At 46.8% G+C, this 144,179-nt stretch overlaps 6 protein-coding genes, 7 long non-coding RNA genes and 1 pseudogene across 13 annotated transcripts in view; all 14 read left to right on the top strand.

Moving 5' to 3' along the window:
• Positions 1 to 8,598, top strand: part of LOC148377943 (janus kinase and microtubule-interacting protein 3-like) — a 21,447-nt pseudogene extending 12,849 nt beyond the window's left edge.
• Positions 8,599 to 25,778: 17,180 nt separating this feature from the next.
• Positions 25,779 to 26,682, top strand: LOC148377942 (uncharacterized). The gene is made up of 3 exons (XR_015856306.1): positions 25,779 to 25,988; positions 26,247 to 26,440; positions 26,565 to 26,682. It is a non-coding gene; the product is annotated as an uncharacterized LOC148377942 (long non-coding RNA).
• A 2,564-nt stretch (positions 26,683 to 29,246) lies between these two features.
• On the top strand, positions 29,247 to 31,146 carry LOC148377941 (janus kinase and microtubule-interacting protein 3-like). Its single transcript, XM_088368089.1, has 8 exons — positions 29,247 to 29,336; positions 29,430 to 29,663; positions 29,784 to 29,849; positions 29,911 to 29,979; positions 30,056 to 30,133; positions 30,190 to 30,423; positions 30,503 to 30,628; positions 30,998 to 31,146. The coding sequence occupies exons 1-7, from the start codon at positions 29,247 to 29,249 to the stop codon at positions 30,617 to 30,619; spliced, it is 888 nt and encodes a 295-aa protein (XP_088224215.1). The 3' UTR covers positions 30,620 to 30,628; positions 30,998 to 31,146.
• A 14,292-nt stretch (positions 31,147 to 45,438) lies between these two features.
• Positions 45,439 to 46,490, top strand: LOC148377940 (uncharacterized). Its single transcript, XR_015856311.1, has 3 exons — positions 45,439 to 45,796; positions 46,055 to 46,248; positions 46,373 to 46,490. It is a non-coding gene; the product is annotated as an uncharacterized LOC148377940 (long non-coding RNA).
• Positions 46,491 to 49,054: 2,564 nt separating this feature from the next.
• On the top strand, positions 49,055 to 50,950 carry LOC148377939 (janus kinase and microtubule-interacting protein 3-like). Its single transcript, XM_088368086.1, has 8 exons — positions 49,055 to 49,144; positions 49,234 to 49,467; positions 49,588 to 49,653; positions 49,715 to 49,783; positions 49,860 to 49,937; positions 49,994 to 50,227; positions 50,307 to 50,432; positions 50,802 to 50,950. The coding sequence occupies exons 1-7, from the start codon at positions 49,055 to 49,057 to the stop codon at positions 50,421 to 50,423; spliced, it is 888 nt and encodes a 295-aa protein (XP_088224212.1). The 3' UTR covers positions 50,424 to 50,432; positions 50,802 to 50,950.
• Positions 50,951 to 51,702: 752 nt separating this feature from the next.
• LOC148377938 (uncharacterized) lies at positions 51,703 to 54,668 on the top strand. The gene is made up of 5 exons (XR_015856310.1): positions 51,703 to 52,302; positions 52,480 to 52,526; positions 52,650 to 52,727; positions 54,292 to 54,462; positions 54,586 to 54,668. It is a non-coding gene; the product is annotated as an uncharacterized LOC148377938 (long non-coding RNA).
• Positions 54,669 to 68,992: 14,324 nt separating this feature from the next.
• Positions 68,993 to 70,221, top strand: LOC148377937 (uncharacterized). Its single transcript, XR_015856305.1, has 3 exons — positions 68,993 to 69,527; positions 69,786 to 69,979; positions 70,104 to 70,221. It is a non-coding gene; the product is annotated as an uncharacterized LOC148377937 (long non-coding RNA).
• Positions 70,222 to 72,570: 2,349 nt separating this feature from the next.
• Positions 72,571 to 74,691, top strand: LOC148377936 (janus kinase and microtubule-interacting protein 3-like). Its single transcript, XM_088368092.1, has 9 exons — positions 72,571 to 72,704; positions 72,791 to 72,889; positions 72,975 to 73,208; positions 73,329 to 73,394; positions 73,456 to 73,524; positions 73,601 to 73,678; positions 73,735 to 73,968; positions 74,048 to 74,173; positions 74,543 to 74,691. Exons 2-8 carry the CDS (start codon positions 72,800 to 72,802, stop codon positions 74,162 to 74,164), a joined length of 888 nt encoding a protein of 295 aa, XP_088224218.1. The 5' UTR covers positions 72,571 to 72,704; positions 72,791 to 72,799; the 3' UTR covers positions 74,165 to 74,173; positions 74,543 to 74,691.
• Positions 74,692 to 96,433: 21,742 nt separating this feature from the next.
• Positions 96,434 to 111,329, top strand: LOC148377935 (janus kinase and microtubule-interacting protein 3-like). Its single transcript, XM_088368085.1, has 9 exons — positions 96,434 to 96,493; positions 96,704 to 96,766; positions 96,853 to 96,951; positions 97,041 to 97,274; positions 97,395 to 97,460; positions 97,522 to 97,590; positions 97,667 to 97,744; positions 97,801 to 98,034; positions 111,318 to 111,329. The coding sequence occupies exons 1-9, from the start codon at positions 96,434 to 96,436 to the stop codon at positions 111,327 to 111,329; spliced, it is 915 nt and encodes a 304-aa protein (XP_088224211.1).
• Positions 111,330 to 116,000: 4,671 nt separating this feature from the next.
• On the top strand, positions 116,001 to 116,870 carry LOC148377934 (uncharacterized). Its single transcript, XR_015856307.1, has 3 exons — positions 116,001 to 116,176; positions 116,435 to 116,628; positions 116,753 to 116,870. It is a non-coding gene; the product is annotated as an uncharacterized LOC148377934 (long non-coding RNA).
• Positions 116,871 to 119,006: 2,136 nt separating this feature from the next.
• LOC148377933 (janus kinase and microtubule-interacting protein 3-like) lies at positions 119,007 to 120,548 on the top strand. The gene is made up of 9 exons (XM_088368084.1): positions 119,007 to 119,066; positions 119,277 to 119,339; positions 119,426 to 119,524; positions 119,614 to 119,847; positions 119,968 to 120,033; positions 120,095 to 120,163; positions 120,240 to 120,317; positions 120,374 to 120,498; positions 120,545 to 120,548. The coding sequence occupies exons 1-9, from the start codon at positions 119,007 to 119,009 to the stop codon at positions 120,546 to 120,548; spliced, it is 798 nt and encodes a 265-aa protein (XP_088224210.1).
• A 1,780-nt stretch (positions 120,549 to 122,328) lies between these two features.
• Positions 122,329 to 125,047, top strand: LOC148377932 (uncharacterized). The gene is made up of 5 exons (XR_015856309.1): positions 122,329 to 122,681; positions 122,863 to 122,905; positions 123,029 to 123,106; positions 124,671 to 124,841; positions 124,965 to 125,047. It is a non-coding gene; the product is annotated as an uncharacterized LOC148377932 (long non-coding RNA).
• Positions 125,048 to 141,061: 16,014 nt separating this feature from the next.
• Positions 141,062 to 141,926, top strand: LOC148377931 (uncharacterized). Its single transcript, XR_015856308.1, has 3 exons — positions 141,062 to 141,232; positions 141,491 to 141,684; positions 141,809 to 141,926. It is a non-coding gene; the product is annotated as an uncharacterized LOC148377931 (long non-coding RNA).
• Positions 141,927 to 144,062: 2,136 nt separating this feature from the next.
• Positions 144,063 to 144,179, top strand: part of LOC148377930 (janus kinase and microtubule-interacting protein 3-like) — a 1,542-nt gene continuing 1,425 nt past the window's right edge. The window contains exon 1 of the mRNA XM_088368093.1: positions 144,063 to 144,122. Within this exon, the coding sequence (XP_088224219.1) occupies positions 144,063 to 144,122 (60 nt within the window). The remainder of the gene's footprint in view (positions 144,123 to 144,179) is intronic.

Below are 144,179 nucleotides of genomic sequence, written 5' to 3'. Positions count from 1 at the left end.
TATGTTTATTTGTTTATCACAACACCTTTGGACCTTCAGCAATCGATTATTTACCTTCATCTACATAGAGACAGAACGATGGTGTCTTAAACATCTCATTCATTTCACCAAATAACTTCACGCAGGTGGATAACGGCCGTCTCGGTCACGCTATGTTGCGTGATGCAGTTTTGAAGAACCAAATGCATTTATTCAATGAATAAGTCAAGCTAGTTCTATGTTTATGATGTTGTAAGTTACGGTACCGATTGAAGTTGAGTTCGAAGCCAGTGGAAAACAGCGCTGCGTTTGTGCTCTCCAGGTACAAATGTTGTGATCTCTGACTGACGACCGGGCGAGACTCGAGTAAGAGATGTCCAAACGAGCTCCGGCAGGGCGGGCCAAGGCGGAGCGAACGGACGCCCTTCAGGCCGCCAATGACGAGCTGAGAACCAAACTGATGGACGTCCAGTTAGAACTTCAGCAGGAGAAGAACAAGGTGAAAACCTCAACAGACAGACACTGCCTGCCTCCCTGCCTGCCTCCCTGCCTGCCTCCCTGCCTGCCTCCCTCCCTCCCAGTTTTCCCGATGTAGATTAGACATGCGTGTGCCATGACTGTGTCAGCCTACATCAACAAATGCACCGAGGACGTCAGCACCACTAAGAATATCATCACCCGGGGCAACCAACGACCCTGGATGACTGAGGAGGTACGTCAAACGCTACGAGCGCGGAACTCTGCCTTCAAGTCTGGCGACAAGGAGACACTGAGGACAGCGAGAGCCAACTTGAACCGTGCCATCAGGATAGCGAAGCGAGACCGCAGTCGAAAATTTCAGGATCGTTTCCACGACGTCAAAAACATCAGGAGTATGTGGCAAGGCATACGGGCGATTACAGACTACAACTCACCCTCCCCCCCCCCGGTGGGTGTAGTTGATGCTGACTTTCTAAATGGTCTAAATAACTTCTTTGGGAGGTTCGAGGCACTAAACGGCACTCCAGCAGTTAAAACTGTCCCCATCAGGAAGAGGAGGTACTCTGCCTTGACTCCGCCGATGTGTTGAAGACCCTGAGGAGAGTCAACCCCTGTAAGGCCCCTGGCCCCGACAACATTCCTGGGCGTGTGTTCAGGGAATGTGCAAGTCATCTGGCTGGGGTCATCACAGACATTTTTAACACCTCGCTGGGCCAAGCCACAGTGCCGGCGTGCTTTAAGACTGCCTCCATCATTCCGGTGCCGAAGAAACCTCAAATCACCTCATTTAATGATTACCGGCCTGTTGCACTGACTCCGGTTATGATGAAGTGCTTCGAAAGGCTGCTTAAAGGTCACATCGTTTCCAGACTCCCCCTATTATTTGACCCGTTCCAGTTTGCCGACCGGCAAAACCGCTCCACTCAGGACGCCATCTCCTCCGTTCTTCACCTGAGCCTGGCTCACCTGGAGGAGAAGAACACCCATGTGCGGAGGCTGTTCCTGGACTTCAGCTCAGCGTTTAACACCATCATCCCACAGCATCTGGTAGGAAAATTGGAACACCTGGGCTTCAACACCCCCCTTCGCAACTGGCTGCTAGACTTCCTCACCAACAGACCTCAGTCAGTCCGGGTCGGACAGAACACCTCTGATGTCATCACCCTCAGCACAGGCTCCCTTCAGGGCTGCGTCCTGAGCCCCCTGCTGTGCACCCTGATGACACACGACTGCGTCCTCAGGTTCACCACCAATCACATCGTGAAGTCAGCAGACGACACAACGGTGGTGGGGCTCATCAGAGACAACAACGACCTGGACTACAGAGAGGAGGTGGAGCAGCTGGTGGGCTGGTGCAGAGAAAACAGCCTGATCCTGAATGAGGAGAAGATGAAGGAGATCATCGTCGACTTCAGGAAAAAACAGCCTCACCACGCTCCACTGATCATCAACAGCTCAGCTGTGGAGGTGGTCAGCACCACCAAATTCCTGGGGGTCCACATCACAGAAGACCTCACCTGGACTATGAACACTACGGCACTGGTCAAGAGGGCACAGAAGCGCTTGTACTTCCTGCGGAGGATGAGGAGAGCCCACCTGCCCCCACCCATCATGAGGACGTTCTACAGGAGCACCATAGAGAGCATTCTGACAAGCTGTCTCTCTGTGTGGTGTGGAGGCTGCACCGCCTCCGATTGGAAGAACGTGAGGAGAGTGGTGAGGACAGCAGAGAGGATCATAGGGGCTCCTCTTCCCTCCATTCAGGACATTTCATCTCAGCGCTGCATGTCCCGTGCCCGTAACATCATCAATGACCCATCACACCCCCACCATGGACTGTTCTCCCTGCTGCCCTCTGGGAAGAGGTTTGCAGCATCCGCTGCAGGTCCACCAGGTTCTGCAACAGCTTTTTCCCTGCTGTCATCAGACTGTTGAACACTAGAACTGTTGAGCTCTAAACTGAACTCTGCATCACACATTCACAGAACTGTACTTTATGACACTACGGACCTCTATCTTGCACTATCTCGCACTACCAACTTTACTGAACTTGTATAAACCCTTTAAATAGAAGTTTAATACATGGTTTAGCATTCCTCTGCACACTCTTGAATACTGTTTTGCCTACTTGCACTATTGCATAATTATCACTGCTGCACTTTATACTTATTTTTAATATATATATATATATATATATATATATATATATATATATATATAGTATATATGTATATATATATATTTTCATAGGATATGTTACTTCTATTCAACTGCAATATCACTACTTTGTTGTAAGACGTATGCAACGGAATTTCGTTTTGTATGCACCATGTGCAGACAAGATGACAATAAAGTTTGTCTAAGTCTAAGTCATGTCAGGTCAGCTGTCTGGAGAGAGAGAGAAGTCAGGACCTGCGGGCGGAGCACCACCGTGCCACCGCCGCCATGACGGAACTCAAAAGCAAACTCCATGAGGAGAAGCAGAAAGAGTTAGCCATTACCAGGGAGACATTACTGCGGCAGCATGAAATGGAGCTGATGAGAGTGATCAAAATCAAAGATGGAGAGATCCAGCGACTGAATGCCTTGGTCCTCAGCCTGAGGGACGGCTCCATGGACAAGGTGATCCGCTCTATCCGTGTCTGACTATCCGCACGCCACGTCGGGCTTCGATGCGGCCGCTACCGTATTGTGTAGCTTGTCCCCAGTAAGCGTCGCGGCGCTCCGTTGCGGTCTCAACGGCCCGGTGTGGCGCAATGTCTGCTCAGGTGAGGAGGGGGGGCGCTTTGCTGGCGGAGGTGGAGGAGACGCGGCGGTGTCGGGAGACCGAGCGGTGTCGCCTCCACCAGGAGCGCGGAAGAAGCCCTGGCAGCGGCCCAGCAGGCCTGGCAGTCCCGAGCGGCCGAGCTCCGATCGGCTCATCACCAGCATCGGGAGGAGCTGAGCCGAACCAAGAGAGACTGCGAGAGGGAGATCCGCCGACTGGTAGGACTGATCAGATGCGCGGTGCGTGGCTATGTTCCCAATTTCGTTGTATACCTGCAGTGCAATGACACCTAAGGCATTCTATTCTATTCTATTTCACAAGAAGAAAATGTCCGGTTGCTCGCTTCGCTTTTGTCACAGCAAAGGTGTTCTAGTCGATTCAAGAAAAAAATTGGCCGGTTGCTCTCTTTGTTTTTGTCACAATTCTGGCAAATGAGTTTGCCCGCCTGCCTGAGCGCTCCCCGTTTGTACATCCAGACGGATGAGATCAAGCTGAAAGACAGAGCGGTTAGTGTTTTGGATGAAGCCCTGGGGCCGGCCACGTCCACCGCCTTCAGCTGCAGACTCAGGCTGCCGAGCAGCAGATCGCTGCCCTGAGGGATTCCCAAAGGGCGGGCCTAAACTACCCTGGAAGTGGGGTCAACGCCGCTACTAGCAATCCTCTTCATTGCGTAAGCCACCTCATCACACACTTGCAGTACGCATGACTTAGTTCGTTGCTGGAGGAAGGTAGCACAAAAACAGTTTTGAACTTTGAACGAGTGCTTGTGTGTGTGTGTTGCGGGGCGTTTTCAGTCTCAGGAGGATCGGGACACGCGACGGTTTCATCTGAAAATCGCTGAGCTCAGCGCAGTCATCAGGAAACTGGAGGATCGAAACGCCCTGCTTTCTGAAGAGCGCAATGAACTGGTAATTTATTGACGGCACGCTTGAAGGTTTGCGCTACGTTTGATGCGCGCCATCCAGCGAGGCACCCATTGCGCTTGCTTATTAGTTGAGCGGCGCAGCGAGTCGGTTGCCTGGTAGATGTCTTTTATTGGGAGCCAAAGCCACGATTCCGTTCAAACCGATGCAAAAGGAATGGATACGTTCTGGCCCGCGTGTTGTGCGTCTTTCACATCCCGCACTTCATGCTTGCAGCTAAAGCGACTGAGAGAAACAGAAAGCCAGTTTCTGCCACTCCTGTACAAAAACAAACGCCTGAGCAGGAAGAATGAAGAACTCTCGCTGGTGCTGTGTCGCCTTGAAAACAAAGTGCGCTTTGTCACCCAGGAGAACGAGGAGATGGCAAGCTTGGTAAGTCGACGCGGACAACGGCGGCGTGCCAACAGAGTCCACTGCATTTGTGTTCCACAGAGAAGGCCTAGTTCGCTCAATGACCTGGACCGCGGTTGCGGCCAGCAGGACGGTGAAATGGAGTTCCTTCAAGTTGTGGAGCAGCGGCACATCATCGACGACTTGTCCAAGGTCTTCAGGCAGGCGACTCGGTGCACGTACGGCAGCGCCGCGCTCGCTCGCTGTCGCCAGGAAACCTTTTCCGTCCAAAGCTTGGCCGGCGGCCGCCATCCAAAAAATTGGCCCCTTAAATTCCGACCTTTCAAGCAGGAGCATTGTGCGCACGCGTTTGAACACGCTTTAGACTTGTTTTGCCGTTTTCAGCAGCTCAAAGCTCCCGTTTTGTCAGCGCCTTTGCCACTCGCTGTGCGCTGAAAACGACGGACTTGCCCGGCTGCTCAGCCCGTCAACCATGAGCCGCGAGCGCGACGTCATTGTCCGTAGGCAGCTAGTGGCAAAATGCACCCTGTTAGAGTTGCGCTCGCTCCAACTTATTTTGCAAGAACCACACGGGAGACAAGTAAGTTCTTTTGGACACCTGCAGGTGGAGAGTCCATCCGTTGTACGAATGAAGTCTGACTCTCGGCTCCTGCACGAGCATTTTAATTAAGAGAAACAGGGTGGGTGTAAGAGTGGATTGAATAGAGGAAGCCCTTGACCTCTAGTCAAAACATAGCAAGGGGTGTTTTACGACTTTGTGTAGGAAGGGATAAGCGATAGGGATAAATAAGGGATAAATAATATTATTTATTACAGGTCGCAGTCAAAGTCAAAGCAACACAATGATACGATAAAGATAATCTGGAAAACCCTGACACACCCTGTAGTTGTCACTTTTGGAAAAGACGAGCGTCCCTCCAATCATCGCCGGTGACGTGTTTTTCAGGCTCTGGAGACAGGAGCTCATGTCAGAAATGTCATTGTGAGTCGCGTTTGTTTCTGCGCCGGAGCCGTTCGTTCCCTTTGCATCCAAAGAATCTCAAAGGCGGATTATTTGTGTCGACAGGAGAGAGATTTGCTGCTACGATACCGACGTCGAGAATCTCTGAGGAGGAACAAAGCGTGAGGTCCTGCAAGGTGAGTCTGTTTGTTTGCGGCTGCTTGGTGTTGCGCAAGATGAAATGGCCTTTTTCTCGCTATCGTTCCTCTCGTCGATTCATCGTGAGGTGTCGCTTCAGTTTGTTCAGAGAGATGTTTGCTTCCGCGCCCGCAGGTCATCGAAACATTTTACGGCTACGACGAAGACGTGTTGGTGGACTCGGACGGATCGTCCTTGTCTTTTCACACCGACAGAACCCCCGACACGGAACCCGAAGAGGTAGCCCGCCATTTCTGCCAGCGTATTGACACCAAACATTCCTCTTCAGCCTGGAATCGGACTCGTCTTTGCGTCGCGGGTGCTTTGTCGCCGGTCTGACTGATTCTGGTACTAGTGCTGTGTTGCATTGGTGTGTGCATGAAGAGGCGGAGCTTCGCTACCGCCAGCTGACGCAAGAATATCAAGCGCTGCAACGAGCCTACGCTCTGCTAGCCCAGACCAGCGAAAGGGGACTACGACGCCGAGAAGGAGATCAAGGTGGCGCCCCTTCCCGCAACCCCCGGCCGGGTCGCAGCCTCCCCGTTCTCACCCAGCCTCGGGTGTTCTCTGGTCTGAAAGGAGGAGGAGGAGCCTCCCTCCTCCTCCTTTCAGACCAGAGAAAAGCTGATGGTAGAAATGGGTCACTATCAAAGCAGAGTAGCAGATCTGGAGTCAGCGCTGAAGCAACAAGGACAGGTAAGCTCATCAATGAGCACACCTTTTTCTCAGACAAAATAGCTACATTCTTCAGTCACTCATCCGTCTGGCATTACTGGACCAACCCCCCCCCCGAACGTGGCTGGGAAAATGCGGAGAAAAGCAAATGTCATTTTCCAGTCAACCAAAGAATTTGTGGATGAAAATGACACAACATTCCAAAGCTGTCCACGCGTTTGTCTCTTCTAGAATGTCAAGTGGGTGGAGGAGAAGCAGCTGCTGCGTCAGAGCAATCAGCAGTTGGCCGAAAAGGTGACGGAAAGAAAGGCGCTGGGCGGAGTCGCTTGGCGTCACACCTGTCGGGAAGCCCCGCAGATGAGGTCTGACTGTCTTTTCAGGTCAGGCGGATGGAGGCGGAAGAAGCGCGTCTGAAAGAGCACATCCAGGATATCCGAGACCAAAACGAACTGCTTGAGTTCCGCATCCTGGAGCTGGAGGTGGGAAGACTCGCACAAGCGTGTTGAGGCCAGAGATGTGACGGACGGACGGACGGACGGACGGACGGATGCATGCCTCTGCCTTTCAGGAGAGGGAGTGGCGCTCCCCCGTCTTGAAGTTTCTGCAAGTCCGTTTCCCAGACGGCCTCAGCCCTTTGCAGATCTACTGCGAGGCCGAGGGCGTGAGCGTACGTAAGGCGTCCCTCGCAACCCTAACCTTAACCCGAGGTCCCAGAACACCTTACATTGCTCCTTGCGCCTTTCCCCCGGACATCGTCATCAGTGATCTGATGAAGAAGCTGGACATCCTGGGCTATAACGCCGTAAGTGTATGTCGAACTCCTTATGTTCGCACTCCACGAGACTCGGCGGCTCAAATGTGACTTTTGGAAGGCTTTGCGCTGAAAGAAGCTTGTTGACGCTGTGCCTTTGGGCTCTTGCAGAATCTCACCAACGAGGAGCAGGTGGTCGTGATTCACGCCAGGACCCTTCTCACCCTAGCCGAGAAGGTAACGCGCACGTCCACGCACGCTCTCGCATTCTGCTTATGTGACAGCAGCCTTTCCTCAGTGGTTAGAATACATCAAAGTGACCAAGTCAGCACTTCAACAGAAGATGTTGGACATTGAAAGTGAGAAGGTAGACAGACACGCGACATCAGCCAAGGGGAACTCCGGCAATGTGCCCCAACAATTCTGACCTTGAGCTGTGCTAGGATATGTTCTGCAAGCAGAAGGGCTACCTGGATGAAGAGTTGGACTTCAGGAAGTGTTCCATGGACCAGGCTCATAAGGTAAGCCGCCCTCAAATCTCCCGCCGGACCACTGATGGACGAGGATTGCGGCCCAGAGGATCCTGGAGCTGGAGGCCATGTTGTACGAGGCGCTACCGCAGCGGGACTGCCCCGCCACGGACGGCGAAGAAGCCAGCCACGCTGGCGTGAATGACGTGCTGACGGCGGATCAGAGAGAAGAGCTTAGGAGCGCCGTGGACCAATGGAAGCGAGCCCTGATGTGCGAGTTGAGGGAGCGCGACGCTTGCATCCTCCAAGAGAGAATGGATCTGCTGCACAGCGCGCAACAGGTAAGGGCCCAAAGCCAGCCCGGCACTTACTTGCACGCTTACTGGCTTTTGAATGCCACTTTCCATTTGTCCGTCCTAGAGGAACAAAGAGCTGAAAGAATTCATCGAAGCTCAGAAGAGACAAATCAAACAATTGGAGGAGAAGTTTCTGTTTCTCTTTCTATTCTTCTCCTTGGCCTTCATTCTGTGGCCCTAACACCAGCTGGTGAGTGAGCTCCAGCGGCACCGCACTCGACACCTCCGATACACTGCCAGCCGGTCTCAGACGTTGGCAGACGCTCCGATGCCAACGTATACCCCCCGCCACGGTGACAGAGGCACCGCGTCACACCGGCGCTCATCCAATCAGAAGGCAGGAAAAGCAAATTCACATGCAGGGCACTTTTGAACCAGAAGAGAGCGCCACAAAAAACGGTTGTTGCCCCAAACGCGCACTAAAAAGGGTCAGAATAACAAGAGTCCCACTGGCCAGCCGGGGCCACCCGTCCAGCTGTTTCTTCAGGGGGGAAAAAAATTGGAGTCACCGGTGAGTACATTTTGCATTTAGCTCTGCTTTTCTGCTTCTGTCTTCAAGTGTGTGGCATCCTGCGATCAAAGAGTCAGCCAACCCCAAAGCGGTTGACCTCAACGTCCCACCACCATGCCTACCAGAGCAGGTGACGTGATGCTTTGGACATCCTTCCGTCTCAGATGCCCAAAAGTACTCTTTGCCACATCTGCGGCAATACGGTGTCTTTTCAAAGGTGCAAATAAATCCAGCGTGGGCGGAACACGCACGTCTTCGGTTTTTCCCGCTTTGTTTGTGTGACAGCTGTTGTGAAAATTTTATACAAATAAAGTTGTATAGTACAGGTTTGGCCAAGCCGCAACTCCCGAACCGCATGCGGCTCTTTTATGTTCATATCAACATTTGTGTGTGTGTGTGTGTGTGTGTGTGTGTGTGTGGGGGGGGGGTTGTGCGTGTTGGCTTCACTTGAGTTCAATTTGGTATTTTGGTCAAAAGCGCATGTGGTGAAATTCCACAAAGTAGGATGGGCAAACACATTTCTTTAAACTATGAGTGTCAATTGGGCTCTCGAAATGGCAGGGAAAAGATGCACAGCAAAACAAAAATACGTAGATGAACACAGGACGTTTTAATCAGAGTGGGAAAGTTTCTATTTTTTGTTGAACGTGATGGCAAACCATTCTGCCTGATATGTCAGACCTCAGCGCATTTCAAAGATTCAAATCTTCAGCGCCATGCACTTCAGCTCACTCCATGCTAACATTGATCAGGCGTCGAACCCGCATCATCATGCTTAAGAGGTGGCCATGCTAACCAGTGCGCCATTATGTCAACGCATAATAACTAAGTCTACTGGTCAAAACAGCGGTTACTATATGACGTCGCTACGTCGTGGTCACGTGACGCAGACAAGACGTCAATGGACGTGGGCAGAGTTAACTTGTTTAAAAGGGAGTAGGCAGAAGAAATATTTAATTTATTTAAATCTATTTTGAGTGCACACCATTATGCCAATGCATAACAACTGTAAATCTACTAAACAAAACAGCGGTTGCTATATGACATCTGCCACGTCGTGGTCACGTGACATACGTGACGTCGATGGGCGTAACTTTCGCCGGAATTCAAATCCGCGGGGAGAGTTAACTTGTTTAAAAGAGAGTGGGCAGAAGAATTATTTAATTTATTTAAATCTATTTGGTGTGTGCGCCATTATGTCAATGCATAACAACTGTAAGTCTACTAAACAAAACAGCGGTTGCTATTTGACGTCTGCCACGTCGTGGTCACGTGACGCGGACGTGACGTCGACGCCTACTTTACATCCCACCGATCACAGGACTCCTCGGCTGCATAACCCTTCCCAACCAATCGGATTTGCTATACGCGAAAACGACGCCAATGGAAAGAGCTTCCGCCCAAATTTAAATCCGTGGGCGTGGCTCGCGGCAGGAAGTAGGAAAATGGCGGCGATGTTGACAAAGACACAGCGGATGGTAACATACGACTAACAAGAGAAATATTTTTATTTTCTGCTTGCAACTGGACCGTCCAGAGCGTACACGGTAAGTACAACTCATCGTTTTTAAAAAGAAGTACTTTTGTTGCCCTGAAAAGCGAGTGAGCGTGGCGTTTGTGGGGGACGTCGAATTTCGACGATTCTTTCTGGTCAACGGTTGTAAATGATTGTGTTGATTAAAAAAGAAAACTTGATGTAACTCTACTTTTAACTGCCGTTTCAGATAGATTTGGAATTGCATCACATCCAATTTTGCCTAGAGCGTACACGGTAAGTAACACTCGTTGTGTTTAAGGAGATTTACGTTTGTAATAGCAGAAGTGTAGCCGCGTTGCGTTGTACGTGTGAATGTTGGTCCGGGCGAAATGTTAATGTTTAATTTCATTCCTTTAGGTTCCACGGTGTTTGTTGGCTGCAAGTTTTCCACTGCAAGAAGAGGCTCATATCATTGACCAGGAGCGAGCTACAATGGTGAGTAGCCATAACATTTATGTTAAACACTTCCTATTTCATGTCTAACAGTACTTGATTTAACAAATAACCATAAATAAATACAGTGTGGGCACTGAAGTTAACATATGTGATTATACTGCCTAATCTGTCACCGAGTAGATTGTTGCAAAGTAATATAAGATCCAAAGTTGTAATTCAGAATAGTTTTCAAAAGAAGGCCATTAGAATTATATACAAGTCTGATTACCCCGAACAAGCTATTAATTAAATCACAAATTCTTCAATTCAAAGATTTGGTAGATTATCAGACAAATAATGTCTAACAGTAATTGATTTAACACATCACGATAAGTAGATTGAGTGTGGGCACTCTCAAGTTAACCTATGTGATTATACTGCCTAATCTGTTACAGAGTATGTTGTTGCCAAGTAATGTAGAATAGATCCAAAGTAGTAATCCAGAATAGTTTTGAAGAGGCCATTAGAATGATAAACAAATCTGATTACCTTGAACATAATAACAAGCTAAGTGTTTAATATGTCCTATGAAGTCAAAATTGGGCACCATCATGTGGTGAAATTTGGAATTGCATCACATCCAATTTTGCCTGGGAACAAACAGATTACATAAATCTTAGTTTTGAATAAGCCACTCCTTCTCAAACAAGTAAACTCTGCCCATTTTGCGCAGTAGATGTTCTGTTAATATCTAGTATTTATACAAAGTCATAATTTAAATTGCTTTCAACCTTCATTCATCGGTTCAACCAACATTACTCGCTCTTCTTACCAACTTGTATTGATTTAACTAAGCGTTTAATACTTCCTATCAGGTCTCAAATCGAGATTTGGCAAAATACAATTTCAGCAAATCCAATTTTGCCAGGGAACAAAAATAGATTAAATAAACTAAATAAGTCCTCTTCCCATTAAATAAATCAGAAAAGTCTGTCTTGTAACCAGTCCTCTTCAAACAAGTAAAGTCTGCCCATTTTGTGCCGTAGATTTTGTGTCTATGCCTAGTATTTAAACAAAATCATAATTTAAACGACTTCTTTCCTTCATTCACTTTGGAAATTCGGAATTGCAGCAAATCGAATTTTGGCAGGGAACAAAAATAGATCAATTAAACTAAATAAGTCTTCTTCCCATTAAATAAATTAAAAAAGTCTGTCTTGTAACCAGTCCTTTTCAAACAAGTAAAGTCTGCCCATTTTGTGCCGTCGATTTTGTGTTAATGCCTAGTATTTATACAAAATCATAATTTAAAGGACTTCATTCCTTCATTCACTTTGGAAATTTGGAATTGCAGCACATCAAATTTTGCCTGGGAAGAAAAGTAGATTAAATAAATTTAATAAGTCTTACTACTTCCCATTAAATAAATTAAATACGTCTTACTTGTTCCCACTCCTTTTCAAAACAGTAGTTTAAAACGAGGGCCCTTCACTCAATCTTTAACCTCAACCCCGCACGTTGTGTTGTATCTGTGAATGTTGGTTGTGGCCAAATGATAGTTTTCTTTCATTCGTTTAGGTTCCAAGAAAACTTGATGTAACTCTACTTTTAACTGCCGTTTCAGATAAGCGGGTATTACGTCGCAGTCAAATGCCGCGGATATGACGTAATTGCCCGAACCTCCGCCAAAATTCAAATCTGTTGGCGCGATGGCCGTGAGCCACTGAGCAGCGACGATTATCAACAGAAATATCTTTATTTTCTGCTTGCAACTGGACCGTCTAGAGCGTACACGGTAAGTAACACTCATTGTGTTTAAGGAGATTTACGTTTGTAATAGCAGAAGTGTAGCCGCGTTGCGTTGTACGTGTGAAAATTGGTCGAGGCGAAATGTTAATGTTTAATTTCATTCCTTTAGGTTCCACGGTGTTTGTTGGCTGCAAGTTTTCCACTGCAAGAAGAGGCTCGTATCATTGACCAGGAGCGAGCTACAATGGTGAGTAGCCATAACATTTATGTTAAACACTTCCTATTTCATGTCTAACAGTACTTGATTTAACAAATAACCATAAATAAATACAGTGTGGGCACTGAAGTTAACATATGTGATTATACTGCCTAATCTGTCACGGAGTAGATTGTTGCAAAGTAATATAAGATCCAAAGTTGTAATTCAGAATAGTTTTCAAAAGAAGGCCATTAGAATTATATACAAGTCTGATTACCCTGAACAAGCTATTAATTAAATCACAAATTCTTCAATTCAAAGATTTGGTAGATTATCAGACAAATAATGTCTAACAGTAATTGATTTAACACATCACGATAAGTAGATTGAGTGTGGGCACTCTCAAGTTAACATATGTGATTATACTGCCTAATCTGTTACAGAGTATGTTGTTGCCAAGTAATGTAGAATAGATCCAAAGTAGTAATCCAGAATAGTTTTGAAGAGGCCATTAGAATGATAAACAAATCTGATTACCTTGAACATAATAACAAGCTAAGTGTTTAATATGTCCTATGAAGTCAAAATTGGGCACCATCATGTGGTGAAATTTGGAATTGCATCACATCCAATTTTGCCTGGGAACAAACAGATTACATAAATCTTAGTTTTGAATAAGCCACTCCTTCTCAAACAAGTAAACTCTGCCCATTTTGCGCAGTAGATGTTCTGTTAATATCTAGTATTTATACAAAGTCATAATTTAAATTGCTTTCAACCTTCATTCATCGGTTCAACCAACATTACTCGCTCTTATTACCAACTTGTATTGATTTAACTAAGCGTTTAATACTTCCTATCAGGTCTCAAATCGAGATTTGGCAAAATACAATTTCAGCAAATCCAATTTTGCCAGGGAACAAAAATAGATTAAATAAACTAAATAAGTCCTCTTCCCATTAAATAAATCAGAAAAGTCTGTCTTGTAACCAGTCCTCTTCAAACAAGTAAAGTCTGCCCATTTTGTGCCGTAGATTTTGTGTCTATGCCTAGTATTTAAACAAAATCATAATTTAAACGACTTCTTTCCTTCATTCACTTTGGAAATTTGGAATTGCAGCAAATCGAATTTTGGCAGGGAACAAAAATAGATCAATTAAACTAAATAAGTCTTCTTCCCATTAAATAAATTAAAAAAGTCTGTCTTGTAACCAGTCCTTTTCAAACAAGTAAAGTCTGCCCATTTTGTGCCGTCGATTTTGTGTTAATGCCTAGTATTTATACAAAATCATAATTTAAAGGACTTCATTCCTTCATTCACTTTGGAAATTTGGAATTGCAGCACATCAAATTTTGCCTGGGAAGAAAAGTAGATTAAATAAATTTAATAAGTCTTACTACTTCCCATTAAATAAATTAAATACGTCTTACTTGTTCCCACTCCTTTTCAAAACAGTAGTTTAAAACGAGGGCCCTTCACTCAATCTTTAACCCCAACCCCGCACGTTGTGTTGTATCTGTGAATGTTGGTTGTGGCCAAATGATAGTTTTCTTTCATTCGTTTAGGTTCCAAGAAAACTTGATGTAACTCTACTTTTAACTGCCGTTTCAGATAAGCGGGTATTACGTCGCAGTCATGTGCCGTGGATATGACGTAATTGCCCGAACCTCCGCCAAAATTCAAATCTGTTGGCGCGATGGCCGTGAGCCACTGAGCAGCGACGATTATCAACAGAAATATCTTTATTTTCTGCTTGCAACTGGACCGTCTAGAGCGTACACGGTAAGTAACACTCATTGTGTTTAAGGAGATTTACGTTTGTAATAGCAGAAGTGTAGCCGCGTTGCGTTGTACGTGTGAAAATTGGTCGAGGCGAAATGTTAATGTTTAATTTCATTCCTTTAGGTTCCACGGTGTTTGTTGGCTGCAAGTTTTCCACTGCAAGAAGAGGCTCGTATCATTGACCAGGAGCGAGCTACAATGGTGAGTAGCCATAACATTTATGTTAAACACTTCCTATTTCATGTCTAACAGTACTTGATTTAACAAATAACCATAAATAAATACAGTGTGGGCACTGAAGTTAACATATGTGATTATACTGCCTAATCTGTCACGGAGTAGATTGTTGCAAAGTAATATAAGATCCAAAGTTGTAATTCAGAATAGTTTTCAAAAGAAGGCCATTAGAATTATATACAAGTCTGATTACCCTTAACATAACAACAAGCTATTAATTAAATCACAAATTCTTCAATTCAAAGATTTGGTAGATTATCAGACAAATAATGTCTAACAGTAATTGATTTAACACATCACGATAAGTAGATTGAGTGTGGGCACTCTCAAGTTAACAGATATGATTATACTGCCTAATCTGTTACAGAGTATGTTGTTGCCAAGTAATGTAGAATAGATCCAAAGTAGTAATCCAGAATAGTTTTGAAGAGGCCATTAGAATAATAAACAAATCTGATTACCTTGAACATAATAACAAGCTAAGTGTTTAATATGTCCTATGAAGTCAAAATTGGGCACCATCATGTGGTGAAATTTGGAATTGCATCACATCCAATTTTGCCTGGGAACAAACAGATTAAATAAATCTTAGTTTTGAATAAGCCACTCCTTCTCAAACAAGTAAACTCTGCCCATTTCGCGCAGTAGATGTTCTGTTAATATCTAGTATTTATACAAAGTCATAATTTAAATTGCTTTCAACCTTCATTCATCGGTTCAACCAACATTACTCGCTCTTATTACCAACTTGTATTGATTTAACTAAGCGTTTAATACTTCCTATCAGGTCTCAAGGCAAGATTTGGCAAAATACAATTTCAGCAAATCCAATTTTGCCAGGGAACAAAAATAGATTAAATAAACTAAATAAGTCTTCTTCCCATTAAATAAATCAGAAAAGTCTGTCTTGTAACCAGTCCTCTTCAAACAAGTAAAGTCTGCCCATTTTGTGCCGTATATTTTGTGTCTATGCCTAGTATTTAAACAAAATCATAATTTAAACGACTTCTTTCCTTCATTCACTTTGGAAATTTGGAATTGCAGCAAATCGAATTTTGCCAGGGAACAAAAATAGATCAATTAAACTAAATAAGTCTTCTTCCCATTAAATAAATTAAAAAAGTCTGTCTTGTAACCAGTCCTTTTCAAACAAGTAAAGTCTGCCCATTTTGTGCCGTCGATTTTGTGTTAATGCCTAGTATTTATACAAAATCATAATTTAAAGGACTTCATTCCTTCATTCACTTTGGAAATTTGGAATTGCAGCACATCAAATTTTGCCTGGGAAGAAAAGTAGATTAAATAAATTTAATAAGTCTTACTACTTCCCATTAAATAAATTAAATACGTCTTACTTGTTCCCACTCCTTTACAAAAAAGTAGTTTAAAACGAGGTCCCTTCACTCAACCTTTAACCCTATTTATTCACCTTCTAGGCTAAGTGTTAAAGGCTAAGTGTTAAAGGCTAAGTGTTAAAGGCTAAGTGTTAGAGGCTAAGTGCCAGAGGCTAGGCGCCAGAGGCGAGTTTTTGTGGGCTGAAGTTTTAGTGGGGTTAGTGTGAATACAATCCAAAAGAATACAACAGAATACAATACAATAGAATATAATACATAGATTAAATTCAATAGCTCTTACTACTTCCCATTAAATAAATTAAATACGTCTTACTTGTTCCCAATCCTTTTCAAAAAAGTAGTTTAAAACGAGGGCCCTTCACTCAACCTTTAACCTCAACCCCGCACGTCACATTGTGTTGTATCTGTGAATGTTGGTTGTGGCCAAATGATAGTTTTCTTTCATTCGTTTAGGTTCCACGGTGTTTGTTGGCTATGTTTTCCACTGTCAGAAGGATGAAAATACAAAGTACAACGCTTGGACGTGGGCGAAGACGTCACCGGTGAGTCCTTCCTTCCTATTTATTTACCTTCTAGATGCTAGAGGCTAAGTGTTAGAGGCTAAGTGTTAGAGGCTAAGTGTTAAACACAATACGAACAACACAACGATACTGCACTGAACAACACGATACCGCACTGAGAAACACGATACCGCACTGAACAACACGATACCGCACTGAACAACACCATGCCGCACTGAACACCATGCCACACTGAACAACACCATCCCGCACTGAACAACACCATGCCGCACTAAACAACACCATGCCGCACTGAACAACACCATGCCTCACTGAACGACACCATGCCGCACTGAAAGACACCATGCCGCACTGAACGACACCATGCCGCACTGAAAGACACCATCCCGCACTGAACACCATGCCGCACTGAACAACACCATCCTGCACTGAACAACACCATCCCGCACTGAACAACACCATGCCGCACTGAACAACATTATGCCGCACTGAACATTATGCCGCACTGAACAACACCATGCCGCACTGAACAACACCATGCCGCACTGAACAACATTATGCCGCACTGAACAACACCATGCCGCACTGAACAACACCATGCCGCACTGAACAACACCATGCCGCACTGAACAACATTATGCCGCACTGAACAACACCATGCCGCACTGAACAACACCATCCTGCACTGAACAACACCATTCCGCATTGAACACCATGCCGCACTGAACAACACCATCCCGCACTGAACAACACCATCCCGCACTGAACAACACCATGCCGCACTGAACAACATTATGCCGCACTGAACAACATTATGCCGCACTGAACAACACCATGCCGCACTGAACAACACCATGCCGCACTGAACAACACCATGCCGCACTGAACAACATTATAACGCACTGAACAACACCATCCCGCACTGAACAACACCATGCCGCACTAAACAACATTATGCCGCACTGAACAACATTATGCCGAAATGAACAACACCATGCCGCACTGAACAACACCATGCCGCACTGAACAACACCATCCTGCACTGAACAACACCATCCCGCACTGAACAACACCATGCCGCACTGAACAACACCATGCCGCACTGAACAACACCATGCCGCAATGAACAACACCATCCCGCACTGAACAACATTATGCCGCACTGAACAACATTATGCCGCACTGAACAACACCATGCCGCACTGAACAACACCATGCCGCACTGAACAACACCATCCTGCACTGAACAACACCATCCCGCACTGAACAACACCATGCCGCACTGAACAAAATTATGGCGCACTGAACAACATTATGCCGCACTGAACAACACCATGCCGCACTGAACAACACCATGCCGCACTGAACAACACCATGCCGCAATGAACAACACCATCCCGCACTGAACAACACCATGCCGCACTGAGCAACACCATGCCGCACTGAACAACACCATCCTGCACTGAACAACACCATGCCGCACTGAACAACACCATTCCGCACTGAACAACACCATGCCGCACTGAACAACATTACGCTGCACTGAACAACACCATGCCGCACTGAACAACACCATGCCGCACTGAACAACACCATGCCGCATTGAACAACACCATGCCGCATTGAACAACACCATGCCGCACTGAACAACACCATCCTGCACTGAACAACACCATGCCGCATTGAACAACACCATGCCGCACTGAACAACACCATCCTGCACTGAACAACACCATCCCGCACTGAACAACACCATCCCGCATTGAACAACACCATCCTGCACTGAACAACACCATCCTGCACTGAACAACACCATGCCGCACTGAACAACACCATGCCGCACTGAACAACACCATGCCGCACTGAACAACATTATGCCGCACTGAACAACATTATGTCGCACTGAACAACACCATGCCGCACTGAACAACACCATGCCGCACTGAACAACATTATGCCGCACTGAACAACACCATGCCGCACTGAACAACACCATCCCGCACTGAACAACACCATGCCGCATTGAACAACACCATGCCGCACTGAACAACACCATGCTGCACTGAACAACATTATGCTGCACTGAACAACACGATCCTGCATTGAACAACACCATGCCGCACTGAACAACACCATCCTGCACTGAACAACACCATCCTGCACTGAACAACACCACCCCGCACTAAACAACACGATCCCGCATTGAACACCATCCCGCACTGAACAACACCATGCCGCACTGAAAAACACCATGCCGCACTGAACAACACCATGCCGCACTGAACAACACCATGCCGCACTGAACAACACCATGCCGCACTGAACAACACCATGCCGCACTGAACAACATTATGCCGCACTGAACAACACCATGCCGCACTGAACAACACCATCCCGCACTGAACAACACCATGCCGCATTGAACAACACCATGCCGCACTGAACAACACCATCCTGCACTGAACAACACCATCCCGCACTAAACAACACCATGCCGCACTGAACAACATTATGGCGCACTGGACAACATTATGCCGCACTGAACAACACGATGCCGCACTGAACAACACCATGCCGCACTGAACACCATGCCGCACTGAACAACACCATGCCGCACTGAACAACATTATGCCGCACTGAACAACACCATGCCGCACTGAACAACACCATGCCGCACTGAACAACACGATCCCGCATTGAACAACACCATCCTGCACTGAACAACACCATGCCGCACTGAACAACACCATGCCGCACTGAACAACACCATTCCGCACTGAACAACACCATGCCGCACTGAACGACACCATCCTGCACTGAACAACACCATCCCGCACTGAACAACACCATGCCGCATTAAACAACACCATGCCGCACTGAACAACACCATCCTGCACTGAACAACACCATGCCGCACTGAACAACACCATGCCGCACTGAACAACACCATGCCGCACTGAACAACATTATGCCGCACTGAACAACATTATGCCGCACTAAACAACATTATGTCGCACTGAACAACACCATGCCGCACTGAACAACACCATGCTGCACTGAACAACATTATGCTGCACTGAACAACATGATCCCGCATTGAACAACACCATCCCGCAGTGAACAACACCATGCCGCATTGAACAACACCATGCCGCACTGAACAACACCATGCTGCACTGAACAACATTATGCTGCACTGAACAACACGATCCTGCATTGAACAACACCATGCCGCACTGAACAACACCATCCTGCACTGAACAACACCATGCCGCACTGAACAACACCATGCCGCACTGAACAACATTATGCCGCACTGAAAAACACCATGCCGCACTGAACAACACCATCCCGCACTGAACAACACCATGCCGCATTGAACAACACCATGCCGCACTGAACAACACCATGCTGCACTGAACAACATTATGCTGCACTGAACAACACGATCCTGCATTGAACAACACCATGCCGCACTGAACAACACCATCCTGCACTGAACAACACCATCCTGCACTGAACAACACCACCCCGCACTGAACAACACGATCCCGCATTGAACAACACCATCCCGCACTGAACAACACCATGCCGCACTGAACAACACCATTCCGCACTGAACAACACCATGCCGCACTGAACAACACCATGCCGCACTGAACAACACCATGCCGCACTGAACAACACCATGCCGCACTGAACAACATTATGCCGCACTGAACAACACCATGCCGCACTGAACAACACCATCCCGCATTGAACAACACCATGCCGCATTGAACAACACCATGCCGCACTGAACAACACCATCCTGCACTGAACAACACCATCCCGCACTAAACAACACCATGCCGCACTGAACAACATTATGGCGCACTGGACAACATTATGCCGCACTGAACAACACCATGCCGCACTGAACAACACCATGCCGCACTGAACAACACCATGCCGCACTGAACAACACCATGCCGCACTGAACAACATTATGCCGCACTGAACAACACCATGCCGCACTGAACAACACCATGCCGCACTGAACAACACGATCCCGCATTGAACAACACCATCCTGCACTGAACAACACCATGCCGCACTGAACAACACCATGCCGCATCGAACAACACCATTCCGCACTGAACAACACCATGCCGCACTGAACAACACCATCCTGCACTGAACAATACCATCCCGCACTGAACAACACCATGCCGCATTGAACAACACCATGCCGCACTGAACAACACCATCCTGCACTGAACAACACCATGCCGCACTGAACAACACCATGCCGCACTGAACAACACCATGCCGCACTGAACAACATTATGCCGCACTGAACAACATTATGCCGCACTAAACAACATTATGTCGCACTGAACAACACCATGCCGCACTGAACAACACCATGCTGCACTGAACAACATTATGCCGCACTGAACAACACGATCCCGCATTGAACAACACCATCCCGCAGTGAACAACACCATGCCGCATTGAACAACACCATGCCGCACTGAACAACACCATGCTGCACTGAACAACATTATGCTGCACTGAACAACACGATCCTGCATTGAACAACACCATGCCGCACTGAACAACACCATCCTGCACTGAATAACACCTTTCCACACTGAACAACACCATGCCGCACTGAACAACATTATGCCGCACTGAACAACACCATGCCGCACTGAACAACACCATGCCGCACTGAACAACACCATGCCGCACTGAACAACACCATGCCGCAATGAACAACACCATCCCGCACTGAACAACACCATGCCGCATTGAACAACACCATGCCGCACTGAACAACACCATCCCGCACTGAACAACACCACCCCGCACTGAACAACACGATCCCGCATTGAACAACACCATCCCGGACTGAACAACACCATGCCGCACTGAACAACACCATTCCGCACTGAACAACACCATGCCGCACTGAACAACACCATGCCGCACTGAACAACACCATGCCGCACTGAACAACACCATGCCGCACTGAACAACATTATGCCGCACTGAACAACACCATGCCGCACTGAACAACACCATCCCGCACTGAACAACACCATGCCGCATTGAACAACACCATGCCGCACTGAACAACACCATCCTGCACTGAACAACACCATCCCGCACTGAACAACACCATGCCGCACTGAACAACATTATGGCGCACTGAACAACATTATGCCGCACTGAACAACACCATGCCGCACTGAACAACACCATGCCGCACTGAACAACACCATGCCGCACTGAACAACATTATGCCGCACTGAACAACATTATGCCGCACTGAACAACACCATGCCGCACTGAACAACACCATGCCGCACTGAACAACACCATGCCGCACTGAACAACACGACGCCGCACAGAACAACACGACGCCGCACAGAATAACACAATACCGCACAGAACAACACAATACCGCACAAACAGTTTTAGATAATATTACGTCGCAGTCATGTGACGCGGACATGACGTCAATAGGCGGAACTCACGGCAAAATTATAATCCGTGGGCGTGGCTTGCAACAGGAAGTAGGAAAGCGGCAGTTCTGGCAAACAAGACACAGCTGTTAGTAACACGATGACTAACAAGGCAAATATTTTTGTTTTCAGCTTGCAACTTGACCGTCTAGAGCGTACAAGGTAATTACAACTGTTTTTTTTTAGCCCTGAAAAGCGAGGGAGTGTGGCGTTTGGGAGGAATGTCGAACTCGGCGTCTGCTTCCAGCCACAGACGCCAAATTTCGACGATTATTTCGACTGGTCAACGGTTGTAAATTATTGCGTTGACTAAAAACTTTATTTAACTCTACTCTTAACTTTGCCGTTTCAGATATGCGGGTATTACACCGCGGAAATGACGTCAATAGGCTGAACTCTCGCCAAAATTCAAATCTGTGGGCGCAATGGCCTTGAGCGAGACACCGGATACAAACACGACGATTATCAACAGAAATATCTTTATTTTCCGCTTGCAAGTCTAGAGCGTACACGGTAAGTACAACTCATTGTGTTTAAAAAGATTTACGTTTGTGTAGTTTGCGTTGCGTTGTATCTGTGAATGTTGGTTGAGGCTAAATGTTAATGTTTAATTTCATTCCTTTAGGTTCCACGGTGTTTGTTGGCTGTATGTTTTCCACTGCAAGAAGAGGCTCGTATCATTGACCAGCAGGAGCTACAATGGTGAGTACCCCTTTCGTCTTCCATTTATGTTAAACACTTCCTATTTCATGTCTAACAGTACTCGATTTAACAAATAACCATAAATAAATACAGTGTGGGCAGTCACGTTAACATATGTGATTATCCTGCCTAATATGTTTATCACAAATATGTCACTAATCACTAATATGTTTATTTGTTTATCACAACACCTTTGGACCTTCAGCAATCGATTATTTACCTTCATCTACATAGAGACAGAACGATGGTGTCTTAAACATCTCATTCATTTCACCAAATAACTTCACGCAGGTGGATAACGGCCGTCTCGGTCACGCTATGTTGCGTGATGCAGTTTTGAAGAACCAAATGCATTTATTCAATGAATAAGTCAAGCTAGTTCTATGTTTATGATGTTGTAAGTTACGGTACCGATTGAAGTTGAGTTCGAAGCCAGTGGAAAACAGCGCTGCGTTTGTGCTCTCCAGGTACAAATGTTGTGATCTCTGACTGACGACCGGGCGAGACTCGAGTAAGAGATGTCCAAACGAGCTCCGGCAGGGCGGGCCAAGGCGGAGCGAACGGACGCCCTTCAGGCCGCCAATGACGAGCTGAGAACCAAACTGATGGACGTCCAGTTAGAACTTCAGCAGGAGAAGAACAAGGTGAAAACCTCAACAGACAGACACTGCCTGCCTCCCTGCCTGCCTCCCTGCCTGCCTCCCTGCCTGCCTCCCTCCCTCCCAGTTTTCCCGATGTAGATTAGACATGCGTGTGCCATGACTGTGTCAGCCTACATCAACAAATGCACCGAGGACGTCAGCACCACTAAGAATATCATCACCCGGGGCAACCAACGACCCTGGATGACTGAGGAGGTACGTCAAACGCTACGAGCGCGGAACTCTGCCTTCAAGTCTGGCGACAAGGAGACACTGAGGACAGCGAGAGCCAACTTGAACCGTGCCATCAGGATAGCGAAGCGAGACCGCAGTCGAAAATTTCAGGATCGTTTCCACGACGTCAAAAACATCAGGAGTATGTGGCAAGGCATACGGGCGATTACAGACTACAACTCACCCTCCCCCCCCCCGGTGGGTGTAGTTGATGCTGACTTTCTAAATGGTCTAAATAACTTCTTTGGGAGGTTCGAGGCACTAAACGGCACTCCAGCAGTTAAAACTGTCCCCATCAGGAAGAGGAGGTACTCTGCCTTGACTCCGCCGATGTGTTGAAGACCCTGAGGAGAGTCAACCCCTGTAAGGCCCCTGGCCCCGACAACATTCCTGGGCGTGTGTTCAGGGAATGTGCAAGTCATCTGGCTGGGGTCATCACAGACATTTTTAACACCTCGCTGGGCCAAGCCACAGTGCCGGCGTGCTTTAAGACTGCCTCCATCATTCCGGTGCCGAAGAAACCTCAAATCACCTCATTTAATGATTACCGGCCTGTTGCACTGACTCCGGTTATGATGAAGTGCTTCGAAAGGCTGCTTAAAGGTCACATCGTTTCCAGACTCCCCCTATTATTTGACCCGTTCCAGTTTGCCGACCGGCAAAACCGCTCCACTCAGGACGCCATCTCCTCCGTTCTTCACCTGAGCCTGGCTCACCTGGAGGAGAAGAACACCCATGTGCGGAGGCTGTTCCTGGACTTCAGCTCAGCGTTTAACACCATCATCCCACAGCATCTGGTAGGAAAATTGGAACACCTGGGCTTCAACACCCCCCTTTGCAACTGGCTGCTAGACTTCCTCACCAACAGACCTCAGTCAGTCCGGGTCGGACAGAACACCTCTGATGTCATCACCCTCAGCACAGGCTCCCTTCAGGGCTGCGTCCTGAGCCCCCTGCTGTGCACCCTGATGACACACGACTGCGTCCTCAGGTTCACCACCAATCACATCGTGAAGTCAGCAGACGACACAACGGTGGTGGGGCTCATCAGAGACAACAACGACCTGGACTACAGAGAGGAGGTGGAGCAGCTGGTGGGCTGGTGCAGAGAAAACAGCCTGATCCTGAATGAGGAGAAGATGAAGGAGATCATCGTCGACTTCAGGAAAAAACAGCCTCACCACGCTCCACTGATCATCAACAGCTCAGCTGTGGAGGTGGTCAGCACCACCAAATTCCTGGGGGTCCACATCACAGAAGACCTCACCTGGACTATGAACACTACGGCACTGGTCAAGAGGGCACAGAAGCGCTTGTACTTCCTGCGGAGGATGAGGAGAGCCCACCTGCCCCCACCCATCATGAGGACGTTCTACAGGAGCACCATAGAGAGCATTCTGACAAGCTGTCTCTCTGTGTGGTGTGGAGGCTGCACCGCCTCCGATTGGAAGAACGTGAGGAGAGTGGTGAGGACAGCAGAGAGGATCATAGGGGCTCCTCTTCCCTCCATTCAGGACATTTCATCTCAGCGCTGCATGTCCCGTGCCCGTAACATCATCAATGACCCATCACACCCCCACCATGGACTGTTCTCCCTGCTGCCCTCTGGGAAGAGGTTTGCAGCATCCGCTGCAGGTCCACCAGGTTCTGCAACAGCTTTTTCCCTGCTGTCATCAGACTGTTGAACACTAGAACTGTTGAGCTCTAAACTGAACTCTGCATCACACATTCACAGAACTGTACTTTATGACACTACGGACCTCTATCTTGCACTATCTCGCACTACCAACTTTACTGAACTTGTATAAACCCTTTAAATAGAAGTTTAATACATGGTTTAGCATTCCTCTGCACACTCTTGAATACTGTTTTGCCTACTTGCACTATTGCATAATTATCACTGCTGCACTTTATACTTATTTTTAATATATATATATATATATATATATATATATATATATATATATATATATATAGTATATATGTATATATATATATTTTCATAGGATATGTTACTTCTATTCAACTGCAATATCACTACTTTGTTGTAAGACGTATGCAACGGAATTTCGTTTTGTATGCACCATGTGCAGACAAGATGACAATAAAGTTTGTCTAAGTCTAAGTCATGTCAGGTCAGCTGTCTGGAGAGAGAGAGAAGTCAGGACCTGCGGGCGGAGCACCACCGTGCCACCGCCGCCATGACGGAACTCAAAAGCAAACTCCATGAGGAGAAGCAGAAAGAGTTAGCCATTACCAGGGAGACATTACTGCGGCAGCATGAAATGGAGCTGATGAGAGTGATCAAAATCAAAGATGGAGAGATCCAGCGACTGAATGCCTTGGTCCTCAGCCTGAGGGACGGCTCCATGGACAAGGTGATCCGCTCTATCCGTGTCTGACTATCCGCACGCCACGTCGGGCTTCGATGCGGCCGCTACCGTATTGTGTAGCTTGTCCCCAGTAAGCGTCGCGGCGCTCCGTTGCGGTCTCAACGGCCCGGTGTGGCGCAATGTCTGCTCAGGTGAGGAGGGGGGGCGCTTTGCTGGCGGAGGTGGAGGAGACGCGGCGGTGTCGGGAGACCGAGCGGTGTCGCCTCCACCAGGAGCGCGGAAGAAGCCCTGGCAGCGGCCCAGCAGGCCTGGCAGTCCCGAGCGGCCGAGCTCCGATCGGCTCATCACCAGCATCGGGAGGAGCTGAGCCGAACCAAGAGAGACTGCGAGAGGGAGATCCGCCGACTGGTAGGACTGATCAGATGCGCGGTGCGTGGCTATGTTCCCAATTTCGTTGTATACCTGCAGTGCAATGACACCTAAGGCATTCTATTCTATTCTATTTCACAAGAAGAAAATGTCCGGTTGCTCGCTTCGCTTTTGTCACAGCAAAGGTGTTCTAGTCGATTCAAGAAAAAAATTGGCCGGTTGCTCTCTTTGTTTTTGTCACAATTCTGGCAAATGAGTTTGCCCGCCTGCCTGAGCGCTCCCCGTTTGTACATCCAGACGGATGAGATCAAGCTGAAAGACAGAGCGGTTAGTGTTTTGGATGAAGCCCTGGGGCCGGCCACGTCCACCGCCTTCAGCTGCAGACTCAGGCTGCCGAGCAGCAGATCGCTGCCCTGAGGGATTCCCAAAGGGCGGGCCTAAACTACCCTGGAAGTGGGGTCAACGCCGCTACTAGCAATCCTCTTCATTGCGTAAGCCACCTCATCACACACTTGCAGTACGCATGACTTAGTTCGTTGCTGGAGGAAGGTAGCACAAAAACAGTTTTGAACTTTGAACGAGTGCTTGTGTGTGTGTGTTGCGGGGCGTTTTCAGTCTCAGGAGGATCGGGACACGCGACGGTTTCATCTGAAAATCGCTGAGCTCAGCGCAGTCATCAGGAAACTGGAGGATCGAAACGCCCTGCTTTCTGAAGAGCGCAATGAACTGGTAATTTATTGACGGCACGCTTGAAGGTTTGCGCTACGTTTGATGCGCGCCATCCAGCGAGGCACCCATTGCGCTTGCTTATTAGTTGAGCGGCGCAGCGAGTCGGTTGCCTGGTAGATGTCTTTTATTGGGAGCCAAAGCCACGATTCCGTTCAAACCGATGCAAAAGGAATGGATACGTTCTGGCCCGCGTGTTGTGCGTCTTTCACATCCCGCACTTCATGCTTGCAGCTAAAGCGACTGAGAGAAACAGAAAGCCAGTTTCTGCCACTCCTGTACAAAAACAAACGCCTGAGCAGGAAGAATGAAGAACTCTCGCTGGTGCTGTGTCGCCTTGAAAACAAAGTGCGCTTTGTCACCCAGGAGAACGAGGAGATGGCAAGCTTGGTAAGTCGACGCGGACAACGGCGGCGTGCCAACAGAGTCCACTGCATTTGTGTTCCACAGAGAAGGCCTAGTTCGCTCAATGACCTGGACCGCGGTTGCGGCCAGCAGGACGGTGAAATGGAGTTCCTTCAAGTTGTGGAGCAGCGGCACATCATCGACGACTTGTCCAAGGTCTTCAGGCAGGCGACTCGGTGCACGTACGGCAGCGCCGCGCTCGCTCGCTGTCGCCAGGAAACCTTTTCCGTCCAAAGCTTGGCCGGCGGCCGCCATCCAAAAAATTGGCCCCTTAAATTCCGACCTTTCAAGCAGGAGCATTGTGCGCACGCGTTTGAACACGCTTTAGACTTGTTTTGCCGTTTTCAGCAGCTCAAAGCTCCCGTTTTGTCAGCGCCTTTGCCACTCGCTGTGCGCTGAAAACGACGGACTTGCCCGGCTGCTCAGCCCGTCAACCATGAGCCGCGAGCGCGACGTCATTGTCCGTAGGCAGCTAGTGGCAAAATGCACCCTGTTAGAGTTGCGCTCGCTCCAACTTATTTTGCAAGAACCACACGGGAGACAAGTAAGTTCTTTTGGACACCTGCAGGTGGAGAGTCCATCCGTTGTACGAATGAAGTCTGACTCTCGGCTCCTGCACGAGCATTTTAATTAAGAGAAACAGGGTGGGTGTAAGAGTGGATTGAATAGAGGAAGCCCTTGACCTCTAGTCAAAACATAGCAAGGGGTGTTTTACGACTTTGTGTAGGAAGGGATAAGCGATAGGGATAAATAAGGGATAAATAATATTATTTATTACAGGTCGCAGTCAAAGTCAAAGCAACACAATGATACGATAAAGATAATCTGGAAAACCCTGACACACCCTGTAGTTGTCACTTTTGGAAAAGACGAGCGTCCCTCCAATCATCGCCGGTGACGTGTTTTTCAGGCTCTGGAGACAGGAGCTCATGTCAGAAATGTCATTGTGAGTCGCGTTTGTTTCTGCGCCGGAGCCGTTCGTTCCCTTTGCATCCAAAGAATCTCAAAGGCGGATTATTTGTGTCGACAGGAGAGAGATTTGCTGCTACGATACCGACGTCGAGAATCTCTGAGGAGGAACAAAGCGTGAGGTCCTGCAAGGTGAGTCTGTTTGTTTGCGGCTGCTTGGTGTTGCGCAAGATGAAATGGCCTTTTTCTCGCTATCGTTCCTCTCGTCGATTCATCGTGAGGTGTCGCTTCAGTTTGTTCAGAGAGATGTTTGCTTCCGCGCCCGCAGGTCATCGAAACATTTTACGGCTACGACGAAGACGTGTTGGTGGACTCGGACGGATCGTCCTTGTCTTTTCACACCGACAGAACCCCCGACACGGAACCCGAAGAGGTAGCCCGCCATTTCTGCCAGCGTATTGACACCAAACATTCCTCTTCAGCCTGGAATCGGACTCGTCTTTGCGTCGCGGGTGCTTTGTCGCCGGTCTGACTGATTCTGGTACTAGTGCTGTGTTGCATTGGTGTGTGCATGAAGAGGCGGAGCTTCGCTACCGCCAGCTGACGCAAGAATATCAAGCGCTGCAACGAGCCTACGCTCTGCTAGCCCAGACCAGCGAAAGGGGACTACGACGCCGAGAAGGAGATCAAGGTGGCGCCCCTTCCCGCAACCCCCGGCCGGGTCGCAGCCTCCCCGTTCTCACCCAGCCTCGGGTGTTCTCTGGTCTGAAAGGAGGAGGAGGAGCCTCCCTCCTCCTCCTTTCAGACCAGAGAAAAGCTGATGGTAGAAATGGGTCACTATCAAAGCAGAGTAGCAGATCTGGAGTCAGCGCTGAAGCAACAAGGACAGGTAAGCTCATCAATGAGCACACCTTTTTCTCAGACAAAATAGCTACATTCTTCAGTCACTCATCCGTCTGGCATTACTGGACCAACCCCCCCCCCGAACGTGGCTGGGAAAATGCGGAGAAAAGCAAATGTCATTTTCCAGTCAACCAAAGAATTTGTGGATGAAAATGACACAACATTCCAAAGCTGTCCACGCGTTTGTCTCTTCTAGAATGTCAAGTGGGTGGAGGAGAAGCAGCTGCTGCGTCAGAGCAATCAGCAGTTGGCCGAAAAGGTGACGGAAAGAAAGGCGCTGGGCGGAGTCGCTTGGCGTCACACCTGTCGGGAAGCCCCGCAGATGAGGTCTGACTGTCTTTTCAGGTCAGGCGGATGGAGGCGGAAGAAGCGCGTCTGAAAGAGCACATCCAGGATATCCGAGACCAAAACGAACTGCTTGAGTTCCGCATCCTGGAGCTGGAGGTGGGAAGACTCGCACAAGCGTGTTGAGGCCAGAGATGTGACGGACGGACGGACGGACGGACGGACGGACGGATGCATGCCTCTGCCTTTCAGGAGAGGGAGTGGCGCTCCCCCGTCTTGAAGTTTCTGCAAGTCCGTTTCCCAGACGGCCTCAGCCCTTTGCAGATCTACTGCGAGGCCGAGGGCGTGAGCGTACGTAAGGCGTCCCTCGCAACCCTAACCTTAACCCGAGGTCCCAGAACACCTTACATTGCTCCTTGCGCCTTTCCCCCGGACATCGTCATCAGTGATCTGATGAAGAAGCTGGACATCCTGGGCTATAACGCCGTAAGTGTATGTCGAACTCCTTATGTTCGCACTCCACGAGACTCGGCGGCTCAAATGTGACTTTTGGAAGGCTTTGCGCTGAAAGAAGCTTGTTGACGCTGTGCCTTTGGGCTCTTGCAGAATCTCACCAACGAGGAGCAGGTGGTCGTGATTCACGCCAGGACCCTTCTCACCCTAGCCGAGAAGGTAACGCGCACGTCCACGCACGCTCTCGCATTCTGCTTATGTGACAGCAGCCTTTCCTCAGTGGTTAGAATACATCAAAGTGACCAAGTCAGCACTTCAACAGAAGATGTTGGACATTGAAAGTGAGAAGGTAGACAGACACGCGACATCAGCCAAGGGGAACTCCGGCAATGTGCCCCAACAATTCTGACCTTGAGCTGTGCTAGGATATGTTCTGCAAGCAGAAGGGCTACCTGGATGAAGAGTTGGACTTCAGGAAGTGTTCCATGGACCAGGCTCATAAGGTAAGCCGCCCTCAAATCTCCCGCCGGACCACTGATGGACGAGGATTGCGGCCCAGAGGATCCTGGAGCTGGAGGCCATGTTGTACGAGGCGCTACCGCAGCGGGACTGCCCCGCCACGGACGGCGAAGAAGCCAGCCACGCTGGCGTGAATGACGTGCTGACGGCGGATCAGAGAGAAGAGCTTAGGAGCGCCGTGGACCAATGGAAGCGAGCCCTGATGTGCGAGTTGAGGGAGCGCGACGCTTGCATCCTCCAAGAGAGAATGGATCTGCTGCACAGCGCGCAACAGGTAAGGGCCCAAAGCCAGCCCGGCACTTACTTGCACGCTTACTGGCTTTTGAATGCCACTTTCCATTTGTCCGTCCTAGAGGAACAAAGAGCTGAAAGAATTCATCGAAGCTCAGAAGAGACAAATCAAACAATTGGAGGAGAAGTTTCTGTTTCTCTTTCTATTCTTCTCCTTGGCCTTCATTCTGTGGCCCTAACACCAGCTGGTGAGTGAGCTCCAGCGGCACCGCACTCGACACCTCCGATACACTGCCAGCCGGTCTCAGACGTTGGCAGACGCTCCGATGCCAACGTATACCCCCCGCCACGGTGACAGAGGCACCGCGTCACACCGGCGCTCATCCAATCAGAAGGCAGGAAAAGCAAATTCACATGCAGGGCACTTTTGAACCAGAAGAGAGCGCCACAAAAAACGGTTGTTGCCCCAAACGCGCACTAAAAAGGGTCAGAATAACAAGAGTCCCACTGGCCAGCCGGGGCCACCCGTCCAGCTGTTTCTTCAGGGGGGAAAAAAATTGGAGTCACCGGTGAGTACATTTTGCATTTAGCTCTGCTTTTCTGCTTCTGTCTTCAAGTGTGTGGCATCCTGCGATCAAAGAGTCAGCCAACCCCAAAGCGGTTGACCTCAACGTCCCACCACCATGCCTACCAGAGCAGGTGACGTGATGCTTTGGACATCCTTCCGTCTCAGATGCCCAAAAGTACTCTTTGCCACATCTGCGGCAATACGGTGTCTTTTCAAAGGTGCAAATAAATCCAGCGTGGGCGGAACACGCACGTCTTCGGTTTTTCCCGCTTTGTTTGTGTGACAGCTGTTGTGAAAATTTTATACAAATAAAGTTGTATAGTACAGGTTTGGCCAAGCCGCAACTCCCGAACCGCATGCGGCTCTTTTATGTTCATATCAACATTTGTGTGTGTGTGTGTGTGTGTGTGTGTGTGTGTGGGGGGGGGGTTGTGCGTGTTGGCTTCACTTGAGTTCAATTTGGTATTTTGGTCAAAAGCGCATGTGGTGAAATTCCACAAAGTAGGATGGGCAAACACATTTCTTTAAACTATGAGTGTCAATTGGGCTCTCGAAATGGCAGGGAAAAGATGCACAGCAAAACAAAAATACGTAGATGAACACAGGACGTTTTAATCAGAGTGGGAAAGTTTCTATTTTTTGTTGAACGTGATGGCAAACCATTCTGCCTGATATGTCAGACCTCAGCGCATTTCAAAGATTCAAATCTTCAGCGCCATGCACTTCAGCTCACTCCATGCTAACATTGATCAGGCGTCGAACCCGCATCATCATGCTTAAGAGGTGGCCATGCTAACCAGTGCGCCATTATGTCAACGCATAATAACTAAGTCTACTGGTCAAAACAGCGGTTACTATATGACGTCGCTACGTCGTGGTCACGTGACGCAGACAAGACGTCAATGGACGTGGGCAGAGTTAACTTGTTTAAAAGGGAGTAGGCAGAAGAAATATTTAATTTATTTAAATCTATTTTGAGTGCACACCATTATGCCAATGCATAACAACTGTAAATCTACTAAACAAAACAGCGGTTGCTATATGACATCTGCCACGTCGTGGTCACGTGACATACGTGACGTCGATGGGCGTAACTTTCGCCGGAATTCAAATCCGCGGGGAGAGTTAACTTGTTTAAAAGAGAGTGGGCAGAAGAATTATTTAATTTATTTAAATCTATTTGGTGTGTGCGCCATTATGTCAATGCATAACAACTGTAAGTCTACTAAACAAAACAGCGGTTGCTATTTGACGTCTGCCACGTCATGGTCACGTGACGCGGACGTGACGTCGACGCCTACTTTACATCCCACCGATCACAGGACTCCTCGGCTGCATAACCGTGCCCCCTTCCCAACCAATCGGATTTGCTATACGCGAAAACGACGCCAATGGAAAGAGCTTCCGCCCAAATTTAAATCCGTGGGCGTGGCTCGCAGCAGGAAGTAGGAAAATGGCGGCGATGTTGACAAAGACACAGCGGATGGTAACATACGACTAACAAGAGAAATATTTTTATTTTCTGCTTGCAACTGGACCGTCCAGAGCGTACACGGTAAGTACAACTCATCGTTTTTAAAAAGAAGTACTTTTGTTGCCCTGAAAAGCGAGTGAGCGTGGCGTTTGTGGGGGACGTCGAATTTCGACGATTCTTTCTGGTCAACGGTTGTAAATGATTGTGTTGATTAAAAAAGAAAACTAGATGTAACTCTACTTTTAACTGCCGTTTCAGATAGATTTGGAATTGCATCACATCCAATTTTGCCTAGAGCGTACACGGTAAGTAACACTCGTTGTGTTTAAGGAGATTTACGTTTGTAATAGCAGAAGTGTAGCCGCGTTGCGTTGTACGTGTGAATGTTGGTCCGGGCGAAATGTTAATGTTTAATTTCATTCCTTTAGGTTCCACGGTGTTTGTTGGCTGCAAGTTTTCCACTGCAAGAAGAGGCTCATATCATTGACCAGGAGCGAGCTACAATGGTGAGTAGCCATAACATTTATGTTAAACACTTCCTATTTCATGTCTAACAGTACTTGATTTAACAAATAACCATAAATAAATACAGTGTGGGCACTGAAGTTAACATATGTGATTATACTGCCTAATCTGTCACCGAGTAGATTGTTGCAAAGTAATATAAGATCCAAAGTTGTAATTCAGAATAGTTTTCAAAAGAAGGCCATTAGAATTATATACAAGTCTGATTACCCCGAACAAGCTATTAATTAAATCACAAATTCTTCAATTCAAAGATTTGGTAGATTATCAGACAAATAATGTCTAACAGTAATTTATTTAACACATCACGATAAGTAGATTGAGTGTGGGCACTCTCAAGTTAACATATGTGATTATACTGCCTAATCTGTTACAGAGAATGTTGTTGCCAAGTAATGTAGAATAGATCCAAAGTAGTAATCCAGAATAGTTTTGAAGAGGCCATTAGAATGATAAACAAATCTGATTACCTTGAACATAATAACAAGCTAAGTGTTTAATATGTCCTATGAAGTCAAAATTGGGCACCATCATGTGGTGAAATTTGGAATTGCATCACATCCAATTTTGCCTGGGAACAAACAGATTACATAAATCTTAGTTTTGAATAAGCCACTCCTTCTCAAACAAGTAAACTCTGCCCATTTTGCGCAGTAGATGTTCTGTTAATATCTAGTATTTATACAAAGTCATAATTTAAATTGCTTTCAACCTTCATTCATCGGTTCAACCAACATTACTCGCTCTTCTTACCAACTTGTATTGATTTAACTAAGCGTTTAATACTTCCTATCAGGTCTCAAATCGAGATTTGGCAAAATACAATTTCAGCAAATCCAATTTTGCCAGGGAACAAAAATAGATTAAATAAACTAAATAAGTCCTCTTCCCATTAAATAAATCAGAAAAGTCTGTCTTGTAACCAGTCCTCTTCAAACAAGTAAAGTCTGCCCATTTTGTGCCGTAGATTTTGTGTCTATGCCTAGTATTTAAACAAAATCATAATTTAAACGACTTCTTTCCTTCATTCACTTTGGAAATTTGGAATTGCAGCAAATCGAATTTTGGCAGGGAACAAAAATAGATCAATTAAACTAAATAAGTCTTCTTCCCATTAAATAAATTAAAAAAGTCTGTCTTGTAACCAGTCCTTTTCAAACAAGTAAAGTCTGCCCATTTTGTGCCGTCGATTTTGTGTTAATGCCTAGTATTTATACAAAATCATAATTTAAAGGACTTCATTCCTTCATTCACTTTGGAAATTTGGAATTGCAGCACATCAAATTTTGCCTGGGAAGAAAAGTAGATTAAATAAATTTAATAAGTCTTACTACTTCCCATTAAATAAATTAAATACGTCTTACTTGTTCCCACTCCTTTTCAAAACAGTAGTTTAAAACGAGGGCCCTTCACTCAATCTTTAACCTCAACCCCGCACGTTGTGTTGTATCTGTGAATGTTGGTTGTGGCCAAATGATAGTTTTCTTTCATTCGTTTAGGTTCCAAGAAAACTTGATGTAACTCTACTTTTAACTGCCGTTTCAGATAAGCGGGTATTACGTCGCAGTCAAATGCCGCGGATATGACGTAATTGCCCGAACCTCCGCCAAAATTCAAATCTGTTGGCGCGATGGCCGTGAGCCACTGAGCAGCGACGATTATCAACAGAAATATCTTTATTTTCTGCTTGCAACTGGACCGTCTAGAGCGTACACGGTAAGTAACACTCATTGTGTTTAAGGAGATTTACGTTTGTAATAGCAGAAGTGTAGCCGCGTTGCGTTGTACGTGTGAAAATTGGTCGAGGCGAAATGTTAATGTTTAATTTCATTCCTTTAGGTTCCACGGTGTTTGTTGGCTGCAAGTTTTCCACTGCAAGAAGAGGCTCGTATCATTGACCAGGAGCGAGCTACAATGGTGAGTAGCCATAACATTTATGTTAAACACTTCCTATTTCATGTCTAACAGTACTTGATTTAACAAATAACCATAAATAAATACAGTGTGGGCACTGAAGTTAACATATGTGATTATACTGCCTAATCTGTCACGGAGTAGATTGTTGCAAAGTAATATAAGATCCAAAGTTGTAATTCAGAATAGTTTTCAAAAGAAGGCCATTAGAATTATATACAAGTCTGATTACCCTGAACAAGCTATTAATTAAATCACAAATTCTTCAGTTCAAAGATTTGGTAGATTATCAGACGAATAATGTCTAACAGTAATTGATTTAACACATCACGATAAGTAGATTGAGTGTGGGCACTCTCAAGTTAACATATGTGATTATACTGCCTAATCTGTTACAGAGTATGTTGTTGCCAAGTAATGTAGAATAGATCCAAAGTAGTAATCCAGAATAGTTTTGAAGAGGCCATTAGAATGATAAACAAATCTGATTACCTTGAACATAATAACAAGCTAAGTGTTTAATATGTCCTATGAAGTCAAAATTGGGCACCATCATGTGGTGAAATTTGGAATTGCATCACATCCAATTTTGCCTGGGAACAAACAGATTACATAAATCTTAGTTTTGAATAAGCCACTCCTTCTCAAACAAGTAAACTCTGCCCATTTTGCGCAGTAGATGTTCTGTTAATATCTAGTATTTATACAAAGTCATAATTTAAATTGCTTTCAACCTTCATTCATCGGTTCAACCAACATTACTCGCTCTTATTACCAACTTGTATTGATTTAACTAAGCGTTTAATACTTCCTATCAGGTCTCAAATCGAGATTTGGCAAAATACAATTTCAGCAAATCCAATTTTGCCAGGGAACAAAAATAGATTAAATAAACTAAATAAGTCCTCTTCCCATTAAATAAATCAGAAAAGTCTGTCTTGTAACCAGTCCTCTTCAAACAAGTAAAGTCTGCCCATTTTGTGCCGTAGATTTTGTGTCTATGCCTAGTATTTAAACAAAATCATAATTTAAACGACTTCTTTCCTTCATTCACTTTGGAAATTTGGAATTGCAGCAAATCGAATTTTGGCAGGGAACAAAAATAGATCAATTAAACTAAATAAGTCTTCTTCCCATTAAATAAATTAAAAAAGTCTGTCTTGTAACCAGTCCTTTTCAAACAAGTAAAGTCTGCCCATTTTGTGCCGTCGATTTTGTGTTAATGCCTAGTATTTATACAAAATCATAATTTAAAGGACTTCATTCCTTCATTCACTTTGGAAATTTGGAATTGCAGCACATCAAATTTTGCCTGGGAAGAAAAGTAGATTAAATAAATTTAATAAGTCTTACTACTTCCCATTAAATAAATTAAATACGTCTTACTTGTTCCCACTCCTTTACAAAAAAGTAGTTTAAAACGAGGTCCCTTCACTCAACCTTTAACCCTATTTATTCACCTTCTAGGCTAAGTGTTAAAGGCTAAGTGTTAAAGGCTAAGTGTTAGAGGCTAAGTGCCAGAGGCTAGGCGCCAGAGGCGAGTTTTTGTGGGCTGAAGTTTTAGTGGGGTTAGTGTGAATACAATCCAAAAGAATACAACAGAATACAATACAATAGAATATAATACATAGATTAAATTCAATAGCTCTTACTACTTCCCATTAAATAAATTAAATACGTCTTACTTGTTCCCAATCCTTTTCAAAAAAGTAGTTTAAAACGAGGGCCCTTCACTCAACCTTTAACCTCAACCCCGCACGTGACATTGTGTTGTATCTGTGAATGTTGGTTGTGGCCAAATGATAGTTTTCTTTCATTCGTTTAGGTTCCACGGTGTTTGTTGGCTATGTTTTCCACTGTCAGAAGGATGAAAATACAAAGTACAACGCTTGGACGTGGGCGAAGACGTCACCGGTGAGTCCTTCCTTCCTATTTATTTACCTTCTAGATGCTAGAGGCTAAGTGTTAGAGGCTAAGTGTTAGAGGCTAAGTGTTAAACACAATACGAACAACACAACGATACTGCACTGAACAACACGATACCGCACTGAGAAACACGATACCGCACTGAACAACACGATACCGCACTGAACAACACCATGCCGCACTGAACACCATGCCACACTGAACAACACCATCCCGCACTGAACAACACCATGCCGCACTAAACAACACCATGCCGCACTGAACAACACCATGCCTCACTGAACGACACCATGCCGCACTGAAAGACACCATGCCGCACTGAACGACACCATCCTGCACTGAACAACACCATCCCGCACTGAACAACACCATGCCGCACTGAACAACATTATGCCGCACTGAACAGTATGCCGCACTGAACAACACCATGCCGCACTGAACAACACCATGCCGCACTGAACAACATTATGCCGCACTGAACAACACCATGCCGCACTGAACAACACCATGCCGCACTGAACAACACCATGCCGCACTGAACAACATTATGCCGCACTGAACAACACCATGCCGCACTGAACAACACCATCCTGCACTGAACAACACCATTCCGCATTGAACACCATGCCGCACTGAACAACACCATCCCGCACTGAACAACACCATCCCGCACTGAACAACACCATGCCGCACTGAACAACATTATGCCGCACTGAACAACATTATGCCGCACTGAACAACACCATGCCGCACTGAACAACACCATGCCGCACTGAACAACACCATGCCGCACTGAACAACATTATAACGCACTGAACAACACCATCCCGCACTGAACAACACCATGCCGCACTAAACAACATTATGCCGCACTGAACAACATTATGCCGAAATGAACAACACCATGCCGCACTGAACAACACCATGCCGCACTGAACAACACCATCCTGCACTGAACAACACCATCCCGCACTGAACAACACCATGCCGCACTGAACAACAGCATGCCGCACTGAACAACACCATGCCGCAATGAACAACACCATCCCGCACTGAACAACATTATGCCGCACTGAACAACATTATGCCGCACTGAACAACATTATGCCGCACTGAACAACACCATGCCGCACTGAACAACACCATCCTGCACTGAACAACACCATTCCGCACTGAACAACACCATGCCGCACTGAACAACATTATGGCGCACTGAACAACATTATGCCGCACTGAACAACACCATGCCGCACTGAACAACACCATGCCGCACTGAACAACACCATGCCGCAATGAACAACACCATCCCGCACTGAACAACACCATGCCGCACTGAGCAACACCATGCCGCACTGAACAACACCATCCTGCACTGAACAACACCATGCCGCACTGAACAACACCATTCCGCACTGAACAACACCATGCCGCACTGAACAACATTACGCCGCACTGAACAACACCATGCCGCACTGAACAACACCATGCCGCACTGAACAACACCATGCTGCACTGAACAACATTATGCTGCACTGAACAACACGATCCTGCATTGAACAACACCATGCCGCACTGAACAACACCATCCTGCACTGAACAACACCATCCTGCACTGAACAACACCATCCTGCACTGAACAACACCACCCCGCACTGAACAACACGATCCCGCATTGAACACCATCCCGCACTGAACAACACCATGCCGCACTGAACAACACCATTCCGCACTGAACAACACCATGCCGCACTGAACAACACCATGCCGCACTGAACAACACCATGCCGCACTGAACAACACCATGCCGCACTGAACAACATTATGCCGCACTGAACAACACCATGCCGCACTGAACAACACCATCCCGCACTGAACAACACCATGCCGCATTGAACAACACCATGCCGCACTGAACAACACCATCCTGCACTGAACAACACCATCCCGCACTAAACAACACCATGCCGCACTGAACAACATTATGGCGCACTGGACAACATTATGCCGCACTGAACAACACCATGCCGCACTGAACAACACCATGCCGCACTGAACAACACCATGCCGCACTGAACAACACCATGCCGCACTGAACAACATTATGCCGCACTGAACAACACCATGCCGCACTGAACAACACCATGCCGCACTGAACAACACGATCCCGCATTGAACAACACCATCCTGCACTGAACAACACCATGCCGCACTGAAAAACACCATGCCGCACTGAACAACACCATTCCGCACTGAACAACACCATGCCGCACTGAACGACACCATCCTGCACTGAACAACACCATCCCGCACTGAACAACACCATGCCGCATTAAACAACACCATGCCGCACTGAACAACACCATCCTGCACTGAACAACACCATGCCGCACTGAACAACACCATGCCGCACTGAACAACACCATGCCGCACTGAACAACATTATGCCGCACTGAACAACATTATGCCGCACTAAACAACATTATGTCGCACTGAACAACACCATGCCGCACTGAACAACACCATGCTGCACTGAACAACATTATGCCGCACTGAACAACACGATCCCGCATTGAACAACACCATCCCGCAGTGAACAACACCATGCCGCATTGAACAACACCATGCCGCACTGAACAACACCATGCTGCACTGAACAACATTATGCTGCACTGAACAACACGATCCTGCATTGAACAACACCATGCCGCACTGAACAACACCATCCTGCACTGAACAACACCATGCCGCACTGAACAACACCGTGCCGCACTGAACAACATTATGCCGCACTGAAAAACACCATGCCGCACTGAACAACACCATCCCGCACTGAACAACACCATGCCGCATTGAACAACACCATGCCGCACTGAACAACACCATGCTGCACTGAACAACATTATGCTGCACTGAACAACACGATCCTGCATTGAACAACACCATGCCGCACTGAACAACACCATCCTGCACTGAACAACACCATCCTGCACTGAACAACACCACCCCGCACTGAACAACACGATCCCGCATTGAACAACACCATCCCGCACTGAACAACACCATGCCGCACTGAACAACACCATTCCGCACTGAAGAACACCATGCCGCACTGAACAACACCATGCCGCACTGAACAACATTATGCCGCACTGAACAACACCATGCCGCACTGAACAACACCATGCCGCACTGAACAACACGATCCCGCATTGAACAACACCATCCTGCACTGAACAACACCATGCCGCACTGAACAACACCATGCCGCACTGAACAACACCATTCCGCACTGAACAACACCATGCCGCACTGAACAACACCATCCTGCACTGAACAACACCATCCCGCACTGAACAACACCATGCCGCATTGAACAACACCATGCCGCACTGAACAACACCATCCTGCACTGAACAACACCATGCCGCACTGAACAACACCATGCCGCACTGAACAACACCATGCCGCACTGAACAACATTATGCCGCACTGAACAACATTATGCCGCACTAAACAACATTATGTCGCACTGAACAACACCATGCCGCACTGAACAACACCATGCTGCACTGAACAACATTATGCCGCACTGAACAACACGATCCCGCATTGAACAACACCATCCCGCAGTGAACAACACCATGCCGCATTGAACAACACCATGCCGCACTGAACAACACCATGCTGCACTGAACAACATTATGCTGCACTGAACAACACGATCCTGCATTGAACAACACCATGCCGCACTGAACAACACCATCCTGCACTGAACAACACCTTTCCACACTGAACAACACCATGCCGCACTGAACAACATTATGCCGCACTGAACAACACCATGCCGCACTGAACAACACCATGCCGCACTGAACAACACCATGCCGCACTGAACAACACCATGCCGCAATGAACAACACCATCCCGCACTGAACAACACCATGCCGCATTGAACAACACCATGCCGCACTGAACAACACCATCCCGCACTGAACAACACCACCCCGCACTGAACAACACGATCCCGCATTGAACAACACCATCCCGGACTGAACAACACCATGCCGCACTGAACAACACCATTCCGCACTGAACAACACCATGCCGCACTGAACAACACCATGCCGCACTGAACAACACCATGCCGCACTGAACAACACCATGCCGCACTGAACAACATTATGCCGCACTGAACAACACCATGCCGCACTGAACAACACCATCCCGCACTGAACAACACCATGCCGCATTGAACAACACCATGCCGCACTGAACAACACCATCCTGCACTGAACAACACCATCCCGCACTGAACAACACCATGCCGCACTGAACAACATTATGGCGCACTGAACAACATTATGGCGCACTGAACAACACCATGCCGCACTGAACAACACCATGCCGCACTGAACAACACCATGCCGCACTGAACAACATTATGCCGCACTGAACAACATTATGCCGCACTGAACAACACCATGCCGCACTGAACAACACCATGCCGCACTGAACAACACCATGCCGCACTGAACAACACGACGTCGCACTGAACAACACGACGCCGCACAGAACAACACGACGCCGCACAGAATAACACAATACCGCACAGAACAACACAATACCGCACAAACAGTTTTAGATAATATTACGTCGCAGTCATGTGACGCGGACATGACGTCAATAGGCGGAACTCACGGCAAAATTATAATCCGTGGGCGTGGCTTGCAACAGGAAGTAGGAAAGCGGCAGTTCTGGCAAACAAGACACAGCTGTTAGTAACACGATGACTAACAAGGCAAATATTTTTGTTTTCAGCTTGCAACTTGACCGTCTAGAGCGTACAAGGTAATTACAACTGTTTTTTTTTAGCCCTGAAAAGCGAGGGAGTGTGGCGTTTGGGAGGAATGTCGAACTCGGCGTCTGCTTCCAGCCACAGACGCCAAATTTCGACGATTATTTCGACTGGTCAACGGTTGTAAATTATTGCGTTGACTAAAAACTTTATTTAACTCTACTCTTAACTTTGCCGTTTCAGATATGCGGGTATTACACCGCGGAAATGACGTCAATAGGCTGAACTCTCGCCAAAATTCAAATCTGTGGGCGCAATGGCCTTGAGCGAGACACCGGATACAAACACGACGATTATCAACAGAAATATCTTTATTTTCCGCTTGCAAGTGGACCGTCTAGAGCGTACACGGTAAGTACAACTCATTGTGTTTAAAAAGATTTACGTTTGTGTAGTTTGCGTTGCGTTGTATCTGTGAATGTTGGTTGAGGCTAAATGTTAATGTTTAATTTCATTCCTTTAGGTTCCACGGTGTTTGTTGGCTGTATGTTTTCCACTGCAAGAAGAGGCTCGTATCATTGACCAGCAGGAGCTACAATGGTGAGTACCCCTTTCGTCTTCCATTTATGTTAAACACTTCCTATTTCATGTCTAACAGTACTCGATTTAACAAATAACCATAAATAAATACAGTGTGGGCAGTCACGTTAACATATGTGATTATCCTGCCTAATATGTTTATCACAAATATGTCACTAATCACTAATATGTTTATTTGTTTATCACAACACCTTTGGACCTTCAGCAATCGATTATTTACCTTCATCTACATAGAGACAGAACGATGGTGTCTTAAACATCTCATTCATTTCACCAAATAACTTCACGCAGGTGGATAACGGCCGTCTCGGTCACGCTATGTTGCGTGATGCAGTTTTGAAGAACCAAATGCATTTATTCAATGAATAAGTCAAGCTAGTTCTATGTTTATGATGTTGTAAGTTACGGTACCGATTGAAGTTGAGTTCGAAGCCAGTGGAAAACAGCGCTGCGTTTGTGCTCTCCAGGTACAAATGTTGTGATCTCTGACTGACGACCGGGCGAGACTCGAGTAAGAGATGTCCAAACGAGCTCCGGCAGGGCGGGCCAAGGCGGAGCGAACGGACGCCCTTCAGGCCGCCAATGACGAGCTGAGAACCAAACTGATGGACGTCCAGTTAGAACTTCAGCAGGAGAAGAACAAGGTGAAAACCTCAACAGACAGACACTGCCTGCCTCCCTGCCTGCCTCCCTGCCTGCCTCCCTGCCTGCCTCCCTCCCTCCCAGTTTTCCCGATGTAGATTAGACATGCGTGTGCCATGACTGTGTCAGCCTACATCAACAAATGCACCGAGGACGTCAGCACCACTAAGAATATCATCACCTGGGGCAACCAACGACCCTGGATGACTGAGGAGGTACGTCAAACGCTACGAGCGCGGAACTCTGCCTTCAAGTCTGGCGACAAGGAGACACTGAGGACAGCGAGAGCCAACTTGAACCGTGCCATCAGGATAGCGAAGCGAGACCGCAGTCGAAAATTTCAGGATCGTTTCCACGACGTCAAAAACATCAGGAGTATGTGGCAAGGCATACGGGCGATTACAGACTACAACTCACCCTCCCCCCCCCGGTGGGTGTAGTTGATGCTGACTTTCTAAATGGTCTAAATAACTTCTTTGGGAGGTTCGAGGCACTAAACGGCACTCCAGCAGTTAAAACTGTCCCCCATCAGGAAGAGGAGGTACTCTGCCTTGACTCCGCCGATGTGTTGAAGACCCTGAGGAGAGTCAACCCCTGTAAGGCCCCTGGCCCCGACAACATTCCTGGGCGTGTGTTCAGGGAATGTGCAAGTCATCTGGCTGGGGTCATCACAGACATTTTTAACACCTCGCTGGGCCAAGCCACAGTGCCGGCGTGCTTTAAGACTGCCTCCATCATTCCGGTGCCGAAGAAACCTCAAATCACCTCATTTAATGATTACCGGCCTGTTGCACTGACTCCGGTTATGATGAAGTGCTTCGAAAGGCTGCTTAAAGGTCACATCGTTTCCAGACTCCCCCTATTATTTGACCCGTTCCAGTTTGCCGACCGGCAAAACCGCTCCACTCAGGACGCCATCTCCTCCGTTCTTCACCTGAGCCTGGCTCACCTGGAGGAGAAGAACACCCATGTGCGGAGGCTGTTCCTGGACTTCAGCTCAGCGTTTAACACCATCATCCCACAGCATCTGGTAGGAAAATTGGAACACCTGGGCTTCAACACCCCCCTTCGCAACTGGCTGCTAGACTTCCTCACCAACAGACCTCAGTCAGTCCGGGTCGGACAGAACACCTCTGATGTCATCACCCTCAGCACAGGCTCCCTTCAGGGCTGCGTCCTGAGCCCCCTGCTGTGCACCCTGATGACACAGGACTGCGTCCTCAGGTTCACCACCAATCACATCGTGAAGTCAGCAGACGACACAACGGTGGTGGGGCTCATCAGAGACAACAACGACCTGGACTACAGAGAGGAGGTGGAGCAGCTGGTGGGCTGGTGCAGAGAAAACAGCCTGATCCTGAATGAGGAGAAGATGAAGGAGATCATCGTCGACTTCAGGAAAAAACAGCCTCACCACGCTCCACTGATCATCAACAGCTCAGCTGTGGAGGTGGTCAGCACCACCAAATTCCTGGGGGTCCACATCACAGAAGACCTCACCTGGACTATGAACACTACGGCACTGGTCAAGAGGGCACAGAAGCGCTTGTACTTCCTGCGGAGGATGAGGAGAGCCCACCTGCCCCCACCCATCATGAGGACGTTCTACAGGAGCACCATAGAGAGCATTCTGACAAGCTGTCTCTCTGTGTGGTGTGGAGGCTGCACCGCCTCCGATTGGAAGAACGTGAGGAGAGTGGTGAGGACAGCAGAGAGGATCATAGGGGCTCCTCTTCCCTCCATTCAGGACATTTCATCTCAGCGCTGCATGTCCCGTGCCCGTAACATCATCAATGACCCATCACACCCCCACCATGGACTGTTCTCCCTGCTGCCCTCTGGGAAGAGGTTTGCAGCATCCGCTGCAGGTCCACCAGGTTCTGCAACAGCTTTTTCCCTGCTGTCATCAGACTGTTGAACACTAGAACTGTTGAGCTCTAAACTGAACTCTGCATCACACATTCACAGAACTGTACTTTATGACACTACGGACCTCTATCTTGCACTATCTCGCACTACCAACTTTACTGAACTTGTATAAACCCTTTAAATAGAAGTTTAATACATGGTTTAGCATTCCTCTGCACACTCTTGAATACTGTTTTGCCTACTTGCACTATTGCATAATTATCACTGCTGCACTTTATACTTATTTTTAATATATATATATATATATATATATATATATATATATATATATATATATAGTATATATGTATATATATATATTTTCATAGGATATGTTACTTCTATTCAACTGCAATATCACTACTTTGTTGTAAGACGTATGCAACGGAATTTCGTTTTGTATGCACCATGTGCAGACAAGATGACAATAAAGTTTGTCTAAGTCTAAGTCATGTCAGGTCAGCTGTCTGGAGAGAGAGAGAAGTCAGGACCTGCGGGCGGAGCACCACCGTGCCACCGCCGCCATGACGGAACTCAAAAGCAAACTCCATGAGGAGAAGCAGAAAGAGTTAGCCATTACCAGGGAGACATTACTGCGGCAGCATGAAATGGAGCTGATGAGAGTGATCAAAATCAAAGATGGAGACATCCAGCGACTGAATGCCTTGGTCCTCAGCCTGAGGGACGGCTCCATGGACAAGGTGATCCGCTCTATCCGTGTCTGACTATCCGCACGCCACGTCGGGCTTCGATGCGGCCGCTACCGTATTGTGTAGCTTGTCCCCAGTAAGCGTCGCGGCGCTCCGTTGCGGTCTCAACGGCACGGTGTGGCGCAATGTCTGCTCAGGTGAGGAGGGGGGGCGCTTTGCTGGCGGAGGTGGAGGAGACGCGGCGGTGTCGGGAGACCGAGCGGTGTCGCCTCCACCAGGAGCGCGGAAGAAGCCCTGGCAGCGGCCCAGCAGGCCTGGCAGTCCCGAGCGGCCGAGCTCCGATCGGCTCATCACCAGCATCGGGAGGAGCTGAGCCGAACCAAGAGAGACTGCGAGAGGGAGATCCGCCGACTGGTAGGACTGATCAGATGCGCGGTGCGTGGCTATGTTCCCAATTTCGTTGTATACCTGCAGTGCAATGACACCTAAGGCATTCTATTCTATTCTATTTCACAAGAAGAAAATGTCCGGTTGCTCGCTTCGCTTTTGTCACAGCAAAGGTGTTCTAGTCGATTCAAGAAAAAAATTGGCCGGTTGCTCTCTTTGTTTTTGTCACAATTCTGGCAAATGAGTTTGCCCGCCTGCCTGAGCGCTCCCCGTTTGTACATCCAGACGGATGAGATCAAGCTGAAAGACAGAGCGGTTAGTGTTTTGGATGAAGCCCTGGGGCCGGCCACGTCCACCGCCTTCAGCTGCAGACTCAGGCTGCCGAGCAGCAGATCGCTGCGCTGAGGGATTCCCAAAGGGCGGGCCTAAACTACCCTGGAAGTGGGGTCAACGCCGCTACTAGCAATCCTCTTCATTGCGTAAGCCACCTCATCACACACTTGCAGTACGCATGACTTAGTTCGTTGCTGGAGGAAGGTAGCACAAAAACAGTTTTGAACTTTGAACGAGTGCTTGTGTGTGTGTGTTGCGGGGCGTTTTCAGTCTCAGGAGGATCGGGACACGCGACGGTTTCATCTGAAAATCGCTGAGCTCAGCGCAGTCATCAGGAAACTGGAGGATCGAAACGCCCTGCTTTCTGAAGAGCGCAATGAACTGGTAATTTATTGACGGCACGCTTGAAGGTTTGCGCTACGTTTGATGCGCGCCATCCAGCGAGGCACCCATTGCGCTTGCTTATTAGTTGAGCGGCGCGGCGAGTCGGTTGCCTGGTAGATGTCTTTTATTGGGAGCCAAAGCCACGATTCCGTTCAAACCGATGCAAAAGGAATGGATACGTTCTGGCCCGCGTGTTGTGCGTCTTTCACATCCCGCACTTCATGCTTGCAGCTAAAGCGACTGAGAGAAACAGAAAGCCAGTTTCTGCCACTCCTGTACAAAAACAAACGCCTGAGCAGGAAGAATGAAGAACTCTCGCTGGTGCTGTGTCGCCTTGAAAACAAAGTGCGCTTTGTCACCCAGGAGAACGAGGAGATGGCAAGCTTGGTAAGTCGACGCGGACAACGGCGGCGTGCCAACAGAGTCCACTGCATTTGTGTTCCACAGAGAAGGCCTAGTTCGCTCAATGACCTGGACCGCGGTTGCGGCCAGCAGGACGGTGAAATGGAGTTCCTTCAAGTTGTGGAGCAGCGGCACATCATCGACGACTTGTCCAAGGTCTTCAGGCAGGCGACTCGGTGCACGTACGGCAGCGCCGCGCTCGCTCGCTGTCGCCAGGAAACCTTTTCCGTCCAAAGCTTGGCCGGCGGCCGCCATCCAAAAAATTGGCCCCTTAAATTCCGACCTTTCAAGCAGGAGCATTGTGCGCACGCGTTTGAACACGCTTTAGACTTGTTTTGCCGTTTTCAGCAGCTCAAAGCTCCCGTTTTGTCAGCGCCTTTGCCACTCGCTGTGCGCTGAAAACGACGGACTTGCCCGGCTGCTCAGCCCGTCAACCATGAGCCGCGAGCGCGACGTCATTGTCCGTAGGCAGCTAGTGGCAAAATGCACCCTGTTAGAGTTGCGCTCGCTCCAACTTATTTTGCAAGAACCACACGGGAGACAAGTAAGTTCTTTTGGACACCTGCAGGTGGAGAGTCCATCCGTTGTACGAATGAAGTCTGACTCTCGGCTCCTGCACGAGCATTTTAATTAAGAGAAACAGGGTGGGTGTAAGAGTGGATTGAATAGAGGAAGCCCTTGACCTCTAGTCAAAACATAGCAAGGGGTGTTTTACGACTTTGTGTAGGAAGGGATAAGCGATAGGGATAAATAAGGGATAAATAATATTATTTATTACAGGTCGCAGTCAAAGTCAAAGCAACACAATGATACGATAAAGATAATCTGGAAAACCCTGACACACCCTGTAGTTGTCACTTTTGGAAAAGACGAGCGTCCCTCCAATCATCGCCGGTGACGTGTTTTTCAGGCTCTGGAGACAGGAGCTCATGTCAGAAATGTCATTGTGAGTCGCGTTTGTTTCTGCGCCGGAGCCGTTCGTTCCCTTTGCATCCAAAGAATCTCAAAGGCGGATTATTTGTGTCGACAGGAGAGAGATTTGCTGCTACGATACCGACGTCGAGAATCTCTGAGGAGGAACAAAGCGTGAGGTCCTGCAAGGTGAGTCTGTTTGTTTGCGGCTGCTTGGTGTTGCGCAAGATGAAATGGCCTTTTTCTCGCTATCGTTCCTCTCGTCGATTCATCGTGAGGTGTCGCTTCAGTTTGTTCAGAGAGATGTTTGCTTCCGCGCCCGCAGGTCATCGAAACATTTTACGGCTACGACGAAGACGTGTTGGTGGACTCGGACGGATCGTCCTTGTCTTTTCACACCGACAGAACCCCCGACACGGAACCCGAAGAGGTAGCCCGCCATTTCTGCCAGCGTATTGACACCAAACATTCCTCTTCAGCCTGGAATCGGACTCGTCTTTGCGTCGCGGGTGCTTTGTCGCCGGTCTGACTGATTCTGGTACTAGTGCTGTGTTGCATTGGTGTGTGCATGAAGAGGCGGAGCTTCGCTACCGCCAGCTGACGCAAGAATATCAAGCGCTGCAACGAGCCTACGCTCTGCTAGCCCAGACCAGCGAAAGGGGACTACGACGCCGAGAAGGAGATCAAGGTGGCGCCCCTTCCCGCAACCCCCGGCCGGGTCGCAGCCTCCCCGTTCTCACCCAGCCTCGGGTGTTCTCTGGTCTGAAAGGAGGAGGAGGAGCCTCCCTCCTCCTCCTTTCAGACCAGAGAAAAGCTGATGGTAGAAATGGGTCACTATCAAAGCAGAGTAGCAGATCTGGAGTCAGCGCTGAAGCAACAAGGACAGGTAAGCTCATCAATGAGCACACCTTTTTCTCAGACAAAATAGCTACATTCTTCAGTCACTCATCCGTCTGGCATTACTGGACCAACCCCCCCCCCGAACGTGGCTGGGAAAATGCGGAGAAAAGCAAATGTCATTTTCCAGTCAACCAAAGAATTTGTGGATGAAAATGACACAACATTCCAAAGCTGTCCACGCGTTTGTCTCTTCTAGAATGTCAAGTGGGTGGAGGAGAAGCAGCTGCTGCGTCAGAGCAATCAGCAGTTGGCCGAAAAGGTGACGGAAAGAAAGGCGCTGGGCGGAGTCGCTTGGCGTCACACCTGTCGGGAAGCCCCGCAGATGAGGTCTGACTGTCTTTTCAGGTCAGGCGGATGGAGGCGGAAGAAGCGCGTCTGAAAGAGCACATCCAGGATATCCGAGACCAAAACGAACTGCTTGAGTTCCGCATCCTGGAGCTGGAGGTGGGAAGACTCGCACAAGCGTGTTGAGGCCAGAGATGTGACGGACGGACGGACGGACGGACGGACGGATGCATGCCTCTGCCTTTCAGGAGAGGGAGTGGCGCTCCCCCGTCTTGAAGTTTCTGCAAGTCCGTTTCCCAGACGGCCTCAGCCCTTTGCAGATCTACTGCGAGGCCGAGGGCGTGAGCGTACGTAAGGCGTCCCTCGCAACCCTAACCTTAACCCGAGGTCCCAGAACACCTTACATTGCTCCTTGCGCCTTTCCCCCGGACATCGTCATCAGTGATCTGATGAAGAAGCTGGACATCCTGGGCTATAACGCCGTAAGTGTATGTCGAACTCCTTATGTTCGCACTCCACGAGACTCGGCGGCTCAAATGTGACTTTTGGAAGGCTTTGCGCTGAAAGAAGCTTGTTGACGCTGTGCCTTTGGGCTCTTGCAGAATCTCACCAACGAGGAGCAGGTGGTCGTGATTCACGCCAGGACCCTTCTCACCCTAGCCGAGAAGGTAACGCGCACGTCCACGCACGCTCTCGCATTCTGCTTATGTGACAGCAGCCTTTCCTCAGTGGTTAGAATACATCAAAGTGACCAAGTCAGCACTTCAACAGAAGATGTTGGACATTGAAAGTGAGAAGGTAGACAGACACGCGACATCAGCCAAGGGGAACTCCGGCAATGTGCCCCAACAATTCTGACCTTGAGCTGTGCTAGGATATGTTCTGCAAGCAGAAGGGCTACCTGGATGAAGAGTTGGACTTCAGGAAGTGTTCCATGGACCAGGCTCATAAGGTAAGCCGCCCTCAAATCTCCCGCCGGACCACTGATGGACGAGGATTGCGGCCCAGAGGATCCTGGAGCTGGAGGCCATGTTGTACGAGGCGCTACCGCAGCGGGACTGCCCCGCCACGGACGGCGAAGAAGCCAGCCACGCTGGCGTGAATGACGTGCTGACGGCGGATCAGAGAGAAGAGCTTAGGAGCGCCGTGGACCAATGGAAGCGAGCCCTGATGTGCGAGTTGAGGGAGCGCGACGCTTGCATCCTCCAAGAGAGAATGGATCTGCTGCACAGCGCGCAACAGGTAAGGGCCCAAAGCCAGCCCGGCACTTACTTGCACGCTTACTGGCTTTTGAATGCCACTTTCCATTTGTCCGTCCTAGAGGAACAAAGAGCTGAAAGAATTCATCGAAGCTCAGAAGAGACAAATCAAACAATTGGAGGAGAAGTTTCTGTTTCTCTTTCTATTCTTCTCCTTGGCCTTCATTCTGTGGCCCTAACACCAGCTGGTGAGTGAGCTCCAGCGGCACCGCACTCGACACCTCCGATACACTGCCAGCCGGTCTCAGACGTTGGCAGACGCTCCGATGCCAACGTATACCCCCCGCCACGGTGACAGAGGCACCGCGTCACACCGGCGCTCATCCAATCAGAAGGCAGGAAAAGCAAATTCACATGCAGGGCACTTTTGAACCAGAAGAGAGCGCCACAAAAAACGGTTGTTGCCCCAAACGCGCACTAAAAAGGGTCAGAATAACAAGAGTCCCACTGGCCAGCCGGGGCCACCCGTCCAGCTGTTTCTTCAGGGGGGAAAAAAATTGGAGTCACCGGTGAGTACATTTTGCATTTAGCTCTGCTTTTCTGCTTCTGTCTTCAAGTGTGTGGCATCCTGCGATCAAAGAGTCAGCCAACCCCAAAGCGGTTGACCTCAACGTCCCACCACCATGCCTACCAGAGCAGGTGACGTGATGCTTTGGACATCCTTCCGTCTCAGATGCCCAAAAGTACTCTTTGCCACATCTGCGGCAATACGGTGTCTTTTCAAAGGTGCAAATAAATCCAGCGTGGGCGGAACACGCACGTCTTCGGTTTTTCCCGCTTTGTTTGTGTGACAGCTGTTGTGAAAATTTTATACAAATAAAGTTGTATAGTACAGGTTTGGCCAAGCCGCAACTCCCGAACCGCATGCGGCTCTTTTATGTTCATATCAACATTTGTGTGTGTGTGTGTGTGTGTGTGTGGGGGGGGGGGGGTTGTGCGTGTTGGCTTCACTTGAGTTCAATTTGGTATTTTGGTCAAAAGCGCATGTGGTGAAATTCCACAAAGTAGGATGGGCAAACACATTTCTTTAAACTATGAGTGTCAATTGGGCTCTCGAAATGGCAGGGAAAAGATGCACAGCAAAACAAAAATACGTAGATGAACACAGGACGTTTTAATCAGAGTGGGAAAGTTTCTATTTTTTGTTGAACGTGATGGCAAACCATTCTGCCTGATATGTCAGACCTCAGCGCATTTCAAAGATTCAAATCTTCAGCGCCATGCACTTCAGCTCACTCCATGCTAACATTGATCAGGCGTCGAACCCGCATCATCATGCTTAAGAGGTGGCCATGCTAACCAGTGCGCCATTATGTCAACGCATAATAACTAAGTCTACTGGTCAAAACAGCGGTTACTATATGACGTCGCTACGTCGTGGTCACGTGACGCAGACAAGACGTCAATGGACGTGGGCAGAGTTAACTTGTTTAAAAGGGAGTAGGCAGAAGAAATATTTAATTTATTTAAATCTATTTTGAGTGCACACCATTATGCCAATGCATAACAACTGTAAATCTACTAAACAAAACAGCGGTTGCTATATGACATCTGCCACGTCGTGGTCACGTGACATACGTGACGTCGATGGGCGTAACTTTCGCCGGAATTCAAATCCGCGGGGAGAGTTAACTTGTTTAAAAGAGAGTGGGCAGAAGAATTATTTAATTTATTTAAATCTATTTGGTGTGTGCGCCATTATGTCAATGCATAACAACTGTAAGTCTACTAAACAAAACAGCGGTTGCTATTTGACGTCTGCCACGTCATGGTCACGTGACGCGGACGTGACGTCGACGCCTACTTTACATCCCACCGATCACAGGACTCCTCGGCTGCATAACCGTGCCCCCTTCCCAACCAATCGGATTTGCTATACGCGAAAACGACGCCAATGGAAAGAGCTTCCGCCCAAATTTAAATCCGTGGGCGTGGCTCGCAGCAGGAAGTAGGAAAATGGCGGCAATGTTGACAAAGACACAGCGGATGGTAACATACGACTAACAAGAGAAATATTTTTATTTTCTGCTTGCAACTGGACCGTCCAGAGCGTACACGGTAAGTACAACTCATCGTTTTTAAAAAGAAGTACTTTTGTTGCCCTGAAAAGCGAGTGAGCGTGGCGTTTGTGGGGGACGTCGAATTTCGACGATTCTTTCTGGTCAACGGTTGTAAATGATTGTGTTGATTAAAAAAGAAAACTAGATGTAACTCTACTTTTAACTGCCGTTTCAGATAGATTTGGAATTGCATCACATCCAATTTTGCCTAGAGCGTACACGGTAAGTAACACTCGTTGTGTTTAAGGAGATTTACGTTTGTAATAGCAGAAGTGTAGCCGCGTTGCGTTGTACGTGTGAATGTTGGTCCGGGCGAAATGTTAATGTTTAATTTCATTCCTTTAGGTTCCACGGTGTTTGTTGGCTGCAAGTTTTCCACTGCAAGAAGAGGCTCATATCATTGACCAGGAGCGAGCTACAATGGTGAGTAGCCATAACATTTATGTTAAACACTTCCTATTTCATGTCTAACAGTACTTGATTTAACAAATAACCATAAATAAATACAGTGTGGGCACTGAAGTTAACATATGTGATTATACTGCCTAATCTGTCACCGAGTAGATTGTTGCAAAGTAATATAAGATCCAAAGTTGTAATTCAGAATAGTTTTCAAAAGAAGGCCATTAGAATTATATACAAGTCTGATTACCCCGAACAAGCTATTAATTAAATCACAAATTCTTCAATTCAAAGATTTGGTAGATTATCAGACAAATAATGTCTAACAGTAATTTATTTAACACATCACGATAAGTAGATTGAGTGTGGGCACTCTCAAGTTAACATATGTGATTATACTGCCTAATCTGTTACAGAGTATGTTGTTGCCAAGTAATGTAGAATAGATCCAAAGTAGTAATCCAGAATAGTTTTGAAGAGGCCATTAGAATGATAAACAAATCTGATTACCTTGAACATAATAACAAGCTAAGTGTTTAATATGTCCTATGAAGTCAAAATTGGGCACCATCATGTGGTGAAATTTGGAATTGCATCACATCCAATTTTGCCTGGGAACAAACAGATTACATAAATCTTAGTTTTGAATAAGCCACTCCTTCTCAAACAAGTAAACTCTGCCCATTTTGCGCAGTAGATGTTCTGTTAATATCTAGTATTTATACAAAGTCATAATTTAAATTGCTTTCAACCTTCATTCATCGGTTCAACCAACATTACTCGCTCTTCTTACCAACTTGTATTGATTTAACTAAGCGTTTAATACTTCCTATCAGGTCTCAAATCGAGATTTGGCAAAATACAATTTCAGCAAATCCAATTTTGCCAGGGAACAAAAATAGATTAAATAAACTAAATAAGTCCTCTTCCCATTAAATAAATCAGAAAAGTCTGTCTTGTAACCAGTCCTCTTCAAACAAGTAAAGTCTGCCCATTTTGTGCCGTAGATTTTGTGTCTATGCCTAGTATTTAAACAAAATCATAATTTAAACGACTTCTTTCCTTCATTCACTTTGGAAATTTGGAATTGCAGCAAATCGAATTTTGGCAGGGAACAAAAATAGATCAATTAAACTAAATAAGTCTTCTTCCCATTAAATAAATTAAAAAAGTCTGTCTTGTAACCAGTCCTTTTCAAACAAGTAAAGTCTGCCCATTTTGTGCCGTCGATTTTGTGTTAATGCCTAGTATTTATACAAAATCATAATTTAAAGGACTTCATTCCTTCATTCACTTTGGAAATTTGGAATTGCAGCACATCAAATTTTGCCTGGGAAGAAAAGTAGATTAAATAAATTTAATAAGTCTTACTACTTCCCATTAAATAAATTAAATACGTCTTACTTGTTCCCACTCCTTTTCAAAACAGTAGTTTAAAACGAGGGCCCTTCACTCAATCTTTAACCTCAACCCCGCACGTTGTGTTGTATCTGTGAATGTTGGTTGTGGCCAAATGATAGTTTTCTTTCATTCGTTTAGGTTCCAAGAAAACTTGATGTAACTCTACTTTTAACTGCCGTTTCAGATAAGCGGGTATTACGTCGCAGTCAAATGCCGCGGATATGACGTAATTGCCCGAACCTCCGCCAAAATTCAAATCTGTTGGCGCGATGGCCGTGAGCCACTGAGCAGCGACGATTATCAACAGAAATATCTTTATTTTCTGCTTGCAACTGGACCGTCTAGAGCGTACACGGTAAGTAACACTCATTGTGTTTAAGGAGATTTACGTTTGTAATAGCAGAAGTGTAGCCGCGTTGCGTTGTACGTGTGAAAATTGGTCGAGGCGAAATGTTAATGTTTAATTTCATTCCTTTAGGTTCCACGGTGTTTGTTGGCTGCAAGTTTTCCACTGCAAGAAGAGGCTCGTATCATTGACCAGGAGCGAGCTACAATGGTGAGTAGCCATAACATTTATGTTAAACACTTCCTATTTCATGTCTAACAGTACTTGATTTAACAAATAACCATAAATAAATACAGTGTGGGCACTGAAGTTAACATATGTGATTATACTGCCTAATCTGTCACGGAGTAGATTGTTGCAAAGTAATATAAGATCCAAAGTTGTAATTCAGAATAGTTTTCAAAAGAAGGCCATTAGAATTATATACAAGTCTGATTACCCTGAACAAGCTATTAATTAAATCACAAATTCTTCAGTTCAAAGATTTGGTAGATTATCAGACGAATAATGTCTAACAGTAATTGATTTAACACATCACGATAAGTAGATTGAGTGTGGGCACTCTCAAGTTAACATATGTGATTATACTGCCTAATCTGTTACAGAGTATGTTGTTGCCAAGTAATGTAGAATAGATCCAAAGTAGTAATCCAGAATAGTTTTGAAGAGGCCATTAGAATGATAAACAAATCTGATTACCTTGAACATAATAACAAGCTAAGTGTTTAATATGTCCTATGAAGTCAAAATTGGGCACCATCATGTGGTGAAATTTGGAATTGCATCACATCCAATTTTGCCTGGGAACAAACAGATTACATAAATCTTAGTTTTGAATAAGCCACTCCTTCTCAAACAAGTAAACTCTGCCCATTTTGCGCAGTAGATGTTCTGTTAATATCTAGTATTTATACAAAGTCATAATTTAAATTGCTTTCAACCTTCATTCATCGGTTCAACCAACATTACTCGCTCTTATTACCAACTTGTATTGATTTAACTAAGCGTTTAATACTTCCTATCAGGTCTCAAATCGAGATTTGGCAAAATACAATTTCAGCAAATCCAATTTTGCCAGGGAACAAAAATAGATTAAATAAACTAAATAAGTCCTCTTCCCATTAAATAAATCAGAAAAGTCTGTCTTGTAACCAGTCCTCTTCAAACAAGTAAAGTCTGCCCATTTTGTGCCGTAGATTTTGTGTCTATGCCTAGTATTTAAACAAAATCATAATTTAAACGACTTCTTTCCTTCATTCACTTTGGAAATTTGGAATTGCAGCAAATCGAATTTTGGCAGGGAACAAAAATAGATCAATTAAACTAAATAAGTCTTCTTCCCATTAAATAAATTAAAAAAGTCTGTCTTGTAACCAGTCCTTTTCAAACAAGTAAAGTCTGCCCATTTTGTGCCGTCGATTTTGTGTTAATGCCTAGTATTTATACAAAATCATAATTTAAAGGACTTCATTCCTTCATTCACTTTGGAAATTTGGAATTGCAGCACATCAAATTTTGCCTGGGAAGAAAAGTAGATTAAATAAATTTAATAAGTCTTACTACTTCCCATTAAATAAATTAAATACGTCTTACTTGTTCCCACTCCTTTTCAAAACAGTAGTTTAAAACGAGGGCCCTTCACTCAATCTTTAACCTCAACCCCGCACGTTGTGTTGTATCTGTGAATGTTGGTTGTGGCCAAATGATAGTTTTCTTTCATTCGTTTAGGTTCCAAGAAAACTTGATGTAACTCTACTTTTAACTGCCGTTTCAGATAAGCGGGTATTACGTCGCAGTCAAATGCCGCGGATATGACGTAATTGCCCGAACCTCCGCCAAAATTCAAATCTGTTGGCGCGATGGCCGTGAGCCACTGAGCAGCGACGATTATCAACAGAAATATCTTTATTTTCTGCTTGCAACTGGACCGTCTAGAGCGTACACGGTAAGTAACACTCATTGTGTTTAAGGAGATTTACGTTTGTAATAGCAGAAGTGTAGCCGCGTTGCGTTGTACGTGTGAAAATTGGTCGAGGCGAAATGTTAATGTTTAATTTCATTCCTTTAGGTTCCACGGTGTTTGTTGGCTGCAAGTTTTCCACTGCAAGAAGAGGCTCGTATCATTGACCAGGAGCGAGCTACAATGGTGAGTAGCCATAACATTTATGTTAAACACTTCCTATTTCATGTCTAACAGTACTTGATTTAACAAATAACCATAAATAAATACAGTGTGGGCACTGAAGTTAACATATGTGATTATACTGCCTAATCTGTCACGGAGTAGATTGTTGCAAAGTAATATAAGATCCAAAGTTGTAATTCAGAATAGTTTTCAAAAGAAGGCCATTAGAATTATATACAAGTCTGATTACCCTGAACAAGCTATTAATTAAATCACAAATTCTTCAGTTCAAAGATTTGGTAGATTATCAGACGAATAATGTCTAACAGTAATTGATTTAACACATCACGATAAGTAGATTGAGTGTGGGCACTCTCAAGTTAACATATGTGATTATACTGCCTAATCTGTTACAGAGTATGTTGTTGCCAAGTAATGTAGAATAGATCCAAAGTAGTAATCCAGAATAGTTTTGAAGAGGCCATTAGAATGATAAACAAATCTGATTACCTTGAACATAATAACAAGCTAAGTGTTTAATATGTCCTATGAAGTCAAAATTGGGCACCATCATGTGGTGAAATTTGGAATTGCATCACATCCAATTTTGCCTGGGAACAAACAGATTACATAAATCTTAGTTTTGAATAAGCCACTCCTTCTCAAACAAGTAAACTCTGCCCATTTTGCGCAGTAGATGTTCTGTTAATATCTAGTATTTATACAAAGTCATAATTTAAATTGCTTTCAACCTTCATTCATCGGTTCAACCAACATTACTCGCTCTTATTACCAACTTGTATTGATTTAACTAAGCGTTTAATACTTCCTATCAGGTCTCAAATCGAGATTTGGCAAAATACAATTTCAGCAAATCCAATTTTGCCAGGGAACAAAAATAGATTAAATAAACTAAATAAGTCCTCTTCCCATTAAATAAATCAGAAAAGTCTGTCTTGTAACCAGTCCTCTTCAAACAAGTAAAGTCTGCCCATTTTGTGCCGTAGATTTTGTGTCTATGCCTAGTATTTAAACAAAATCATAATTTAAACGACTTCTTTCCTTCATTCACTTTGGAAATTTGGAATTGCAGCAAATCGAATTTTGGCAGGGAACAAAAATAGATCAATTAAACTAAATAAGTCTTCTTCCCATTAAATAAATTAAAAAAGTCTGTCTTGTAACCAGTCCTTTTCAAACAAGTAAAGTCTGCCCATTTTGTGCCGTCGATTTTGTGTTAATGCCTAGTATTTATACAAAATCATAATTTAAAGGACTTCATTCCTTCATTCACTTTGGAAATTTGGAATTGCAGCACATCAAATTTTGCCTGGGAAGAAAAGTAGATTAAATAAATTTAATAAGTCTTACTACTTCCCATTAAATAAATTAAATACGTCTTACTTGTTCCCACTCCTTTACAAAAAAGTAGTTTAAAACGAGGTCCCTTCACTCAACCTTTAACCCTATTTATTCACCTTCTAGGCTAAGTGTTAAAGGCTAAGTGTTAAAGGCTAAGTGTTAGAGGCTAAGTGCCAGAGGCTAGGCGCCAGAGGCGAGTTTTTGTGGGCTGAAGTTTTAGTGGGGTTAGTGTGAATACAATCCAAAAGAATACAACAGAATACAATACAATAGAATATAATACATAGATTAAATTCAATAGCTCTTACTACTTCCCATTAAATAAATTAAATACGTCTTACTTGTTCCCAATCCTTTTCAAAAAAGTAGTTTAAAACGAGGGCCCTTCACTCAACCTTTAACCTCAACCCCGCACGTGACATTGTGTTGTATCTGTGAATGTTGGTTGTGGCCAAATGATAGTTTTCTTTCATTCGTTTAGGTTCCACGGTGTTTGTTGGCTATGTTTTCCACTGTCAGAAGGATGAAAATACAAAGTACAACGCTTGGACGTGGGCGAAGACGTCACCGGTGAGTCCTTCCTTCCTATTTATTTACCTTCTAGATGCTAGAGGCTAAGTGTTAGAGGCTAAGTGTTAGAGGCTAAGTGTTAAACACAATACGAACAACACAACGATACTGCACTGAACAACACGATACCGCACTGAGAAACACGATACCGCACTGAACAACACGATACCGCACTGAACAACACCATGCCGCACTGAACACCATGCCACACTGAACAACACCATCCCGCACTGAACAACACCATGCCGCACTAAACAACACCATGCCGCACTGAACAACACCATGCCTCACTGAACGACACCATGCCGCACTGAAAGACACCATGCCGCACTGAACGACACCATCCTGCACTGAACAACACCATCCCGCACTGAACAACACCATGCCGCACTGAACAACATTATGCCGCACTGAACAGTATGCCGCACTGAACAACACCATGCCGCACTGAACAACACCATGCCGCACTGAACAACATTATGCCGCACTGAACAACACCATGCCGCACTGAACAACACCATGCCGCACTGAACAACACCATGCCGCACTGAACAACATTATGCCGCACTGAACAACACCATGCCGCACTGAACAACACCATCCTGCACTGAACAACACCATTCCGCATTGAACACCATGCCGCACTGAACAACACCATCCCGCACTGAACAACACCATCCCGCACTGAACAACACCATGCCGCACTGAACAACATTATGCCGCACTGAACAACATTATGCCGCACTGAACAACACCATGCCGCACTGAACAACACCATGCCGCACTGAACAACATTATGCCGCACTGAACAACATTATGCCGCACTGAACAACACCATGCCGCACTGAACAACACCATGCCGCACTGAACAACACCATCCTGCACTGAACAACACCATCCCGCACTGAACAACACCATGCCGCACTGAACAACATTATGGCGCACTGAACAACATTATGCCGCACTGAACAACACCATGCCGCACTGAACAACACCATGCCGCACTGAACAACACCATGCCGCAATGAACAACACCATCCCGCACTGAACAACACCATGCCGCACTGAGCAACACCATGCCGCACTGAACAACACCATCCTGCACTGAACAACACCATGCCGCACTGAACAACACCATTCCGCACTGAACAACACCATGCCGCACTGAACAACATTACGCTGCACTGAACAACACCATGCCGCACTGAACAACACCATGCCGCACTGAACAACACCATGCCGCATTGAACAACACCATGCCGCATTGAACAACACCATGCCGCACTGAACAACACCATCCTGCACTGAACAACACCATGCCGCATTGAACAACACCATGCCGCACTGAACAACACCATCCTGCACTGAACAACACCATCCCGCACTGAACAACACCATCCCGCATTGAACAACACCATCCTGCACTGAACAACACCATGCCGCACTGAACAACACCATGCCGCACTGAACAACACCATTCCGCACTGAACAACACCATGCCGCACTGAACAACACCATCCCGCACTGAACAACACCATCCCGCACTGAACAACACCATGCCGCATTGAACAACACCATCCTGCACTGAACAACACCATCCTGCACTGAACAACACCATGCCGCACTGAACAACACCATGCCGCACTGAACAACACCATGCCGCACTGAACAACACCATGCCGCACTGAACAACATTATGCCGCACTGAACAACATTATGTCGCACTGAACAACACCATGCCGCACTGAACAACACCATGCCGCACTGAACAACATTATGCCGCACTGAAAAACACCATGCCGCACTGAACAACACCATCCCGCCCTGAACAACACCATGCCGCATTGAACAACACCATGCCGCACTGAACAACACCATGCTGCACTGAACAACATTATGCTGCACTGAACAACACGATCCTGCATTGAACAACACCATGCCGCACTGAACAACACCATCCTGCACTGAACAACACCATCCTGCACTGAACAACACCACCCCGCACTGAACAACACGATCCCGCATTGAACACCATCCCGCACTGAACAACACCATGCCGCACTGAACAACACCATTCCGCACTGAACAACACCATGCCGCACTGAACAACACCATGCCGCACTGAACAACACCATGCCGCACTGAACAACACCATGCCGCACTGAACAACATTATGCCGCACTGAACAACACCATGCCGCACTGAACAACACCATCCCGCACTGAACAACACCATGCCGCATTGAACAACACCGTGCCGCACTGAACAACACCATCCTGCACTGAACAACACCATCCCGCACTAAACAACACCATGCCGCACTGAACAACATTATGGCGCACTGGACAACATTATGCCGCACTGAACAACACCATGCCGCACTGAACAACACCATGCCGCACTGAACAACACCATGCCGCACTGAACAACACCATGCCGCACTGAACAACACCATGCCGCACTGAACAACACCATGCCGCACTGAACAACACCATGCCGCACTGAACAACACGATCCCGCATTGAACAACACCATCCTGCACTGAACAACACCATGCCGCACTGAACAACACCATGCCGCACTGAACAACACCATTCCGCACTGAACAACACCATGCCGCACTGAACGACACCATCCTGCACTGAACAACACCATCCCGCACTGAACAACACCATGCCGCATTAAACAACACCATGCCGCACTGAACAACACCATCCTGCACTGAACAACACCATGCCGCACTGAACAACACCATGCCGCACTGAACAACACCATGCCGCACTGAACAACATTATGCCGCACTGAACAACATTATGCCGCACTAAACAACATTATGTCGCACTGAACAACACCATGCCGCACTGAACAACACCATGCTGCACTGAACAACATTATGCCGCACTGAACAACACGATCCCGCATTGAACAACACCATCCCGCAGTGAACAACACCATGCCGCATTGAACAACACCATGCCGCACTGAACAACACCATGCTGCACTGAACAACATTATGCTGCACTGAACAACACGATCCTGCATTGAACAACACCATGCCGCACTGAACAACACCATCCTGCACTGAACAACACCATGCCGCACTGAACAACACCATGCCGCACTGAACAACATTATGCCGCACTGAAAAACACCATGCCGCACTGAACAACACCATCCCGCCCTGAACAACACCATGCCGCATTGAACAACACCATGCCGCACTGAACAACACCATGCTGCACTGAACAACATTATGCTGCACTGAACAACACGATCCTGCATTGAACAACACCATGCCGCACTGAACAACACCATCCTGCACTGAACAACACCATCCTGCACTGAACAACACCACCCCGCACTGAACAACACGATCCCGCATTGAACACCATCCCGCACTGAACAACACCATGCCGCACTGAACAACACCATTCCGCACTGAACAACACCATGCCGCACTGAACAACACCATGCCGCACTGAACAACACCATGCCGCACTGAACAACACCATGCCGCACTGAACAACATTATGCCGCACTGAACAACACCATGCCGCACTGAACAACACCATCCCGCACTGAACAACACCATGCCGCATTGAACAACACCATGCCGCACTGAACAACACCATCCTGCACTGAACAACACCATCCCGCACTAAACAACACCATGCCGCACTGAACAACATTATGGCGCACTGGACAACATTATGCCGCACTGAACAACACCATGCCGCACTGAACAACACCATGCCGCACTGAACAACACCATGCCGCACTGAACAACACCATGCCGCACTGAACAACATTATGCCGCACTGAACAACACCATGCCGCACTGAACAACACCATGCCGCACTGAACAACACGATCCCGCATTGAACAACACCATCCTGCACTGAACAACACCATGCCGCACTGAACAACACCATGCCGCACTGAACAACACCATTCCGCACTGAACAACACCATGCCGCACTGAACGACACCATCCTGCACTGAACAACACCATCCCGCACTGAACAACACCATGCCGCATTAAACAACACCATGCCGCACTGAACAACACCATCCTGCACTGAACAACACCATGCCGCACTGAACAACACCATGCCGCACTGAACAACACCATGCCGCACTGAACAACATTATGCCGCACTGAACAACATTATGCCGCACTAAACAACATTATGTCGCACTGAACAACACCATGCCGCACTGAACAACACCATGCTGCACTGAACAACATTATGCCGCACTGAACAACACGATCCCGCATTGAACAACACCATCCCGCAGTGAACAACACCATGCCGCATTGAACAACACCATGCCGCACTGAACAACACCATGCTGCACTGAACAACATTATGCTGCACTGAACAACACGATCCTGCATTGAACAACACCATGCCGCACTGAACAACACCATCCTGCACTGAACAACACCATGCCGCACTGAACAACACCATGCCGCACTGAACAACATTATGCCGCACTGAAAAACACCATGCCGCACTGAACAACACCATCCCGCACTGAACAACACCATGCCGCATTGAACAACACCATGCCGCACTGAACAACACCATGCTGCACTGAACAACATTATGCTGCACTGAACAACACGATCCTGCATTGAACAACACCATGCCGCACTGAACAACACCATCCTGCACTGAACAACACCATCCTGCACTGAACAACACCACCCCGCACTGAACAACACGATCCCGCATTGAACAACACCATCCCGCACTGAACAACACCATGCCGCACTGAACAACACCATTCCGCACTGAACAACACCATGCCGCACTGAACAACACCATGCCGCACTGAACAACACCATGCCGCACTGAACAACACCATGCCGCACTGAACAACATTATGCCGCACTGAACAACACCATGCCGCACTGAACAACACCATCCCGCACTGAACAACACCATGCCGCATTGAACAACACCATGCCGCACTGAACACCACCATCCTGCACTGAACAACACCATCCCGCACTAAACAACACCATGCCGCACTGAACAACATTATGGCGCACTGGACAACATTATGCCGCACTGAACAACACCATGCCGCACTGAACAACACCATGCCGCACTGAACAACACCATGCCGCACTGAACAACACCATGCCGCACTGAACAACATTATGCCGCACTGAACAACACCATGCCGCACTGAACAACACCATGCCGCACTGAACAACACGATCCCGCATTGAACAACACCATCCTGCACTGAACAACACCATGCCGCACTGAACAACACCATGCCGCACTGAACAACACCATTCCGCACTGAACAACACCATGCCGCACTGAACAACACCATCCTGCACTGATCAACACCATCCCGCACTGAACAACACCATGCCGCATTGAACAACACCATGCCGCACTGAACAACACCATCCCGCACTGAACAACACCATGCCGCACTGAACAACACCATGCCGCACTGAACAACACCATGCCGCACTGAACAACATTATGCCGCACTGAACAACATTATGCCGCACTAAACAACATTATGTCGCACTGAACAACACCATGCCGCACTGAACAACACCATGCTGCACTGAACAACATTATGCCGCACTGAACAACACGATCCCGCATTGAACAACACCATCCCGCAGTGAACAACACCATGCCGCATTGAACAACACCATGCCGCACTGAACAACACCATGCTGCACTGAACAACATTATGCTGCACTGAACAACACGATCCTGCATTGAACAACACCATGCCGCACTGAACAACACCATCCTGCACTGAACAACACCTTTCCACACTGAACAACACCATGCCGCACTGAACAACATTATGCCGCACTGAACAACACCATGCCGCACTGAACAACACCATGCCGCACTGAACAACACCATGCCGCACTGAACAACACCATGCCGCAATGAACAACACCATCCCGCACTGAAATACACCATGCCGCATTGAACAACACCATGCCGCACTGAACAACACCATCCCGCACTGAACAACACCACCCCGCACTGAACAACACGATCCCGCATTGAACAACACCATCCCGGACTGAACAACACCATGCCGCACTGAACAACACCATTCCGCACTGAACAACACCATGCCGCACTGAACAACACCATGCCGCACTGAACAACACCATGCCGCACTGAACAACACCATGCCGCACTGAACAACATTATGCCGCACTGAACAACACCATGCCGCACTGAACAACACCATCCCGCACTGAACAACACCATGCCGCATTGAACAACACCGTGCCGCACTGAACAACACCATCCTGCACTGAACAACACCATCCCGCACTGAACAACACCATGCCGCACTGAACAACATTATGGCGCACTGAACAACATTATGCCGCACTGAACAACACCATGCCGCACTGAACAACACCATGCCGCACTGAACAACACCATGCCGCACTGAACAACATTATGCCGCACTGAACAACATTATGCCGCACTGAACAACACCATGCCGCACTGAACAACACCATGCCGCACTGAACAACACCATGCCGCACTGAACAACACGACGTCGCACTGAACAACACGACGCCGCACAGAACAACACGACGCCGCACAGAATAACACAATACCGCACAGAACAACACAATACCGCACAAACAGTTTTAGATAATATTACGTCGCAGTCATGTGACGCGGACATGACGTCAATAGGCGGAACTCACGGCAAAATTATAATCCGTGGGCGTGGCTTGCAACAGGAAGTAGGAAAGCGGCAGTTCTGGCAAACAAGACACAGCTGTTAGTAACACGATGACTAACAAGGCAAATATTTTTGTTTTCAGCTTGCAACTTGACCGTCTAGAGCGTACAAGGTAATTACAACTGTTTTTTTTTAGCCCTGAAAAGCGAGGGAGTGTGGCGTTTGGGAGGAATGTCGAACTCGGCGTCTGCTTCCAGCCACAGACGCCAAATTTCGACGATTATTTCGACTGGTCAACGGTTGTAAATTATTGCGTTGACTAAAAACTTTATTTAACTCTACTCTTAACTTTGCCGTTTCAGATATGCGGGTATTACACCGCGGAAATGACGTCAATAGGCTGAACTCTCGCCAAAATTCAAATCTGTGGGCGCAATGGCCTTGAGCGAGACACCGGATACAAACACGACGATTATCAACAGAAATATCTTTATTTTCCGCTTGCAAGTGGACCGTCTAGAGCGTACACGGTAAGTACAACTCATTGTGTTTAAAAAGATTTACGTTTGTGTAGTTTGCGTTGCGTTGTATCTGTGAATGTTGGTTGAGGCTAAATGTTAATGTTTAATTTCATTCCTTTAGGTTCCACGGTGTTTGTTGGCTGTATGTTTTCCACTGCAAGAAGAGGCTCGTATCATTGACCAGCAGGAGCTACAATGGTGAGTACCCCTTTCGTCTTCCATTTATGTTAAACACTTCCTATTTCATGTCTAACAGTACTCGATTTAACAAATAACCATAAATAAATACAGTGTGGGCAGTCACGTTAACATATGTGATTATCCTGCCTAATATGTTTATCACAAATATGTCACTAATCACTAATATGTTTATTTGTTTATCACAACACCTTTGGACCTTCAGCAATCGATTATTTACCTTCATCTACATAGAGACAGAACGATGGTGTCTTAAACATCTCATTCATTTCACCAAATAACTTCACGCAGGTGGATAACGGCCGTCTCGGTCACGCTATGTTGCGTGATGCAGTTTTGAAGAACCAAATGCATTTATTCAATGAATAAGTCAAGCTAGTTCTATGTTTATGATGTTGTAAGTTACGGTACCGATTGAAGTTGAGTTCGAAGCCAGTGGAAAACAGCGCTGCGTTTGTGCTCTCCAGGTACAAATGTTGTGATCTCTGACTGACGACCGGGCGAGACTCGAGTAAGAGATGTCCAAACGAGCTCCGGCAGGGCGGGCCAAGGCGGAGCGAACGGACGCCCTTCAGGCCGCCAATGACGAGCTGAGAACCAAACTGATGGACGTCCAGTTAGAACTTCAGCAGGAGAAGAACAAGGTGAAAACCTCAACAGACAGACACTGCCTGCCTCCCTGCCTGCCTCCCTGCCTGCCTCCCTGCCTGCCTCCCTCCCTCCCAGTTTTCCCGATGTAGATTAGACATGCGTGTGCCATGACTGTGTCAGCCTACATCAACAAATGCACCGAGGACGTCAGCACCACTAAGAATATCATCACCCGGGGCAACCAACGACCCTGGATGACTGAGGAGGTACGTCAAACGCTACGAGCGCGGAACTCTGCCTTCAAGTCTGGCGACAAGGAGACACTGAGGACAGCGAGAGCCAACTTGAACCGTGCCATCAGGATAGCGAAGCGAGACCGCAGTCGAAAATTTCAGGATCGTTTCCACGACGTCAAAAACATCAGGAGTATGTGGCAAGGCATACGGGCGATTACAGACTACAACTCACCCTCCCCCCCCCCGGTGGGTGTAGTTGATGCTGACTTTCTAAATGGTCTAAATAACTTCTTTGGGAGGTTCGAGGCACTAAACGGCACTCCAGCAGTTAAAACTGTCCCCCATCAGGAAGAGGAGGTACTCTGCCTTGACTCCGCCGATGTGTTGAAGACCCTGAGGAGAGTCAACCCCTGTAAGGCCCCTGGCCCCGACAACATTCCTGGGCGTGTGTTCAGGGAATGTGCAAGTCATCTGGCTGGGGTCATCACAGACATTTTTAACACCTCGCTGGGCCAAGCCACAGTGCCGGCGTGCTTTAAGACTGCCTCCATCATTCCGGTGCCGAAGAAACCTCAAATCACCTCATTTAATGATTACCGGCCTGTTGCACTGACTCCGGTTATGATGAAGTGCTTCGAAAGGCTGCTTAAAGGTCACATCGTTTCCAGACTCCCCCTATTATTTGACCCGTTCCAGTTTGCCGACCGGCAAAACCGCTCCACTCAGGACGCCATCTCCTCCGTTCTTCACCTGAGCCTGGCTCACCTGGAGGAGAAGAACACCCATGTGCGGAGGCTGTTCCTGGACTTCAGCTCAGCGTTTAACACCATCATCCCACAGCATCTGGTAGGAAAATTGGAACACCTGGGCTTCAACACCCCCCTTCGCAACTGGCTGCTAGACTTCCTCACCAACAGACCTCAGTCAGTCCGGGTCGGACAGAACACCTCTGATGTCATCACCCTCAGCACAGGCTCCCTTCAGGGCTGCGTCCTGAGCCCCCTGCTGTGCACCCTGATGACACACGACTGCGTCCTCAGGTTCACCACCAATCACATCGTGAAGTCAGCAGACGACACAACGGTGGTGGGGCTCATCAGAGACAACAACGACCTGGACTACAGAGAGGAGGTGGAGCAGCTGGTGGGCTGGTGCAGAGAAAACAGCCTGATCCTGAATGAGGAGAAGATGAAGGAGATCATCGTCGACTTCAGGAAAAAACAGCCTCACCACGCTCCACTGATCATCAACAGCTCAGCTGTGGAGGTGGTCAGCACCACCAAATTCCTGGGGGTCCACATCACAGAAGACCTCACCTGGACTATGAACACTACGGCACTGGTCAAGAGGGCACAGAAGCGCTTGTACTTCCTGCGGAGGATGAGGAGAGCCCACCTGCCCCCACCCATCATGAGGACGTTCTACAGGAGCACCATAGAGAGCATTCTGACAAGCTGTCTCTCTGTGTGGTGTGGAGGCTGCACCGCCTCCGATTGGAAGAACGTGAGGAGAGTGGTGAGGACAGCAGAGAGGATCATAGGGGCTCCTCTTCCCTCCATTCAGGACATTTCATCTCAGCGCTGCATGTCCCGTGCCCGTAACATCATCAATGACCCATCACACCCCCACCATGGACTGTTCTCCCTGCTGCCCTCTGGGAAGAGGTTTGCAGCATCCGCTGCAGGTCCACCAGGTTCTGCAACAGCTTTTTCCCTGCTGTCATCAGACTGTTGAACACTAGAACTGTTGAGCTCTAAACTGAACTCTGCATCACACATTCACAGAACTGTACTTTATGACACTACGGACCTCTATCTTGCACTATCTCGCACTACCAACTTTACTGAACTTGTATAAACCCTTTAAATAGAAGTTTAATACATGGTTTAGCATTCCTCTGCACACTCTTGAATACTGTTTTGCCTACTTGCACTATTGCATAATTATCACTGCTGCACTTTATACTTATTTTTAATATATATATATATATATATATATATAGTATATATGTATATATATATATTTTCATAGGATATGTTACTTCTATTCAACTGCAATATCACTACTTTGTTGTAAGACGTATGCAACGGAATTTCGTTTTGTATGCACCATGTGCAGACAAGATGACAATAAAGTTTGTCTAAGTCTAAGTCATGTCAGGTCAGCTGTCTGGAGAGAGAGAGAAGTCAGGACCTGCGGGCGGAGCACCACCGTGCCACCGCCGCCATGACGGAACTCAAAAGCAAACTCCATGAGGAGAAGCAGAAAGAGTTAGCCATTACCAGGGAGACATTACTGCGGCAGCATGAAATGGAGCTGATGAGAGTGATCAAAATCAAAGATGGAGAGATCCAGCGACTGAATGCCTTGGTCCTCAGCCTGAGGGACGGCTCCATGGACAAGGTGATCCGCTCTATCCGTGTCTGACTATCCGCACGCCACGTCGGGCTTCGATGCGGCCGCTACCGTATTGTGTAGCTTGTCCCCAGTAAGCGTCGCGGCGCTCCGTTGCGGTCTCAACGGCACGGTGTGGCGCAATGTCTGCTCAGGTGAGGAGGGGGGGCGCTTTGCTGGCGGAGGTGGAGGAGACGCGGCGGTGTCGGGAGACCGAGCGGTGTCGCCTCCACCAGGAGCGCGGAAGAAGCCCTGGCAGCGGCCCAGCAGGCCTGGCAGTCCCGAGCGGCCGAGCTCCGATCGGCTCATCACCAGCATCGGGAGGAGCTGAGCCGAACCAAGAGAGACTGCGAGAGGGAGATCCGCCGACTGGTAGGACTGATCAGATGCGCGGTGCGTGGCTATGTTCCCAATTTCGTTGTATACCTGCAGTGCAATGACACCTAAGGCATTCTATTCTATTCTATTTCACAAGAAGAAAATGTCCGGTTGCTCGCTTCGCTTTTGTCACAGCAAAGGTGTTCTAGTCGATTCAAGAAAAAAATTGGCCGGTTGCTCTCTTTGTTTTTGTCACAATTCTGGCAAATGAGTTTGCCCGCCTGCCTGAGCGCTCCCCGTTTGTACATCCAGACGGATGAGATCAAGCTGAAAGACAGAGCGGTTAGTGTTTTGGATGAAGCCCTGGGGCCGGCCACGTCCACCGCCTTCAGCTGCAGACTCAGGCTGCCGAGCAGCAGATCGCTGCCCTGAGGGATTCCCAAAGGGCGGGCCTAAACTACCCTGGAAGTGGGGTCAACGCCGCTACTAGCAATCCTCTTCATTGCGTAAGCCACCTCATCACACACTTGCAGTACGCATGACTTAGTTCGTTGCTGGAGGAAGGTAGCACAAAAACAGTTTTGAACTTTGAACGAGTGCTTGTGTGTGTGTGTTGCGGGGCGTTTTCAGTCTCAGGAGGATCGGGACACGCGACGGTTTCATCTGAAAATCGCTGAGCTCAGCGCAGTCATCAGGAAACTGGAGGATCGAAACGCCCTGCTTTCTGAAGAGCGCAATGAACTGGTAATTTATTGACGGCACGCTTGAAGGTTTGCGCTACGTTTGATGCGCGCCATCCAGCGAGGCACCCATTGCGCTTGCTTATTAGTTGAGCGGCGCGGCGAGTCGGTTGCCTGGTAGATGTCTTTTATTGGGAGCCAAAGCCACGATTCCGTTCAAACCGATGCAAAAGGAATGGATACGTTCTGGCCCGCGTGTTGTGCGTCTTTCACATCCCGCACTTCATGCTTGCAGCTAAAGCGACTGAGAGAAACAGAAAGCCAGTTTCTGCCACTCCTGTACAAAAACAAACGCCTGAGCAGGAAGAATGAAGAACTCTCGCTGGTGCTGTGTCGCCTTGAAAACAAAGTGCGCTTTGTCACCCAGGAGAACGAGGAGATGGCAAGCTTGGTAAGTCGACGCGGACAACGGCGGCGTGCCAACAGAGTCCACTGCATTTGTGTTCCACAGAGAAGGCCTAGTTCGCTCAATGACCTGGACCGCGGTTGCGGCCAGCAGGACGGTGAAATGGAGTTCCTTCAAGTTGTGGAGCAGCGGCACATCATCGACGACTTGTCCAAGGTCTTCAGGCAGGCGACTCGGTGCACGTACGGCAGCGCCGCGCTCGCTCGCTGTCGCCAGGAAACCTTTTCCGTCCAAAGCTTGGCCGGCGGCCGCCATCCAAAAAATTGGCCCCTTAAATTCCGACCTTTCAAGCAGGAGCATTGTGCGCACGCGTTTGAACACGCTTTAGACTTGTTTTGCCGTTTTCAGCAGCTCAAAGCTCCCGTTTTGTCAGCGCCTTTGCCACTCGCTGTGCGCTGAAAACGACGGACTTGCCCGGCTGCTCAGCCCGTCAACCATGAGCCGCGAGCGCGACGTCATTGTCCGTAGGCAGCTAGTGGCAAAATGCACCCTGTTAGAGTTGCGCTCGCTCCAACTTATTTTGCAAGAACCACACGGGAGACAAGTAAGTTCTTTTGGACACCTGCAGGTGGAGAGTCCATCCGTTGTACGAATGAAGTCTGACTCTCGGCTCCTGCACGAGCATTTTAATTAAGAGAAACAGGGTGGGTGTGAGAGTGGATTGAATAGAGGAAGCCCTTGACCTCTAGTCAAAACATAGCAAGGGGTGTTTTACGACTTTGTGTAGGAAGGGATAAGCGATAGGGATAAATAAGGGATAAATAATATTATTTATTACAGGTCGCAGTCAAAGTCAAAGCAACACAATGATACGATAAAGATAATCTGGAAAACCCTGACACACCCTGTAGTTGTCACTTTTGGAAAAGACGAGCGTCCCTCCAATCATCGCCGGTGACGTGTTTTTCAGGCTCTGGAGACAGGAGCTCATGTCAGAAATGTCATTGTGAGTCGCGTTTGTTTCTGCGCCGGAGCCGTTCGTTCCCTTTGCATCCAAAGAATCTCAAAGGCGGATTATTTGTGTCGACAGGAGAGAGATTTGCTGCTACGATACCGACGTCGAGAATCTCTGAGGAGGAACAAAGCGTGAGGTCCTGCAAGGTGAGTCTGTTTGTTTGCGGCTGCTTGGTGTTGCGCAAGATGAAATGGCCTTTTTCTCGCTATCGTTCCTCTCGTCGATTCATCGTGAGGTGTCGCTTCAGTTTGTTCAGAGAGATGTTTGCTTCCGCGCCCGCAGGTCATCGAAACATTTTACGGCTACGACGAAGACGTGTTGGTGGACTCGGACGGATCGTCCTTGTCTTTTCACACCGACAGAACCCCCGACACGGAACCCGAAGAGGTAGCCCGCCATTTCTGCCAGCGTATTGACACCAAACATTCCTCTTCAGCCTGGAATCGGACTCGTCTTTGCGTCGCGGGTGCTTTGTCGCCGGTCTGACTGATTCTGGTACTAGTGCTGTGTTGCATTGGTGTGTGCATGAAGAGGCGGAGCTTCGCTACCGCCAGCTGACGCAAGAATATCAAGCGCTGCAACGAGCCTACGCTCTGCTAGCCCAGACCAGCGAAAGGGGACTACGACGCCGAGAAGGAGATCAAGGTGGCGCCCCTTCCCGCAACCCCCGGCCGGGTCGCAGCCTCCCCGTTCTCACCCAGCCTCGGGTGTTCTCTGGTCTGAAAGGAGGAGGAGGAGCCTCCCTCCTCCTCCTTTCAGACCAGAGAAAAGCTGATGGTAGAAATGGGTCACTATCAAAGCAGAGTAGCAGATCTGGAGTCAGCGCTGAAGCAACAAGGACAGGTAAGCTCATCAATGAGCACACCTTTTTCTCAGACAAAATAGCTACATTCTTCAGTCACTCATCCGTCTGGCATTACTGGACCAACCCCCCCCCCCCCCCCCCCCCCCCGAACGTGGCTGGGAAAATGCGGAGAAAAGCAAATGTCATTTTCCAGTCAACCAAAGAATTTGTGGAGGAAAATGACACAACATTCCAAAGCTGTCCACGCGTTTGTCTCTTCTAGAATGTCAAGTGGGTGGAGGAGAAGCAGCTGCTGCGTCAGAGCAATCAGCAGTTGGCCGAAAAGGTGACGGAAAGAAAGGCGCTGGGCGGAGTCGCTTGGCGTCACACCTGTCGGGAAGCCCCGCAGATGAGGTCTGACTGTCTTTTCAGGTCAGGCGGATGGAGGCGGAAGAAGCGCGTCTGAAAGAGCACATCCAGGATATCCGAGACCAAAACGAACTGCTTGAGTTCCGCATCCTGGAGCTGGAGGTGGGAAGACTCGCACAAGCGTGTTGAGGCCAGAGATGTGACGGACGGACGGACGGACGGACGGATGCATGCCTCTGCCTTTCAGGAGAGGGAGTGGCGCTCCCCCGTCTTGAAGTTTCTGCAAGTCCGTTTCCCAGACGGCCTCAGCCCTTTGCAGATCTACTGCGAGGCCGAGGGCGTGAGCGTACGTAAGGCGTCCCTCGCAACCCTAACCTTAACCCGAGGTCCCAGAACACCTTACATTGCTCCTTGCGCCTTTCCCCCGGACATCGTCATCAGTGATCTGATGAAGAAGCTGGACATCCTGGGCTATAACGCCGTAAGTGTATGTCGAACTCCTTATGTTCGCACTCCACGAGACTCGGCGGCTCAAATGTGACTTTTGGAAGGCTTTGCGCTGAAAGAAGCTTGTTGACGCTGTGCCTTTGGGCTCTTGCAGAATCTCACCAACGAGGAGCAGGTGGTCGTGATTCACGCCAGGACCCTTCTCACCCTAGCCGAGAAGGTAACGCGCACGTCCACGCACGCTCTCGCATTCTGCTTATGTGACAGCAGCCTTTCCTCAGTGGTTAGAATACATCAAAGTGACCAAGTCAGCACTTCAACAGAAGATGTTGGACATTGAAAGTGAGAAGGTAGACAGACACGCGACATCAGCCAAGGGGAACTCCGGCAATGTGCCCCAACAATTCTGACCTTGAGCTGTGCTAGGATATGTTCTGCAAGCAGAAGGGCTACCTGGATGAAGAGTTGGACTTCAGGAAGTGTTCCATGGACCAGGCTCATAAGGTAAGCCGCCCTCAAATCTCCCGCCGGACCACTGATGGACGAGGATTGCGGCCCAGAGGATCCTGGAGCTGGAGGCCATGTTGTACGAGGCGCTACCGCAGCGGGACTGCCCCGCCACGGACGGCGAAGAAGCCAGCCACGCTGGCGTGAATGACGTGCTGACGGCGGATCAGAGAGAAGAGCTTAGGAGCGCCGTGGACCAATGGAAGCGAGCCCTGATGTGCGAGTTGAGGGAGCGCGACGCTTGCATCCTCCAAGAGAGAATGGATCTGCTGCACAGCGCGCAACAGGTAAGGGCCCAAAGCCAGCCCGGCACTTACTTGCACGCTTACTGGCTTTTGAATGCCACTTTCCATTTGTCCGTCCTAGAGGAACAAAGAGCTGAAAGAATTCATCGAAGCTCAGAAGAGACAAATCAAACAATTGGAGGAGAAGTTTCTGTTTCTCTTTCTATTCTTCTCCTTGGCCTTCATTCTGTGGCCCTAACACCAGCTGGTGAGTGAGCTCCAGCGGCACCGCACTCGACACCTCCGATACACTGCCAGCCGGTCTCAGACGTTGGCAGACGCTCCGATGCCAACGTATACCCCCCGCCACGGTGACAGAGGCACCGCGTCACACCGGCGCTCATCCAATCAGAAGGCAGGAAAAGCAAATTCACATGCAGGGCACTTTTGAACCAGAAGAGAGCGCCACAAAAAACGGTTGTTGCCCCAAACGCGCACTAAAAAGGGTCAGAATAACAAGAGTCCCACTGGCCAGCCGGGGCCACCCGTCCAGCTGTTTCTTCAGGGGGGAAAAAAATTGGAGTCACCGGTGAGTACATTTTGCATTTAGCTCTGCTTTTCTGCTTCTGTCTTCAAGTGTGTGGCATCCTGCGATCAAAGAGTCAGCCAACCCCAAAGCGGTTGACCTCAACGTCCCACCACCATGCCTACCAGAGCAGGTGACGTGATGCTTTGGACATCCTTCCGTCTCAGATGCCCAAAAGTACTCTTTGCCACATCTGCGGCAATACGGTGTCTTTTCAAAGGTGCAAATAAATCCAGCGTGGGCGGAACACGCACGTCTTCGGTTTTTCCCGCTTTGTTTGTGTGACAGCTGTTGTGAAAATTTTATACAAATAAAGTTGTATAGTACAGGTTTGGCCAAGCCGCAACTCCCGAACCGCATGCGGCTCTTTTATGTTCATATCAACATTTGTGTGTGTGTGTGTGTGTGTGTGTGGGGGGGGGGGGGTTGTGCGTGTTGGCTTCACTTGAGTTCAATTTGGTATTTTGGTCAAAAGCGCATGTGGTGAAATTCCACAAAGTAGGATGGGCAAACACATTTCTTTAAACTATGAGTGTCAATTGGGCTCTCGAAATGGCAGGGAAAAGATGCACAGCAAAACAAAAATACGTAGATGAACACAGGACGTTTTAATCAGAGTGGGAAAGTTTCTATTTTTTGTTGAACGTGATGGCAAACCATTCTGCCTGATATGTCAGACCTCAGCGCATTTCAAAGATTCAAATCTTCAGCGCCATGCACTTCAGCTCACTCCATGCTAACATTGATCAGGCGTCGAACCCGCATCATCATGCTTAAGAGGTGGCCATGCTAACCAGTGCGCCATTATGTCAACGCATAATAACTAAGTCTACTGGTCAAAACAGCGGTTACTATATGACGTCGCTACGTCGTGGTCACGTGACGCAGACAAGACGTCAATGGACGTGGGCAGAGTTAACTTGTTTAAAAGGGAGTAGGCAGAAGAAATATTTAATTTATTTAAATCTATTTTGAGTGCACACCATTATGCCAATGCATAACAACTGTAAATCTACTAAACAAAACAGCGGTTGCTATATGACATCTGCCACGTCGTGGTCACGTGACATACGTGACGTCGATGGGCGTAACTTTCGCCGGAATTCAAATCCGCGGGGAGAGTTAACTTGTTTAAAAGAGAGTGGGCAGAAGAATTATTTAATTTATTTAAATCTATTTGGTGTGTGCGCCATTATGTCAATGCATAACAACTGTAAGTCTACTAAACAAAACAGCGGTTGCTATTTGACGTCTGCCACGTCATGGTCACGTGACGCGGACGTGACGTCGACGCCTACTTTACATCCCACCGATCACAGGACTCCTCGGCTGCATAACCGTGCCCCCTTCCCAACCAATCGGATTTGCTATACGCGAAAACGACGCCAATGGAAAGAGCTTCCGCCCAAATTTAAATCCGTGGGCGTGGCTCGCAGCAGGAAGTAGGAAAATGGCGGCAATGTTGACAAAGACACAGCGGATGGTAACATACGACTAACAAGAGAAATATTTTTATTTTCTGCTTGCAACTGGACCGTCCAGAGCGTACACGGTAAGTACAACTCATCGTTTTTAAAAAGAAGTACTTTTGTTGCCCTGAAAAGCGAGTGAGCGTGGCGTTTGTGGGGGACGTCGAATTTCGACGATTCTTTCTGGTCAACGGTTGTAAATGATTGTGTTGATTAAAAAAGAAAACTAGATGTAACTCTACTTTTAACTGCCGTTTCAGATAGATTTGGAATTGCATCACATCCAATTTTGCCTAGAGCGTACACGGTAAGTAACACTCGTTGTGTTTAAGGAGATTTACGTTTGTAATAGCAGAAGTGTAGCCGCGTTGCGTTGTACGTGTGAATGTTGGTCCGGGCGAAATGTTAATGTTTAATTTCATTCCTTTAGGTTCCACGGTGTTTGTTGGCTGCAAGTTTTCCACTGCAAGAAGAGGCTCATATCATTGACCAGGAGCGAGCTACAATGGTGAGTAGCCATAACATTTATGTTAAACACTTCCTATTTCATGTCTAACAGTACTTGATTTAACAAATAACCATAAATAAATACAGTGTGGGCACTGAAGTTAACATATGTGATTATACTGCCTAATCTGTCACCGAGTAGATTGTTGCAAAGTAATATAAGATCCAAAGTTGTAATTCAGAATAGTTTTCAAAAGAAGGCCATTAGAATTATATACAAGTCTGATTACCCCGAACAAGCTATTAATTAAATCACAAATTCTTCAATTCAAAGATTTGGTAGATTATCAGACAAATAATGTCTAACAGTAATTTATTTAACACATCACGATAAGTAGATTGAGTGTGGGCACTCTCAAGTTAACATATGTGATTATACTGCCTAATCTGTTACAGAGTATGTTGTTGCCAAGTAATGTAGAATAGATCCAAAGTAGTAATCCAGAATAGTTTTGAAGAGGCCATTAGAATGATAAACAAATCTGATTACCTTGAACATAATAACAAGCTAAGTGTTTAATATGTCCTATGAAGTCAAAATTGGGCACCATCATGTGGTGAAATTTGGAATTGCATCACATCCAATTTTGCCTGGGAACAAACAGATTACATAAATCTTAGTTTTGAATAAGCCACTCCTTCTCAAACAAGTAAACTCTGCCCATTTTGCGCAGTAGATGTTCTGTTAATATCTAGTATTTATACAAAGTCATAATTTAAATTGCTTTCAACCTTCATTCATCGGTTCAACCAACATTACTCGCTCTTCTTACCAACTTGTATTGATTTAACTAAGCGTTTAATACTTCCTATCAGGTCTCAAATCGAGATTTGGCAAAATACAATTTCAGCAAATCCAATTTTGCCAGGGAACAAAAATAGATTAAATAAACTAAATAAGTCCTCTTCCCATTAAATAAATCAGAAAAGTCTGTCTTGTAACCAGTCCTCTTCAAACAAGTAAAGTCTGCCCATTTTGTGCCGTAGATTTTGTGTCTATGCCTAGTATTTAAACAAAATCATAATTTAAACGACTTCTTTCCTTCATTCACTTTGGAAATTTGGAATTGCAGCAAATCGAATTTTGGCAGGGAACAAAAATAGATCAATTAAACTAAATAAGTCTTCTTCCCATTAAATAAATTAAAAAAGTCTGTCTTGTAACCAGTCCTTTTCAAACAAGTAAAGTCTGCCCATTTTGTGCCGTCGATTTTGTGTTAATGCCTAGTATTTATACAAAATCATAATTTAAAGGACTTCATTCCTTCATTCACTTTGGAAATTTGGAATTGCAGCACATCAAATTTTGCCTGGGAAGAAAAGTAGATTAAATAAATTTAATAAGTCTTACTACTTCCCATTAAATAAATTAAATACGTCTTACTTGTTCCCACTCCTTTTCAAAACAGTAGTTTAAAACGAGGGCCCTTCACTCAATCTTTAACCTCAACCCCGCACGTTGTGTTGTATCTGTGAATGTTGGTTGTGGCCAAATGATAGTTTTCTTTCATTCGTTTAGGTTCCAAGAAAACTTGATGTAACTCTACTTTTAACTGCCGTTTCAGATAAGCGGGTATTACGTCGCAGTCAAATGCCGCGGATATGACGTAATTGCCCGAACCTCCGCCAAAATTCAAATCTGTTGGCGCGATGGCCGTGAGCCACTGAGCAGCGACGATTATCAACAGAAATATCTTTATTTTCTGCTTGCAACTGGACCGTCTAGAGCGTACACGGTAAGTAACACTCATTGTGTTTAAGGAGATTTACGTTTGTAATAGCAGAAGTGTAGCCGCGTTGCGTTGTACGTGTGAAAATTGGTCGAGGCGAAATGTTAATGTTTAATTTCATTCCTTTAGGTTCCACGGTGTTTGTTGGCTGCAAGTTTTCCACTGCAAGAAGAGGCTCGTATCATTGACCAGGAGCGAGCTACAATGGTGAGTAGCCATAACATTTATGTTAAACACTTCCTATTTCATGTCTAACAGTACTTGATTTAACAAATAACCATAAATAAATACAGTGTGGGCACTGAAGTTAACATATGTGATTATACTGCCTAATCTGTCACGGAGTAGATTGTTGCAAAGTAATATAAGATCCAAAGTTGTAATTCAGAATAGTTTTCAAAAGAAGGCCATTAGAATTATATACAAGTCTGATTACCCTGAACAAGCTATTAATTAAATCACAAATTCTTCAGTTCAAAGATTTGGTAGATTATCAGACGAATAATGTCTAACAGTAATTGATTTAACACATCACGATAAGTAGATTGAGTGTGGGCACTCTCAAGTTAACATATGTGATTATACTGCCTAATCTGTTACAGAGTATGTTGTTGCCAAGTAATGTAGAATAGATCCAAAGTAGTAATCCAGAATAGTTTTGAAGAGGCCATTAGAATGATAAACAAATCTGATTACCTTGAACATAATAACAAGCTAAGTGTTTAATATGTCCTATGAAGTCAAAATTGGGCACCATCATGTGGTGAAATTTGGAATTGCATCACATCCAATTTTGCCTGGGAACAAACAGATTACATAAATCTTAGTTTTGAATAAGCCACTCCTTCTCAAACAAGTAAACTCTGCCCATTTTGCGCAGTAGATGTTCTGTTAATATCTAGTATTTATACAAAGTCATAATTTAAATTGCTTTCAACCTTCATTCATCGGTTCAACCAACATTACTCGCTCTTATTACCAACTTGTATTGATTTAACTAAGCGTTTAATACTTCCTATCAGGTCTCAAATCGAGATTTGGCAAAATACAATTTCAGCAAATCCAATTTTGCCAGGGAACAAAAATAGATTAAATAAACTAAATAAGTCCTCTTCCCATTAAATAAATCAGAAAAGTCTGTCTTGTAACCAGTCCTCTTCAAACAAGTAAAGTCTGCCCATTTTGTGCCGTAGATTTTGTGTCTATGCCTAGTATTTAAACAAAATCATAATTTAAACGACTTCTTTCCTTCATTCACTTTGGAAATTTGGAATTGCAGCAAATCGAATTTTGGCAGGGAACAAAAATAGATCAATTAAACTAAATAAGTCTTCTTCCCATTAAATAAATTAAAAAAGTCTGTCTTGTAACCAGTCCTTTTCAAACAAGTAAAGTCTGCCCATTTTGTGCCGTCGATTTTGTGTTAATGCCTAGTATTTATACAAAATCATAATTTAAAGGACTTCATTCCTTCATTCACTTTGGAAATTTGGAATTGCAGCACATCAAATTTTGCCTGGGAAGAAAAGTAGATTAAATAAATTTAATAAGTCTTACTACTTCCCATTAAATAAATTAAATACGTCTTACTTGTTCCCACTCCTTTTCAAAACAGTAGTTTAAAACGAGGGCCCTTCACTCAATCTTTAACCCCAACCCCGCACGTTGTGTTGTATCTGTGAATGTTGGTTGTGGCCAAATGATAGTTTTCTTTCATTCGTTTAGGTTCCAAGAAAACTTGATGTAACTCTACTTTTAACTGCCGTTTCAGATAAGCGGGTATTACGTCGCAGTCATGTGCCGTGGATATGACGTAATTGCCCGAACCTCCGCCAAAATTCAAATATGTTGGCGCGATGGCCGTGAGCCACTGAGCAGCGACGATTATCAACAGAAATATCTTTATTTTCTGCTTGCAACTGGACCGTCTAGAGCGTACACGGTAAGTAACACTCATTGTGTTTAAGGAGATTTACGTTTGTAATAGCAGAAGTGTAGCCGCGTTGCGTTGTACGTGTGAAAATTGGTCGAGGCGAAATGTTAATGTTTAATTTCATTCCTTTAGGTTCCACGGTGTTTGTTGGCTGCAAGTTTTCCACTGCAAGAAGAGGCTCGTATCATTGACCAGGAGCGAGCTACAATGGTGAGTAGCCATAACATTTATGTTAAACACTTCCTATTTCATGTCTAACAGTACTTGATTTAACAAATAACCATAAATAAATACAGTGTGGGCACTGAAGTTAACATATGTGATTATACTGCCTAATCTGTCACGGAGTAGATTGTTGCAAAGTAATATAAGATCCAAAGTTGTAATTCAGAATAGTTTTCAAAAGAAGGCCATTAGAATTATATACAAGTCTGATTACCCTTAACATAACAACAAGCTATTAATTAAATCACAAATTCTTCAATTCAAAGATTTGGTAGATTATCAGACAAATAATGTCTAACAGTAATTGATTTAACACATCACGATAAGTAGATTGAGTGTGGGCACTCTCAAGTTAACAGATATGATTATACTGCCTAATCTGTTACAGAGTATGTTGTTGCCAAGTAATGTAGAATAGATCCAAAGTAGTAATCCAGAATAGTTTTGAAGAGGCCATTAGAATAATAAACAAATCTGATTACCTTGAACATAATAACAAGCTAAGTGTTTAATATGTCCTATGAAGTCAAAATTGGGCACCATCATGTGGTGAAATTTGGAATTGCATCACATCCAATTTTGCCTGGGAACAAACAGATTAAATAAATCTTAGTTTTGAATAAGCCACTCCTTCTCAAACAAGTAAACTCTGCCCATTTTGCGCAGTAGATGTTCTGTTAATATCTAGTATTTATACAAAGTCATAATTTAAATTGCTTTCAACCTTCATTCATCGGTTCAACCAACATTACTCGCTCTTATTACCAACTTGTATTGATTTAACTAAGCGTTTAATACTTCCTATCAGGTCTCAAGGCAAGATTTGGCAAAATACAATTTCAGCAAATCCAATTTTGCCAGGGAACAAAAATAGATTAAATAAACTAAATAAGTCTTCTTCCCATTAAATAAATCAGAAAAGTCTGTCTTGTAACCAGTCCTCTTCAAACAAGTAAAGTCTGCCCATTTTGTGCCGTAGATTTTGTGTCTATGCCTAGTATTTAAACAAAATCATAATTTAAACGACTTCTTTCCTTCATTCACTTTGGAAATTTGGAATTGCAGCAAATCGAATTTTGCCAGGGAACAAAAATAGATCAATTAAACTAAATAAGTCTTCTTCCCATTAAATAAATTAAAAAAGTCTGTCTTGTAACCAGTCCTTTTCAAACAAGTAAAGTCTGCCCATTTTGTGCCGTCGATTTTATGTTAATGCCTAGTATTTATACAAAATCATAATTTAAAGGACTTCATTCCTTCATTCACTTTGGAAATTTGGAATTGCAGCACATCAAATTTTGCCTGGGAAGAAAAGTAGATTAAATAAATTTAATAAGTCTTACTACTTCCCATTAAATAAATTAAATACGTCTTACTTGTTCCCACTCCTTTACAAAAAAGTAGTTTAAAACGAGGTCCCTTCACTCAACCTTTAACCCTATTTATTCACCTTCTAGGCTAAGTGTTAAAGGCTAAGTGTTAAAGGCTAAGTGTTAAAGGCTAAGTGTTAGAGGCTAAGTGCCAGAGGCTAGGCGCCAGAGGCGAGTTTTTGTGGGCTGAAGTTTTAGTGGGGTTAGTGTGAATACAATCCAAAAGAATACAACAGAATACAATACAATAGAATATAATACATAGATTAAATTCAATAGCTCTTACTACTTCCCATTAAATAAATTAAATACGTCTTACTTGTTCCCAATCCTTTTCAAAAAAGTAGTTTAAAACGAGGGCCCTTCACTCAACCTTTAACCTCAACCCCGCACGTCACATTGTGTTGTATCTGTGAATGTTGGTTGTGGCCAAATGATAGTTTTCTTTCATTCGTTTAGGTTCCACGGTGTTTGTTGGCTATGTTTTCCACTGTCAGAAGGATGAAAATACAAAGTACAACGCTTGGACGTGGGCGAAGACGTCACCGGTGAGTCCTTCCTTCCTATTTATTTACCTTCTAGATGCTAGAGGCTAAGTGTTAGAGGCTAAGTGTTAGAGGCTAAGTGTTAAACACAATACGAACAACACAACGATACTGCACTGAACAACACGATACCGCACTGAGAAACACGATACCGCACTGAACAACACGATACCGCACTGAACAACACCATGCCGCACTGAACACCATGCCACACTGAACAACACCATCCCGCACTGAACAACACCATGCCGCACTAAACAACACCATGCCGCACTGAACAACACCATGCCTCACTGAACGACACCATGCCGCACTGAAAGACACCATGCCGCACTGAACGACACCATGCCGCACTGAAAGACACCATCCCGCACTGAACACCATGCCGCACTGAACAACACCATCCTGCACTGAACAACACCATCCCGCACTGAACAACACCATGCCGCACTGAACAACATTATGCCGCACTGAACATTATGCCGCACTGAACAACACCATGCCGCACTGAACAACACCATGCCGCACTGAACAACATTATGCCGCACTGAACAACACCATGCCGCACTGAACAACACCATGCCGCACTGAACAACACCATGCCGCACTGAACAACATTATGCCGCACTGAACAACACCATGCCGCACTGAACAACACCATCCTGCACTGAACAACACCATTCCGCATTGAACACCATGCCGCACTGAACAACACCATCCCGCACTGAACAACACCATCCCGCACTGAACAACACCATGCCGCACTGAACAACATTATGCCGCACTGAACAACATTATGCCGCACTGAACAACACCATGCCGCACTGAACAACACCATGCCGCACTGAACAACACCATGCCGCACTGAACAACATTATAACGCACTGAACAACACCATCCCGCACTGAACAACACCATGCCGCACTAAACAACATTATGCCGCACTGAACAACATTATGCCGAAATGAACAACACCATGCTGCACTGAACAACACCATGCCGCACTGAACAACACCATCCTGCACTGAACAACACCATCCCGCACTGAACAACACCATGCCGCACTGAACAACACCATGCCGCACTGAACAACACCATGCCGCAATGAACAACACCATCCCGCACTGAACAACATTATGCCGCACTGAACAACATTATGCCGCACTGAACAACACCATGCCGCACTGAACAACACCATGCCGCACTGAACAACACCATCCTGCACTGAACAACACCATCCCGCACTGAACAACACCATGCCGCACTGAACAACATTATGGCGCACTGAACAACATTATGCCGCACTGAACAACACCATGCCGCACTGAACAACACCATGCCGCACTGAACAACACCATGCCGCAATGAACAACACCATCCCGCACTGAACAACACCATGCCGCACTGAGCAACACCATGCCGCACTGAACAACACCATCCTGCACTGAACAACACCATGCCGCACTGAACAACACCATTCCGCACTGAACAACACCATGCCGCACTGAACAACATTACGCTGCACTGAACAACACCATGCCGCACTGAACAACACCATGCCGCACTGAACAACACCATGCCGCATTGAACAACACCATGCCGCATTGAACAACACCATGCCGCACTGAACAACACCATCCTGCACTGAACAACACCATGCCGCATTGAACAACACCATGCCGCACTGAACAACACCATCCTGCACTGAACAACACCATCCCGCACTGAACAACACCATCCCGCATTGAACAACACCATCCTGCACTGAACAACACCATGCCGCACTGAACAACACCATGCCGCACTGAACAACACCATTCCGCACTGAACAACACCATGCCGCACTGAACAACACCATCCCGCACTGAACAACACCATCCCGCACTGAACAACACCATGCCGCATTGAACAACACCATCCTGCACTGAACAACACCATCCTGCACTGAACAACACCATGCCGCACTGAACAACACCATGCCGCACTGAACAACACCATGCCGCACTGAACAACACCATGCCGCACTGAACAACATTATGCCGCACTGAACAACATTATGTCGCACTGAACAACACCATGCCGCACTGAACAACACCATGCCGCACTGAACAACATTATGCCGCACTGAAAAACACCATGCCGCACTGAACAACACCATCCCGCCCTGAACAACACCATGCCGCATTGAACAACACCATGCCGCACTGAACAACACCATGCTGCACTGAACAACATTATGCTGCACTGAACAACACGATCCTGCATTGAACAACACCATGCCGCACTGAACAACACCATCCTGCACTGAACAACACCATCCTGCACTGAACAACACCACCCCGCACTGAACAACACGATCCCGCATTGAACACCATCCCGCACTGAACAACACCATGCCGCACTGAACAACACCATTCCGCACTGAACAACACCATGCCGCACTGAACAACACCATGCCGCACTGAACAACACCATGCCGCACTGAACAACATTATGCCGCACTGAACAACACCATGCCGCACTGAACAACACCATCCCGCACTGAACAACACCATGCCGCATTGAACAACACCATGCCGCACTGAACAACACCATCCTGCACTGAACAACACCATCCCGCACTAAACAACACCATGCCGCACTGAACAACATTATGGCGCACTGGACAACATTATGCCGCACTGAACAACACCATGCCGCACTGAACAACACCATGCCGCACTGAACAACACCATGCCGCACTGAACAACACCATGCCGCACTGAACAACATTATGCCGCACTGAACAACACCATGCCGCACTGAACAACACCATGCCGCACTGAACAACACGATCCCGCATTGAACAACACCATCCTGCACTGAACAACACCATGCCGCACTGAACAACACCATGCCGCACTGAACAACACCATTCCGCACTGAACAACACCATGCCGCACTGAACGACACCATCCTGCACTGAACAACACCATCCCGCACTGAACAACACCATGCCGCATTAAACAACACCATGCCGCACTGAACAACACCATCCTGCACTGAACAACACCATGCCGCACTGAACAACACCATGCCGCACTGAACAACACCATGCCGCACTGAACAACATTATGCCGCACTGAACAACATTATGCCGCACTAAACAACATTATGTCGCACTGAACAACACCATGCCGCACTGAACAACACCATGCTGCACTGAACAACATTATGCCGCACTGAACAACACGATCCCGCATTGAACAACACCATCCCGCAGTGAACAACACCATGCCGCATTGAACAACACCATGCCGCACTGAACAACACCATGCTGCACTGAACAACATTATGCTGCACTGAACAACACGATCCTGCATTGAACAACACCATGCCGCACTGAACAACACCATCCTGCACTGAACAACACCATGCCGCACTGAACAACACCATGCCGCACTGAACAACATTATGCCGCACTGAAAAACACCATGCCGCACTGAACAACACCATCCCGCCCTGAACAACACCATGCCGCATTGAACAACACCATGCCGCACTGAACAACACCATGCTGCACTGAACAACATTATGCTGCACTGAACAACACGATCCTGCATTGAACAACACCATGCCGCACTGAACAACACCATCCTGCACTGAACAACACCATCCTGCACTGAACAACACCACCCCGCACTGAACAACACGATCCCGCATTGAACACCATCCCGCACTGAACAACACCATGCCGCACTGAACAACACCATTCCGCACTGAACAACACCATGCCGCACTGAACAACACCATGCCGCACTGAACAACACCATGCCGCACTGAACAACACCATGCCGCACTGAACAACATTATGCCGCACTGAACAACACCATGCCGCACTGAACAACACCATCCCGCACTGAACAACACCATGCCGCATTGAACAACACCATGCCGCACTGAACAACACCATCCTGCACTGAACAACACCATCCCGCACTAAACAACACCATGCCGCACTGAACAACATTATGGCGCACTGGACAACATTATGCCGCACTGAACAACACCATGCCGCACTGAACAACACCATGCCGCACTGAACAACACCATGCCGCACTGAACAACACCATGCCGCACTGAACAACATTATGCCGCACTGAACAACACCATGCCGCACTGAACAACACCATGCCGCACTGAACAACACGATCCCGCATTGAACAACACCATCCTGCACTGAACAACACCATGCCGCACTGAACAACACCATGCCGCACTGAACAACACCATTCCGCACTGAACAACACCATGCCGCACTGAACGACACCATCCTGCACTGAACAACACCATCCCGCACTGAACAACACCATGCCGCATTAAACAACACCATGCCGCACTGAACAACACCATCCTGCACTGAACAACACCATGCCGCACTGAACAACACCATGCCGCACTGAACAACACCATGCCGCACTGAACAACATTATGCCGCACTGAACAACATTATGCCGCACTAAACAACATTATGTCGCACTGAACAACACCATGCCGCACTGAACAACACCATGCTGCACTGAACAACATTATGCCGCACTGAACAACACGATCCCGCATTGAACAACACCATCCCGCAGTGAACAACACCATGCCGCATTGAACAACACCATGCCGCACTGAACAACACCATGCTGCACTGAACAACATTATGCTGCACTGAACAACACGATCCTGCATTGAACAACACCATGCCGCACTGAACAACACCATCCTGCACTGAACAACACCATGCCGCACTGAACAACACCATGCCGCACTGAACAACATTATGCCGCACTGAAAAACACCATGCCGCACTGAACAACACCATCCCGCACTGAACAACACCATGCCGCATTGAACAACACCATGCCGCACTGAACAACACCATGCTGCACTGAACAACATTATGCTGCACTGAACAACACGATCCTGCATTGAACAACACCATGCCGCACTGAACAACACCATCCTGCACTGAACAACACCATCCTGCACTGAACAACACCACCCCGCACTGAACAACACGATCCCGCATTGAACAACACCATCCCGCACTGAACAACACCATGCCGCACTGAACAACACCATTCCGCACTGAACAACACCATGCCGCACTGAACAACACCATGCCGCACTGAACAACACCATGCCGCACTGAACAACACCATGCCGCACTGAACAACATTATGCCGCACTGAACAACACCATGCCGCACTGAACAACACCATCCCGCACTGAACAACACCATGCCGCATTGAACAACACCATGCCGCACTGAACACCACCATCCTGCACTGAACAACACCATCCCGCACTAAACAACACCATGCCGCACTGAACAACATTATGGCGCACTGGACAACATTATGCCGCACTGAACAACACCATGCCGCACTGAACAACACCATGCCGCACTGAACAACACCATGCCGCACTGAACAACACCATGCCGCACTGAACAACATTATGCCGCACTGAACAACACCATGCCGCACTGAACAACACCATGCCGCACTGAACAACACGATCCCGCATTGAACAACACCATCCTGCACTGAACAACACCATGCCGCACTGAACAACACCATGCCGCACTGAACAACACCATTCCGCACTGAACAACACCATGCCGCACTGAACAACACCATCCTGCACTGATCAACACCATCCCGCACTGAACAACACCATGCCGCATTGAACAACACCATGCCGCACTGAACAACACCATCCCGCACTGAACAACACCATGCCGCACTGAACAACACCATGCCGCACTGAACAACACCATGCCGCACTGAACAACATTATGCCGCACTGAACAACATTATGCCGCACTAAACAACATTATGTCGCACTGAACAACACCATGCCGCACTGAACAACACCATGCTGCACTGAACAACATTATGCCGCACTGAACAACACGATCCCGCATTGAACAACACCATCCCGCAGTGAACAACACCATGCCGCATTGAACAACACCATGCCGCACTGAACAACACCATGCTGCACTGAACAACATTATGCTGCACTGAACAACACGATCCTGCATTGAACAACACCATGCCGCACTGAACAACACCATCCTGCACTGAACAACACCTTTCCACACTGAACAACACCATGCCGCACTGAACAACATTATGCCGCACTGAACAACACCATGCCGCACTGAACAACACCATGCCGCACTGAACAACACCATGCCGCACTGAACAACACCATGCCGCAATGAACAACACCATCCCGCACTGAAATACACCATGCCGCATTGAACAACACCATGCCGCACTGAACAACACCATCCCGCACTGAACAACACCACCCCGCACTGAACAACACGATCCCGCATTGAACAACACCATCCCGGACTGAACAACACCATGCCGCACTGAACAACACCATTCCGCACTGAACAACACCATGCCGCACTGAACAACACCATGCCGCACTGAACAACACCATGCCGCACTGAACAACACCATGCCGCACTGAACAACATTATGCCGCACTGAACAACACCATGCCGCACTGAACAACACCATCCCGCACTGAACAACACCATGCCGCATTGAACAACACCGTGCCGCACTGAACAACACCATCCTGCACTGAACAACACCATCCCGCACTGAACAACACCATGCCGCACTGAACAACATTATGGCGCACTGAACAACATTATGCCGCACTGAACAACACCATGCCGCACTGAACAACACCATGCCGCACTGAACAACACCATGCCGCACTGAACAACATTATGCCGCACTGAACAACATTATGCCGCACTGAACAACACCATGCCGCACTGAACAACACCATGCCGCACTGAACAACACCATGCCGCACTGAACAACACGACGTCGCACTGAACAACACGACGCCGCACAGAACAACACGACGCCGCACAGAATAACACAATACCGCACAGAACAACACAATACCGCACAAACAGTTTTAGATAATATTACGTCGCAGTCATGTGACGCGGACATGACGTCAATAGGCGGAACTCACGGCAAAATTATAATCCGTGGGCGTGGCTTGCAACAGGAAGTAGGAAAGCGGCAGTTCTGGCAAACAAGACACAGCTGTTAGTAACACGATGACTAACAAGGCAAATATTTTTGTTTTCAGCTTGCAACTTGACCGTCTAGAGCGTACAAGGTAATTACAACTGTTTTTTTTTAGCCCTGAAAAGCGAGGGAGTGTGGCGTTTGGGAGGAATGTCGAACTCGGCGTCTGCTTCCAGCCACAGACGCCAAATTTCGACGATTATTTCGACTGGTCAACGGTTGTAAATTATTGCGTTGACTAAAAACTTTATTTAACTCTACTCTTAACTTTGCCGTTTCAGATATGCGGGTATTACACCGCGGAAATGACGTCAATAGGCTGAACTCTCGCCAAAATTCAAATCTGTGGGCGCAATGGCCTTGAGCGAGACACCGGATACAAACACGACGATTATCAACAGAAATATCTTTATTTTCCGCTTGCAAGTGGACCGTCTAGAGCGTACACGGTAAGTACAACTCATTGTGTTTAAAAAGATTTACGTTTGTGTAGTTTGCGTTGCGTTGTATCTGTGAATGTTGGTTGAGGCTAAATGTTAATGTTTAATTTCATTCCTTTAGGTTCCACGGTGTTTGTTGGCTGTATGTTTTCCACTGCAAGAAGAGGCTCGTATCATTGACCAGCAGGAGCTACAATGGTGAGTACCCCTTTCGTCTTCCATTTATGTTAAACACTTCCTATTTCATGTCTAACAGTACTCGATTTAACAAATAACCATAAATAAATACAGTGTGGGCAGTCACGTTAACATATGTGATTATCCTGCCTAATATGTTTATCACAAATATGTCACTAATCACTAATATGTTTATTTGTTTATCACAACACCTTTGGACCTTCAGCAATCGATTATTTACCTTCATCTACATAGAGACAGAACGATGGTGTCTTAAACATCTCATTCATTTCACCAAATAACTTCACGCAGGTGGATAACGGCCGTCTCGGTCACGCTATGTTGCGTGATGCAGTTTTGAAGAACCAAATGCATTTATTCAATGAATAAGTCAAGCTAGTTCTATGTTTATGATGTTGTAAGTTACGGTACCGATTGAAGTTGAGTTCGAAGCCAGTGGAAAACAGCGCTGCGTTTGTGCTCTCCAGGTACAAATGTTGTGATCTCTGACTGACGACCGGGCGAGACTCGAGTAAGAGATGTCCAAACGAGCTCCGGCAGGGCGGGCCAAGGCGGAGCGAACGGACGCCCTTCAGGCCGCCAATGACGAGCTGAGAACCAAACTGATGGACGTCCAGTTAGAACTTCAGCAGGAGAAGAACAAGGTGAAAACCTCAACAGACAGACACTGCCTGCCTCCCTGCCTGCCTCCCTGCCTGCCTCCCTGCCTGCCTCCCTCCCTCCCAGTTTTCCCGATGTAGATTAGACATGCGTGTGCCATGACTGTGTCAGCCTACATCAACAAATGCACCGAGGACGTCAGCACCACTAAGAATATCATCACCCGGGGCAACCAACGACCCTGGATGACTGAGGAGGTACGTCAAACGCTACGAGCGCGGAACTCTGCCTTCAAGTCTGGCGACAAGGAGACACTGAGGACAGCGAGAGCCAACTTGAACCGTGCCATCAGGATAGCGAAGCGAGACCGCAGTCGAAAATTTCAGGATCGTTTCCACGACGTCAAAAACATCAGGAGTATGTGGCAAGGCATACGGGCGATTACAGACTACAACTCACCCTCCCCCCCCCCGGTGGGTGTAGTTGATGCTGACTTTCTAAATGGTCTAAATAACTTCTTTGGGAGGTTCGAGGCACTAAACGGCACTCCAGCAGTTAAAACTGTCCCCCATCAGGAAGAGGAGGTACTCTGCCTTGACTCCGCCGATGTGTTGAAGACCCTGAGGAGAGTCAACCCCTGTAAGGCCCCTGGCCCCGACAACATTCCTGGGCGTGTGTTCAGGGAATGTGCAAGTCATCTGGCTGGGGTCATCACAGACATTTTTAACACCTCGCTGGGCCAAGCCACAGTGCCGGCGTGCTTTAAGACTGCCTCCATCATTCCGGTGCCGAAGAAACCTCAAATCACCTCATTTAATGATTACCGGCCTGTTGCACTGACTCCGGTTATGATGAAGTGCTTCGAAAGGCTGCTTAAAGGTCACATCGTTTCCAGACTCCCCCTATTATTTGACCCGTTCCAGTTTGCCGACCGGCAAAACCGCTCCACTCAGGACGCCATCTCCTCCGTTCTTCACCTGAGCCTGGCTCACCTGGAGGAGAAGAACACCCATGTGCGGAGGCTGTTCCTGGACTTCAGCTCAGCGTTTAACACCATCATCCCACAGCATCTGGTAGGAAAATTGGAACACCTGGGCTTCAACACCCCCCTTCGCAACTGGCTGCTAGACTTCCTCACCAACAGACCTCAGTCAGTCCGGGTCGGACAGAACACCTCTGATGTCATCACCCTCAGCACAGGCTCCCTTCAGGGCTGCGTCCTGAGCCCCCTGCTGTGCACCCTGATGACACACGACTGCGTCCTCAGGTTCACCACCAATCACATCGTGAAGTCAGCAGACGACACAACGGTGGTGGGGCTCATCAGAGACAACAACGACCTGGACTACAGAGAGGAGGTGGAGCAGCTGGTGGGCTGGTGCAGAGAAAACAGCCTGATCCTGAATGAGGAGAAGATGAAGGAGATCATCGTCAACTTCAGGAAAAAACAGCCTCACCACGCTCCACTGATCATCAACAGCTCAGCTGTGGAGGTGGTCAGCACCACCAAATTCCTGGGGGTCCACATCACAGAAGACCTCACCTGGACTATGAACACTACGGCACTGGTCAAGAGGGCACAGAAGCGCTTGTACTTCCTGCGGAGGATGAGGAGAGCCCACCTGCCCCCACCCATCATGAGGACGTTCTACAGGAGCACCATAGAGAGCATTCTGACAAGCTGTCTCTCTGTGTGGTGTGGAGGCTGCACCGCCTCCGATTGGAAGAACGTGAGGAGAGTGGTGAGGACAGCAGAGAGGATCATAGGGGCTCCTCTTCCCTCCATTCAGGACATTTCATCTCAGCGCTGCATGTCCCGTGCCCGTAACATCATCAATGACCCATCACACCCCCACCATGGACTGTTCTCCCTGCTGCCCTCTGGGAAGAGGTTTGCAGCATCCGCTGCAGGTCCACCAGGTTCTGCAACAGCTTTTTCCCTGCTGTCATCAGACTGTTGAACACTAGAACTGTTGAGCTCTAAACTGAACTCTGCATCACACATTCACAGAACTGTACTTTATGACACTACGGACCTCTATCTTGCACTATCTCGCACTACCAACTTTACTGAACTTGTATAAACCCTTTAAATAGAAGTTTAATACATGGTTTAGCATTCCTCTGCACACTCTTGAATACTGTTTTGCCTACTTGCACTATTGCATAATTATCACTGCTGCACTTTATACTTATTTTTAATATATATATATATATATATATAGTATATATGTATATATATATATTTTCATAGGATATGTTACTTCTATTCAACTGCAATATCACTACTTTGTTGTAAGACGTATGCAACGGAATTTCGTTTTGTATGCACCATGTGCAGACAAGATGACAATAAAGTTTGTCTAAGTCTAAGTCATGTCAGGTCAGCTGTCTGGAGAGAGAGAGAAGTCAGGACCTGCGGGCGGAGCACCACCGTGCCACCGCCGCCATGACGGAACTCAAAAGCAAACTCCATGAGGAGAAGCAGAAAGAGTTAGCCATTACCAGGGAGACATTACTGCGGCAGCATGAAATGGAGCTGATGAGAGTGATCAAAATCAAAGATGGAGAGATCCAGCGACTGAATGCCTTGGTCCTCAGCCTGAGGGACGGCTCCATGGACAAGGTGATCCGCTCTATCCGTGTCTGACTATCCGCACGCCACGTCGGGCTTCGATGCGGCCGCTACCGTATTGTGTAGCTTGTCCCCAGTAAGCGTCGCGGCGCTCCGTTGCGGTCTCAACGGCCCGGTGTGGCGCAATGTCTGCTCAGGTGAGGAGGGGGGGCGCTTTGCTGGCAGAGGTGGAGGAGACGCGGCGGTGTCGGGAGACCGAGCGGTGTCGCCTCCACCAGGAGCGCGGAAGAAGCCCTGGCAGCGGCCCAGCAGGCCTGGCAGTCCCGAGCGGCCGAGCTCCGATCGGCTCATCACCAGCATCGGGAGGAGCTGAGCCGAACCAAGAGAGACTGCGAGAGGGAGATCCGCCGACTGGTAGGACTGATCAGATGCGCGGTGCGTGGCTATGTTCCCAATTTTGTTGTATACCTGCAGTGCAATGACACCTAAGGCATTCTATTCTATTCTATTTCACAAGAAGAAAATGTCCGGTTGCTCGCTTCGCTTTTGTCACAGCAAAGGTGTTCTAGTCGATTCAAGAAAAAATTTGGCCGGTTGCTCTCTTTGTTTTTGTCACAATTCTGGCAAATGAGTTTGCCCGCCTGCCTGAGCGCTCCCCGTTTGTACATCCAGACGGATGAGATCAAGCTGAAAGACAGAGCGGTTAGTGTTTTGGATGAAGCCCTGGGGCCGGCCACGTCCACCGCCTTCAGCTGCAGACTCAGGCTGCCGAGCAGCAGATCGCTGCCCTGAGGGATTCCCAAAGGGCGGGCCTAAATTACCCTGGAAGTGGGGTCAACGCCGCTACTAGCAATCCTCTTCATTGCGTAAGCCACCTCATCACACACTTGCAGTACGCATGACTTAGTTCGTTGCTGGAGGAAGGTAGCACAAAAACAGTTTTGAACTTTGAACGAGTGCTTGTGTGTGTGTGTTGCGGGGCGTTTTCAGTCTCAGGAGGATCGGGACACGCGACGGTTTCATCTGAAAATCGCTGAGCTCAGCGCAGTCATCAGGAAACTGGAGGATCGAAACGCCCTGCTTTCTGAAGAGCGCAATGAACTGGTAATTTATTGACGGCACGCTTGAAGGTTTGCGCTACGTTTGATGCGCGCCATCCAGCGAGGCACCCATTGCGCTTGCTTATTAGTTGAGCGGCGCAGCGAGTCGGTTGCCTGGTAGATGTCTTTTATTGGGAGCCAAAGCCACGATTCCGTTCAAACCGATGCAAAAGGAATGGATACGTTCTGGCCCGCGTGTTGTGCGTCTTTCACATCCCGCACTTCATGCTTGCAGCTAAAGCGACTGAGAGAAACAGAAAGCCAGTTTCTGCCACTCCTGTACAAAAACAAACGCCTGAGCAGGAAGAATGAAGAACTCTCGCTGGTGCTGTGTCGCCTTGAAAACAAAGTGCGCTTTGTCACCCAGGAGAACGAGGAGATGGCAAGCTTGGTAAGTCGACGCGGACAACGGCGGCGTGCCAACAGAGTCCACTGCATTTGTGTTCCACAGAGAAGGCCTAGTTCGCTCAATGACCTGGACCGCGGTTGCGGCCAGCAGGACGGTGAAATGGAGTTCCTTCAAGTTGTGGAGCAGCGGCACATCATCGACGACTTGTCCAAGGTCTTCAGGCAGGCGACTCGGTGCACGTACGGCAGCGCCGCGCTCGCTCGCTGTCGCCAGGAAACCTTTTCCGTCCAAAGCTTGGCCGGCGGCCGCCATCCAAAAAATTGGCCCCTTAAATTCCGACCTTTCAAGCAGGAGCATTGTGCGCACGCGTTTGAACACGCTTTAGACTTGTTTTGCCGTTTTCAGCAGCTCAAAGCTCCCGTTTTGTCAGCGCCTTTGCCACTCGCTGTGCGCTGAAAACGACGGACTTGCCCGGCTGCTCAGCCCGTCAACCATGAGCCGCGAGCGCGACGTCATTGTCCGTAGGCAGCTAGTGGCAAAATGCACCCTGTTAGAGTTGCGCTCGCTCCAACTTATTTTGCAAGAACCACACGGGAGACAAGTAAGTTCTTTTGGACACCTGCAGGTGGAGAGTCCATCCGTTGTACGAATGAAGTCTGACTCTCGGCTCCTGCACGAGCATTTTAATTAAGAGAAACAGGGTGGGTGTAAGAGTGGATTGAATAGAGGAAGCCCTTGACCTCTAGTCAAAACATAGCAAGGGGTGTTTTACGACTTTGTGTAGGAAGGGATAAGCGATAGGGATAAATAAGGGATAAATAATATTATTTATTACAGGTCGCAGTCAAAGTCAAAGCAACACAATGATACGATAAAGATAATCTGGAAAACCCTGACACACCCTGTAGTTGTCACTTTTGGAAAAGACGAGCGTCCCTCCAATCATCGCCGGTGACGTGTTTTTCAGGCTCTGGAGACAGGAGCTCATGTCAGAAATGTCATTGTGAGTCGCGTTTGTTTCTGCGCCGGAGCCGTTCGTTCCCTTTGCATCCAAAGAATCTCAAAGGCGGATTATTTGTGTCGACAGGAGAGAGATTTGCTGCTACGATACCGACGTCGAGAATCTCTGAGGAGGAACAAAGCGTGAGGTCCTGCAAGGTGAGTCTGTTTGTTTGCGGCTGCTTGGTGTTGCGCAAGATGAAATGGCCTTTTTCTCGCTATCGTTCCTCTCGTCGATTCATCGTGAGGTGTCGCTTCAGTTTGTTCAGAGAGATGTTTGCTTCCGCGCCCGCAGGTCATCGAAACATTTTACGGCTACGACGAAGACGTGTTGGTGGACTCGGACGGATCGTCCTTGTCTTTTCACACCGACAGAACCCCCGACACGGAACCCGAAGAGGTAGCCCGCCATTTCTGCCAGCGTATTGACACCAAACATTCCTCTTCAGCCTGGAATCGGACTCGTCTTTGCGTCGCGGGTGCTTTGTCGCCGGTCTGACTGATTCTGGTACTAGTGCTGTGTTGCATTGGTGTGTGCATGAAGAGGCGGAGCTTCGCTACCGCCAGCTGACGCAAGAATATCAAGCGCTGCAACGAGCCTACGCTCTGCTAGCCCAGACCAGCGAAAGGGGACTACGACGCCGAGAAGGAGATCAAGGTGGCGCCCCTTCCCGCAACCCCCGGCCGGGTCGCAGCCTCCCCGTTCTCACCCAGCCTCGGGTGTTCTCTGGTCTGAAAGGAGGAGGAGGAGCCTCCCTCCTCCTCCTTTCAGACCAGAGAAAAGCTGATGGTAGAAATGGGTCACTATCAAAGCAGAGTAGCAGATCTGGAGTCAGCGCTGAAGCAACAAGGACAGGTAAGCTCATCAATGAGCACACCTTTTTCTCAGACAAAATAGCTACATTCTTCAGTCACTCATCCGTCTGGCATTACTGGACCAACCCCCCCCCCGAACGTGGCTGGGAAAATGCGGAGAAAAGCAAATGTCATTTTCCAGTCAACCAAAGAATTTGTGGATGAAAATGACACAACATTCCAAAGCTGTCCACGCGTTTGTCTCTTCTAGAATGTCAAGTGGGTGGAGGAGAAGCAGCTGCTGCGTCAGAGCAATCAGCAGTTGGCCGAAAAGGTGACGGAAAGAAAGGCGCTGGGCGGAGTCGCTTGGCGTCACACCTGTCGGGAAGCCCCGCAGATGAGGTCTGACTGTCTTTTCAGGTCAGGCGGATGGAGGCGGAAGAAGCGCGTCTGAAAGAGCACATCCAGGATATCCGAGACCAAAACGAACTGCTTGAGTTCCGCATCCTGGAGCTGGAGGTGGGAAGACTCGCACAAGCGTGTTGAGGCCAGAGATGTGACGGACGGACGGACGGACGGACGGACGGATGCATGCCTCTGCCTTTCAGGAGAGGGAGTGGCGCTCCCCCGTCTTGAAGTTTCTGCAAGTCCGTTTCCCAGACGGCCTCAGCCCTTTGCAGATCTACTGCGAGGCCGAGGGCGTGAGCGTAGGTAAGGCGTCCCTCGCAACCCTAACCTTAACCCGAGGTCCCAGAACACCTTACATTGCTCCTTGCGCCTTTCCCTCGGACATCGTCATCAGTGATCTGATGAAGAAGCTGGACATCCTGGGCTATAACGCCGTAAGTGTATGTCGAACTCCTTATGTTCGCACTCCACGAGACTCGGCGGCTCAAATGTGACTTTTGGAAGGCTTTGCGCTGAAAGAAGCTTGTTGACGCTGTGCCTTTGGGCTCTTGCAGAATCTCACCAACGAGGAGCAGGTGGTCGTGATTCACGCCAGGACCCTTCTCACCCTAGCCGAGAAGGTAACGCGCACGTCCACGCACGCTCTCGCATTCTGCTTATGTGACAGCAGCCTTTCCTCAGTGGTTAGAATACATCAAAGTGACCAAGTCAGCACTTCAACAGAAGATGTTGGACATTGAAAGTGAGAAGGTAGACAGACACGCGACATCAGCCAAGGGGAACTCCGGCAATGTGCCCCAACAATTCTGACCTTGAGCTGTGCTAGGATATGTTCTGCAAGCAGAAGGGCTACCTGGATGAAGAGTTGGACTTCAGGAAGTGTTCCATGGACCAGGCTCATAAGGTAAGCCGCCCTCAAATCTCCCGCCGGACCACTGATGGACGAGGATTGCGGCCCAGAGGATCCTGGAGCTGGAGGCCATGTTGTACAAGGCGCTACCGCAGCGGGACTGCCCCGCCACGGACGGCGAAAAAGCCAGCCACGCTGGCGTGAATGACGTGCTGACGGCGGATCAGAGAGAAGAGCTTAGGAGCGCCGTGGACCAATGGAAGCGAGCCCTGATGTGCGAGTTGAGGGAGCGCGACGCTTGCATCCTCCAAGAGAGAATGGATCTGCTGCACAGCGCGCAACAGGTAAGGGCCCAAAGCCAGCCCGGCACTTACTTGCACGCTTACTGGCTTTTGAATGCCACTTTCCATTTGTCCGTCCTAGAGGAACAAAGAGCTGAAAGAATTCATCGAAGCTCAGAAGAGACAAATCAAACAATTGGAGGAGAAGTTTCTGTTTCTCTTTCTATTCTTCTCCTTGGCCTTCATTCTGTGGCCCTAACACCAGCTGGTGAGTGAGCTCCAGCGGCACCGCACTCGACACCTCCGATACACTGCCAGCCGGTCTCAGACGTTGGCAGACGCTCCGATGCCAACGTATACCCCCCGCCACGGTGACAGAGGCACCGCGTCACACCGGCGCTCATCCAATCAGAAGGCAGGAAAAGCAAATTCACATGCAGGGCACTTTTGAACCAGAAGAGAGCGCCACAAAAAACGGTTGTTGCCCCAAACGCGCACTAAAAAGGGTCAGAATAACAAGAGTCCCACTGGCCAGCCGGGGCCACCCGTCCAGCTGTTTCTTCAGGGGGGAAAAAAATTGGAGTCACCGGTGAGTACATTTTGCATTTAGCTCTGCTTTTCTGCTTCTGTCTTCAAGTGTGTGGCATCCTGCGATCAAAGAGTCAGCCAACCCCAAAGCGGTTGACCTCAACGTCCCACCACCATGCCTACCAGAGCAGGTGACGTGATGCTTTGGACATCCTTCCGTCTCAGATGCCCAAAAGTACTCTTTGCCACATCTGCGGCAATACGGTGTCTTTTCAAAGGTGCAAATAAATCCAGCGTGGGCGGAACACGCACGTCTTCGGTTTTTCCCGCTTTGTTTGTGTGACAGCTGTTGTGAAAATTTTATACAAATAAAGTTGTATAGTACAGGTTTGGCCAAGCCGCAACTCCCGAACCGCATGCGGCTCTTTTATGTTCATATCAACATTTGTGTGTGTGTGTGTGTGTGTGGGGGGGGGGGGGGTTGTGCGTGTTGGCTTCACTTGAGTTCAATTTGGTATTTTGGTCAAAAGCGCATGTGGTGAAATTCCACAAAGTAGGATGGGCAAACACATTTCTTTAAACTATGAGTGTCAATTGGGCTCTCGAAATGGCAGGGAAAAGATGCACAGCAAAACAAAAATACGTAGATGAACACAGGACGTTTTAATCAGAGTGGGAAAGTTTCTATTTTTTGTTGAACGTGATGGCAAACCATTCTGCCTGATATGTCAGACCTCAGCGCATTTCAAAGATTCAAATCTTCAGCGCCATGCACTTCAGCTCACTCCATGCTAACATTGATCAGGCGTCGAACCCGCATCATCATGCTTAAGAGGTGGCCATGCTAACCAGTGCGCCATTATGTCAACGCATAATAACTAAGTCTACTGGTCAAAACAGCGGTTACTATATGACGTCGCTACGTCGTGGTCACGTGACGCAGACAAGACGTCAATGGACGTGGGCAGAGTTAACTTGTTTAAAAGGGAGTAGGCAGAAGAAATATTTAATTTATTTAAATCTATTTTGAGTGCACACCATTATGCCAATGCATAACAACTGTAAATCTACTAAACAAAACAGCGGTTGCTATATGACATCTGCCACGTCGTGGTCACGTGACATACGTGACGTCGATGGGCGTAACTTTCGCCGGAATTCAAATCCGCGGGGAGAGTTAACTTGTTTAAAAGAGAGTGGGCAGAAGAATTATTTAATTTATTTAAATCTATTTGGTGTGTGCGCCATTATGTCAATGCATAACAACTGTAAGTCTACTAAACAAAACAGCGGTTGCTATTTGACGTCTGCCACGTCGTGGTCACGTGACGCGGACGTGACGTCGACGCCTACTTTACATCCCACCGATCACAGGACTCCTCGGCTGCATAACCCTTCCCAACCAATCGGATTTGCTATACGCGAAAACGACGCCAATGGAAAGAGCTTCCGCCCAAATTTAAATCCGTGGGCGTGGCTCGCAGCAGGAAGTAGGAAAATGGCGGCGATGTTGACAAAGACACAGCGGATGGTAACATACGACTAACAAGAGAAATATTTTTATTTTCTGCTTGCAACTGGACCGTCCAGAGCGTACACGGTAAGTACAACTCATCGTTTTTAAAAAGAAGTACTTTTGTTGCCCTGAAAAGCGAGTGAGCGTGGCGTTTGTGGGGGACGTCGAATTTCGACGATTCTTTCTGGTCAACGGTTGTAAATGATTGTGTTGATTAAAAAAGAAAACTTGATGTAACTCTACTTTTAACTGCCGTTTCAGATAGATTTGGAATTGCATCACATCCAATTTTGCCTAGAGCGTACACGGTAAGTAACACTCGTTGTGTTTAAGGAGATTTACGTTTGTAATAGCAGAAGTGTAGCCGCGTTGCGTTGTACGTGTGAATGTTGGTCCGGGCGAAATGTTAATGTTTAATTTCATTCCTTTAGGTTCCACGGTGTTTGTTGGCTGCAAGTTTTCCACTGCAAGAAGAGGCTCATATCATTGACCAGGAGCGAGCTACAATGGTGAGTAGCCATAACATTTATGTTAAACACTTCCTATTTCATGTCTAACAGTACTTGATTTAACAAATAACCATAAATAAATACAGTGTGGGCACTGAAGTTAACATATGTGATTATACTGCCTAATCTGTCACCGAGTAGATTGTTGCAAAGTAATATAAGATCCAAAGTTGTAATTCAGAATAGTTTTCAAAAGAAGGCCATTAGAATTATATACAAGTCTGATTACCCCGAACAAGCTATTAATTAAATCACAAATTCTTCAATTCAAAGATTTGGTAGATTATCAGACAAATAATGTCTAACAGTAATTGATTTAACACATCACGATAAGTAGATTGAGTGTGGGCACTCTCAAGTTAACCTATGTGATTATACTGCCTAATCTGTTACAGAGTATGTTGTTGCCAAGTAATGTAGAATAGATCCAAAGTAGTAATCCAGAATAGTTTTGAAGAGGCCATTAGAATGATAAACAAATCTGATTACCTTGAACATAATAACAAGCTAAGTGTTTAATATGTCCTATGAAGTCAAAATTGGGCACCATCATGTGGTGAAATTTGGAATTGCATCACATCCAATTTTGCCTGGGAACAAACAGATTACATAAATCTTAGTTTTGAATAAGCCACTCCTTCTCAAACAAGTAAACTCTGCCCATTTTGCGCAGTAGATGTTCTGTTAATATCTAGTATTTATACAAAGTCATAATTTAAATTGCTTTCAACCTTCATTCATCGGTTCAACCAACATTACTCGCTCTTCTTACCAACTTGTATTGATTTAACTAAGCGTTTAATACTTCCTATCAGGTCTCAAATCGAGATTTGGCAAAATACAATTTCAGCAAATCCAATTTTGCCAGGGAACAAAAATAGATTAAATAAACTAAATAAGTCCTCTTCCCATTAAATAAATCAGAAAAGTCTGTCTTGTAACCAGTCCTCTTCAAACAAGTAAAGTCTGCCCATTTTGTGCCGTAGATTTTGTGTCTATGCCTAGTATTTAAACAAAATCATAATTTAAACGACTTCTTTCCTTCATTCACTTTGGAAATTTGGAATTGCAGCAAATCGAATTTTGGCAGGGAACAAAAATAGATCAATTAAACTAAATAAGTCTTCTTCCCATTAAATAAATTAAAAAAGTCTGTCTTGTAACCAGTCCTTTTCAAACAAGTAAAGTCTGCCCATTTTGTGCCGTCGATTTTGTGTTAATGCCTAGTATTTATACAAAATCATAATTTAAAGGACTTCATTCCTTCATTCACTTTGGAAATTTGGAATTGCAGCACATCAAATTTTGCCTGGGAAGAAAAGTAGATTAAATAAATTTAATAAGTCTTACTACTTCCCATTAAATAAATTAAATACGTCTTACTTGTTCCCACTCCTTTTCAAAACAGTAGTTTAAAACGAGGGCCCTTCACTCAATCTTTAACCTCAACCCCGCACGTTGTGTTGTATCTGTGAATGTTGGTTGTGGCCAAATGATAGTTTTCTTTCATTCGTTTAGGTTCCAAGAAAACTTGATGTAACTCTACTTTTAACTGCCGTTTCAGATAAGCGGGTATTACGTCGCAGTCAAATGCCGCGGATATGACGTAATTGCCCGAACCTCCGCCAAAATTCAAATCTGTTGGCGCGATGGCCGTGAGCCACTGAGCAGCGACGATTATCAACAGAAATATCTTTATTTTCTGCTTGCAACTGGACCGTCTAGAGCGTACACGGTAAGTAACACTCATTGTGTTTAAGGAGATTTACGTTTGTAATAGCAGAAGTGTAGCCGCGTTGCGTTGTACGTGTGAAAATTGGTCGAGGCGAAATGTTAATGTTTAATTTCATTCCTTTAGGTTCCACGGTGTTTGTTGGCTGCAAGTTTTCCACTGCAAGAAGAGGCTCGTATCATTGACCAGGAGCGAGCTACAATGGTGAGTAGCCATAACATTTATGTTAAACACTTCCTATTTCATGTCTAACAGTACTTGATTTAACAAATAACCATAAATAAATACAGTGTGGGCACTGAAGTTAACATATGTGATTATACTGCCTAATCTGTCACGGAGTAGATTGTTGCAAAGTAATATAAGATCCAAAGTTGTAATTCAGAATAGTTTTCAAAAGAAGGCCATTAGAATTATATACAAGTCTGATTACCCTGAACAAGCTATTAATTAAATCACAAATTCTTCAATTCAAAGATTTGGTAGATTATCAGACAAATAATGTCTAACAGTAATTGATTTAACACATCACGATAAGTAGATTGAGTGTGGGCACTCTCAAGTTAACATATGTGATTATACTGCCTAATCTGTTACAGAGTATGTTGTTGCCAAGTAATGTAGAATAGATCCAAAGTAGTAATCCAGAATAGTTTTGAAGAGGCCATTAGAATGATAAACAAATCTGATTACCTTGAACATAATAACAAGCTAAGTGTTTAATATGTCCTATGAAGTCAAAATTGGGCACCATCATGTGGTGAAATTTGGAATTGCATCACATCCAATTTTGCCTGGGAACAAACAGATTACATAAATCTTAGTTTTGAATAAGCCACTCCTTCTCAAACAAGTAAACTCTGCCCATTTTGCGCAGTAGATGTTCTGTTAATATCTAGTATTTATACAAAGTCATAATTTAAATTGCTTTCAACCTTCATTCATCGGTTCAACCAACATTACTCGCTCTTATTACCAACTTGTATTGATTTAACTAAGCGTTTAATACTTCCTATCAGGTCTCAAATCGAGATTTGGCAAAATACAATTTCAGCAAATCCAATTTTGCCAGGGAACAAAAATAGATTAAATAAACTAAATAAGTCCTCTTCCCATTAAATAAATCAGAAAAGTCTGTCTTGTAACCAGTCCTCTTCAAACAAGTAAAGTCTGCCCATTTTGTGCCGTAGATTTTGTGTCTATGCCTAGTATTTAAACAAAATCATAATTTAAACGACTTCTTTCCTTCATTCACTTTGGAAATTTGGAATTGCAGCAAATCGAATTTTGGCAGGGAACAAAAATAGATCAATTAAACTAAATAAGTCTTCTTCCCATTAAATAAATTAAAAAAGTCTGTCTTGTAACCAGTCCTTTTCAAACAAGTAAAGTCTGCCCATTTTGTGCCGTCGATTTTGTGTTAATGCCTAGTATTTATACAAAATCATAATTTAAAGGACTTCATTCCTTCATTCACTTTGGAAATTTGGAATTGCAGCACATCAAATTTTGCCTGGGAAGAAAAGTAGATTAAATAAATTTAATAAGTCTTACTACTTCCCATTAAATAAATTAAATACGTCTTACTTGTTCCCACTCCTTTTCAAAACAGTAGTTTAAAACGAGGGCCCTTCACTCAATCTTTAACCCCAACCCCGCACGTTGTGTTGTATCTGTGAATGTTGGTTGTGGCCAAATGATAGTTTTCTTTCATTCGTTTAGGTTCCAAGAAAACTTGATGTAACTCTACTTTTAACTGCCGTTTCAGATAAGCGGGTATTACGTCGCAGTCATGTGCCGTGGATATGACGTAATTGCCCGAACCTCCGCCAAAATTCAAATCTGTTGGCGCGATGGCCGTGAGCCACTGAGCAGCGACGATTATCAACAGAAATATCTTTATTTTCTGCTTGCAACTGGACCGTCTAGAGCGTACACGGTAAGTAACACTCATTGTGTTTAAGGAGATTTACGTTTGTAATAGCAGAAGTGTAGCCGCGTTGCGTTGTACGTGTGAAAATTGGTCGAGGCGAAATGTTAATGTTTAATTTCATTCCTTTAGGTTCCACGGTGTTTGTTGGCTGCAAGTTTTCCACTGCAAGAAGAGGCTCGTATCATTGACCAGGAGCGAGCTACAATGGTGAGTAGCCATAACATTTATGTTAAACACTTCCTATTTCATGTCTAACAGTACTTGATTTAACAAATAACCATAAATAAATACAGTGTGGGCACTGAAGTTAACATATGTGATTATACTGCCTAATCTGTCACGGAGTAGATTGTTGCAAAGTAATATAAAATCCAAAGTTGTAATTCAGAATAGTTTTCAAAAGAAGGCCATTAGAATTATATACAAGTCTGATTACCCTTAACATAACAACAAGCTATTAATTAAATCACAAATTCTTCAATTCAAAGATTTGGTAGATTATCAGACAAATAATGTCTAACAGTAATTGATTTAACACATCACGATAAGTAGATTGAGTGTGGGCACTCTCAAGTTAACAGATATGATTATACTGCCTAATCTGTTACAGAGTATGTTGTTGCCAAGTAATGTAGAATAGATCCAAAGTAGTAATCCAGAATAGTTTTGAAGAGGCCATTAGAATAATAAACAAATCTGATTACCTTGAACATAATAACAAGCTAAGTGTTTAATATGTCCTATGAAGTCAAAATTGGGCACCATCATGTGGTGAAATTTGGAATTGCATCACATCCAATTTTGCCTGGGAACAAACAGATTAAATAAATCTTAGTTTTGAATAAGCCACTCCTTCTCAAACAAGTAAACTCTGCCCATTTCGCGCAGTAGATGTTCTGTTAATATCTAGTATTTATACAAAGTCATAATTTAAATTGCTTTCAACCTTCATTCATCGGTTCAACCAACATTACTCGCTCTTATTACCAACTTGTATTGATTTAACTAAGCGTTTAATACTTCCTATCAGGTCTCAAGGCAAGATTTGGCAAAATACAATTTCAGCAAATCCAATTTTGCCAGGGAACAAAAATAGATTAAATAAACTAAATAAGTCTTCTTCCCATTAAATAAATCAGAAAAGTCTGTCTTGTAACCAGTCCTCTTCAAACAAGTAAAGTCTGCCCATTTTGTGCCGTAGATTTTGTGTCGATGCCTAGTATTTAAACAAAATCATAATTTAAACGACTTCTTTCCTTCATTCACTTTGGAAATTTGGAATTGCAGCAAATCGAATTTTGCCAGGGAACAAAAATAGATCAATTAAACTAAATAAGTCTTCTTCCCATTAAATAAATTAAAAAAGTCTGTCTTGTAACCAGTCCTTTTCAAACAAGTAAAGTCTGCCCATTTTGTGCCGTCGATTTTGTGTTAATGCCTAGTATTTATACAAAATCATAATTTAAAGGACTTCATTCCTTCATTCACTTTGGAAATTTGGAATTGCAGCACATCAAATTTTGCCTGGGAAGAAAAGTAGATTAAATAAATTTAATAAGTCTTACTACTTCCCATTAAATAAATTAAATACGTCTTACTTGTTCCCACTCCTTTACAAAAAAGTAGTTTAAAACGAGGTCCCTTCACTCAACCTTTAACCCTATTTATTCACCTTCTAGGCTAAGTGTTAAAGGCTAAGTGTTAAAGGCTAAGTGTTAAAGGCTAAGTGTTAGAGGCTAAGTGCCAGAGGCTAGGCGCCAGAGGCGAGTTTTTGTGGGCTGAAGTTTTAGTGGGGTTAGTGTGAATACAATCCAAAAGAATACAACAGAATACAATACAATAGAATATAATACATAGATTAAATTCAATAGCTCTTACTACTTCCCATTAAATAAATTAAATACGTCTTACTTGTTCCCAATCCTTTTCAAAAAAGTAGTTTAAAACGAGGGCCCTTCACTCAACCTTTAACCTCAACCCCGCACGTCACATTGTGTTGTATCTGTGAATGTTGGTTGTGGCCAAATGATAGTTTTCTTTCATTCGTTTAGGTTCCACGGTGTTTGTTGGCTATGTTTTCCACTGTCAGAAGGATGAAAATACAAAGTACAACGCTTGGACGTGGGCGAAGACGTCACCGGTGAGTCCTTCCTTCCTATTTATTTACCTTCTAGATGCTAGAGGCTAAGTGTTAGAGGCTAAGTGTTAGAGGCTAAGTGTTAAACACAATACGAACAACACAACGATACTGCACTGAACAACACGATACCGCACTGAGAAACACGATACCGCACTGAACAACACGATACCGCACTGAACAACACCATGCCGCACTGAACACCATGCCACACTGAACAACACCATCCCGCACTGAACAACACCATGCCGCACTAAACAACACCATGCCGCACTGAACAACACCATGCCTCACTGAACGACACCATGCCGCACTGAAAGACACCATGCCGCACTGAACGACACCATGCCGCACTGAAAGACACCATCCCGCACTGAACACCATGCCGCACTGAACAACACCATCCTGCACTGAACAACACCATCCCGCACTGAACAACACCATGCCGCACTGAACAACATTATGCCGCACTGAACATTATGCCGCACTGAACAACACCATGCCGCACTGAACAACACCATGCCGCACTGAACAACATTATGCCGCACTGAACAACACCATGCCGCACTGAACAACACCATGCCGCACTGAACAACACCATGCCGCACTGAACAACATTATGCCGCACTGAACAACACCATGCCGCACTGAACAACACCATCCTGCACTGAACAACACCATTCCGCATTGAACACCATGCCGCACTGAACAACACCATCCCGCACTGAACAACACCATCCCGCACTGAACAACACCATGCCGCACTGAACAACATTATGCCGCACTGAACAACATTATGCCGCACTGAACAACACCATGCCGCACTGAACAACACCATGCCGCACTGAACAACACCATGCCGCACTGAACAACATTATAACGCACTGAACAACACCATCCCGCACTGAACAACACCATGCCGCACTAAACAACATTATGCCGCACTGAACAACATTATGCCGAAATGAACAACACCATGCCGCACTGAACAACACCATGCCGCACTGAACAACACCATCCTGCACTGAACAACACCATCCCGCACTGAACAACACCATGCCGCACTGAACAACACCATGCCGCACTGAACAACACCATGCCGCAATGAACAACACCATCCCGCACTGAACAACATTATGCCGCACTGAACAACATTATGCCGCACTGAACAACATTATGCCGCACTGAACAACACCATGCCGCACTGAACAACACCATCCTGCACTGAACAACACCATCCCGCACTGAACAACACCATGCCGCACTGAACAACATTATGGCGCACTGAACAACATTATGCCGCACTGAACAACACCATGCCGCACTGAACAACACCATGCCGCAATGAACAACACCATCCCGCACTGAACAACACCATGCCGCACTGAGCAACACCATGCCGCACTGAACAACACCATCCTGCACTGAACAACACCATGCCGCACTGAACAACACCATTCCGCACTGAACAACACCATGCCGCACTGAACAACATTACGCCGCACTGAACAACACCATGCCGCACTGAACAACACCATGCCGCACTGAACAACACCATGCTGCACTGAACAACATTATGCTGCACTGAACAACACGATCCTGCATTGAACAACACCATGCCGCACTGAACAACACCATCCTGCACTGAACAACACCATCCTGCACTGAACAACACCACCCCGCACTGAACAACACGATCCCGCATTGAACACCATCCCGCACTGAACAACACCATGCCGCACTGAACAACACCATTCCGCACTGAACAACACCATGCCGCACTGAACAACACCATGCCGCACTGAACAACACCATGCCGCACTGAACAACACCATGCCGCACTGAACAACATTATGCCGCACTGAACAACACCATGCCGCACTGAACAACACCATCCCGCACTGAACAACACCATGCCGCATTGAACAACACCATGCCGCACTGAACAACATTATGCCGCACTAAACAACATTATGTCGCACTGAACAACACCATGCCGCACTGAACAACACCATGCTGCACTGAACAACATTATGCCGCACTGAACAACACGATCCCGCATTGAACAACACCATCCCGCAGTGAACAACACCATGCCGCATTGAACAACACCATGCCGCACTGAACAACACCATGCTGCACTGAACAACATTATGCTGCACTGAACAACACGATCCTGCATTGAACAACACCATGCCGCACTGAACAACACCATCCTGCACTGAACAACACCATGCCGCACTGAACAACACCATGCCGCACTGAACAACATTATGCCGCACTGAAAAACACCATGCCGCACTGAACACCATCCCGCACTGAACAACACCATGCCGCATTGAACAACACCATGCCGCACTGAACAACACCATGCTGCACTGAACAACACCATGCTGCACTGAACAACACGATCCTGCATTGAACAACACCATGCCGCACTGAACAACACCATCCTGCACTGAACAACACCATCCTGCACTGAACAACACCACCCCGCACTGAACAACACGATCCCGCATTGAACAACACCATCCCGCACAGAACAACACCATGCCGCACTGAACAACACCATTCCGCACTGAACAACACCATGCCGCACTGAACAACACCATGCCGCACTGAACAACACCATGCCGCACTGAACAACACCATGCCGCACTGAACAACATTATGCCGCACTGAACAACACCATGCCGCACTGAACAACACCATGCCGCACTGAACAACACCATGCCGCATTGAACAACACCATGCCGCACTGAACAACACCATCCTGCACTGAACAACACCATCCCGCACTAAACAACACCATGCCGCACTGAACAACATTATGGCGCACTGGACAACATTATGCCGCACTGAACAACACCATGCCGCACTGAACAACACCATGCCGCACTGAACAACACCATGCCGCACTGAACAACACCATGCCGCACTGAACAACATTATGCCGCACTGAACAACACCATGCCGCACTGAACAACACCATGCCGCACTGAACAACACGATCCCGCATTGAACAACACCATCCTGCACTGAACAACACCATGCCGCACTGAACAACACCATGCCGCACTGAACAACACCATTCCGCACTGAACAACACCATGCCGCACTGAACAACACCATCCTGCACTGAACAACACCATCCCGCACTGAACAACACCATGCCGCATTGAACAACACCATGCCGCACTGAACAACACCATCCTGCACTGAACAACACCATGCCGCACTGAACAACACCATGCCGCACTGAACAACACCATGCCGCACTGAACAACATTATGCCGCACTGAACAACATTATGCCGCACTAAACAACATTATGTCGCACTGAACAACACCATGCCGCACTGAACAACACCATGCTGCACTGAACAACATTATGCCGCACTGAACAACACGATCCCGCATTGAACAACACCATCCCGCAGTGAACAACACCATGCCGCATTGAACAACACCATGCCGCACTGAACAACACCATGCCGCACTGAACAACACCATGCTGCACTGAACAACACGATCCTGCATTGAACAACACCATGCCGCACTGAACAACACCATCCTGCACTGAACAACACCTTTCCACACTGAACAACACCATGCCGCACTGAACAACATTATGCCGCACTGAACAACACCATGCCGCACTGAACAACACCATGCCGTACTGAACAACACCATGCCGCACTGAACAACACCATGCCGCAATGAACAACACCATCCCGCACTGAACAACACCATGCCGCATTGAACAACACCATGCCGCACTGAACAACACCATCCCGCACTGAACAACACCACCCCGCACTGAACAACACGATCCCGCATTGAACAACACCATCCCGGACTGAACAACACCATGCCGCACTGAACAACACCATTCCGCACTGAACAACACCATGCCGCACTGAACAACACCATGCCGCACTGAACAACACCATGCCGCACTGAACAACACCATGCCGCACTGAACAACATTATGCCGCACTGAACAACATTATGCCGCACTGAACAACACCATCCCGCACTGAACAACACCATGCCGCATTGAACAACACCATGCCGCACTGAACAACACCATCCTGCACTGAACAACACCATCCCGCACTGAACAACACCATGCCGCACTGAACAACATTATGGCGCACTGAACAACATTATGCCGCACTGAACAACACCATGCCGCACTGAACAACACCATGCCGCACTGAACAACACCATGCCGCACTGAACAACATTATGCCGCACTGAACAACATTATGCCGCACTGAACAACACCATGCCGGCAGTTCTGGCAAACAAGACACAGCTGTTAGTAACACGATGACTAACAAGGCAAATATTTTTGTTTTCAGCTTGCAACTTGACCGTCTAGAGCACATATGTCAGAGTTACGGCCCGCGGGCCAGATCCGGCCCGCGAATTGATTATCTATGGCCCCCTGGATGATATTGAATTACTATTAGAACCGGCCCGCAGGCCACAGCCGCCCGCTGGTTTTTTGCACGCACCAACACTACATTTCCCACAATGCAACGGTAGCCCGCGATGTCCCTGCAGATCGCACAAGCGGCTTCATTATTCATCAGTAGTCAGAGCAGAGTTCAACTTTCTGATACCCCTCCTCAAAAATGGCTAAACGTGAGGTGGACGCTAAGAACAGGGGGTTTCAGGCCAGGTGGGAGGCAGAGTACATGTTTACGGAGGTAAGAGGCAAACCTGTGTGTCTTCTGTGTGGAGAAAATGTGGCTGTAATGAAAGAATTAAATTTAAGAAGGCACTATCGAACGTCTTAGAAACACACAGACAAAGACAAGAAAATGGAATATGAACAAAAGCTACAGAAGGTGGAAGAATTAAAACGAGGCCTTAAGTCCAGACAGGCTATGTTCACGTATGCTAAATCGCAAAGCGAGGCTGCTGCCAAGGCTAGCTTTATTGTGGCAAAAGAGATCGCCAAATCAGCCCGGCCCTTTGCAGAAGGAGAGTTGATCAAAAACGGGTTTTGAGCCTCAGAGCCTAACCCCGAACATTGATGAACTTGTACAAAAGATGAGACACCTCTAAGTATCAGGCTCAGCCTCAGACAAGTGAGCATCACAGAGCAGTAATGTATTTACCGTTTTTTAATTCGGTTACATTTTTACATTTGTTTCTACAAGACGTGATTTTTCTTTGAAGAAAGTATTGTTTTGTCTGTGTGCCGTAAATTTTTGAATTTTATTTATTTATATTTATTTTTCAGTTGAATGGACCAAGGGAAAATTGCAGATAAGAGCCATGAGAAAGAATACAACTGATTTGATTAATTTTTTATTTTACGATTTGAAAGCAATGATCGGTAGATCATAGAGCAGCACAATAATAAACTTTCAGTTTATAATGCATGCACTTTTATTTATGCATTTATCTTGATATTAAGAAACACATTTTGTTTTTAAAACAATTTAATTTTTTGCTGTTTGGCTATTGAAAATATTTTCCCTTGAAGTTACTGACAGAGCCATAACAAAATATTGCCATATTCATTTAATCATTAAATAATGTACACTGTGTTAGGTCTTAGTTCAATAGGCTATGTGCAATCATTCCGATATATTTTAATAAACATTGAACCAGTCCGGCCCTCGGCTTGTAGCAAATTTGTTTTTTTGGCCCTCGGTGTGTTTGACTTTGACATCCCTGGTCTAGAGCGTACAAGGTAATTACAACTGTTTTTTTTTAGCCCTGAAAAGCGAGGGAGTGTGGCGTTTGGGAGGAATGTCGAACTCGGCGTCTGCTTCCAGCCACAGACGCCAAATTTCGACGATTATTTCGACTGGTCAACGGTTGTAAATTATTGCGTTGACTAAAAACTTTATTTAACTCTACTCTTAACTTTGCCGTTTCAGATATGCGGGTATTACACCGCGGAAATGACGTCAATAGGCTGAACTCTCGCCAAAATTCAAATCTGTGGGCGCAATGGCCTTGAGCGAGACACCGGATACAAACACGACGATTATCAACAGAAATATCTTTATTTTCCGCTTGCAAGTGGACCGTCTAGAGCGTACACGGTAAGTACAACTCATTGTGTTTAAAAAGATTTACGTTTGTGTAGTTTGCGTTGCGTTGTATCTGTGAATGTTGGTTGAGGCTAAATGTTAATGTTTAATTTCATTCCTTTAGGTTCCACGGTGTTTGTTGGCTGTATGTTTTCCACTGCAAGAAGAGGCTCGTATCATTGACCAGCAGGAGCTACAATGGTGAGTACCCCTTTCGTCTTCCATTTATGTTAAACACTTCCTATTTCATGTCTAACAGTATTCGATTTAACAAATAACCATAAATAAATACAGTGTGGGCAGTCACGTTAACATATGTGATTATCCTGCCTAATATGTTTATCACAAATATGTCACTAATCACTAATATGTTTATTTGTTTATCACAACACCTTTGGACCTTCAGCAATCGATTATTTACCTTCATCTACATAGAGACAGAACGATGGTGTCTTAAACATCTCATTCATTTCACCAAATAACTTCACGCAGGTGGATAACGGCCGTCTCGGTCACGCTATGTTGCGTGATGCAGTTTTGAAGAACCAAATGCATTTATTCAATGAATAAGTCAAGCTAGTTCTATGTTTATGATGTTGTAAGTTACGGTACCGATTGAAGTTGAGTTCGAAGCCAGTGGAAAACAGCGCTGCGTTTGTGCTCTCCAGGTACAAATGTTGTGATCTCTGACTGACGACCGGGCGAGACTCGAGTAAGAGATGTCCAAACGAGCTCCGGCAGGGCGGGCCAAGGCGGAGCGAACGGACGCCCTTCAGGCCGCCAATGACGAGCTGAGAACCAAACTGATGGACGTCCAGTTAGAACTTCAGCAGGAGAAGAACAAGGTGAAAACCTCAACAGACAGACACTGCCTGCCTCCCTGCCTGCCTCCCTGCCTGCCTCCCTGCCTGCCTCCCTCCCTCCCAGTTTTCCCGATGTAGATTAGACATGCGTGTGCCATGACTGTGTCAGCCTACATCAACAAATGCACCGAGGACGTCAGCACCACTAAGAATATCATCACCCGGGGCAACCAACGACCCTGGATGACTGAGGAGGTACGTCAAACGCTACGAGCGCGGAACTCTGCCTTCAAGTCTGGCGACAAGGAGACACTGAGGACAGCGAGAGCCAACTTGAACCGTGCCATCAGGATAGCGAAGCGAGACCGCAGTCGAAAATTTCAGGATCGTTTCCACGACGTCAAAAACATCAGGAGTATGTGGCAAGGCATACGGGCGATTACAGACTACAACTCACCCTCCCCCCCCCCGGTGGGTGTAGTTGATGCTGACTTTCTAAATGGTCTAAATAACTTCTTTGGGAGGTTCGAGGCACTAAACGGCACTCCAGCAGTTAAAACTGTCCCCCATCAGGAAGAGGAGGTACTCTGCCTTGACTCCGCCGATGTGTTGAAGACCCTGAGGAGAGTCAACCCCTGTAAGGCCCCTGGCCCCGACAACATTCCTGGGCGTGTGTTCAGGGAATGTGCAAGTCATCTGGCTGGGGTCATCACAGACATTTTTAACACCTCGCTGGGCCAAGCCACAGTGCCGGCGTGCTTTAAGACTGCCTCCATCATTCCGGTGCCGAAGAAACCTCAAATCACCTCATTTAATGATTACCGGCCTGTTGCACTGACTCCGGTTATGATGAAGTGCTTCGAAAGGCTGCTTAAAGGTCACATCGTTTCCAGACTCCCCCTATTATTTGACCCGTTCCAGTTTGCCGACCGGCAAAACCGCTCCACTCAGGACGCCATCTCCTCCGTTCTTCACCTGAGCCTGGCTCACCTGGAGGAGAAGAACACCCATGTGCGGAGGCTGTTCCTGGACTTCAGCTCAGCGTTTAACACCATCATCCCACAGCATCTGGTAGGAAAATTGGAACACCTGGGCTTCAACACCCCCCTTCGCAACTGGCTGCTAGACTTCCTCACCAACAGACCTCAGTCAGTCCGGGTCGGACAGAACACCTCTGATGTCATCACCCTCAGCACAGGCTCCCTTCAGGGCTGCGTCCTGAGCCCCCTGCTGTGCACCCTGATGACACACGACTGCGTCCTCAGGTTCACCACCAATCACATCGTGAAGTCAGCAGACGACACAACGGTGGTGGGGCTCATCAGAGACAACAACGACCTGGACTACAGAGAGGAGGTGGAGCAGCTGGTGGGCTGGTGCAGAGAAAACAGCCTGATCCTGAATGAGGAGAAGATGAAGGAGATCATTGTCGACTTCAAGAAAAAACAGCCTCACCACGCTCCACTGATCATCAACAGCTCAGCTGTGGAGGTGGTCAGCACCACCAAATTCCTGGGGGTCCACATCACAGAAGACCTCACCTGGACTATGAACACTACGGCACTGGTCAAGAGGGCACAGAAGCGCTTGTACTTCCTGCGGAGGATGAGGAGAGCCCACCTGCCCCCACCCATCATGAGGACGTTCTACAGGAGCACCATAGAGAGCATTCTGACAAGCTGTCTCTCTGTGTGGTGTGGAGGCTGCACCGCCTCCGATTGGAAGAACGTGAGGAGAGTGGTGAGGACAGCAGAGAGGATCATAGGGGCTCCTCTTCCCTCCATTCAGGACATTTCATCTCAGCGCTGCATGTCCCGTGCCCGTAACATCATCAATGACCCATCACACCCCCACCATGGACTGTTCTCCCTGCTGCCCTCTGGGAAGAGGTTTGCAGCATCCGCTGCAGGTCCACCAGGTTCTGCAACAGCTTTTTCCCTGCTGTCATCAGACTGTTGAACACTAGAACTGTTGAGCTCTAAACTGAACTCTGCATCACACATTCACAGAACTGTACTTTATGACACTACGGACCTCTATCTTGCACTATCTCGCACTACCAACTTTACTGAACTTGTATAAACCCTTTAAATAGAAGTTTAATACATGGTTTAGCATTCCTCTGCACACTCTTGAATACTGTTTTGCCTACTTGCACTATTGCATAATTATCACTGCTGCACTTTATACTTATTTTTAATATATATATATATATATATATATAGTATATATGTATATATATATATTTTCATAGGATATGTTACTTCTATTCAACTGCAATATCACTACTTTGTTGTAAGACGTATGCAACGGAATTTCGTTTTGTATGCACCATGTGCAGACAAGATGACAATAAAGTTTGTCTAAGTCTAAGTCATGTCAGGTCAGCTGTCTGGAGAGAGAGAGAAGTCAGGACCTGCGGGCGGAGCACCACCGTGCCACCGCCGCCATGACGGAACTCAAAAGCAAACTCCATGAGGAGAAGCAGAAAGAGTTAGCCATTACCAGGGAGACATTACTGCGGCAGCATGAAATGGAGCTGATGAGAGTGATCAAAATCAAAGATGGAGAGATCCAGCGACTGAATGCCTTGGTCCTCAGCCTGAGGGACGGCTCCATGGACAAGGTGATCCGCTCTATCCGTGTCTGACTATCCGCACGCCACGTCGGGCTTCGATGCGGCTGCTACCGTATTGTGTAGCTTGTCCCCAGTAAGCGTCGCGGCGCTCCGTTGCGGTCTCAACGGCCCGGTGTGGCGCAATGTCTGCTCAGGTGAGGAGGGGGGGCGCTTTGCTGGCAGAGGTGGAGGAGACGCGGCGGTGTCGGGAGACCGAGCGGTGTCGCCTCCACCAGGAGCGCGGAAGAAGCCCTGGCAGCGGCCCAGCAGGCCTGGCAGTCCCGAGCGGCCGAGCTCCGATCGGCTCATCACCAGCATCGGGAGGAGCTGAGCCGAACCAAGAGAGACTGCGAGAGGGAGATCCGCCGACTGGTAGGACTGATCAGATGCGCGGTGCGTGGCTATGTTCCCAATTTCGTTGTATACCTGCAGTGCAATGACACCTAAGGCATTCTATTCTATTCTATTTCACAAGAAGAAAATGTCCGGTTGCTCGCTTCGCTTTTGTCACAGCAAAGGTGTTCTAGTCGATTCAAGAAAAAATTTGGCCGGTTGCTCTCTTTGTTTTTGTCACAATTCTGGCAAATGAGTTTGCCCGCCTGCCTGAGCGCTCCCCGTTTGTACATCCAGACGGATGAGATCAAGCTGAAAGACAGAGCGGTTAGTGTTTTGGATGAAGCCCTGGGGCCGGCCACGTCCACCGCCTTCAGCTGCAGACTCAGGCTGCCGAGCAGCAGATCGCTGCCCTGAGGGATTCCCAAAGGGCGGGCCTAAACTACCCTGGAAGTGGGGTCAACGCCGCTACTAGCAATCCTCTTCATTGCGTAAGCCACCTCATCACACACTTGCAGTACGCATGACTTAGTTCGTTGCTGGAGGAAGGTAGCACAAAAACAGTTTTGAACTTTGAACGAGTGCTTGTGTGTGTGTGTTGCGGGGCGTTTTCAGTCTCAGGAGGATCGGGACACGCGACGGTTTCATCTGAAAATCGCTGAGCTCAGCGCAGTCATCAGGAAACTGGAGGATCGAAACGCCCTGCTTTCTGAAGAGCGCAATGAACTGGTAATTTATTGACGGCACGCTTGAAGGTTTGCGCTACGTTTGATGCGCGCCATCCAGCGAGGCACCCATTGCGCTTGCTTATTAGTTGAGCGGCGCAGCGAGTCGGTTGCCTGGTAGATGTCTTTTATTGGGAGCCAAAGCCACGATTCCGTTCAAACCGATGCAAAAGGAATGGATACGTTCTGGCCCGCGTGTTGTGCGTCTTTCACATCCCGCACTTCATGCTTGCAGCTAAAGCGACTGAGAGAAACAGAAAGCCAGTTTCTGCCACTCCTGTACAAAAACAAACGCCTGAGCAGGAAGAATGAAGAACTCTCGCTGGTGCTGTGTCGCCTTGAAAACAAAGTGCGCTTTGTCACCCAGGAGAACGAGGAGATGGCAAGCTTGGTAAGTCGACGCGGACAACGGCGGCGTGCCAACAGAGTCCACTGCATTTGTGTTCCACAGAGAAGGCCTAGTTCGCTCAATGACCTGGACCGCGGTTGCGGCCAGCAGGACGGTGAAATGGAGTTCCTTCAAGTTGTGGAGCAGCGGCACATCATCGACGACTTGTCCAAGGTCTTCAGGCAGGCGACTCGGTGCACGTACGGCAGCGCCGCGCTCGCTCGCTGTCGCCAGGAAACCTTTTCCGTCCAAAGCTTGGCCGGCGGCCGCCATCCAAAAAATTGGCCCCTTAAATTCCGACCTTTCAAGCAGGAGCATTGTGCGCACGCGTTTGAACACGCTTTAGACTTGTTTTGCCGTTTTCAGCAGCTCAAAGCTCCCGTTTTGTCAGCGCCTTTGCCACTCGCTGTGCGCTGAAAACGACGGACTTGCCCGGCTGCTCAGCCCGTCAACCATGAGCCGCGAGCGCGACGTCATTGTCCGTAGGCAGCTAGTGGCAAAATGCACCCTGTTAGAGTTGCGCTCGCTCCAACTTATTTTGCAAGAACCACACGGGAGACAAGTAAGTTCTTTTGGACACCTGCAGGTGGAGAGTCCATCCGTTGTACGAATGAAGTCTGACTCTCGGCTCCTGCACGAGCATTTTAATTAAGAGAAACAGGGTGGGTGTAAGAGTGGATTGAATAGAGGAAGCCCTTGACCTCTAGTCAAAACATAGCAAGGGGTGTTTTACGACTTTGTGTAGGAAGGGATAAGCGATAGGGATAAATAAGGGATAAATAATATTATTTATTACAGGTCGCAGTCAAAGTCAAAGCAACACAATGATACGATAAAGATAATCTGGAAAACCCTGACACACCCTGTAGTTGTCACTTTTGGAAAAGACGAGCGTCCCTCCAATCATCGCCGGTGACGTGTTTTTCAGGCTCTGGAGACAGGAGCTCATGTCAGAAATGTCATTGTGAGTCGCGTTTGTTTCTGCGCCGGAGCCGTTCGTTCCCTTTGCATCCAAAGAATCTCAAAGGCGGATTATTTGTGTCGACAGGAGAGAGATTTGCTGCTACGATACCGACGTCGAGAATCTCTGAGGAGGAACAAAGCGTGAGGTCCTGCAAGGTGAGTCTGTTTGTTTGCGGCTGCTTGGTGTTGCGCAAGATGAAATGGCCTTTTTCTCGCTATCGTTCCTCTCGTCGATTCATCGTGAGGTGTCGCTTCAGTTTGTTCAGAGAGATGTTTGCTTCCGCGCCCGCAGGTCATCGAAACATTTTACGGCTACGACGAAGACGTGTTGGTGGACTCGGACGGATCGTCCTTGTCTTTTCACACCGACAGAACCCCCGACACGGAACCCGAAGAGGTAGCCCGCCATTTCTGCCAGCGTATTGACACCAAACATTCCTCTTCAGCCTGGAATCGGACTCGTCTTTGCGTCGCGGGTGCTTTGTCGCCGGTCTGACTGATTCTGGTACTAGTGCTGTGTTGCATTGGTGTGTGCATGAAGAGGCGGAGCTTCGCTACCGCCAGCTGACGCAAGAATATCAAGCGCTGCAACGAGCCTACGCTCTGCTAGCCCAGACCAGCGAAAGGGGACTACGACGCCGAGAAGGAGATCAAGGTGGCGCCCCTTCCCGCAACCCCCGGCCGGGTCGCAGCCTCCCCGTTCTCACCCAGCCTCGGGTGTTCTCTGGTCTGAAAGGAGGAGGAGGAGCCTCCCTCCTCCTCCTTTCAGACCAGAGAAAAGCTGATGGTAGAAATGGGTCACTATCAAAGCAGAGTAGCAGATCTGGAGTCAGCGCTGAAGCAACAAGGACAGGTAAGCTCATCAATGAGCACACCTTTTTCTCAGACAAAATAGCTACATTCTTCAGTCACTAATCCGTCTGGCATTACTGGACCAACCCCCCCCCCGAACGTGGCTGGGAAAATGCGGAGAAAAGCAAATGTCATTTTCCAGTCAACCAAAGAATTTGTGGATGAAAATGACACAACATTCCAAAGCTGTCCACGCGTTTGTCTCTTCTAGAATGTCAAGTGGGTGGAGGAGAAGCAGCTGCTGCGTCAGAGCAATCAGCAGTTGGCCGAAAAGGTGACGGAAAGAAAGGCGCTGGGCGGAGTCGCTTGGCGTCACACCTGTCGGGAAGCCCCGCAGATGAGGTCTGACTGTCTTTTCAGGTCAGGCGGATGGAGGCGGAAGAAGCGCGTCTGAAAGAGCACATCCAGGATATCCGAGACCAAAACGAACTGCTTGAGTTCCGCATCCTGGAGCTGGAGGTGGGAAGACTCGCACAAGCGTGTTGAGGCCAGAGATGTGACGGACGGACGGACGGACGGACGGACGGATGCATGCCTCTGCCTTTCAGGAGAGGGAGTGGCGCTCCCCCGTCTTGAAGTTTCTGCAAGTCCGTTTCCCAGACGGCCTCAGCCCTTTGCAGATCTACTGCGAGGCCGAGGGCGTGAGCGTAGGTAAGGCGTCCCTCGCAACCCTAACCTTAACCCGAGGTCCCAGAACACCTTACATTGCTCCTTGCGCCTTTCCCTCGGACATCGTCATCAGTGATCTGATGAAGAAGCTGGACATCCTGGGCTATAACGCCGTAAGTGTATGTCGAACTCCTTATGTTCGCACTCCACGAGACTCGGCGGCTCAAATGTGACTTTTGGAAGGCTTTGCGCTGAAAGAAGCTTGTTGACGCTGTGCCTTTGGGCTCTTGCAGAATCTCACCAACGAGGAGCAGGTGGTCGTGATTCACGCCAGGACCCTTCTCACCCTAGCCGAGAAGGTAACGCGCACGTCCACGCACGCTCTCGCATTCTGCTTATGTGACAGCAGCCTTTCCTCAGTGGTTAGAATACATCAAAGTGACCAAGTCAGCACTTCAACAGAAGATGTTGGACATTGAAAGTGAGAAGGTAGACAGACACGCGACATCAGCCAAGGGGAACTCCGGCAATGTGCCCCAACAATTCTGACCTTGAGCTGTGCTAGGATATGTTCTGCAAGCAGAAGGGCTACCTGGATGAAGAGTTGGACTTCAGGAAGTGTTCCATGGACCAGGCTCATAAGGTAAGCCGCCCTCAAATCTCCCGCCGGACCACTGATGGACGAGGATTGCGGCCCAGAGGATCCTGGAGCTGGAGGCCATGTTGTACGAGGCGCTACCGCAGCGGGACTGCCCCGCCACGGACGGCGAAAAAGCCAGCCACGCTGGCGTGAATGACGTGCTGACGGCGGATCAGAGAGAAGAGCTTAGGAGCGCCGTGGACCAATGGAAGCGAGCCCTGATGTGCGAGTTGAGGGAGCGCGACGCTTGCATCCTCCAAGAGAGAATGGATCTGCTGCACAGCGCGCAACAGGTAAGGGCCCAAAGCCAGCCCGGCACTTACTTGCACGCTTACTGGCTTTTGAATGCCACTTTCCATTTGTCCGTCCTAGAGGAACAAAGAGCTGAAAGAATTCATCGAAGCTCAGAAGAGACAAATCAAACAATTGGAGGAGAAGTTTCTGTTTCTCTTTCTATTCTTCTCCTTGGCCTTCATTCTGTGGCCCTAACACCAGCTGGTGAGTGAGCTCCAGCGGCACCGCACTCGACACCTCCGATACACTGCCAGCCGGTCTCAGACGTTGGCAGACGCTCCGATGCCAACGTATACCCCCCGCCACGGTGACAGAGGCACCGCGTCACACCGGCGCTCATCCAATCAGAAGGCAGGAAAAGCAAATTCACATGCAGGGCACTTTTGAACCAGAAGAGAGCGCCACAAAAAACGGTTGTTGCCCCAAACGCGCACTAAAAAGGGTCAGAATAACAAGAGTCCCACTGGCCAGCCGGGGCCACCCGTCCAGCTGTTTCTTCAGGGGGGAAAAAAATTGGAGTCACCGGTGAGTACATTTTGCATTTAGCTCTGCTTTTCTGCTTCTGTCTTCAAGTGTGTGGCATCCTGCGATCAAAGAGTCAGCCAACCCCAAAGCGGTTGACCTCAACGTCCCACCACCATGCCTACCAGAGCAGGTGACGTGATGCTTTGGACATCCTTCCGTCTCAGATGCCCAAAAGTACTCTTTGCCACATCTGCGGCAATACGGTGTCTTTTCAAAGGTGCAAATAAATCCAGCGTGGGCGGAACACGCACGTCTTCGGTTTTTCCCGCTTTGTTTGTGTGACAGCTGTTGTGAAAATTTTATACAAATAAAGTTGTATAGTACAGGTTTGGCCAAGCCGCAACTCCCGAACCGCATGCGGCTCTTTTATGTTCATATCAACATTTGTGTGTGTGTGTGTGTGTGTGTGGGGGGGGGGGGGGGGGGGGGTTGTGCGTGTTGGCTTCACTTGAGTTCAATTTGGTATTTTGGTCAAAAGCGCATGTGGTGAAACTCCACAAAGTAGGATGGGCAAACACATTTCTTTAAACTATGAGTGTCAATTGGGCTCTCGAAATGGCAGGGAAAAGATGCACAGCAAAACAAAAATACGTAGATGAACACAGGACGTTTTAATCAGAGTGGGAAAGTTTCTATTTTTTGTTGAACGTGATGGCAAACCATTCTGCCTGATATGTCAGACCTCAGCGCATTTCAAAGATTCAAATCTTCAGCGCCATGCACTTCAGCTCACTCCATGCTAACATTGATCAGGCGTCGAACCCGCATCATCATGCTTAAGAGGTGGCCATGCTAACCAGTGCGCCATTATGTCAACGCATAATAACTAAGTCTACTGGTCAAAACAGCGGTTACTATATGACGTCGCTACGTCGTGGTCACGTGACGCAGACAAGACGTCAATGGACGTGGGCAGAGTTAACTTGTTTAAAAGGGAGTAGGCAGAAGAAATATTTAATTTATTTAAATCTATTTTGAGTGCACACCATTATGCCAATGCATAACAACTGTAAATCTACTAAACAAAACAGCGGTTGCTATATGACATCTGCCACGTCGTGGTCACGTGACATACGTGACGTCGATGGGCGTAACTTTCGCCGGAATTCAAATCCGCGGGGAGAGTTAACTTGTTTAAAAGAGAGTGGGCAGAAGAATTATTTAATTTATTTAAATCTATTTGGTGTGTGCGCCATTATGTCAATGCATAACAACTGTAAGTCTACTAAACAAAACAGCGGTTGCTATTTGACGTCTGCCACGTCGTGGTCACGTGACGCGGACGTGACGTCGACGCCTACTTTACATCCCACCGATCACAGGACTCCTCGGCTGCATAACCCTTCCCAACCAATCGGATTTGCTATACGCGAAAACGACGCCAATGGAAAGAGCTTCCGCCCAAATTTAAATCCGTGGGCGTGGCTCGCAGCAGGAAGTAGGAAAATGGCGGCGATGTTGACAAAGACACAGCGGATGGTAACATACGACTAACAAGAGAAATATTTTTATTTTCTGCTTGCAACTGGACCGTCCAGAGCGTACACGGTAAGTACAACTCATCGTTTTTAAAAAGAAGTACTTTTGTTGCCCTGAAAAGCGAGTGAGCGTGGCGTTTGTGGGGGACGTCGAATTTCGACGATTCTTTCTGGTCAACGGTTGTAAATGATTGTGTTGATTAAAAAAGAAAACTTGATGTAACTCTACTTTTAACTGCCGTTTCAGATAGATTTGGAATTGCATCACATCCAATTTTGCCTAGAGCGTACACGGTAAGTAACACTCGTTGTGTTTAAGGAGATTTACGTTTGTAATAGCAGAAGTGTAGCCGCGTTGCGTTGTACGTGTGAATGTTGGTCCGGGCGAAATGTTAATGTTTAATTTCATTCCTTTAGGTTCCACGGTTTTTGTTGGCTGCAAGTTTTCCACTGCAAGAAGAGGCTCATATCATTGACCAGGAGCGAGCTACAATGGTGAGTAGCCATAACATTTATGTTAAACACTTCCTATTTCATGTCTAACAGTACTTGATTTAACAAATAACCATAAATAAATACAGTGTGGGCACTGAAGTTAACATATGTGATTATACTGCCTAATCTGTCACCGAGTAGATTGTTGCAAAGTAATATAAGATCCAAAGTTGTAATTCAGAATAGTTTTCAAAAGAAGGACATTAGAATTATATACAAGTCTGATTACCCCGAACAAGCTATTAATTAAATCACAAATTCTTCAATTCAAAGATTTGGTAGATTATCAGACAAATAATGTCTAACAGTAATTGATTTAACACATCACGATAAGTAGATTGAGTGTGGGCACTCTCAAGTTAACCTATGTGATTATACTGCCTAATCTGTTACAGAGTATGTTGTTGCCAAGTAATGTAGAATAGATCCAAAGTAGTAATCCAGAATAGTTTTGAAGAGGCCATTAGAATGATAAACAAATCTGATTACCTTGAACATAATAACAAGCTAAGTGTTTAATATGTCCTATGAAGTCAAAATTGGGCACCATCATGTGGTGAAATTTGGAATTGCATCACATCCAATTTTGCCTGGGAACAAACAGATTACATAAATCTTAGTTTTGAATAAGCCACTCCTTCTCAAACAAGTAAACTCTGCCCATTTTGCGCAGTAGATGTTCTGTTAATATCTAGTATTTATACAAAGTCATAATTTAAATTGCTTTCAACCTTCATTCATCGGTTCAACCAACATTACTCGCTCTTCTTACCAACTTGTATTGATTTAACTAAGCGTTTAATACTTCCTATCAGGTCTCAAATCGAGATTTGGCAAAATACAATTTCAGCAAATCCAATTTTGCCAGGGAACAAAAATAGATTAAATAAACTAAATAAGTCCTCTTCCCATTAAATAAATCAGAAAAGTCTGTCTTGTAACCAGTCCTCTTCAAACAAGTAAAGTCTGCCCATTTTGTGCCGTAGATTTTGTGTCTATGCCTAGTATTTAAACAAAATCATAATTTAAACGACTTCTTTCCTTCATTCACTTTGGAAATTTGGAATTGCAGCAAATCGAATTTTGGCAGGGAACAAAAATAGATCAATTAAACTAAATAAGTCTTCTTCCCATTAAATAAATTAAAAAAGTCTGTCTTGTAACCAGTCCTTTTCAAACAAGTAAAGTCTGCCCATTTTGTGCCGTCGATTTTGTGTTAATGCCTAGTATTTATACAAAATCATAATTTAAAGGACTTCATTCCTTCATTCACTTTGGAAATTTGGAATTGCAGCACATCAAATTTTGCCTGGGAAGAAAAGTAGATTAAATAAATTTAATAAGTCTTACTACTTCCCATTAAATAAATTAAATACGTCTTACTTGTTCCCACTCCTTTTCAAAACAGTAGTTTAAAACGAGGGCCCTTCACTCAATCTTTAACCTCAACCCCGCACGTTGTGTTGTATCTGTGAATGTTGGTTGTGGCCAAATGATAGTTTTCTTTCATTCGTTTAGGTTCCAAGAAAACTTGATGTAACTCTACTTTTAACTGCCGTTTCAGATAAGCGGGTATTACGTCGCAGTCAAATGCCGCGGATATGACGTAATTGCCCGAACCTCCGCCAAAATTCAAATCTGTTGGCGCGATGGCCGTGAGCCACTGAGCAGCGACGATTATCAACAGAAATATCTTTATTTTCTGCTTGCAACTGGACCGTCTAGAGCGTACACGGTAAGTAACACTCATTGTGTTTAAGGAGATTTACGTTTGTAATAGCAGAAGTGTAGCCGCGTTGCGTTGTACGTGTGAAAATTGGTCGAGGCGAAATGTTAATGTTTAATTTCATTCCTTTAGGTTCCACGGTGTTTGTTGGCTGCAAGTTTTCCACTGCAAGAAGAGGCTCGTATCATTGACCAGGAGCGAGCTACAATGGTGAGTAGCCATAACATTTATGTTAAACACTTCCTATTTCATGTCTAACAGTACTTGATTTAACAAATAACCATAAATAAATACAGTGTGGGCACTGAAGTTAACATATGTGATTATACTGCCTAATCTGTCACGGAGTAGATTGTTGCAAAGTAATATAAGATCCAAAGTTGTAATTCAGAATAGTTTTCAAAAGAAGGCCATTAGAATTATATACAAGTCTGATTACCCTGAACAAGCTATTAATTAAATCACAAATTCTTCAATTCAAAGATTTGGTAGATTATCAGACAAATAATGTCTAACAGTAATTGATTTAACACATCACGATAAGTAGATTGAGTGTGGGCACTCTCAAGTTAACATATGTGATTATACTGCCTAATCTGTTACAGAGTATGTTGTTGCCAAGTAATGTAGAATAGATCCAAAGTAGTAATCCAGAATAGTTTTGAAGAGGCCATTAGAATGATAAACAAATCTGATTACCTTGAACATAATAACAAGCTAAGTGTTTAATATGTCCTATGAAGTCAAAATTGGGCACCATCATGTGGTGAAATTTGGAATTGCATCACATCCAATTTTGCCTGGGAACAAACAGATTACATAAATCTTAGTTTTGAATAAGCCACTCCTTCTCAAACAAGTAAACTCTGCCCATTTTGCGCAGTAGATGTTCTGTTAATATCTAGTATTTATACAAAGTCATAATTTAAATTGCTTTCAACCTTCATTCATCGGTTCAACCAACATTACTCGCTCTTATTACCAACTTGTATTGATTTAACTAAGCGTTTAATACTTCCTATCAGGTCTCAAATCGAGATTTGGCAAAATACAATTTCAGCAAATCCAATTTTGCCAGGGAACAAAAATAGATTAAATAAACTAAATAAGTCCTCTTCCCATTAAATAAATCAGAAAAGTCTGTCTTGTAACCAGTCCTCTTCAAACAAGTAAAGTCTGCCCATTTTGTGCCGTAGATTTTGTGTCTATGCCTAGTATTTAAACAAAATCATAATTTAAACGACTTCTTTCCTTCATTCACTTTGGAAATTTGGAATTGCAGCAAATCGAATTTTGGCAGGGAACAAAAATAGATCAATTAAACTAAATAAGTCTTCTTCCCATTAAATAAATTAAAAAAGTCTGTCTTGTAACCAGTCCTTTTCAAACAAGTAAAGTCTGCCCATTTTGTGCCGTCGATTTTGTGTTAATGCCTAGTATTTATACAAAATCATAATTTAAAGGACTTCATTCCTTCATTCACTTTGGAAATTTGGAATTGCAGCACATCAAATTTTGCCTGGGAAGAAAAGTAGATTAAATAAATTTAATAAGTCTTACTACTTCCCATTAAATAAATTAAATACGTCTTACTTGTTCCCACTCCTTTTCAAAACAGTAGTTTAAAACGAGGGCCCTTCACTCAATCTTTAACCTCAACCCCGCACGTTGTGTTGTATCTGTGAATGTTGGTTGTGGCCAAATGATAGTTTTCTTTCATTCGTTTAGGTTCCAAGAAAACTTGATGTAACTCTACTTTTAACTGCCGTTTCAGATAAGCGGGTATTACGTCGCAGTCAAATGCCGCGGATATGACGTAATTGCCCGAACCTCCGCCAAAATTCAAATCTGTTGGCGCGATGGCCGTGAGCCACTGAGCAGCGACGATTATCAACAGAAATATCTTTATTTTCTGCTTGCAACTGGACCGTCTAGAGCGTACACGGTAAGTAACACTCATTGTGTTTAAGGAGATTTACGTTTGTAATAGCAGAAGTGTAGCCGCGTTGCGTTGTACGTGTGAAAATTGGTCGAGGCGAAATGTTAATGTTTAATTTCATTCCTTTAGGTTCCACGGTGTTTGTTGGCTGCAAGTTTTCCACTGCAAGAAGAGGCTCGTATCATTGACCAGGAGCGAGCTACAATGGTGAGTAGCCATAACATTTATGTTAAACACTTCCTATTTCATGTCTAACAGTACTTGATTTAACAAATAACCATAAATAAATACAGTGTGGGCACTGAAGTTAACATATGTGATTATACTGCCTAATCTGTCACGGAGTAGATTGTTGCAAAGTAATATAAGATCCAAAGTTGTAATTCAGAATAGTTTTCAAAAGAAGGCCATTAGAATTATATACAAGTCTGATTACCCTGAACAAGCTATTAATTAAATCACAAATTCTTCAATTCAAAGATTTGGTAGATTATCAGACAAATAATGTCTAACAGTAATTGATTTAACACATCACGATAAGTAGATTGAGTGTGGGCACTCTCAAGTTAACATATGTGATTATACTGCCTAATCTGTTACAGAGTATGTTGTTGCCAAGTAATGTAGAATAGATCCAAAGTAGTAATCCAGAATAGTTTTGAAGAGGCCATTAGAATGATAAACAAATCTGATTACCTTGAACATAATAACAAGCTAAGTGTTTAATATGTCCTATGAAGTCAAAATTGGGCACCATCATGTGGTGAAATTTGGAATTGCATCACATCCAATTTTGCCTGGGAACAAACAGATTACATAAATCTTAGTTTTGAATAAGCCACTCCTTCTCAAACAAGTAAACTCTGCCCATTTTGCGCAGTAGATGTTCTGTTAATATCTAGTATTTATACAAAGTCATAATTTAAATTGCTTTCAACCTTCATTCATCGGTTCAACCAACATTACTCGCTCTTATTACCAACTTGTATTGATTTAACTAAGCGTTTAATACTTCCTATCAGGTCTCAAATCGAGATTTGGCAAAATACAATTTCAGCAAATCCAATTTTGCCAGGGAACAAAAATAGATTAAATAAACTAAATAAGTCCTCTTCCCATTAAATAAATCAGAAAAGTCTGTCTTGTAACCAGTCCTCTTCAAACAAGTAAAGTCTGCCCATTTTGTGCCGTAGATTTTGTGTCTATGCCTAGTATTTAAACAAAATCATAATTTAAACGACTTCTTTCCTTCATTCACTTTGGAAATTTGGAATTGCAGCAAATCGAATTTTGCCAGGGAACAAAAATAGATCAATTAAACTAAATAAGTCTTCTTCCCATTAAATAAATTAAAAAAGTCTGTCTTGTAACCAGTCCTTTTCAAACAAGTAAAGTCTGCCCATTTTGTGCCGTCGATTTTGTGTTAATGCCTAGTATTTATACAAAATCATAATTTAAAGGACTTCATTCCTTCATTCACTTTGGAAATTTGGAATTGCAGCACATCAAATTTTGCCTGGGAAGAAAAGTAGATTAAATAAATTTAATAAGTCTTACTACTTCCCATTAAATAAATTAAATACGTCTTACTTGTTCCCACTCCTTTTCAAAACAGTAGTTTAAAACGAGGGCCCTTCACTCAATCTTTAACCCCAACCCCGCACGTTGTGTTGTATCTGTGAATGTTGGTTGTGGCCAAATGATAGTTTTCTTTCATTCGTTTAGGTTCCAAGAAAACTTGATGTAACTCTACTTTTAACTGCCGTTTCAGATAAGCGGGTATTACGTCGCAGTCATGTGCCGTGGATATGACGTAATTGCCCGAACCTCCGCCAAAATTCAAATCTGTTGGCGCGATGGCCGTGAGCCACTGAGCAGCGACGATTATCAACAGAAATATCTTTATTTTCTGCTTGCAACTGGACCGTCTAGAGCGTACACGGTAAGTAACACTCATTGTGTTTAAGGAGATTTACGTTTGTAATAGCAGAAGTGTAGCCGCGTTGCGTTGTACGTGTGAAAATTGGTCGAGGCGAAATGTTAATGTTTAATTTCATTCCTTTAGGTTCCACGGTGTTTGTTGGCTGCAAGTTTTCCACTGCAAGAAGAGGCTCGTATCATTGACCAGGAGCGAGCTACAATGGTGAGTAGCCATAACATTTATGTTAAACACTTCCTATTTCATGTCTAACAGTACTTGATTTAACAAATAACCATAAATAAATACAGTGTGGGCACTGAAGTTAACATATGTGATTATACTGCCTAATCTGTCACGGAGTAGATTGTTGCAAAGTAATATAAAATCCAAAGTTGTAATTCAGAATAGTTTTCAAAAGAAGGCCATTAGAATTATATACAAGTCTGATTACCCTTAACATAACAACAAGCTATTAATTAAATCACAAATTCTTCAATTCAAAGATTTGGTAGATTATCAGACAAATAATGTCTAACAGTAATTGATTTAACACATCACGATAAGTAGATTGAGTGTGGGCACTCTCAAGTTAACAGATATGATTATACTGCCTAATCTGTTACAGAGTATGTTGTTGCCAAGTAATGTAGAATAGATCCAAAGTAGTAATCCAGAATAGTTTTGAAGAGGCCATTAGAATAATAAACAAATCTGATTACCTTGAACATAATAACAAGCTAAGTGTTTAATATGTCCTATGAAGTCAAAATTGGGCACCATCATGTGGTGAAATTTGGAATTGCATCACATCCAATTTTGCCTGGGAACAAACAGATTAAATAAATCTTAGTTTTGAATAAGCCACTCCTTCTCAAACAAGTAAACTCTGCCCATTTCGCGCAGTAGATGTTCTGTTAATATCTAGTATTTATACAAAGTCATAATTTAAATTGCTTTCAACCTTCATTCATCGGTTCAACCAACATTACTCGCTCTTATTACCAACTTGTATTGATTTAACTAAGCGTTTAATACTTCCTATCAGGTCTCAAGGCAAGATTTGGCAAAATACAATTTCAGCAAATCCAATTTTGCCAGGGAACAAAAATAGATTAAATAAACTAAATAAGTCTTCTTCCCATTAAATAAATCAGAAAAGTCTGTCTTGTAACCAGTCCTCTTCAAACAAGTAAAGTCTGCCCATTTTGTGCCGTAGATTTTGTGTCTATGCCTAGTATTTAAACAAAATCATAATTTAAACGACTTCTTTCCTTCATTCACTTTGGAAATTTGGAATTGCAGCAAATCGAATTTTGCCAGGGAACAAAAATAGATCAATTAAACTAAATAAGTCTTCTTCCCATTAAATAAATTAAAAAAGTCTGTCTTGTAACCAGTCCTTTTCAAACAAGTAAAGTCTGCCCATTTTGTGCCGTCGATTTTGTGTTAATGCCTAGTATTTATACAAAATCATAATTTAAAGGACTTCATTCCTTCATTCACTTTGGAAATTTGGAATTGCAGCACATCAAATTTTGCCTGGGAAGAAAAGTAGATTAAATAAATTTAATAAGTCTTACTACTTCCCATTAAATAAATTAAATACGTCTTACTTGTTCCCACTCCTTTACAAAAAAGTAGTTTAAAACGAGGTCCCTTCACTCAACCTTTAACCCTATTTATTCACCTTCTAGGCTAAGTGTTAAAGGCTAAGTGTTAAAGGCTAAGTGTTAAAGGCTAAGTGTTAGAGGCTAAGTGCCAGAGGCTAGGCGCCAGAGGCGAGTTTTTGTGGGCTGAAGTTTTAGTGGGGTTAGTGTGAATACAATCCAAAAGAATACAACAGAATACAATACAATAGAATATAATACATAGATTAAATTCAATAGCTCTTACTACTTCCCATTAAATAAATTAAATACGTCTTACTTGTTCCCAATCCTTTTCAAAAAAGTAGTTTAAAACGAGGGCCCTTCACTCAACCTTTAACCTCAACCCCGCACGTCACATTGTGTTGTATCTGTGAATGTTGGTTGTGGCCAAATGATAGTTTTCTTTCATTCGTTTAGGTTCCACGGTGTTTGTTGGCTATGTTTTCCACTGTCAGAAGGATGAAAATACAAAGTACAACGCTTGGACGTGGGCGAAGACGTCACCGGTGAGTCCTTCCTTCCTATTTATTTACCTTCTAGATGCTAGAGGCTAAGTGTTAGAGGCTAAGTGTTAGAGGCTAAGTGTTAAACACAATACGAACAACACAACGATACTGCACTGAACAACACGATACCGCACTGAGAAACACGATACCGCACTGAACAACACGATACCGCACTGAACAACACCATGCCGCACTGAACACCATGCCACACTGAACAACACCATCCCGCACTGAACAACACCATGCCGCACTAAACAACACCATGCCGCACTGAACAACACCATGCCTCACTGAACGACACCATGCCGCACTGAAAGACACCATGCCGCACTGAACGACACCATGCCGCACTGAAAGACACCATCCCGCACTGAACACCATGCCGCACTGAACAACACCATCCTGCACTGAACAACACCATCCCGCACTGAACAACACCATGCCGCACTGAACAACATTATGCCGCACTGAACATTATGCCGCACTGAACAACACCATGCCGCACTGAACAACACCATGCCGCACTGAACAACATTATGCCGCACTGAACAACACCATGCCGCACTGAACAACACCATGCCGCACTGAACAACACCATGCCGCACTGAACAACATTATGCCGCACTGAACAACACCATGCCGCACTGAACAACACCATCCTGCACTGAACAACACCATTCCGCATTGAACACCATGCCGCACTGAACAACACCATCCCGCACTGAACAACACCATCCCGCACTGAACAACACCATGCCGCACTGAACAACATTATGCCGCACTGAACAACATTATGCCGCACTGAACAACACCATGCCGCACTGAACAACACCATGCCGCACTGAACAACACCATGCCGCACTGAACAACATTATAACGCACTGAACAACACCATCCCGCACTGAACAACACCATGCCGCACTAAACAACATTATGCCGCACTGAACAACATTATGCCGAAATGAACAACACCATGCCGCACTGAACAACACCATGCCGCACTGAACAACACCATCCTGCACTGAACAACACCATCCCGCACTGAACAACACCATGCCGCACTGAACAACACCATGCCGCACTGAACAACACCATGCCGCAATGAACAACACCATCCCGCACTGAACAACATTATGCCGCACTGAACAACATTATGCCGCACTGAACAACATTATGCCGCACTGAACAACACCATGCCGCACTGAACAACACCATCCTGCACTGAACAACACCATCCCGCACTGAACAACACCATGCCGCACTGAACAACATTATGGCGCACTGAACAACATTATGCCGCACTGAACAACACCATGCCGCACTGAACAACACCATGCCGCAATGAACAACACCATCCCGCACTGAACAACACCATGCCGCACTGAGCAACACCATGCCGCACTGAACAACACCATCCTGCACTGAACAACACCATGCCGCACTGAACAACACCATTCCGCACTGAACAACACCATGCCGCACTGAACAACATTACGCCGCACTGAACAACACCATGCCGCACTGAACAACACCATGCCGCACTGAACAACACCATGCTGCACTGAACAACATTATGCTGCACTGAACAACACGATCCTGCATTGAACAACACCATGCCGCACTGAACAACACCATCCTGCACTGAACAACACCATCCTGCACTGAACAACACCACCCCGCACTGAACAACACGATCCCGCATTGAACACCATCCCGCACTGAACAACACCATGCCGCACTGAACAACACCATTCCGCACTGAACAACACCATGCCGCACTGAACAACACCATGCCGCACTGAACAACACCATGCCGCACTGAACAACACCATGCCGCACTGAACAACATTATGCCGCACTGAACAACACCATGCCGCACTGAACAACACCATCCCGCACTGAACAACACCATGCCGCATTGAACAACACCATGCCGCACTGAACAACACCATCCTGCACTGAACAACACCATCCCGCACTAAACAACACCATGCCGCACTGAACAACATTATGGCGCACTGGACAACATTATGCCGCACTGAACAACACCATGCCGCACTGAACAACACCATGCCGCACTGAACAACACCATGCCGCACTGAACAACACCATGCCGCACTGAACAACATTATGCCGCACTGAACAACACCATGCCGCACTGAACAACACCATGCCGCACTGAACAACACGATCCCGCATTGAACAACACCATCCTGCACTGAACAACACCATGCCGCACTGAACAACACCATGCCGCACTGAACAACACCATTCCGCACTGAACAACACCATGCCGCACTGAACGACACCATCCTGCACTGAACAACACCATCCCGCACTAAACAACACCATGCCGCATTAAACAACACCATGCCGCACTGAACAACACCATCCTGCACTGAACAACACCATGCCGCACTGAACAACACCATGCCGCACTGAACAACACCATGCCGCACTGAACAACATTATGCCGCACTGAACAACATTATGCCGCACTAAACAACATTATGTCGCACTGAACAACACCATGCCGCACTGAACAACACCATGCTGCACTGAACAACATTATGCCGCACTGAACAACACGATCCCGCATTGAACAACACCATCCCGCAGTGAACAACACCATGCCGCATTGAACAACACCATGCCGCACTGAACAACACCATGCTGCACTGAACAACATTATGCTGCACTGAACAACACGATCCTGCATTGAACAACACCATGCCGCACTGAACAACACCATCCTGCACTGAACAACACCATGCCGCACTGAACAACACCATGCCGCACTGAACAACATTATGCCGCACTGAAAAACACCATGCCGCACTGAACACCATCCCGCACTGAACAACACCATGCCGCATTGAACAACACCATGCCGCACTGAACAACACCATGCTGCACTGAACAACACCATGCTGCACTGAACAACACGATCCTGCATTGAACAACACCATGCCGCACTGAACAACACCATCCTGCACTGAACAACACCATCCTGCACTGAACAACACCACCCCGCACTGAACAACACGATCCCGCATTGAACAACACCATCCCGCACAGAACAACACCATGCCGCACTGAACAACACCATTCCGCACTGAACAACACCATGCCGCACTGAACAACACCATGCCGCACTGAACAACACCATGCCGCACTGAACAACACCATGCCGCACTGAACAACATTATGCCGCACTGAACAACACCATGCCGCACTGAACAACACCATGCCGCACTGAACAACACCATGCCGCATTGAACAACACCATGCCGCACTGAACAACACCATCCTGCACTGAACAACACCATCCCGCACTAAACAACACCATGCCGCACTGAACAACATTATGGCGCACTGGACAACATTATGCCGCACTGAACAACACCATGCCGCACTGAACAACACCATGCCGCACTGAACAACACCATGCCGCACTGAACAACACCATGCCGCACTGAACAACATTATGCCGCACTGAACAACACCATGCCGCACTGAACAACACCATGCCGCACTGAACAACACGATCCCGCATTGAACAACACCATCCTGCACTGAACAACACCATGCCGCACTGAACAACACCATGCCGCACTGAACAACACCATTCCGCACTGAACAACACCATGCCGCACTGAACAACACCATCCTGCACTGAACAACACCATCCCGCACTGAACAACACCATGCCGCATTGAACAACACCATGCCGCACTGAACAACACCATCCTGCACTGAACAACACCATGCCGCACTGAACAACACCATGCCGCACTGAACAACACCATGCCGCACTGAACAACATTATGCCGCACTGAACAACATTATGCCGCACTAAACAACATTATGTCGCACTGAACAACACCATGCCGCACTGAACAACACCATGCTGCACTGAACAACATTATGCCGCACTGAACAACACGATCCCGCATTGAACAACACCATCCCGCAGTGAACAACACCATGCCGCATTGAACAACACCATGCCGCACTGAACAACACCATGCTGCACTGAACAACATTATGCTGCACTGAACAACACGATCCTGCATTGAACAACACCATGCCGCACTGAACAACACCATCCTGCACTGAACAACACCTTTCCACACTGAACAACACCATGCCGCACTGAACAACATTATGCCGCACTGAACAACACCATGCCGCACTGAACAACACCATGCCGTACTGAACAACACCATGCCGCACTGAACAACACCATGCCGCAATGAACAACACCATCCCGCACTGAACAACACCATGCCGCATTGAACAACACCATGCCGCACTGAACAACACCATCCCGCACTGAACAACACCACCCCGCACTGAACAACACGATCCCGCATTGAACAACACCATCCCGGACTGAACAACACCATGCCGCACTGAACAACACCATTCCGCACTGAACAACACCATGCCGCACTGAACAACACCATGCCGCACTGAACAACACCATGCCGCACTGAACAACACCATGCCGCACTGAACAACATTATGCCGCACTGAACAACACCATGCCGCACTGAACAACACCATCCCGCACTGAACAACACCATGCCGCATTGAACAACACCATGCCGCACTGAACAACACCATCCTGCACTGAACAACACCATCCCGCACTGAACAACACCATGCCGCACTGAACAACATTATGGCGCACTGAACAACATTATGCCGCACTGAACAACACCATGCCGCACTGAACAACACCATGCCGCACTGAACAACACCATGCCGCACTGAACAACATTATGCCGCACTGAACAACATTATGCCGCACTGAACAACACCATGCCGGCAGTTCTGGCAAACAAGACACAGCTGTTAGTAACACGATGACTAACAAGGCAAATATTTTTGTTTTCAGCTTGCAACTTGACCGTCTAGAGCACATATGTCAGAGTTACGGCCCGCGGGCCAGATCCGGCCCGCGAATTGATTATCTATGGCCCCCTGGATGATATTGAATTACTATTAGAACCGGCCCGCAGGCCACAGCCGCCCGCTGGTTTTTTGCACGCACCAACACTACATTTCCCACAATGCAACGGTAGCCCGCGATGTCCCTGCAGATCGCACAAGCGGCTTCATTATTCATCAGTAGTCAGAGCAGAGTTCAACTTTCTGATACCCCTCCTCAAAAATGGCTAAACGTGAGGTGGACGCTAAGAACAGGGGGTTTCAGGCCAGGTGGGAGGCAGAGTACATGTTTACGGAGGTAAGAGGCAAACCTGTGTGTCTTCTGTGTGGAGAAAATGTGGCTGTAATGAAAGAATTAAATTTAAGAAGGCACTATCGAACGTCTTAGAAACACACAGACAAAGACAAGAAAATGGAATATGAACAAAAGCTACAGAAGGTGGAAGAATTAAAACGAGGCCTTAAGTCCAGACAGGCTATGTTCACGTATGCTAAATCGCAAAGCGAGGCTGCTGCCAAGGCTAGCTTTATTGTGGCAAAAGAGATCGCCAAATCAGCCCGGCCCTTTGCAGAAGGAGAGTTGATCAAAAACGGGTTTTGAGCCTCAGAGCCTAACCCCGAACATTGATGAACTTGTACAAAAGATGAGACACCTCTAAGTATCAGGCTCAGCCTCAGACAAGTGAGCATCACAGAGCAGTAATGTATTTACCGTTTTTTAATTCGGTTACATTTTTACATTTGTTTCTACAAGACGTGATTTTTCTTTGAAGAAAGTATTGTTTTGTCTGTGTGCCGTAAATTTTTGAATTTTATTTATTTATATTTATTTTTCAGTTGAATGGACCAAGGGAAAATTGCAGATAAGAGCCATGAGAAAGAATACAACTGATTTGATTAATTTTTTATTTTACGATTTGAAAGCAATGATCGGTAGATCATAGAGCAGCACAATAATAAACTTTCAGTTTATAATGCATGCACTTTTATTTATGCATTTATCTTGATATTAAGAAACACATTTTGTTTTTAAAACAATTTAATTTTTTGCTGTTTGGCTATTGAAAATATTTTCCCTTGAAGTTACTGACAGAGCCATAACAAAATATTGCCATATTCATTTAATCATTAAATAATGTACACTGTGTTAGGTCTTAGTTCAATAGGCTATGTGCAATCATTCCGATATATTTTAATAAACATTGAACCAGTCCGGCCCTCGGCTTGTAGCAAATTTGTTTTTTTGGCCCTCGGTGTGTTTGACTTTGACATCCCTGGTCTAGAGCGTACAAGGTAATTACAACTGTTTTTTTTTAGCCCTGAAAAGCGAGGGAGTGTGGCGTTTGGGAGGAATGTCGAACTCGGCGTCTGCTTCCAGCCACAGACGCCAAATTTCGACGATTATTTCGACTGGTCAACGGTTGTAAATTATTGCGTTGACTAAAAACTTTATTTAACTCTACTCTTAACTTTGCCGTTTCAGATATGCGGGTATTACACCGCGGAAATGACGTCAATAGGCTGAACTCTCGCCAAAATTCAAATCTGTGGGCGCAATGGCCTTGAGCGAGACACCGGATACAAACACGACGATTATCAACAGAAATATCTTTATTTTCCGCTTGCAAGTGGACCGTCTAGAGCGTACACGGTAAGTACAACTCATTGTGTTTAAAAAGATTTACGTTTGTGTAGTTTGCGTTGCGTTGTATCTGTGAATGTTGGTTGAGGCTAAATGTTAATGTTTAATTTCATTCCTTTAGGTTCCACGGTGTTTGTTGGCTGTATGTTTTCCACTGCAAGAAGAGGCTCGTATCATTGACCAGCAGGAGCTACAATGGTGAGTACCCCTTTCGTCTTCCATTTATGTTAAACACTTCCTATTTCATGTCTAACAGTACTCGATTTAACAAATAACCATAAATAAATACAGTGTGGGCAGTCACGTTAACATATGTGATTATCCTGCCTAATATGTTTATCACAAATATGTCACTAATCACTAATATGTTTATTTGTTTATCACAACACCTTTGGACCTTCAGCAATCGATTATTTACCTTCATCTACATAGAGACAGAACGATGGTGTCTTAAACATCTCATTCATTTCACCAAATAACTTCACGCAGGTGGATAACGGCCGTCTCGGTCACGCTATGTTGCGTGATGCAGTTTTGAAGAACCAAATGCATTTATTCAATGAATAAGTCAAGCTAGTTCTATGTTTATGATGTTGTAAGTTACGGTACCGATTGAAGTTGAGTTCGAAGCCAGTGGAAAACAGCGCTGCGTTTGTGCTCTCCAGGTACAAATGTTGTGATCTCTGACTGACGACCGGGCGAGACTCGAGTAAGAGATGTCCAAACGAGCTCCGGCAGGGCGGGCCAAGGCGGAGCGAACGGACGCCCTTCAGGCCGCCAATGACGAGCTGAGAACCAAACTGATGGACGTCCAGTTAGAACTTCAGCAGGAGAAGAACAAGGTGAAAACCTCAACAGACAGACACTGCCTGCCTCCCTGCCTGCCTCCCTGCCTGCCTCCCTGCCTGCCTCCCTCCCTCCCAGTTTTCCCGATGTAGATTAGACATGCGTGTGCCATGACTGTGTCAGCCTACATCAACAAATGCACCGAGGACGTCAGCACCACTAAGAATATCATCACCCGGGGCAACCAACGACCCTGGATGACTGAGGAGGTACGTCAAACGCTACGAGCGCGGAACTCTGCCTTCAAGTCTGGCGACAAGGAGACACTGAGGACAGCGAGAGCCAACTTGAACCGTGCCATCAGGATAGCGAAGCGAGACCGCAGTCGAAAATTTCAGGATCGTTTCCACGACGTCAAAAACATCAGGAGTATGTGGCAAGGCATACGGGCGATTACAGACTACAACTCACCCTCCCCCCCCCCGGTGGGTGTAGTTGATGCTGACTTTCTAAATGGTCTAAATAACTTCTTTGGGAGGTTCGAGGCACTAAACGGCACTCCAGCAGTTAAAACTGTCCCCCATCAGGAAGAGGAGGTACTCTGCCTTGACTCCGCCGATGTGTTGAAGACCCTGAGGAGAGTCAACCCCTGTAAGGCCCCTGGCCCCGACAACATTCCTGGGCGTGTGTTCAGGGAATGTGCAAGTCATCTGGCTGGGGTCATCACAGACATTTTTAACACCTCGCTGGGCCAAGCCACAGTGCCGGCGTGCTTTAAGACTGCCTCCATCATTCCGGTGCCGAAGAAACCTCAAATCACCTCATTTAATGATTACCGGCCTGTTGCACTGACTCCGGTTATGATGAAGTGCTTCGAAAGGCTGCTTAAAGGTCACATCGTTTCCAGACTCCCCCTATTATTTGACCCGTTCCAGTTTGCCGACCGGCAAAACCGCTCGCTTCAGGACGCCATCTCCTCCGTTCTTCACCTGAGCCTGGCTCACCTGGAGGAGAAGAACACCCATGTGCGGAGGCTGTTCCTGGACTTCAGCTCAGCGTTTAACACCATCATCCCACAGCATCTGGTAGGAAAATTGGAACACCTGGGCTTCAACACCCCCCTTCGCAACTGGCTGCTAGACTTCCTCACCAACAGACCTCAGTCAGTCCGGGTCGGACAGAACACCTCTGATGTCATCACCCTCAGCACAGGCTCCCTTCAGGGCTGCGTCCTGAGCCCCCTGCTGTGCACCCTGATGACACACGACTGCGTCCTCAGGTTCACCACCAATCACATCGTGAAGTCAGCAGACGACACAACGGTGGTGGGGCTCATCAGAGACAACAACGACCTGGACTACAGAGAGGAGGTGGAGCAGCTGGTGGGCTGGTGCAGAGAAAACAGCCTGATCCTGAATGAGGAGAAGATGAAGGAGATCATTGTCGACTTCAAGAAAAAACAGCCTCACCACGCTCCACTGATCATCAACAGCTCAGCTGTGGAGGTGGTCAGCACCACCAAATTCCTGGGGGTCCACATCACAGAAGACCTCACCTGGACTATGAACACTACGGCACTGGTCAAGAGGGCACAGAAGCGCTTGTACTTCCTGCGGAGGATGAGGAGAGCCCACCTGCCCCCACCCATCATGAGGACGTTCTACAGGAGCACCATAGAGAGCATTCTGACAAGCTGTCTCTCTGTGTGGTGTGGAGGCTGCACCGCCTCCGATTGGAAGAACGTGAGGAGAGTGGTGAGGACAGCAGAGAGGATCATAGGGGCTCCTCTTCCCTCCATTCAGGACATTTCATCTCAGCGCTGCATGTCCCGTGCCCGTAACATCATCAATGACCCATCACACCCCCACCATGGACTGTTCTCCCTGCTGCCCTCTGGGAAGAGGTTTGCAGCATCCGCTGCAGGTCCACCAGGTTCTGCAACAGCTTTTTCCCTGCTGTCATCAGACTGTTGAACACTAGAACTGTTGAGCTCTAAACTGAACTCTGCATCACACATTCACAGAACTGTACTTTATGACACTACGGACCTCTATCTTGCACTATCTCGCACTACCAACTTTACTGAACTTGTATAAACCCTTTAAATAGAAGTTTAATACATGGTTTAGCATTCCTCTGCACACTCTTGAATACTGTTTTGCCTACTTGCACTATTGCATAATTATCACTGCTGCACTTTATACTTATTTTTAATATATATATATATATATATATAGTATATATGTATATATATATATTTTCATAGGATATGTTACTTCTATTCAACTGCAATATCACTACTTTGTTGTAAGACGTATGCAACGGAATTTCGTTTTGTATGCACCATGTGCAGACAAGATGACAATAAAGTTTGTCTAAGTCTAAGTCATGTCAGGTCAGCTGTCTGGAGAGAGAGAGAAGTCAGGACCTGCGGGCGGAGCACCACCGTGCCACCGCCGCCATGACGGAACTCAAAAGCAAACTCCATGAGGAGAAGCAGAAAGAGTTAGCCATTACCAGGGAGACATTACTGCGGCAGCATGAAATGGAGCTGATGAGAGTGATCAAAATCAAAGATGGAGAGATCCAGCGACTGAATGCCTTGGTCCTCAGCCTGAGGGACGGCTCCATGGACAAGGTGATCCGCTCTATCCGTGTCTGACTATCCGCACGCCACGTCGGGCTTCGATGCGGCCGCTACCGTATTGTGTAGCTTGTCCCCAGTAAGCGTCGCGGCGCTCCGTTGCGGTCTCAACGGCCCGGTGTGGCGCAATGTCTGCTCAGGTGAGGAGGGGGGGCGCTTTGCTGGCAGAGGTGGAGGAGACGCGGCGGTGTCGGGAGACCGAGCGGTGTCGCTTCCACCAGGAGCGCGGAAGAAGCCCTGGCAGCGGCCCAGCAAGCCTGGCAGTCCCGAGCGGCCGAGCTCCGATCGGCTCATCACCAGCATCGGGAGGAGCTGAGCCGAACCAAGAGAGACTGCGAGAGGGAGATCCGCCGACTGGTAGGACTGATCAGATGCGCGGTGCGTGGCTATGTTCCCAATTTCGTTGTATACCTGCAGTGCAATGACACCTAAGGCATTCTATTCTATTCTATTTCACAAGAAGAAAATGTCCGGTTGCTCGCTTCGCTTTTGTCACAGCAAAGGTGTTCTAGTCGATTCAAGAAAAAAATTGGCCGGTTGCTCTCTTTGTTTTTGTCACAATTCTGGCAAATGAGTTTGCCCGCCTGCCTGAGCGCTCCCCGTTTGTACATCCAGACGGATGAGATCAAGCTGAAAGACAGAGCGGTTAGTGTTTTGGATGAAGCCCTGGGGCCGGCCACGTCCACCGCCTTCAGCTGCAGACTCAGGCTGCCGAGCAGCAGATCGCTGCCCTGAGGGATTCCCAAAGGGCGGGCCTAAACTACCCTGGAAGTGGGGTCAACGCCGCTACTAGCAATCCTCTTCATTGCGTAAGCCACCTCATCACACACTTGCAGTACGCATGACTTAGTTCGTTGCTGGAGGAAGGTAGCACAAAAACAGTTTTGAACTTTGAACGAGTGCTTGTGTGTGTGTGTTGCGGGGCGTTTTCAGTCTCAGGAGGATCGGGACACGCGACGGTTTCATCTGAAAATCGCTGAGCTCAGCGCAGTCATCAGGAAACTGGAGGATCGAAACGCCCTGCTTTCTGAAGAGCGCAATGAACTGGTAATTTATTGACGGCACGCTTGAAGGTTTGCGCTACGTTTGATGCGCGCCATCCAGCGAGGCACCCATTGCGCTTGCTTATTAGTTGAGCGGCGCAGCGAGTCGGTTGCCTGGTAGATGTCTTTTATTGGGAGCCAAAGCCACGATTCCGTTCAAACCGATGCAAAAGGAATGGATACGTTCTGGCCCGCGTGTTGTGCGTCTTTCACATCCCGCACTTCATGCTTGCAGCTAAAGCGACTGAGAGAAACAGAAAGCCAGTTTCTGCCACTCCTGTACAAAAACAAACGCCTGAGCAGGAAGAATGAAGAACTCTCGCTGGTGCTGTGTCGCCTTGAAAACAAAGTGCGCTTTGTCACCCAGGAGAACGAGGAGATGGCAAGCTTGGTAAGTCGACGCGGACAACGGCGGCGTGCCAACAGAGTCCACTGCATTTGTGTTCCACAGAGAAGGCCTAGTTCGCTCAATGACCTGGACCGCGGTTGCGGCCAGCAGGACGGTGAAATGGAGTTCCTTCAAGTTGTGGAGCAGCGGCACATCATCGACGACTTGTCCAAGGTCTTCAGGCAGGCGACTCGGTGCACGTACGGCAGCGCCGCGCTCGCTCGCTGTCGCCAGGAAACCTTTTCCGTCCAAAGCTTGGCCGGCGGCCGCCATCCAAAAAATTGGCCCCTTAAATTCCGACCTTTCAAGCAGGAGCATTGTGCGCACGCGTTTGAACACGCTTTAGACTTGTTTTGCCGTTTTCAGCAGCTCAAAGCTCCCGTTTTGTCAGCGCCTTTGCCACTCGCTGTGCGCTGAAAACGACGGACTTGCCCGGCTGCTCAGCCCGTCAACCATGAGCCGCGAGCGCGACGTCATTGTCCGTAGGCAGCTAGTGGCAAAATGCACCCTGTTAGAGTTGCGCTCGCTCCAACTTATTTTGCAAGAACCACACGGGAGACAAGTAAGTTCTTTTGGACACCTGCAGGTGGAGAGTCCATCCGTTGTACGAATGAAGTCTGACTCTCGGCTCCTGCACGAGCATTTTAATTAAGAGAAACAGGGTGGGTGTAAGAGTGGATTGAATAGAGGAAGCCCTTGACCTCTAGTCAAAACATAGCAAGGGGTGTTTTACGACTTTGTGTAGGAAGGGATAAGCGATAGGGATAAATAAGGGATAAATAATATTATTTATTACAGGTCGCAGTCAAAGTCAAAGCAACACAATGATACGATAAAGATAATCTGGAAAACCCTGACACACCCTGTAGTTGTCACTTTTGGAAAAGACGAGCGTCCCTCCAATCATCGCCGGTGACGTGTTTTTCAGGCTCTGGAGACAGGAGCTCATGTCAGAAATGTCATTGTGAGTCGCGTTTGTTTCTGCGCCGGAGCCGTTCGTTCCCTTTGCATCCAAAGAATCTCAAAGGCGGATTATTTGTGTCGACAGGAGAGAGATTTGCTGCTACGATACCGACGTCGAGAATCTCTGAGGAGGAACAAAGCGTGAGGTCCTGCAAGGTGAGTCTGTTTGTTTGCGGCTGCTTGGTGTTGCGCAAGATGAAATGGCCTTTTTCTCGCTATCGTTCCTCTCGTCGATTCATCGTGAGGTGTCGCTTCAGTTTGTTCAGAGAGATGTTTGCTTCCGCGCCCGCAGGTCATCGAAACATTTTACGGCTACGACGAAGACGTGTTGGTGGACTCGGACGGATCGTCCTTGTCTTTTCACACCGACAGAACCCCCGACACGGAACCCGAAGAGGTAGCCCGCCATTTCTGCCAGCGTATTGACACCAAACATTCCTCTTCAGCCTGGAATCGGACTCGTCTTTGCGTCGCGGGTGCTTTGTCGCCGGTCTGACTGATTCTGGTACTAGTGCTGTGTTGCATTGGTGTGTGCATGAAGAGGCGGAGCTTCGCTACCGCCAGCTGACGCAAGAATATCAAGCGCTGCAACGAGCCTACGCTCTGCTAGCCCAGACCAGCGAAAGGGGACTACGACGCCGAGAAGGAGATCAAGGTGGCGCCCCTTCCCGCAACCCCCGGCCGGGTCGCAGCCTCCCCGTTCTCACCCAGCCTCGGGTGTTCTCTGGTCTGAAAGGAGGAGGAGGAGCCTCCCTCCTCCTCCTTTCAGACCAGAGAAAAGCTGATGGTAGAAATGGGTCACTATCAAAGCAGAGTAGCAGATCTGGAGTCAGCGCTGAAGCAACAAGGACAGGTAAGCTCATCAATGAGCACACCTTTTTCTCAGACAAAATAGCTACATTCTTCAGTC

Source organism: Syngnathus floridae, unplaced genomic scaffold (genome assembly GCF_059516105.1).
Source record: "Syngnathus floridae isolate MCC-2025c unplaced genomic scaffold, RoL_Sflo_1.0 HiC_scaffold_74, whole genome shotgun sequence".
In the NCBI taxonomy this organism is placed as follows: domain Eukaryota; kingdom Metazoa; phylum Chordata; class Actinopteri; order Syngnathiformes; family Syngnathidae; genus Syngnathus; species Syngnathus floridae.
This window is presented reverse-complemented; position numbering and strand designations above follow the sequence as displayed.

What these genes read in the sequence shown, in the direction of transcription:
- LOC148377941 (XM_088368089.1), top strand. Translation starts at nt 29,247, where the DNA reads ATGGAGGCGGAAGAAGCGCGTCTGAAAGAGCACATCCAGGATATCCGA. An exon ending in TCCGCATCCTGGAGCTGGAG is followed by an intron (nt 29,337 to 29,429) that starts GTGGGAAGACTC and finishes TCTGCCTTTCAG; the next exon opens with GAGAGGGAGTGGCGCTCCCC. An exon ending in TTCTCACCCTAGCCGAGAAG is followed by an intron (nt 29,850 to 29,910) that starts GTAACGCGCACG and finishes GCCTTTCCTCAG; the next exon opens with TGGTTAGAATACATCAAAGT.
- LOC148377939 (XM_088368086.1), top strand. Translation starts at nt 49,055, where the DNA reads ATGGAGGCGGAAGAAGCGCGTCTGAAAGAGCACATCCAGGATATCCGA. An exon ending in TTCTCACCCTAGCCGAGAAG is followed by an intron (nt 49,654 to 49,714) that starts GTAACGCGCACG and finishes GCCTTTCCTCAG; the next exon opens with TGGTTAGAATACATCAAAGT. An exon ending in TGCTGCACAGCGCGCAACAG is followed by an intron (nt 50,228 to 50,306) that starts GTAAGGGCCCAA and finishes TGTCCGTCCTAG; the next exon opens with AGGAACAAAGAGCTGAAAGA.
- LOC148377936 (XM_088368092.1), top strand. Translation starts at nt 72,800, where the DNA reads ATGGAGGCGGAAGAAGCGCGTCTGAAAGAGCACATCCAGGATATCCGA. An exon ending in ACATCCTGGGCTATAACGCC is followed by an intron (nt 73,209 to 73,328) that starts GTAAGTGTATGT and finishes GGGCTCTTGCAG; the next exon opens with AATCTCACCAACGAGGAGCA. An exon ending in CCATGGACCAGGCTCATAAG is followed by an intron (nt 73,679 to 73,734) that starts GTAAGCCGCCCT and finishes ATTGCGGCCCAG; the next exon opens with AGGATCCTGGAGCTGGAGGC.
- LOC148377935 (XM_088368085.1), top strand. Translation starts at nt 96,434, where the DNA reads ATGGGTCACTATCAAAGCAGAGTAGCAGATCTGGAGTCAGCGCTGAAG. An exon ending in CGCTGAAGCAACAAGGACAG is followed by an intron (nt 96,494 to 96,703) that starts GTAAGCTCATCA and finishes TGTCTCTTCTAG; the next exon opens with AATGTCAAGTGGGTGGAGGA. An exon ending in ATCAGCAGTTGGCCGAAAAG is followed by an intron (nt 96,767 to 96,852) that starts GTGACGGAAAGA and finishes CTGTCTTTTCAG; the next exon opens with GTCAGGCGGATGGAGGCGGA.
- LOC148377933 (XM_088368084.1), top strand. Translation starts at nt 119,007, where the DNA reads ATGGGTCACTATCAAAGCAGAGTAGCAGATCTGGAGTCAGCGCTGAAG. An exon ending in TTCTCACCCTAGCCGAGAAG is followed by an intron (nt 120,034 to 120,094) that starts GTAACGCGCACG and finishes GCCTTTCCTCAG; the next exon opens with TGGTTAGAATACATCAAAGT. An exon ending in CCATGGACCAGGCTCATAAG is followed by an intron (nt 120,318 to 120,373) that starts GTAAGCCGCCCT and finishes ATTGCGGCCCAG; the next exon opens with AGGATCCTGGAGCTGGAGGC.